The sequence below is a fragment of the Scyliorhinus canicula genome, chromosome 9 (genome assembly GCF_902713615.1).
Source record: "Scyliorhinus canicula chromosome 9, sScyCan1.1, whole genome shotgun sequence".
Classification (NCBI taxonomy): domain Eukaryota; kingdom Metazoa; phylum Chordata; class Chondrichthyes; order Carcharhiniformes; family Scyliorhinidae; genus Scyliorhinus; species Scyliorhinus canicula.
This window is the reverse complement of record NC_052154.1, coordinates 171,703,708-171,847,886: the sequence shown is the minus strand read 5'-3', so window position 1 is coordinate 171,847,886 and position 144,179 is coordinate 171,703,708. Positions and strand designations below refer to the sequence as shown.

The 144,179-nt window shown below is 46.0% G+C and overlaps 1 protein-coding gene across 7 annotated transcripts; it reads right to left on the bottom strand.

Moving 5' to 3' along the window:
- Positions 1-38,078: 38,078 nt before the first annotated feature.
- kmt5b (lysine methyltransferase 5B) lies at positions 38,079-114,867 on the bottom strand. Of its 7 annotated transcripts, none has more exons than XM_038808194.1 (11): positions 114,600-114,725; positions 105,582-105,696; positions 88,296-88,538; positions 84,597-84,750; positions 75,104-75,269; positions 73,207-73,316; positions 69,568-69,734; positions 62,378-62,397; positions 60,961-61,097; positions 60,248-60,435; positions 38,094-40,301 (listed from the first exon to the last, which is right to left on the bottom strand). In XM_038808194.1, the coding sequence occupies exons 3-11, from the start codon at positions 88,453-88,455 to the stop codon at positions 38,689-38,691; spliced, it is 2,715 nt and encodes a 904-aa protein (XP_038664122.1). In that variant the 5' UTR covers positions 88,456-88,538; positions 105,582-105,696; positions 114,600-114,725; the 3' UTR covers positions 38,094-38,688. The 7 variants fall into 7 exon arrangements, with proteins under 7 accessions (XP_038664125.1, XP_038664122.1, XP_038664121.1 ...); XM_038808193.1 differs by lacking the exon at positions 114,600-114,725 and adding an exon at positions 114,163-114,442; XM_038808197.1 differs by lacking the exons at positions 105,582-105,696; positions 114,600-114,725 and adding an exon at positions 114,163-114,442 and having other exon boundaries at positions 38,079-40,301; positions 84,606-84,750.
- Positions 114,868-144,179: the final 29,312 nt, after the last annotated feature.

The window sequence follows — 144,179 nt, the reverse complement described above, 5'->3', positions numbered from 1 at the left end:
ATTGGTAGCTTCCTGGTTCCTCGCATCAGCTCAAGATCAGCAAAGCAGCAGGAAATGGAACATTTTCAAGACAGTGCCTTGTAACTGGTTGATGTTTTCACACAAAAGGGAGTAAAAGGTTATCGACCTGAAAAGTTAACTGCCTCTATCTCTCAATGTTGCTTGACCTGAATATTTCTAACAATTTTTGCTTTTATTTCCGATCTCCAACATCTGCAGTATTTTGTTTTTGTAGACATGAAAGTAGGCTGGGCGTATGTACTGAGGATTAATGCAGACGTGGAAGACAAACATAACATAGACTTGTTGGACCAAATTACCTGTTTGAACGTTCTCATTTTGATACAATTTGGAGATTAATGGCAGCTTCATTAACTTTAAAGCTAAACAAGTGACAACCGTTCTTTGTGAAGGATTGAAAGGGGTTGCTACAAAGACAGTTCAAAACCTTTCAAAGAAAACATAATGTTGCTGCCAATTTCCAAAGAAGCAGCAGCTTGTTTTGGGAAATAACATCTGTGATGGATTCTAGTGAAATGCAAAATGAGATCGGCAGAGTACCCAAGGACATAAGCTATTCTCCCCTTTTGAGAGGGAGCTGACTGGTGATGATTTAACTGAAAGAGTTAGAAGGAAGAAAAAAAGTACTTCCAACTTCAAAGTAAAAGTTAAAACCCAGAACGAGCCCTGCACAAAACACATCCCACACACTCAACTCCCCCTGGTGACCCACTCCACACCACCTCCACCTCTCCAGAGGACTCCCACTTACCTTTGAAATTTACTTTCTCTCTTTCAATAGTCCCTTTAAACACTTGCTTTAAAGGCAGCTAGAGCGGTAAAGATGTGGCGTGTCCATTGGCACCATGCTGATGCAGCCGGGGGTGCGCTGCACTGCTTCTGCCTCACCCAGCCCAGAGTGTGGAAGGTCGGGTGAAATAGGGGCCTTGGAATCCCAGTAAAATTAATCTGAGGAAGATGCGTGCCAACGTTCAAAACCATTCGAGGCTCCTCAGATACTGAAACAGTCCATGTCCAAACGCAACACGTCCTGGACAACATCCAGGCTCCAGCTGACAAGTAATATTCACGCCACACAAATGCCATTCAATAACCATCTCCAAAAAGAAGAGAATCTAACCATCAACCCCTTGCATTCAATGGCATTACCATCACTGAATCCCAACTATCAACATCCTGGAGATTACCATTGACCAGAAACTAAACTGGACTAGCCATATAAATACCATGGAGACAGTAGCATGTCAGAGGCTAGGAATCCAGTGGCGAGTAACTCACCTCCTGACTCCCCAAAGCCTGTCCACCATCTACAAGGCACAAATCAGGAGTGTAATGGAATACTCTCTACTTTCCTGGATGAGTGCAGCTCCAACAACACTCGAGCAGCTCGGCACCATCCAGGACAAAGCAGCCCAATTGATTGACACCCCATCCACAAACATTCACTCCCTCCACCACTGACGCACAGTAGCAGCCATGTGTACCATCTCTAGGATACACTACAGGCACTCACCAAGGTTCTTTGGCAGCACCTTCCAAACCCATGATCACTACCATCTAAAGGACAAGGGCAGCATAGACATGGGAACCCCACCACTTGGCAGTTCCCCTCCAAGTCATTCACCATCCTGACTTGGAAATATATCACCGTTCCTTTACTGTTGCCGGGTCAAAACCTTGGAACACCCTTCCTAATAACACCGTGGATGGACCTCTACACCTCAGGGACTACAGCGGTTCAAGGAGGCAGCTCACCACCCCTTCTCAAAAGCGATTAGGGATGGGCAATAAATGCTGGCCGAGCCAGCGACACTACTTTCCATCAATGAATAAAAAAGATTTGGCTCATGTCACATTTTCCCCACATTATACGTCATTTACCAGGGGCTGGATTCTCCAACAATGGGGCTATGTCCCCACGCCAGCGTAAAATGCTGGTGTTTCACTCTGGACTTTCCTTCACAAAGTCCTGAGCGATTCTCTTACATGCAGGAGGCTGACAGGGCCATGGAGTGCTTCTCAGAGCTCTGGCTGCGGATACGGGCCCCGCACTTCCGGTCGGGTGTCCGCGCATGTGCACGGCGGCGGCCACCCTGTGCAACATGGCGGACCTGGACCGCGGGGCAGCATCAAAAATGTAGCCCCCAACCCTGAGATTGTGCATACCGTGGGTCCGTGACGTCTGATCACTCCCCTGGCTGTCCACGAGGCCCCCCCCCAGTGAGTAATCCCCCCCCCTCCACCAGGGCGGCCACGGACTGAGTTCCCGATGGCCGATAAGTGGTTAGAACCGCGCCGTCGGGAACTCAGCCAGTTTTGCGTGGAGAATGTGGGGAGGGGCCTCTGTCAATGGCCCCCTATCCGCTCCACGTAGGTCGCGTGGGAGCGGCGCCGGTCCCAATTTCCGGGTTGACAACCATTCTCCGCCCCCACGCCAAACCCGATTTTGGCGCGGAGTGTCAGAGAATCCAGCCCCAGATCTTTACCCACTCACTTAATTTGCAGCCTCCTTATGTCCTCTTCACAATTTACTTTCCTACCTATCTTTGGGACATCAGGAAATTTCTCAACCCTAACTTTGATCCCTTCATCCAAATCATTTATGTATATTGTAAAAATTGAAGCTGTAACCCTGATCCCTGGGGCACACCACTTGTTACACCCTGCCAACCAGAAAAGGATATAAATGTTGTGGCTAAATAATAGGAAACAAGTCTTCTATCCGTGCCGATATTTTACCCCTACACCATGGGCTTGTAGTTTGCACAATAACCTTTCATGTGGGACCTTATCAAATGCCTTCAGGAAATCTAAGTACAGTACATCCACTGGTTCCCCTTTATTCCCAGTACATGTGATGCCTTCTAAATAAACTGGTTAAGCATGATTTCCCTTTCACCATGTTGACTCTGTCTTGATTTTTTTTTAATGCCCTTCTATAACATCTTGAATAATAACTTTTTAAATGTTCCCTATGGCAGATTTCTATCTCCCTTTTTGAATGAGTTATACGTGTTATTTTCCAATCGAATAGAATCTAGGGATTTTTGGAAATTTAAACCAAATGTATCAGCTATTTCCCTCGCCACTTCTTTCAAGGCCCCAGGATGAAGTCCATCTGGACCCAGGGATTAGTCAGCCTGCGGACCCAACAAGTTGCTCAATATCACTTTTCCGGTGATTGTAATTTTCCTGAGATCTTCCCTTCCTTCCATTTCCTGATTTGCAGCGGTTTCTGGGATATTGGCTGCATCCTCTATAGTAAAGACTCGTGTAAAATACTTATTCAATTCACTTTCCATCTCCCTACTTTCCATTATCAACATTCCCATTCATTAGAATGCGTGTTATGGTCACATAAGTAAGCAGTAATGTGTCAGCAATTCACACATTTTACTGAGAGCTGGTTTTAGCATTTGAAAATTAAGAATAAACACCCAAAAGTCAGGCATATTTACTCTCGAATGAGTTTTTTCTTAAATTTAAATTTCTTAAATTAAGAAAATAAATTTTCTTAAATTATTTTTTTCAAATTAAGGGGCAATTTAGCGTGGCCAATCCACCTATCCTGCATGGGTTGTGGGGGCGAAACCCACGCAGGCATGGAGAGAATGTGCAAACTCCACACGGACAGTGACCCAGAGCCGGGATCGAACCTTGTGACCTTGGCACCGTGAGACAGCAGTGCTAACCCACTGCACCATCGTGCCTCCCTAAAATGAGTTTTAAATTTAATTTACAAGTTTAAGCCGAATCGTTCCTTTCCCACACAGACACTAAACCGTTGCAATATAGGAACATTAAGCCTTATTGGTCAACATTTTTTTTTAAACCTGAAAATGTAACACAAATAAATTTTAACATTTGCTAATAGTTTGGGATTCATTCCAGTCAGCCTTTGCAGAATTAGTAGATTCTTGTAATCAATTCATAGATAGAGAGAAAATACCATAACAAAAATGTTACAGGAGTCCAGAAAATGTATAAATCTGGATCCTGTGGCATATTAAAATATCATTCCGAGGACCCAGGTTCGATGGCGGCCCTGGGTCACTGTCTGTGTGGAGTTTGCACATTCTCCTCACGTCTGGGTGGGTCTCACAACCCAAAGATATGCAGCGTAGGTAGATTGGCCACACTAAATCGCTCCTTAATTAGAAAACAAATATTGCAATATCGTTGTCTATTAAAAAAAATGATGGGGAACGGTCTTGCGTTTCTCCGAAGATTCTGTTCAAAGCTTCCAGCCAAATATTGTTTTTGCAACCTAGATTTGCAATCACATTTGTTGGAGAAGTAGGTAGAGGCACCACTGAGATTCAAACCCAGCAATTCCTGTTCGCAATTCAGGGTCAACCCACCAAACCACAGTGCCAAGCTGCAAACAGGGTTCAGTAACATAAAGTCTTGAATTGTATCCCACTATTTTGCTGCAAACACCATTGTGAATTATTCATCCATAATGAGACGGCATAAGTGTCAGTAGGGGACTTACTTTCAAAACATTATCTGAACACTGACATGAAATTGGAATGGGAAATTAAATAATTCCAATGTCATGCCATCGCCAAAGGTTGCAGGAAAGCCGGATTTTGTCTAATCTTTTGCGCCTGACAGAATTTCACTGTTCATGGTCTTTTCCCCTTTTCTCATGTGAGCAGGGACAGCGATGTCCTTGAACTTTTACTGAATAATTGTATTTTAGTAAAGTATTCTAAGCTCTTGGGTTAACCCACACATGCTTCTAGTGTCCTGTGTTGTAACAAAGGCATTAAGTTATGCATTTACAGAGTTTATTTATTAACAGTTCCTTAAAAGTGAAATAAAATGAAATGAAAAATGAAATGAAAATCGCTTATTGTCACAAGTAGGCTTCAATGAAGTTACTGTGAAAAGCCCCTAGTCGCCACATTCCGGCACCTGTTTGGGGAGGCTGGTACGGGAATTGAACAGTGCTGCTGGCCTGCCTTGGTCTGCTTTCAAGGCCAGCGATTTAGCCCAGTGTGCTAAACCAGCCCCTCCAGTGTGCTAAACCAGCCCCTCCAGTGTGCTAAACCAGCCCCTCCAGTGTGCTAAACCAGCCCCAGCCTCCAAGTGCATTGGAGCTATTCACGCACTCAGAGGTGGGCACAGCTGAATGACAATCATTGGGGTTCTGTGCATACATGGCCCAGTATGTGGCATAGAATGGCCACCTTTGCATTGACAGGCATTAGTGATGAATGTAATGTGGAAGTTTTCAAACTGGTGGGCAAAGAACATTTTCATCCCTTTAAATCCAGGGCTCAAAAGAGGAAAGGTCAATGCCTAACCCATTGCACCACCATTTGTCCAACCCCCCCCCCCCCCAAAGATTACATATAAATCATAAATAGTTTAATTAAGCAAATATTATGCATTTAGGTTTAAAATATTAAAGTTGCATCTTAATAGCACTTTTGATTAGAGATCCAGAATTAATAAACACTCTAACCTGACCCATCACCCACCTCCTCCACTAGGCTGGAGCAATCCCACTGGGCTGTCGGAAAAACAACCATTGGTCAAGAATGTTCAAACACACCAGCTCCATTTGTCTAAATCAATCTGTGCACAAACACCAAAAAAAGAGGAGGAACAGCCTTGCAGATTATAAAGGGCTTTACAAGAGCTGTACAACATTTGTCCTTTACATCAATTGCCTGGCAAAGCTCATAGGTGCAGCCAGAGTGGAAGTTGACCATCATCAAGTTATCACCATTGCACAGAGATGATGTCAGATTCATCACCAGCTAACTGGGGGTAAAAACTGAGAAATGGCACTGCTGCTATTTTACAGCCCCTCTATTGTTAACCCTGAAAAACCTTTGGTCTACAAGCCAATGGTTAAATGCAAATCCAGGATTTGATTGGGGTGGTGTGCATGTGCTGCTACAGCAGAGTTAGGGGGCACAGGGAACAAGACAATAATCTATTTACATTGATGCTTGTGGCTGAACTAATAGAAACATCCGTTTTCCCAATCTCCATTGTTTGCAATAATAACAGATAATCCAATTCTGCAGCAATGCATTCATTGTGCAATGTTTATTAAACGACCACCAAACAAATGTGGGAATATAAGACAATCTATTTGGAGTGCTGGCTTATTTTGGCTTCCATTTAGGGAAACAACATCATTGCAGGCTTTCCCACACATATAGAAATCGAATGTGAAAGGAAAACATTTAATTTGCTTGCTTGAAACAGGTTTTAATTGAGACGCCCTTGTCATTACAATGACACTGAATTGACCAATTCCTATTAATTAGGGGCTGATTTAGCTCACTGGGCTAAATCGCTGGCTTTTAAAGCAGACCAAGCAGGCCAGCAGCACGGTTCAATTCCCGTACCAGCCTCCCCGGACAGACGCCGGAATGTGGCAACTAGGGGCTTTTCACAGTAACTTCATTGAAGCCTACTCGTGACAATAAGCGATTTTCATTTCATTTCATTCATTTCATTTCATTATCGACCCAGCGGTTTTTGTGAAGTATATTCTTCTCCGTAAGACATTGTATAGATCGAGTGAAATTGCTTCGAGACTGAAAAGTCAGCTGTTTAGTCATCGCCATCTTTCCTCTGCACAACCCCTGTGACAAGTACAGTCCCAGAAAACAAAGAGCTGTGAGGTAATATCCAGGAAAGCATGGAGAATTGATGAATGTTTCGGCCATATTGTAAAAGATCTAAATATGAGCTCAGTAAGACAGCATGATTCTAGGACGGAGTTGAGACTGATCACAGCCCATATCTGCAGTTAATTGAAATGGAATAACGTAGCATTAATAAAGAACAGCAAAGGCTCATCCAGGATTTGAACCTGGGCCCTCTCGGATTACAGCACCCAAAGTAAGAATCACACACCTGGAGCAACGAGCCGATGCTGTAATGTAACATTAATGACAATGATAAAAGGTACTTTTAGCGAATAATTATTGCTAATCTAATTTTGATGGACATCATAGACTCCCTACAGTACAGAAGACCATTCAGCCCATCGAGTCTACACCGATCCTCCGAAAGAGCACCCTAACTGGGTCTACTCCCCCACCCTATCCCTGTAACCCCACCTAACCTTTGGACATTACAGGCAATTTAACATGGCTAATCCACCTAACCCACACATCTTTGGACTTTGGATCATGATTCAGCAGCTCCGAATGGGCTAAAATGTAAACCAAGTCATTTGTCTGAAACACAACATGGACATTTATTGCATGCTCTTATATTTGTAAATGAAGGATTTTCTTATTCGAAAGTAAAGAATTGGTTAGAGCATAGCATTCAAAACCTCTGGAAATCAGCTATCCCATCGAACTGCCAATTTAGTTGCTGTTGCAGCTGGGGAAATACTGGGGGGGGGGGGGGGGGGGGGGAGGAACCTGGGAGTATATGTGCACAAATTGTTAAGTGGCAGGGTAGGTTGTGAAAGTGGGTAATAAGGCACACGGAATCCTGAGCAAGGGCAGAGAGGATAAAGTGAACCGTTAGAAAGTACTGGTGTGACCTCAGTTGGAGTAGTTTCCCCAATTCTGGGCACGACATTTCAGGATGGATGTGAAGGCTTCAGAGAAGGTGCAGAAAAGGTTTTCATTTGTTTACAGGTGTGAGGGACTAGAGAGAGAGTTTGAATTCATTGGGATTAATATTCTCTTCGCGGAGGAGGAAATTGATAGAAGTTTTCAAAATCATGGAGGAGATGGGGACAAACTGCTCCCACGTGGCGCAAGGTTCAAAAACCAGAGGACACTGATTTAAGGTGAAAAGAGCCAACAGCAACATGAGGAAATCAGAGAGCCTTTTGAATGCCTTTGTTCTATTATTCCAGTGCTGATCTTCCACGCTCCCTAAAGGACATTAGTGAACCAGTTGGGTTTTTACGACAATCGACAATGGTTTCATGGTCATCATTAGACTTTTAATTCAAATTTCACCATCTGCTTTCAACCTGGGTCCCCAGAGCATTTCTCTGGGTCTCTGGATTACTAGTCCAGTGACAATATCACTACGCCACCACCTCCCCTCCAAGTCAACTAATTCTCACCCTTGTATTCAAATTGCTTCATTGCTTTGGTCCTCCTTCAGCCCCATAACTAACCCCCCCCCCCCCCTACAAGACACCACAGTACCAACACATTTATCAGAAATATACAAGCAACAGTAACAGGATCCCCACTGATTGAAATGCCACCCAGAACATTCCCCCCCTCAGTAACCTCCCAGTCCCAATAACAGCTAACAGTGCCCAGATCTTTAAAGTGCAAAATAAACAGCCACTATCCACGATACAACCCATCGATCGACCCACTCACCGTGAACTTGACCTTCGAGGTACAAGAATTCTATCAAATCACCCAGCCGTACTTTGGAACTGGGTGGCATTGCCGGCCTCCAGCTCAGCAGTATCCGTTGCCGGGCCAACAGTGATGCGAATGCCATGCCAAAGCATCCGCCCCCATCTCTGGTTGGTCCAACACCCCAAACACAACGATTGGCAGACAAGACTCAAAGTCAATATTCAGGATTGCCGATATGGTGCAGAAAAAGGACCCCCAAAAACCCACCAGCTTGGGACAGGACCAGAACATGTAAATATGGAGCAGGCCCTCTCGAGCAACGCTCACACTTTTCATCAAACCCCTGAAAAAAAAAACCCAACTCATCCTGGCCCTGGTGAGGTGTGCCCTAAACACCACCTATAGCTGTATCAAACTCAACTTCACACAGGGCGACGTAGCAGTCACCCTACGAAGGGACTCACTCCACATCTCCTCCAAAATGGGTCCAAGCACCTCCTCCCACCCGACCTTCACCATATCCATTGAAACCTGCTCTTCCCCCATGATTCGACCATACATCCCAGACGTGCTGCCCTCCTCCGACACCGCACACAAGAGTATCCTCTCCAGCAAGGTAAATGGCGGTGCCTCCGGGAAAGTTGGAAATTCCCGCTGAACAAAGTCCCGAACCGGAAAATAACTTATCCTATCCCCCAAGCTCAGATTTCATAGAATTATCATAGAATTTACATTGCAGAAGGAGGCCATTCGGCCCATCGAGTCTGCAGTGGCTCTTGGAAAGAGCACCCTATCCGAGGTCAACACCTCCACCCTATCCCCATAACCCAGTAACCCCACCCAACACTAAGGGCAATTTTGAACACTAAGGGCAATTTTGGACACTAAGGGCAATTTATCATGGCCAATCCACCTAACCTGCACATCTTTGGACTGTGGGAGGAAACCGGAGCACCCGGAGGAAACCCACGTAGACACGGGGAGGATGTGCAGACTCCGCACAGACAGTGACCCAAGCCGGGAATCGAACCTGGGACCCTGGAGCTGTGAAGCGATTGTGCTATCCACAATGCAACCGTGCTGCCCTTACAATGCTACCGTGCTGCCCTTTCTCCTTCAACTCCTCCCAGCTCGTGCACCACCCCTCCAGAAACAAATCCCTCGTCCTCTCCAGACCCTCGTGTTTCCGCCCCCTGAAAGCAACATCCAATGACTCCGCCCTCACCTTAAAATGCCGACAGAGTTGCCGCCATATTTTCAACGTGGAGACTAGCACCAGATTCACAGAATATTCCGTTAATGAAAACTGCAGAGATGCCATCACGAGGACCTCCAGACCCATCCCTCTACATGACCCCTAATCCATCTGTACCCAACTAACCTCCTGATCCCCAAACCATCCCAACACCTTCTCCCCATTGACCGCCCAGAAATAAAACAACAAATCTGGCAGTGCCGACCCTGCCAGCTGCCTTACCCTCTGTAGGACCCATCTCCAAATCAGAGGTGTTCTTGCCGCCCATATGAAGCCGGTTATGAGCCACTCGATATCCCTTAAAAAAAAAAAACAATTTTGGCAGAAAAACTGGGAGGCATTGAAATAAGAACACAAATCGCGGCAAAATGTTCATCTTAATAGATTGAACTCAGCTGCCTGTGACAGTGAAAGGCTGTCCCACCTCTGCATTTCCGCTCAAACCCTACTCACCAAGCTTGCAAAATTCAGTTTGTGAAGTCGCGACCAATCCCGGGCCACCTGAACCCTCAAATAGCGAAAACTGGTCCCTGGCAGGTGGAATGGCAATCTCCCCCAAACCCAGCAACTCCCCTCAAGAGGGCAAACCACAAAATAGTCACTCTTCCCAAAGTTAGTTTATATCCTGAAAAGGATCTGAACCTCTGCAATATCCCCATTATCTGTCCTATACCTGGCCCTGGATTCCTAACATATAGGAAAAGGTCATTCACATATCGGGACACCTTGTACTCCTCCACCCCTCACAATTCCCCTCCACTTTTCAGAGGCCCTCAAAGTAATCGTCAACGGTTCGATCGCCAACATGAACAACAGCTGGGACATGGGGCATCCCCGGCTGGTCCCCTTGTGCAGCCTGAACGACCCCAAATTCATATTGTTCGTTCAAACACAGCTGGTGCTTCATGTAGCAGCCGGACCCACGAAACAAACCCAGGATCAATCCCAACATCTCCAGAACAGAGAACAAGTAGCTCCATTCCACCCTGTTGAACGCCTTTTCGGCATCCAGAGACAACAATCTTCAATATGGTTCTCTTCAGAGTGGTGCCAACTTCTTCTCTCGGATGAAGGCCTCAGCTTGCTCCAGTGCATCAAAAAAAACCAAGTGACCATTGTAACCTGCAAACGCACTGGGTACACCACTCCAAACCTCACGCCCTTATTATAAATACCGCCTTTGCCATACTGTACTACTCCTCTTTGCCAACTCTATCCCGATATTTTTGGAGTTTATTTCCGTCCCAGTCAATATCCCAAATCCTCTTCGACCACTTAAAGACCCTTTTCTTTCATTGATAATTGTGGAAGCGGATTATCGCCCACCACAGTGGCTCATTTGGGTCTTGCCCGAGAGCCCAGATATTCTCTGTCCAATTTCAGAGGGGCAAACAGTTCATCCCCTCACACCCGCCAACCGAGAAAACATTGCAGAGAAATACTGGTTTGGCTTTGGGCCCGCCGCCTACTCTGGCAGCCCCGGCAATGTGAAGTTTAACTGCCGTGACCTCTTCTCGTGGTCCTCCAAGTCTCAGGCCTTTATTGCTTACCGCCATCAGCAGTAACCCTCCCTGCACTGAGACAAACTAATCCACATGTCTCAACTAGGCCTCCTCCGCCCCTTTTAGCGTCTCGCCTTGTGCCTTCACCGTGTTCAAGGTTTGCACTAACTGTTCAGGGAACAGGCTCAAAGCCTCTTCAATAATGGCTTTAAAAAGATTCTGGAATTTCCTGGCCCTGCTGCTGGTCCATTTGTTTGCCGAACTTTTCAAGCTCCTGCGCCATTATCACTGCCAATGTGTCTAATGCAATGGGCACGGCGGCCATCGTTCCTCCTTCACCTTCCATCGACAGGCTTCCCTCCAGAACCTTTTTAATATTCAGCTTCTTTGTCAATGATTTCAATAGATGAGTTCACCTACTCAACTCACTGGGTTTGAGCACCAAAAACCCTGGAAAAAATGGGTTAAAAAAAAAAAAGGTTCAAATACAGAGACTTTGCCGGGAGTCACTTTTTGTGCATCTTGTCTTTACATGATGTCACCGGAGGTCACCCCCAATGCAATGTTTCTACAATGCTCTGTTGCTGTGTTAACTGATGCCTATACCAGTTCACCAAAAGGCCTCACCACTCTCCTAGTTGAGCAGCATTGACACACTGTGTGAAGATCGAAAAATGATTAAAATGCACTCTGTGGTGTACCACATTATTATATGGAGAGATCATATTTCAGACAGCCAGTATTTTAAACTGCCCCGTTGCTATAGTTACAGTTAACAAGTAGTGACCCATGACATAATTTTGTGATTGTGAATGATCACACTTGCCTCCCATTGCCAAACAACAGGGAAAACTTACCAGCAGCAAAGAATGTGACATCTATTTGTTGGTTTCTTCTGACTCATTTGACCGGTTTGAGTACAAATATAGGCGATAAAAATAGGCCTCTCGCACAATTTAAATCTTAATTTCCACCAGTCTTGTACCTGCTTGCAAAATTATCTGGAATCTTTTGCATGAGAGGGTTTCAGGCTTGTTTCAGTGGTTGAGGGATTCTCATACCTGCTTGATAAAGTTAACTTGGCTGATGGTAAACCTCAAATACTTAAATTTATCCAGTCAACAAGGAAAACAAAAACAACAGTGCTGATTTTAAAAAAAATTAACACAAGGCTAAAGAGAACCGGAAGCAAGAAGAAACCTTTGAAAGCTTAGATTCACTTTGGGCCCTCAATAGGCTTTGAATAAAATGACAACTGACGAGGAGGCAGCAAGTGGAACAGCAAGGGGCAGTCAGGTAAAAGTGTCTAAATTTGGACTGTAAGAAGTCTTACAACACCAGGTTAAAGTCCAACAGGTTTGTTTCAAACACGTGCTTTCGGAGCGCAGCTCCTTCCTCAGGTAAATCACCTGAGGAAGGAGCTGCGCTCCGAAAGCTCGTGTTTGAAACAAACCTGTTGGACTTTAACCTGGTGTTGTAAGACTTCTTACTGTGCTCACCCCAGTCCAACGCCGGCATCTCCACATCATAAATTTGGCCTGTGCTGCCTCTTTGTGCATTGTTCCTGTAGTAGCAGCAGACAGGGTTTGCTTCTTGATGTACCATCGATTGCACGCGAGGCGAGTGATTTACCAAAGTCTGGCTTTAATTGACTAGAACACAGCTCTGCGATCATCTACAGTGGAAAGGGACGATCGTCAGGCGTCTGAGCATTTATACCTCGTTAATAGAGGCGTGGTTAACTCAGCCTCTCGGCCAATCGGTCGAGGGGCACATGACCAACCAGGGCCAATGGTAAGCCGACGTTCTGGCCCAATGGCAGACGAGTATGCAGATCATATCACCACATTCACCCCTTACGGAGAAGGAAGGCGGGGGGGGGGGTTTGAACGAGACCCAGGGTGGGGTGGGGGGTTGGAGAACTGGTGATATGAGTAGCTGTCGGGAGAATAATTTTCTCTCCGTACCCTTATCGAATTTGGGGGCTTTCCACTGGCCCAGACATAACGTTATTTACAAAAAGAAAGTCCATGGGGCTGTAGAACTCTAGAAGGATTCAATCAGTCTTTTGGTGGTCCTTGACGTCCTAGCCGAGCGCCGCAGTGGAGGAGTTGTCGTCGGATCGGCTGATGGTCCTGCTGATGTCCTGGAGTCCGGGAGCGATAGACTTCGAGTAGTCTCCGTCACCTGAGCTGGCCGCGGAGACGCCATGGATGAGGGATGGGGAAGCTGAGTGGGGGGCTGGGGTGAAAAAGGGGAGGGGGGTCTGTGGTGGGGGGGGGGCGCACGCCGGCGGGTGCCAGGTCCCGGAGGGAGACCGTGTCCTGCCGACGGTTGGGGTACTCCACATACGCGTACTGCGGGTTAGCATGGAGTAACTGGACATGCTCCACCAACGGGTCGGACTTGTGCACCCGCACATGCTTCCGGAGCAAGATGGGCCCGGGGGTAACCAGCCACGTCGGGAGAGGGGATCCGGAGGACGACTTCCTGGGGAAAACAAGAAGATGCTCATGAGGTGTCTGATTAGTTGCAGTACAGAGGAGTGAGCGGATAGAGTGCAGCGCATCGGGGAGCACCTCTTGCCATCGGGAAATAGGGAGATTTCTAGACCGGAGGGCCAGTCTTCCAGATGGTACCATTCTCCCGCTCGACCTGTCCGTTACCCCGAGGGTTATAGCTGGTCGTCCTGCTAGAGGCGATGCCCCTGTCGAGCAGGAATTGACGCAGCTCGTCGCTCATAAATGAGGACCCCCGATCGCTGTCTATGTACGTGGGGTAGCCGAACAGTGAGAAGATGGAGAGTAGGGCCTTAATGACAGTCGATGTGGTCATGTCGGGACAGGGAATGGCGAAGGGGAAGCGGGAGTGTTCGTCGATAACCGCCAGGAAGTAAGTGTTGCGGTTGTTAGAGGGAAGGGGCCCCTTGAAGTCAATGCTGAGACGTTCGAAGGGGCGGGATGCTTTGATCAGGTGTGCGCGCTCGGGGCGGTAGAAGTGCGGTTTGCACTCGGCGCAGATGTGGCAGTCACGGGTTACTGACCTGACTTCCTCGATGGAGTAGGGCAGGTTGCGGGCCTTAATGAAGTGGTGTAGGCGGGTCACCCCTGGATGGCAGAGGTCTGCGTGGAGGGAGCGGAGGCGGTCTATCTGCGCGCTGGCGCAGGTACCGCGGGACAGGGCATCAGGAGGCTCATTGAGCTTCCCAGGACGATACAAGATATCATAGTTGTACGTGGACAACTCGATCCGCCACCGTAAAATCTTGTCATTTTTGATCTTGCCCCTTTGTGCATTATCAAACATGAAGGCTACTGACCGTTGGTCTGTGAGGAGGGTAAACCTCCTGCCGGCCAAATAGTGCCTCCAATGTCGCACGGCTTCGACTATGGCCTGGGCTTCCTTTTCCACAGAGGGGTGGCGGAGTTCGGAAGCCTGGAGAGTTCTGGAGAAGAAGGCCACGGATCTGCCAGCTTGGTTCAGGGTGGCCGCCAGAGCTACTACTGATGCGTCGCTCTCGACCTGGAAGGGGAGGGCCTCGTCGATGGCGCGCATCGTGGCCTTTGCGATGTCCGCTTTGATGCGGCTAAAGGCCTGGCAGGCCTCCGTCGACAGCGGGAAGGTCGTGGTTTGCATGAGGGGACGGGCCTTGTCCGCGTAGTTGGGAACCCATTGGGCGTAGTATGCGAAAAACCCCAGGCAGCGTTTGAGGGATTTGGGGGTATTGGGGAGAGCGAGTTCCATCAGGGAGCGCAGGCGTTCGGGGTCGGGGCCTATCACTCCGTTACGCACTACGTAGCCGAGGATGGCTAAGCGGTCGGTGCTAAACACGCATTTATCCTTATTGTACGTGAGGTTAAGGAGTTTTGCGGTTTGGAGGAATTTCTGGAGGTTGGCGTCATGGTCCTGTTGGTCGTGGCCGCAGATGGTGACATTATCAAGATACGGGAAGGTAGCCTGTAATCCGTACTTGTCGACCATTCGGTCCATCTCCCGTTGGAAGACCGAGACCCCATTTGTGACACCAAACGGAACCCTAAGGAGGTGGTAGAGGCGCCCGTCAGCCTCGAACGCGGTGTACAGTCGGTCACTCGCGCGGATGGGGAGCTGGTGGTAAGCGGACTTAAGGTCCACAGTTGAGAAGACCTTGTATGTCGCGATCTCGTTTACCATGGTAGAAATACGGGAAAGAGGATACGCGTCCAGTTGCGTAAACCGATTGATGGTTTGTCTATAATTGATGACCATCCGGTTTTTCTCCCCCGTCCGGACCACCAGCACTTGGGCTCGCCAGGGACTGTTGCTGGCCTTGATGACCACTTCCGTCAGCAACCTCTGGACCTCGGACCTGATGAAGGACCGGTCCTGGGTGCTGTACCGTCTGCTCCGTGTGGCGACAGGTTTGCAATCGGGGGTGAGGTTAGCAAACAGGGAGGGAGGGTCCACTTTGAGGGACGCGAGGCTGCAGACAGTGAGGGGGGGTATAGGGCCGCCGAATTGGAAGGTCAAGCTCTGCAGGTTGCACTGGAAGTCCAGTCCTAGGAGTGCCGGTGTGCAAAGGTCAGGGAGGACAAGGAATTTATCATTTTTAAAAACCTTCCCTTGGACCGTGAGGTCCGCGATGCAGCACCCGGTGTGAACCTGAGGCTAAACCGATTTTGCGTGTTACGGGATGGACAGGGAGCGCGCAGCGTCTTACCGTGTCAGGGTGAACGAAGCTTTCCGTGCTCCCAGAGTCCAGCAGGCAGCCCGTCTCGTGGCCGTTGAGGTGGATCAGCGTAGTCATTTTGGCGAGCGTGCGTGGATGAGACTGGTTGAGTTGAACGGCCGCGAGCCGTGGAGAAAATCCGTCGTCGCTGTCCGATTCGATGCTAGAGGGACCTTGCGTGGCAGACCTGGAAGTCGGTGGCCAGGATCCACATGTGAGGTCTGTTCCCCAAGATGGCGGCGCCCAGTATCGGCACGTGGGGTCGGGGCCCCAAGATGGCGGCGCCCAGGACCCGCACGTGGGGTCGGCACCCCAAGATGGCGGCGCCCAGGAAGCCCTCGTGGCGGAGCTAGCGTTGCCGGCGCTGCGAGCTGATGAGGTGAGGCGCGCAGGCCGGCTCCAGGAGGCGAGCCGGGTGCATCAGCTGTGGGGACGCGCAGGCCGGCTCCAGGACGCCGGTTAGGTGCATCAGCTGCGGGAACGCGCAGGCCGGCTCCAGGACGCCGGTTAGGTGCATCAGCTGTGGGGATGCGCAGGCCGGCCCCAGGACGCCGGTTAGGTGCAGCAGCTGCGGGAGGAGGTAAGGCGCGCAGGCCGGGTGCGGGGAGCCGGGGGCGGGGGGAGCAGAGTCGCACTGCGGGCAGGCAGGGACCGGGAGGGCCCGGAGAGGCGAGCCGGTCGGGCGCCGGGGCCTGGGGGCGGGGGGCAGAGTCGCGCTGCGGGCAGGCAGGGACCGGGAGGGCCCGGAGAGGCGAGCCGGTCGGGCGCCGGGGCTCGGGGGCTGGGGGGAGAAACGTGCGGGGCGGGCCGGCAGAGGCCTGGAGGGGCCGGGGAAGTGCGCTTGTCGGCCGGCGGGGCGCGAGCGGCTGGAGAGAGGCTGGGGGAGAGAGGGAGGCACACAGGCCGTTATCAGAGGCCTGGGGGAGGCCGGGAGCGGCGGTTGGCGGGTGGGAAGCGTGCCAGGAGGCGGCCTGGCCAGGGTCATAGGTGCGAGCGCTTAGATCTGCGACCTCCAGGGAGGCGGAGTCAGCGTCTCTGTTAAACTGAGTTCGCCTCTTTCCAGCATCCGCTGGCGGATCACGGGAGACAGCATCCCAGCCACGTAAGCGTCTCTGATGAGTAGCTCCATGTGCTCTGTAGCGGACACCGCTTCACAGGCGCAACCTCTCCCCAGGGCATCGAGGGCCCGGGCGTATTGGTCTAGAGACTCACCGGGGACCTGCTTTCTGGTGGTCAGCAGATGTCAAGCGAATACCCTGTTGATCGGTTTGATGAATTGTCCTTTTAGCTTTTGTATAGCGTCATCATAATCCGTTTCCTCTTTGATTATTGCGTAAGCGTCGATACCCACGCTGGAGTGGAGGACGTGCAGCTTCTGTGCCCCGGTGGGGGGGGGGGGGGGGTGGTTGTAGATGCTAGGAACCCTTCGAGGCAAGTCAGCCAGAGTTGGAAAAGTTCTGCAGAGTTCGGAGTTTGCGGGCTGATGCGGAGGCATTCGGGCTTGATGCGGAACTCCATCTTCAAAGTCGTAGTCAATTAAATTGATGTACCATCGATTGCACGCGAGGCGAGCGATTTACCAAAGTCTGGCTTTAATCGACTAGAACACAGCTCTGCGATCGTCTACAGTGGAAAGGGACGATCGTCAGGCGTCTGAGCATTTATACCTCGTTAATAGAGGCGTGGTTAACTCAGCCTCTCGGCCAATCGGTCGAGAGGCACATGACCGACCAGGGCCAATGGTAAGCCGACGTTCTGGCCCAATGGCAGACGAGTATGCAGATCGTATCACCACACTTCTCAAATATATAGTGGTAATAAAAATCACACACAAACATTGAACAGTTGACAAAATGGTAAGAGACAGGAAATTAGCCAAATTACATGGAAGAATTGCAACTGCTTATTTGCTTCATACCACAGAATCAACCATTCATCGTGACAATTCAATTTTAAACAGAATGATAGAATAAGAAAATTACAGCATTGAATTCCTACAGAGAAGGAGCAGGTCATTTGCCCCATTGAGTTTGCCCCAGCATAGAATCCCTACAGTGCAGGAGGCCATTTGGCCCATTGAGTCTGCACCAACTCTCAGAAAGAGCACTTTACAGAGGTCCACTCTCCCACCCTATCCCCACGCATTGATCATGGCCAATTCACCTAACATGCACATACTGTCTGTGTGGATTTTGTACGTTCTCCCCATGTCTGTGTGGGTTTCCTCCGGGTGCTTTGGTTTCCTCCCACAGTCCAAAGATTTGCAGATTATGTGGATTGGCCATGCTAAATTGCCCTTTAGTGTCCCGGGATGTGCAGGCTGGTTACTCTTTCAGGGGGTCAGTGTGGACTGGTTGGTCCCTTCTGCACTGTATAGATTCAATGGTACTCGGTTGAATATGGAAATTCAGAAGTAGCTGTTGGAGTCACCTGGCTCCTCCATAGACTTTACGATACCAATAGAATCACCATTAAAATACATCTTAGGGAGTGAAATTATTCTACTTATCCACAACATACTCTCGAAACATGGCAAAAAATAGTTCGGGCTGGCACATTCAGGTTTGAGCGTACTTTTAAACAGATCAATAGTTATAATTACAACCAAACCTCAGAGGCACTGTAAAGTTATATCTCCGGCTTCACACTGTCAGTCAAAAAAAAGCCTGTGAAAAGCCTACGGGCAGCTGCCAGCATTCCATGCCAAATGCCATTCCTCCATCAGACTGTAAAAATCCAAACTATTTAAAAAAAAAAAATAACTGCAACATTTTGGGCATCCCCATATATACACCAGAATAGTAATTCTCTCCCAAAGATAATAGCTGGGTGCGAAATCCGACAGACAAGCGAAAGCTTATATGCAATTATTTTGGGATTAAATTAGCCATGATTTACATCTTGTAGCCGTGATGAACTTAACATGCCTTCAGGAGCCCCCATCTGCCATTTTCTTCAATCTACCGCCCTTTAAGGGCTAAGAGTAAAACATGACTTGCTTATTAACAAGACGACAGGATCTGGCGATGAGGAAATGTGTTAGTAATTAGAGGACAGAAAGCAGTCCTCTGCTAATCCAAGAGGCTGGGAAAAGAAATGAGCTGAACCAGATTCCCCCCCCCCCCCCCCCCCCCCCCTCCCCCTCCCCCTCAAAGAATCAAGTTTGCAAAGCATATGTTTTGGCTCAGATTCACCTCAAAAGGATTGACTAAATGCACAAGGTGAGTTGTACTAAAGGAGAACTGAAAACAGATGGGATTTATTCAGTATCCATCAGCAACAACAAGAGTTTACGCTCAACAAGACCAAATGTTTTCAGCAGTACCTTGAACATTCAGTGAAAAATGCAATTTCTTTTAAATTATATAATGGTAGTGCTACATGTATATATTTTTAAATTCTAATACAGGATATGCACGTCACCAGCTGAGTCAGCATTTATTGCCCATCCCAGCCCTTGGTCCCGGTGGCTTTCACGGCCATTTTAGAGTTAACTGAATTGCTGGGAGTCTGGAGTCACATGTCTGCCACAAAGATGGCAGATTTCCTTCCCGAAAGGACACAAGTGAACCGGATGGGTTTTAGGTACCGTGGCGGGATTTAAGCCCTGGTCCAGAGCATTACCCTGGTCTCTGGATTACTATGCCAGCGAGAATATCTCTTCAGCCCCCCCAGGTTAGGTGGATTGGCCATGATAAATTGCCCTTAGTGTCCAAAATTGCCCTTAGTGTTGGGTGGGGCTACTGGGTTATGGGGATAGGGTGGAGGTGTTGACCTTGGGTAGGGTGCTCTTTCCAAGAGCCGGTGCAGACTCAATGGGCCGAATGGCCTCCTTCTGCACTGTAAAATAAGCACTCACAATAAATGTTCTTAGTTAGAACTGCAATGCTCCACAAGTTCTTTTTTAAAAATTTCCAATTAAGGGGGCAATTTAGAGTAGCCAATCCACCTACCCTGCACAACTTTTGGGTTGTGGGGGCGAGACCCACGCAGACCCGGGGAGAATGTGCAAACTCCACACGCATTGACCCGGGGCCCGGATCAAACCCGGGTCCTCGGCATCATGGGGCTGCAGTGCTAACCAGTACGCCACCCTGTCGCCCCCAACGTTATTCTTTTATTGAAGAAAGGAAGTTACTTACCCAAAATGGGAAAGATTACAATGCATCTAATTTTAAAGGTATTTGGGGCTAATTGTTTGAGACTGCCAACTGAGACACAAGGCTAGCAACCTCCATATAACCCTGTTGAGGATTCAGGGGGCGTTTCTTTATAAATCTGGTACATTGTAGCCTTTTCCTATATAAAGGGCTGCCACCAAATCAAAAGACAGAATTTTAAAATGTTTATCACAACCACTTTTCTCAGACTTAAGAATTTTCTTTACCCACGTATGGCTTTCTCCATGACCTGCACATTTATTTCTATGCTGTCTTGAATGCTACTCCATATCTACGGTCAAATATTTCTCCATTTCCTGGCCCTATCACGTCTCCCTTGCCCAAACCCCAATGCAGTTACTTCCTTGATCTCCTCCCTCACTTTATATTTCTTCTCAGCTAATCCTGTCCACTCACTAAAAGAACTCAAGATCTTCGTGGATGGACCCAAAGTTTCTCTCGGTTTAGGCTCAGGTACCCTATGGTGCAGTTAATGCAAAAACTACTTGACTATCTGATCACCTACTGCTCAAACTCTGCCCGCCAAATAACAATTTCTGCTGCTTCTCATCCCTACTGTGCAGGAGGCCATTCAGCCCATTGAGTCTGCACCAGCCCTCTGAAAAAGAGCACCCTACCTCGGTCCACTCCATCCCTGTAACCCTGCCGAACACACCCTTGGACACTAAGGGGTAATTTATCATGGCCAATCCATCTAATGTGCACATCTTTGGACTGTGGGGGGAAACTGGAGCACCCAAAAGAAACCCAAACAGACATGGGGAGAATGTACACACTCCACACTTCTACACCAAAATTTCCTTTTGACTTTCCTGACTCTTTATATGAAGTGACATCTTATCCCGACTACCCAAAATCCACCTGGACCTCTCCTCCAAGTACTCCACTGTCCCCAGCTACAAACATTCCTGGTGCAGCCCCTAAACCAATCACCAACACTAGTTGAAGAAATGCCAAAGGGGCATGTCACATTTGGAAATCACTCCCTGTAGCCTCCAGCACAAAGTGTGCTGTTACAAGTGGCAGTAGGAGATTCAAGTAAATGTCAGCTACTTCCCCACAGCATACAAAGTGGACAAGAGGCTGAACCATCAAGAGAACTATCCAAAAGGCACAGTTTTGGAACGCCCAGCAATGAGTTATGGGGGACTTCTTGATTGGGAGTGGTTCCAAAAATATCACATCGAAACAACCCCTCAGTTAAAACAGTTTTAACTGATGGCTTCCGGTGGTGTCAATGAGGTGGGTAGTCACACACAAGGTGGCTCTTGCATGGGGATTTGGTTTTTTGGCCCTTTCTGCCCGGTTGTCGGGTGAGCTTTGGGAGGAATTCAGTACAGTTCGACAGAAATAGACCCCTCTGGCAAGTGTCTGGTGGATACAACACAAGGCATAGATCGGGCAAGGGATCTTCCTGTAATGTTTGGTATTAAAATTGGGTATGGGTTGGGGGGCAGCTCGTTGATCCACTGCGTGGAAGACTTTGATTTTTACCCTAGGTGGGGGTCACCCTGCTAGAAGCATAGCTGGTCAACGAGAGCAAACTGGGAGAGTTACATACAGGGTTAGATTGGGATTAGCACACAGAGGGTTAAATCTGGAAGGGTGGAGAGACAGAGGCTGGTGGATTCAATCCTCGAGATGGACTGCTCATACTAGATTGCCCCAACACCGGAGCTTTTGGCAGAGAGAAAGAAATTACAGATGGATTTTAGGTTGTTGTCAATGGAAAAGGTGGTGAGCCAACTTTATCACTCAAGGGGTACATTTCAGGAGTATGGGAGAAGGCCAGCCGTTTGTGAGCTCACCAGCTGAGGCAGCAGACTGCCTCCCAGGAGATAGTTCAGGTTAGGGACTCGGGCGGCGGGTTGGTTTTTGCCCCAGGGTAAAGTTAAACTTGGACAAGAGAGAGAGAGAGAGAAAGAGAGAGATTTCTGTCCAGTGAGGCCCCCCCCCCCACCCCGCCCCCCAGCCATTCTCTCCGGTAAGGTTTTTGCTGAGACCAGTAGTGACAGCCTCTGAGAATATGGAACTAATTTAGGCAGCATTTTAAATTAATCACCATATCACTGTTTCCACCGATTTGCAGGAACCATAGGTTAGGGCCATCTGGTTTAGATTCAACGTTCAGAGCATGGGAGGGGGTGGGGTGTCAGAGTGGCTTACGGAGATGTTTCTGGAGGGTAGGTTTGCTGGGTTAGAAGAGATTTTACAGAAGTTTCAACTCGGAAGAGGGAACGTATTCAGATACCTGCAGGTAGGAGATTTTGTACAGAAAGAGCTTCCGGAGTTCCCCCTGCTGCCAGCACCTTCGCCTATGGGTAGGATCCTGCCCTTGGGACGAGTTAAGGGAGGGAAGGACCTCAGATTTATGGACATGTGTTGGTGATGGAGCAGGGATCACTGGAAGTAGTAATGGGGACATGGGAGGTCGAGTGGGGTTTGGATGGGGATGCGGAAGATGTGGAGTGAGGCTCTTCATAGGGCCCACATCACCTCCTCATTTGCAAGGTTACGTTTGTTATAGCTCAAGGTGCACCTAACCAGGGCTCGTAGGAGCCGTTGCTTCTCGGGGGTGGAGGATAGGTGTGAGTGGCTTTTTAGAGAGCCGCCGAACAACACGCTCATCTTTTGGTCTTGCCCCAAGCTTGTTGATTTTTGGGTCTCCCTGTTTGAAACAATGTCAGGGATTCTGGGTGGAGCGGTGCTCGATGGTGCAATGTTTGGAGTGCCGGACGTGCTGGTGCGGCAGGAGGAGAAGGTGGCAGATGTCTTGGCCTTCGCCTTTCTAATAGCCCGGAGGTGAGTCTTGCTTGTGCGATGGTCCCCAACACAGCCTAAGGCTTGGTGGGGGAACCTCGTGGAATTTCTGCACCTGGAGAAGATCAAATATGCAACGAAGGGGTCAGTGATGGGTTTTATTCAAGATGGCAGCCATTCAATTACTTTTTTAAAGGAACAGGTTACTGTCAGCTGTTAAGGGGGGGCTGTACTTGGGTTAGTCTAGTAGGATGTTCTTTGAGGGTGGGGCAGTCTTGGTATGAAACTGGGTTAGGATGGGTGGTATTGCATCGGGGATATTTTTAAAAATGAAAAGTTTGCTTGAATATTTTGTCATAAAGAATATTCTTGAATAAAAATATTTTTAAAGTTCTAACTGCCATATAGTGTAAATGTTCAGAAATACCGGTCTAACCTCAGAATTATATACATCAATTATCAAAGTTTTTGCTGACAATCAATTTGAACCTCTTTATTGGATTACTGCCTCATAATTAGCTCGGAATCCTTTCTGTAATAAGCACTCAAAACTCTGGTTTGGGTACGAGCTCACTTTAACATTTTCTGTTACTCACTGCAATTATTCATCATGAATTACTGTTTTTAAACAGATGTACTGTAATCTCAATACCACTGTAAAGTTATAAATTATCCTGAGAGCCTTTAGGCCACAGGACATTCAGGAAGAGAATCCTGTATTTTAGAATCATAGAATCTCAACATAGCAGGAGACAGCCATTCGGCCCATTGAGTCTGCACTGACCCTCTGGAAGAGCATCTGCCCTATCCGTGCAGTCCCATGACCCCACCTAACCTGCACACCTTTGGTCTGTGGGAGGAATCTTGGTTAAAAAGGACAACTGCAACCTACAAAAATCTTAGAATCCCTACGGTACAGAAGGAGGTCATTTGGCCCATTGAGTCTGCATCGGAAAGATCACCCTACTTAGGCCCACACCTCCACCCCATCTCCGTAACCTCATCTAACCTTTTGGACACAGGCCAATTTAGCATCGCCAATCCACCTAACCTGCACATCTTTGGACTGTGAGAGGAAACCGGAGCACCGGGAGGAAACCCACGCAGACACAGGGAGAACTCCATGTAGTCACCAGAGACCAGAATCAAACCCAGGTTGCTGGAGCTGTGAGGCGCTCACCAGCTTGCCGCCCTATCTCAATAGTTAGGGCATAATGTTATCATAGAATTTACAGTGCAGAAGGCCATTCGGCCCATCGTGTCTGCGCCAGCTCTTGGAAAGACCACCCTACCAAAGGTCAACAACTCCACCCTATCCCCATAACCCAGTAACCCCACCCAACACTAAGGGCAATTTTGGACACTAAGGGCAATTTATCATGGCCAATCCAACTAACCCGCACATCTTTGGATTGTGGGAGGAAACCGGAGGAAACCCACGCACACACAGGGAGGATGTGCAGACTCCGCACAGACAGTGACCCAAGCCGGAATCGAACCTGGGACCCTGGAGCTGTGAAGCGATTGTGCTGTCCACAATGCTACCGTGCTGCCAATGTGAACCCTTTGATTACTACTTTGTGACTTGTACAAAGTACCATCATGTAATACATAATACAAAATTTTCTTCAATGAACATGTAGGAGTTGAATGCTCTTCTTGGCAGCAACACAAGAGTTTACTGGCACAAGATGCAACTCACTTCTTCACATCTTCAGACATACCTAGAGAATGTAGCAACTAATAAATCTTTGATCTCGTTTCAGAAGTTATGTTAAGCTTGTATGGAACCTTCTTTGAGCACCAGCGAGTGCTGTGTCCAGTTCTGGGTTCCACAATTTGGGGAAAGATGTGAAGACATTTAGAAAAGAGTGCAGAAAAGATTCATGAGAATGATTTCAGGGATGAAGAATTTCAGTTAGACAGCTAGTTTGGAGAAGTTTGACTGTTTTCCTTGCAGGAGTAAAGGTTGAGAGGAGACTAAAAATTGTGAGGAGTCTGGATAGAGTAGACAGGGAGAACTGTGCAACTGTTCCCACTCATGGACAGAGTAGGATAGGGAGGAACCGTTTCCACTCCTGGAAGGACCCAGAAAAAGAGGCTGTACTTTTAAGCTGTTTGGCAGAAGTAATGGATACACAAGGAAAAATTCTTCCACATAGCAAGTGGTTAAGATCTGAAATTAACTGCCCCGGGAATATGGTAGATAGGTACAGTCAAGGCCTTGAATAGGATTATCTGAAAGCAGGTTAATGGCACGAGGTGAATTGCTCACAGAGCCATTGCTGACATGATAAGCTGAATAGCCTCCTTCTGTGCTGTAATAATTCTGTAAGGCACTTCTGAAGTGCATTGTGCAGCCAAATCAATCTCCCATTTACACTAAGGTCACACAGACTACAAATAAACTTAAAGCGGTTTATGGTGTTACCAATAAGTGAGGTCCCTTATCCCTGGTGCTATCCTATTCTCTTCTCAATCCTCCCCAAGGTCTAGACATTCTTCCTAAAGTATGGCGGTTCAGAATTCGTAGAATCAGAATCTCCACAGTGCAGAAGGCGGCCATTCGGCCCATCGAGCCTGCACCAATCCTGGGAAAGAACGCTCTGCTTAAGCCCACGCCCCCACCCTATCCTTGTGACCCAGTCACCCGACCTGACCTTTTGGACACCAACCCTACCTAACCTTTTGGATATTAAGGGGCAATTTAGTCAATCCAGCTAACCTGCACATCTTTGAACACAGGACTACAGCTGATACCGAACCAGTGTTTTATTAAAACCATAGCATCCTTGCTTTTGCATTTTATTCAACTAAACCACGATTCCCAAGATTTAAAAAAAATATTGGCCTTCTCAACTGGCCCTGCTCTGACAAAGGTTTGTGTACATATACTCCCAGGTCTCTCTGTTCCAGCATCCATTTTAAAATTGCACCATTTAGTTCTTATTAGCCAAGATCTGCTGGTTTGCAGATGGTCAACCGGACATATTCTGGGAAATGCACTTTTGAGCCCCCGGATGCTCCAACTCCAAGATATCCGTGGGAATTGCTTCTGCTCCCCGGGACCCTCTGAATAAGTCTCCAACTCTCAAGTTTAAATCTAAACCTCAAGTTCTGACTGCCTTACCTGGATCGTCATCTAGGCAGAAAAAAAAAGTTCCAACTCTTGGGTAACATACAACTGACCCCCACCACCACCTGACCCAGTTCACCCCTAACCCTTTACCCAGCCACCTTACCCACCTGCCAACCTCCACCACCTTACGCTCTCGCCCACTTACCGTCTCGCTATAGCTTCTCAAAGCATCTTTGGGTCTTTTAAACACTTCCCAGAATGTGCCATAAAAATGGGGATTGGCACATCATCCCTGCTTGATCCAATGCTGTGACCAAGCTCCTCCTTTTCAGATATGTTCCACATTCTTGGAGAAACCAGGATTGGAAGCTCCGGTTAGAGCATGAGTACCAGATGACACAGAAAATTAGGAGCAGACTAACGATCCAACGGTGATTGCCACTGCTCAGACAATTCAGGCCATTTGCTCACTTTTTTTTTTTAAAAACCTAAATTCATACTTCACACTTCTCAGCATTAAATTTCACCATCATGAGTCTGCCCATTTCCCCAGTCTATGTCTTCCTGAAGTATGTTACAACCCAAGTTTCACATTACCTGCAAACTTTGAATTATATCCTATATGCTCAACATGAGTCCTTTATTAGCAACAAAAAGAATAGAGGCCCTAATAACAACCCCAGGGAAAAACCATCATACACCTCCCTCTGATCTGAAAAACTGTTTGCCACTCTGCTCCGAGTCAATTTTGTTTCCATTGTCCTTTTGATCCCATCGGCTTATATTTTATCATCCAACCTGTGAAAAATAATATTCACAAATTGCACTAGACTCACCAATTCTGCCTCTTCGACGGAGAGCTGGATCAAGTTAAAAAGATGAGGTGGGGATACTGGGATAGGATGGAGGGGTGAGCTTAAGTTGGGTGCTCTTTCCAAGGACCGGTGCAGACTCGATGGGCTGAATGGCCTCCTTTTGCACTGTAAATTCTGTAAGTCTAAAATAAGTTAGCCCGACATGATTTTCATTTAGCAAATATGTCCTTTCATTTATTACCTGTTTCTTTTAATTCAATTTCAAAACATAAATTGTTCCCAATGATTGCCTCTATAAGTTTCACTTCCATCACCATTAGATGGATTGGTTTCTCTAAACAGAAGTGTGATACTAATAATGCTCAAGTCCTCTAGCACCATCCCAACGTTCAGTTTGGGTTCTACCAGAGCTATTCGACTGCTGACCTTGATCCCATGTGGGGGGAAAAGAGCTGAACATCAGAGTTGAGGTGGGATAAACTGCCTTTGATAATGAGGCAGTATTTGAGCGAGTGTGGCATCAAGCAGCCCTAGCAAAATTAGAATCCACTGGAATCAGGGAGAAAATGTTTCATCAGAGGCATGCCTAGCACAATGATGGTTGTAGTAGTGGAAGTCCAATCCTCTCAGCTGCAGTTGTTCAGCATGGTGTCCTAGTCCCAACATCTTCAACTTCATCACTGACCGACACTACATCATAAGGAATATGTTTGCTAATGATTGCACAATGCTCACCATCATTTGCAACCCCTCAAACTAAAGCAACTGTGTCCATATGCAGCATGACATGAACCACATCAAATTTAGGCCAAGTGGTTAGTACACGCAAGCAGCAGGCAATGACTATTTCCAACCAGAGTGATCTTACCACCAGCCTGTGGCATTTCCATTGCTGAAGTCCTCACTAGCAACATCCTGGAGATTACCACTGATCAGAACGTGAACTAGACGAGCCATATAAATACGATGGCCTCAAAAGGTCAGAGACTGGCAATTCTGCAGGGGTAACTGACTTGACTCCCCAATGCCTTTCCACCATCTACAAGGCACGGGTCAGGAGTGTGATGGAATACTCTCCACTTACCTGGATGAGTGCAGCGCCAACAATACCCACCAGTGGTGCACAGTGGTAGCATAGTGTATCATAATCATCATGCACTGGAGCAAATGGCCAAGCTTCCTTCAACAGAACCTTCCAAATCTGCAACTACTATCACTTGGACAGCAGGTGCATCTGCAAGTTCCTCTCAAATATACACACCCAGTCTGACTTGAAACTGTATCACCACTTCTTACCTGTTGCTGGGTTAAAAGCCTAGAACTCCCTTCCTGTGAGTGTACCTAAACCAGATGGATTGCAGAAGTTCAAAGAAGGCAGCTCACCACTTTATAAATGCTGATGCTGCCAACAGTGCCAACATGCAAAGAAAGAATATTGAAAAAAAAATACAAGGAGGATTAGAAGATAATGGTCAGGTCAGTGGGAAGGACCTGGAACACATTGTCAATGAGGGTGGTGGAAGCAAAGACAATGAATCATTTCAAAGAAAATTGGATAAGCACTAGAGATATATAAAACTTTCAGAACTACATATTCAGAGCAGGGGAGTGGATCTGATTGGAAGAACTGGCATGGACAGAGTAGAATGGCCTTCTTCTGTGCTGTAATCACTGACTCAAAGTAGAAGTTAACCAGTGAAAATGTTGAGCCTATTGTGGAGATCTAAAGTATTAAATGAGTACTTTGCTTCTGTCTTCATAAAGGAAGGTGATGTGAAAGTAACACCAAGATAGGACAAGGAGTTATGGAGAGGATAGTACTATAGAGAAGATATACTAAAAAGGTGAACATTATTGAAGATTGGTAAAGTTACTTGGTCCAGGTGCACATATTTCAGGTTGCTGAAAACATCCTCACTGGATACAGGGGTACTATCACAATACTTCAAGGGGAGAAGAATAAACAGCAAAATAGTCAGTGTAACACAAATGGTGAAGTTACTGGAAACGAACATAGGCAAAATAAACATCCACCTGCAACGGCATGGTTTAGTCAAGGAAAGTGAGCATGGATTTTTTTAAAAGGATAATAGTATCCGACTAATTTGATTCAATTCTTTGATAACAGAAAAACATTGATCAAGATAGTGCAGTAGATTTTGTATATAGGGGCAGTCTACAAAGTGCTACAGAGAAAACGGAAGGTGTTCATATATGAATGTCTTTCTGACTTGGAGATGGATCTGGGTGGTATTCCCCCCAAGGGTCAGTTTTGGGTACATTACACCACTTCTTAAACAACCAAGGCTTGGTGGTAAGAAGCAGCATTATAAAGTTTGCCAGTTAATTGATGCAAGTTAATTGATAAATTCTTGATTTCTCGAGGAATTAAGGGCTATGGGGAGAGCGCGGGTAAATGGAGTTGAAATCAACCATGATTGAATGGTGGAGTGGACTCGATGGGCCGAATGGCCTGACTTCCGCTCCTATGTCTTATGGTCTTATGGTCTAGGATACAAAACTTACCAATGTCGGAAGTGGTGACAAATTGTTGCAGATTGCATGACGACATTCAGTAACATGAACATGGTGAACTGAGTAGAGGCATAACAGATGGAGTTCACTGCAGAAAAGTGTAAAGCAAACGTAACCATTGGGAGAATGAATGTGGGAGAATGAATGTGGAAAAGGAATGTTTTATAAAAGGCATGGTTTTAAAAATGTGAGCAGAAAGACCGTAAGCGTCCATACACACAAATCCTTAAAAAAGGTGGCTAAAACAAATATATGGGCTACTTGGGTTTGTAAATCGAGGCATTGCCCTTAAAACCAAAGTGATCATGCTTGAACTTTATTAATCACTGGTTAGCCCTCAGCTGCTGTGTATAATTCTTGCACATCGCAAAAGCTCAAAGGATACAAAAGGAGGTCTATCAGGGATCACGGACTTTGATTAGGAGAGTTTGGAAAAAGTTAGGATTGTGCGCTGCTTGGAACACAAAACAACATAAGGTGACCAAATCAGAGTTTCCCAAAATGAGGTGAGGTTTTGGTCCGAGTAGACAGAAGCAAATCTAATCTTACAGGTGACTGGGTCAATAACGAGAGACCAACAGTATAAAATTATTCGCAAAAACAAATCTAAGAGTAGATTTTGATCAATCTTTTCATGGAATGATGTTGGGCTCTGGAATAGTCCTCAAAAAGATGGTGGAATCAGAGTCCATAAATAACTGTGAAAATGAGTTGGGAGTTATTTGAAGAAGAGGAACTTAAGTTATAGGGTAATAGAGCAAAAGCTTGGGTGTGGGACTAAGTATGGCAACCGTTTCAAAAAGATGGCATACGCACGGCAGGCAGTCTGGCTCCTTCCATGCTAGGTCTCGTATGATTAGAGCAGTTCAACCATGGCCTCTGCCTCAAGAATATATCCTTTATGATCCCCAGTTGCCCCACCCTTGCTTTAAAGTACAGTATTAAAGATTTTTGGTTCCCTTTCATGCTATATAATATACTCTCACTCTCTTTGTCCTTTTTATTCCCACTTTTATTCTTCTGTACTTTCCACATTCAGCTTAGTTATCTGTTATATTATGTATCATACCTTTGCCATAAGACACCGTTGTTCATTTTCATCTCTACATCTTTAGTCAGTGTTTTGGTTCTTTTGTATATATCGTAGGAACATCCCTCCCATCTCTTTTAATCTTTACAATGTCACTGTCCCAGTTATCGAAGGATAAGTGAAGCCCTATTATCACTAATTGGCTGCTCTTGCATCTTTCTGTAATTTGCCTTTAATTTAGCTCCACTACATTCCCACTACTGGTTACCAATGTATACACCAAGCAGCTCAACAGCTCCTGTTGGCAAATTTCACAAAAAAATGAAATGAAAATCGCTTGTCACGAGTAGATCATAGAATTTACAGTGCAGAAGGAGGCCATTCGGCCCATCGAGTCTGCACCGGCTCCTGGAAAGAGCACCCTACCCAAGGTTAACACCTCCACCCTATCCCCATAACCCAGTAACCCCACCCAACACTAAGGACAATTTTGGACACTAAGGGCAATTTTATCATGTCCAATCCGCCTAACTTGCACATCTTTGGACTGTGGGAGGAAACCGGAGCACCCGGAGGAAACCCACGCACACATGGGGAGGATGTGCAGACTCCGCACAGACAGTGACCCAAGCCGGAATCGAACCTGGGACCCTGGAGCTGTGAAGCGATTGTGCTATCCACAATGCTACCATCGGCTTCAATGAAGTTACTGTGAAAAGCCCCTAGTTGCCACATTCCGGCGCCTGTCCGGGGAGGCTGGTACGGGAATCGAACCGTGCTGCTGGCCTGCTTTAAAAGCCAGCGATTTAGCCTAGTGAGCTAAACCAGCCCGAGTGAGCTAAACCAGCCCCTGGTTTACTTGAGAAGCATAGGAACGATATTTCTATTTTGTGCTCCATAGAATCTCTAGTGCAGGACGCCATTTGGCTCACTGAGCCTACGTTGATCCTTTGAAAGAGCACCCTATCTAGGCCCATTGCACAGCCCTGTCCGCCAAATCCCACCCAATCTGCACATCTTTAGACACTAAGGAGCAATCTTAGCATGGCTAGTCCACCTAACCTGTAGATCTTTGTACTGGGGAAGGAAACCGGAGCACCCGGAGGAAACCCATGCAGACATGGGGAGAATGTGCAAACTCCATAAAGTTAACTTGGGCCGGAATTGAAACCGAATCCCTGGTGCTACAAGGCATCTGTGCTAACCACTGTGCCGCCCCATGTGCTGTGTTTCTATCAGACATTTAACGCACTTGATGCCCTTTTCTCTTCTTACTCACTGCCAGCCTACTTATCCAACACATGTTGTTTCTTGCATCTAAAAGTTGCAATACAATTGGAAGTCTTAATTTCTATTATTCCATAATTCTTACCAAGTAAATACCAGAGTGCTAACGGATTCTCTATTCAATACTACTTACTCACTGATTGTGGCCTTAACTCCACTCTCATCTGCTCCTACTAACTTTCAGCTCCAAGCCGCTCCTACTAAGTTGGTTTAGCTCAGTGGGCTAGACAGCTGGTTTGTAATTCAGAACAAAGACAGCAGCGCGGGTTCAATTCCCGTACCAGCTGAGAATTCTGAATTCTCCCCATGTACCCGAACAGGTGCGGGAATGTGGCGACGAGGGACTTTTCACAGTAACTTCATTGCAGTGTTAATGTCAGCCTACTTGTGACAATAAAGATTACTAACTCTCGGCTCCCAGCCGCCCGCGCTAACTTTTGGCTCCTATGTCAATCAGTTAACTCAACTTTGAATATATTCAATGACCCAGCCTCTGCTGCTCACTGGGCTAGAGAATTCCAAACATTAACAACCCCCAGAATCTCCTTACTCAATTTTAAATGGGAGACCCCATACTTTGAAATGTTGTCCCATTGTTATAGATTCACCGGGTGGGGCAAGAGAATATGCTCAAGTGTTCACCGTGTCAAGCCCCCTCAGAATCTTGCATACTTCAATTAGATAATCTCTCATTTTTCTAACTCCAATGAGTACAGGACCAAGCTGCTCAACCCTTCTTGGGATTGGGGGTTGTCTTGTGAGGAATTAGTCGAGTGGACCTTCTCCGAACTCCTACCAATTCAAGTATACCACTCCAAAAGTGACAAAAACTGTATACAGTACTCAGTATGGTCTTGTACAGTTGTAACAAGACTTCCCTAATTTTGTATCCTATCCCCTTGAAATAAAGATCAATATTCCATTTGACCTCCTAATTAGATGTGGTACCTGCATGCTGACTAATGTACAAGGACACCCAGATCCATCAGTACTTCTGCAGAATGCCCTCTCCATTTAAATAATATGTTTTCTATTCTACCTGAAGTAGACATAGTCCATCTGCCAAACGTTTGCCCACACACTGCCTTCCCACCTATTTTCGAATCGTCAGCAGATTTGGCTACAATACAGTTGGCCTCTTCATCCCAATCATTAATAGATTATATTGAAACCCCAGCATCAAGCACAACATTTCCGATCCTGAAAATGACATTTATCCCAATTCTCTATCCATGTTAAAAGATCACCTCCTATACCATATCCTGTGGAGTAACTTTTGATGCAGCACCTCATCTAATTTTTTTTTTTGGAATGTACAAGTTGGGTTTGTTCTCCACGGAGCAAAGGAGATGGAGGGTAAATCTGATACAGATATACATTATTATGAAAGGTAAACACGGAAAATAAATTCCCACTAGCTGACAGCAAAAGAACTAGGATCACAGATTTAAAGTCTTGGGCAAAAGACACGTTGTGGGGGTGGGGAGAAGAGAGATGCGAGGAAGAACCTTTTTTTCTTAAAACAGTGATAACAACCTGAATCACCCAGAAGGATTTTGGAAGGAGAGACTTGGAATGATTTCAAAAGGATGGGCACTTGAAGGAAATAAACTTGTAAGGGCTCTGGAACCCAGGATTGTTGTTAGTGTAGTTATGAGCACACTCAACTCAAAGTATGTTGCTTCTAGCTATGTTACAACTTGACTGATCATCTTAAATTGGTTAGTGTAGCTATTGCACACTCAGGATTGTTCAGCAAGTGCTCAGCTGCAGTCACATCTAAAAGCAGACACTTTGTTTTGGGTTTTGCAACCGTGGGCTGGTTGAGTATGGTCGATACTCTTTTATGTCTACTACAAATAACAGTTGTAGCTGCTCATTTACGCTTGCCAAGGACCCGTTCTCTACCAGCAGGAATGTTAAAGCTTGTGCCTTTTTTTGATTACTCGGGCTTGGAAAGCACATGGTTCCTTGTGCTTTCTAATGGAAACGCCTCAGCCAGAGTCAATTGGGCAACCAATTATGACTATTGTCCTGTAGCATAAATTTTGTGAGCATTTAAAATTTAGCATCCTTGCATTTGTTCCTGAGTTCAAGTGGAAAAGCACTAGAAACATGTCTCTCTTTTCAGCACTATTCATTTTCCAACCTTGTTCTCAATTAGTTGAGGCGGGGAGGGGGAGAGAGCAACCTTTGATTCATTTTTTAAAGCAAAATCAAGAATCAAGTAGCAAGTTACTCTAATTCCAGAACGAATACAGAGACACTGAAAGATAAACAATATTAAAAACTAGCAAAAGCAATCAAAATCTATTGAACAATTTTATTCAAACATTTTATAAATGTTAAAAGTAGTGCAGAAAATGGGTGGGAATCTCAAACATATTGCAAGTGTAATTTGTCTTAATTTTTATATAAAATCATGCTTTAGTGTTCCAGGTTGCATAGGACTTATGGTAGATTGAGAAAAGACTTTTCCCTGCTTTATGAACACAGCACAACAAAAATTTTCTTGGACTCAGTAGCAGTCAAGAATTAACTAGATAAACTTTATCCATGATATCAAAACTTGAGGGTGTTAGTAACTGGACCATAAACATCTGCCAACTCTTTCACAGTATAATTGACAATGTCGATCATCATATAACCACCAAATGTATGACAATCCCAATGCATGAAAGAGTGGAGACCAGTAATAAAACACAATAATATCTGTATACCTGGATTGACCCAAAATGCTTTTTAAAAGCATCACTGACATTTATATTAACACAGCATATCTTTCAGCAAGCTCTCTAGTTTAAATATTCTTTTCCATATCGTGTGCCATGTTCAGTTTGTGACCTTCTAAATAAATTGGGAGTATAACAAAGTTAGATGGTTGTATTGTTGACAGTGTCATATTTCCTTCAAGGTGCCACCTCAGTCTTTCATGTTAGATAGAACTTTTTACAGAAGATATTGAAGAAAAAAATTATAGCTAAATATTTTTACTTTTTTTCATGCCAGTTAAGTCTTTTCTTTCATAGAATTTACAGTGCAGAAGGAGGCCATTCGGCCCAAATGTAAAATAATTTTGTGAAACAAAAGAAACAGATTGTCAAAACTACTTAAAAGTAATAAAAGTGATCAAATGTTCAGTGCACTTTCATTTCATCCAGTTACCCATCTCCTTTCACCTCTCTCAGAAATACCTGAAAGTATTGATCGTCTCCAACCGTCTCTAATTACAGCCATGCTCTGATTCAAACAATTCGCGATTCAGTTGTGTCCACATGTCATGAACGTCAAACCCCTTCCATCTGCTATTCTGATCCAAACTATTAACCTTATCCAGTTTATTTCACCAGTCCATGAATCAGTCAATTGACCCGAAAGCATATCTAGCCCATTTCTTATCCTCAGATGCCTCCATTCATCGATAACCAGTCTGATCGCCTTCTTCCTTGTTTGTCTTCATAAATGCACACATAGATGTTCTTAACTCACAAAGGCAAATGCTTTTAACAACAGAAAAGATCATAATTAGATTTAACAGGTGCTTTATTCCAACTGAAGACAAGGGAGATTAAAGTAATAAAGATTAAAGCAAGAAAATGCAAAAAAAGTGATACGTGGACTTCTATATAAAACAATCACCACAAACTGGAGCAACATGGGAAAAAAAAGGAGAGAGAAAGACAAAACAAAAAAAAACAGATACCTTTGTTGAATTCTGCACCATCACTATCCTGAGGGCTACCACTGACCAGAAGCTTAACTGGACCAGCCACATAAATACTTTTGTGGAATATGTGCACTCAGAAACTGGGAATTCCGTGGCAGGTAACCCATCTCCTGACTCCCTAAAGCCTTCCACCATCTCCAAAGCACATGTCAGTAGTTTGATGGAACACTCCCCACTAACATGGATGAGTGTAGCTCCAACAACATTCAAAAAGCTTGACACCAAAGACAATGCAGCCAAATGGATTGGCACCCCATCCACTGTGTTAAATGTTCAACCGGTCCAACACTGCCAAAGGTTCAACAAGTACCATCTCAAAGATGCACTGCAGCAACACTCAAGTTCCTTGGAAAGCATCTTTCAAGCACATGACCTCAACCACCTAGCAGAACAAGGACAACAGAAGATATTCTGTTTCCACTACTTGGTAAGCCAGTGACTAAAGGTCACAATTTCAAGATGGTCAGCAAGAGAATTAGGAGTGAGATGAGGAGAATCTTCAGAGTTGTTGGAATTTGGAATGCGCTACCTGGGGGTGGTGGAGGCAGATTTCAGGAGATGAAGAACTGCTTTACTCAAGAGTTGATGGGATTTGGAATGCACCGCCTGGGAGAGTAGTGGAGGCAGATTCTGTACGAGGTTTCAAAAGAGCTGGATAAATATTTGAAAGTGATGAATTTAGAGGGCTACGGAGATGCGGCTGGGGAATGGTACTAGCTAGGTGGCTCTTTCGGGGCCTTTGCAGAAACGATGGCTCATCTCTGCTGTAAAATTCTATGATTCTAACACACTGGAATATCACCACTTGCAAGTTTCCCTTTTAAATCCACACAAGGTGACTTGAAACTGCATTGCCATGCCATATACCGGAGCTTTCTCTCTAACAGCATAGTAGGTGCTATAATAGTACAGTTGTACCTATACAACACTGACTGCAAGAAGGTTCATTACCACCTTAAAGGGCAATTACTGCTGGGCAATAAATGCTGTCCATGCCAGCAATATTCTCAACCGAGGAATGAATCTATAAAAGGGAAGAAAGACTAAAACAAATATAAAGGGTAAAGGACAGCCTAGACAAACAAGTACAATTGCATTTAACTGTAAGAAAAAAATTAAATCTGCAAAAATTGAAGAAATCAGAAAGGCACTATGGAGAAAAGGACACATAAAAACAAAGAGTGACAAAGGGAAGGTTGAGAGAAAGGCTAGTCGACTGATTATACATCAGAAAGATGTGCATCATGGAGAAACAAGGAACAGACATGTGCCTAAAGATGTGCAGGTTAGGTGGATTAGCCCATGCTAAATTGCTCCTCAAGTGTGCCAAAGGTTAGGTAAGGTTACTGGGTTCCGGGAATAGTGTGGGGGCCTGACCCTGGGTGGGGTGCTCTTTCAGGGGGTCAGTGCAGATTTGATGGGCCAAATAGCCTCCTTCTGCACTATAGGAATTCAATGAATGCTGAGAAAGGAATAGTCAGATATCAAGGATCATCAGAAAGCAGCAATATAAGCAAACGACATGAGACAGAGAAAGACAATTTAGGAGACAAGCACCCAAGAGAAGAATGCCTTATAAAAGTAGACATGAGAAACAGACACAAGTGAGAAAAAAATGGATTTGAACGAGGTGGTGGGGAGGCGGGGGGAGAAAGAGAAATGAGTGAAAGTCAAGCATGAAAGACAGATCCCATGCAACAAAGCATAAAGGATTCATGCAAAGTGGAAGAAATGTAGAATCACTGAGGGAGACAAACTTAGGACAATACACAGAAGTGAAGTAATTGAGAAACATTGATGAGTACAAACAAAATGTCCAGACAACAGTAAAATCAGAGCTTGCGAAAGAATGAGGTAAAAAAGATTTTGATCACAAACTCGACAGTCTAAACCCCAGCACAGACGATGGAAAGCACAATGCAGCTTTTCCAAATTATGCTCAGTGAAGGATAACTATTTTCTAAGCATATTATTCACCTCCCGTAACAGATGGCATTTTTAAAGTAGAAAATACATGCCTGGCAATTATGCAAAATAAACCCAGAATTGCGCATCATGAGGACTAGTTAGTCAGCAACTCAGGGAACATTGTTTTTTTTATGTAAATCAGTCCCTGTTATTTATTTCCTACTAAAAAGCTTTAAAAATGTCAATTTACATTCATTTTGATGAGCTATACATTGGTTTCACACAGGCTTCAAAGCACTTAGAGTAACGCACATAGTGACCTATGAACTGGACTAAAGTGATCTGGAACTTCATTCATACTCAAAACTGTTTTAAGATAAAACATGAAATGAGACACATGAGAGCAAGAGGCCTATAAAGTAAACCACTATTGTCCCAGAATAAACGAACAAATCGAGCAGTGGTTCAGTGGAAGCTCAAATCTTTTGTACAAAACATGGAGGTATAAATTCAGCCAAGGTAAGATTTTTATGGACTCACTTAAGTGTCCTATACTCACTTCATTAATAATTATTATTTTAGTAAGCCAAAACCAAAATTCACACATCTGTCGGACAAGAGCTCCAGATGGGAGAGATGAAGGGAAATGTTGGATGAACATCACCACCCTTGCAAATTACATATACATTTTTTTCTTTATGTTCAAATTCAGCTTTTATACTTTAATACCAACTCATTACAAAAAAAGGTGTTGACTTTTGTTTTAAAAAATTAAACACATGACCAGTATTATTCCAGGAAACCTACAAATATTGTTTGCATCATTTAACAGTCAAAAGTGAGTACAAGGATCCAGAGTATTACACATATATAGGTGTCATTTAAACTATATTCATACTTTTATGCTGTAAAGTACTATACCCTGTGCACATTCTGTATTACAAGGTCAGCGAACAGCTCACACTTATTTTATTTAAACAACTCCATTTATTTAAACTTCCAAACAATAGCTGGCTACTGACAAAGGCCACAAACAGTACATCTGGGACAGCATACAGTGTAAAACTGACATAACCTGGGGAAAACACCTAGCAAACGAGCCTAAAAAGCTGCAATTCCTTGCTGGTGATAAGAACAGCTAGTAGAAATCTGTTTGTACTTGCTGCCGCTATCGATTCTTGTATTCTTTAACCTTCATTCATACAGGAGAGCAAATTAATGCTCCCTTAAAAAAAATTAAAATATCCACCATAATTGTGTTTCAAAATATTGAGGCTCAAGAGAAGAAAAAATGAAAAGAAAACCTGGTCTTTATGTACAACAATTCTGTTTTATACCTTAATTCTACCACAGAGTTAACACCCTCCAAAATTGCACATGGTAAGGCTATTAATAGTACAATAAAAATCTGCAAAAAAATCAAGAGTCAATATACTGTACACTTTCTACAATATTTATGTTGATAATGAATACAGAAGTGCCATCAAAATTTACAGTAAATTCATTCAAATGTGGAATTGATTGGAAAGTACTGTACATTATGGTTAGTATAGAACCAAAACTTATGCATTAAGTCTTAAAGACTGATCTTCTCTTCTCCTTGATGAGATATCTATATCTATGGAGTCTTTACCAACTATCAGTCTTAGTCTTTTTGCCTGAGGAAGTGGAATAAAGTCATCTTCAAATTCGTCATCATAATCGTCATCCTCAGATGACGAGGAAGATGAGGATGATGATGAGGACGATGAAGAAGATGAAGAATCGTCTTCCTCATCATCATCCTCATCTCGGTGTTGTCTGTGCTCATCCACTTCTCCATTAGACCTTACCATAACAGAATCATCACAACACACACCACTGTTACAGAAGTCTTCCACGAGGGAGTGTGATCGCTTAATTCCTTTAATCTGTTCCTCACGTTTCAGCTGTATCTTGAGTTTTGTAGAGTTATTTCCTGAGCCTGTGGTAAACCCATTACTGAGCTTTGCTACATAATTGTTACTTTTGTCATTTTCATGGTCTTTGCTCAGTTTGATACTAATCTTGGATTTCTTTCCATCCATTTCTTGGTCATTTGTCTTACTACTGCTGCTGTCACGCCTTCGGCGTAAAGTCAATTTGGGAATCCCAGTACTGTTTTCAAGTATCAATTGTGCATCATACCTTGTGATTCGCCGTTTCTTTCTGCTTCTTTTACCTGTCGCTCTGGAATCTTTCATTTTATGAGATTCTGAACTTTTTGATTTGTGAGAAACCATAAAGGAATCTGAAGTGCCACCATTTGATGAACCAACACAGTCTCGGTATACACCAGACACATCCACCAAATTAACTTTATCACTCCCATTAAGACTGTGAATTGGAGGAAGACTTATCAATTCTGGTATAGGTTCCTCCTTTATGTTCTCTTTTACAGAACAAGATAACGTGTTTTCACATTCATCTAATTGTGCAGCAATTTTTTCTAGTTTTCCTTGTTGTAACCTCCTTCTGCTCAAACATATGCCATTATTTTGGCAATTTGTCCCTATATCAGATAAAGACTCTTGGATCAATGTATTTACATGGGTGCCATCACAGACATGTTGAATTGAGTCCACATGTTCACCCTCTTCTCTGCAATGAAGACTTTTATTGTCCACTGTATTTGGTTCAAGCTCCAATGAAGAAGCAACATCACAGGACTCTTTTAGGGCAAGTTTTGTTCTTTTTGCCCGCCGGGTCATGTAGGTACAAGATACTGTTCCATTACGCAAGCGGGAAAACTTATGCAATTCTTTTACAGAATTATTATTTTCTCGAACAGCATGTCTGGTTAGACATCGACCTGACCCGTCAACTTTTGCTGGCCCCTCTAAATCTTTGTCCTTTTCAAGTGGCAAATTCTTATAAAGAACTACTTTAGGTTCCTTGAGAACTAAATTGTCCATTTCAAGACTTCTAAAAGTGGTCTTTTGTTCTGACCTTCTGGATTCATTTCTTAACCTCGATTTTGAGGCCAAAGACCGAACCGGTCTCGAGGTTTTCAGTTTCTTTGGTACCTTGGAATTACCTACAGAACATATTTTTGAAGAGGATGAGGTAGAGCCAGAGGCAGCTGATGTTCTGGGTAAAGTTTGCCTTGTTCTGCTTTTGCTATCCTTTTTCATATTGATTGATTTTCTAGTTGCAGCTGAAATATAGATATCAAACATTATATTGTTATTTGCAATTACATCATCTAATTTGAAACACAAGAAAAGATGTTACACAAGATTACCAAAAATATCATACTCAAGCATAATGAGTGGTAACACTGATTCCTGCAGCACTTCCCTCAACTTCTTCACCAATCTAGCATTTCATCTCACATGTACCCTACAGGATGTAGTTGTAGGAAATGGAGGTATATTAGCAACAATTTGATTGTACTTGAAATTATTTCTCTATCGTTTTGCACCATTATTTCTGGTGTTTAAGCTCTTAAATCAGAGTTCCTCCAGTCACAGCTTTTTGATAAAATATTTTACTTCAGAAATTATTTGTTGGGATTTTTAAAAAGCATCAATATGGATATATCCAGAGGTTCAAGATAGATGCCACCTTGCCATTAAGAAAGCAATCACTTTAATTAGGCTATATACACATATAAACAGGAAGTCACCACTTAATAGGAGGAAAGGGGCAATGGAAAAAATAAGGTTAAAGTTGAGGTCTAGAATGGGCCAAGACAAAATGAGAAACAAAGTACTGTATGAAAATGGGGGAAGTAGGACACGTGGTAGCCTTAAAAAGCTTGTGGGAGGAAAACGGACGCCATCTAAGGCAACCCTACAAAACATTTAAGGTTTAAGTACATGATTTAATTATTGGGACAAGGTTAAAAAAACCATGATGGCAGAGGTGAAGAGAAAACTTGAATGTTTGTACCACAGCAGTCTCTGGTGACCACAGCATGAAACTACAGACTGACCAAAACCAAGCATTTTTATAGGGAATTGCAGAATCACAAGCTGTTGTGATTGAAAAACATGACTCATTGCTTAAAATGGGAACATTTTAGCAGTACACCACCTACAGGCATGAAAAACCATTACAAATATACTTACTGTTACAGACATAATTAACCTAAAATCAGTTTGCAAATATCATAGATTATCATAGAATTTAAAGTGCAGAAGGAGGCCATTTGGCCCATCGAGTCTGCACAGGCTCCTGGAAAGAGCACCCTATCCCCATAACCCAGTAACCCCACCCAACACTAAGGGCAATTTATCATGGCCAATCCACCTAACCTGCACATCTTTGGACCGTGGGAGGAAACCGGAGCACCCGGAGGAAACCCACGCACACACGGGGAGGATGTGCAGACTCCGCACAGACAGTGACCCAAGCTGGAATCGAACCTGGGACCCTGGAGCTGTGAAGCAATTGTGTTATCCACAATGCTACCGTGCTGCCCTAATAATAGGGCTTACTGACTTTATAATTTAGAATGAGGTGATACCAAACTTATTTAAATGAAAACCACAAACATCTCAATTTTGGGTGGAGGGCTCACGTGATAAAGTGTGCAGCAGTTGTGTTTTTGCGAGCTCTGGCTCTGCTCATCTTTTAATTCTTTATTTTATCCTGGCACACATTTCATATCTGCTTTCTCTTAGGGTCCCATGGCCTGCACTACCTCCCTGGAGGTTCTGGATTGGTGTTTTGTGAAGAGCAGCCGAGATAAATCATAAAAACCTTAATTTGTTTATGGCGGTCGGAGTGGGCTGGTGTGTGGCCCAGCAGTGGCATAGTTGCTGCTGAGCATGCTCTTATGTTGGTGGAGCTGTGTGCATCAGGATGATGGCAGTCATTGAAAATGCTGTATGGCTGAAGATCTCAGCTCTGCAGTGCACAGTCATCAGAGCTTAGAATTGAGGGATATCTTTGTGAGAGCGGCGGAGGCAAATGAGAGCTCCTGCACTGAAAAAGCACTTTCCCTGGTGAGGGCCTGCCTTTGTGTCATTGAGATCCTAGTGCATAGTGTGTCGTTTATCCTGATGGGTTCAAGAGGTAGGGGCTGGGCAAGATGTGTTGGTGGGCTTGGTCCCTGGCGAGAGGTGGGAGATGAGTTCCGGATTGAGTGCAAAAATTGGCTGCACGTTTTGGTGAACTTGATTTGAAGGCTTGATGCATTAGATTTGGAGCTCAAAAATCTGATCTTTTGACGTCAGGTGTCAGCTGGGCCCGCCAATCACTGGTCCTATTCCTGATGGTCGTGAGGGTTGGAGGTGGTCAAACGGGTGGAATTGTTCCCCCAACCCCGGCGCTTAGGCGTCGGAGAGACAGCCTGGTGGAAGTGATGGTGCCTTGTGCTTTAATCGTTGGAATCTATGAGACCCTGAAGAGTGCTCGCTGATCCTGGTTTATCCTACATCTTATCGTGCAATGCGGATGGTGTCTCTACCCTGCAATTCTTCTATAATCCTGGGTGTTGCTCCCTTGTGATAATATTGTTGATCATTTATTATTTAATGCTGTCCTTTCTGCTGCAAGGAAGTGCAAGATGTGAGCGTGAGGGCGAGTGTTGCCGATAACCATGTTGAGACAGTCATGTGAAGAGTGGTCTGTGCACAGCATTACTCCTTTTTTGTTATTGTGCCTTACCCTTGTGTGTTTTGTTTTCATCAACCCCTATCTTGTTCATAAGAAAATGAGTGGAGCGGGGCGAAGGACAGATGATTGGGGTTCATAGGGTTAATTCAGTCCTCACTGAGCTGGTGGATATCCCCCAGTTAGAGCTAATCAGTGTTGGGGTTTTAAAAAATTTATATATTTTAAAATTTTGGCATTTCCAGTGGTGACCATGAGCTGCGCAGTCGCATAAAAAGTGGCTCTTGTCTAAGAACTTTGACTTTGGCCTTTTAACCCCAACAAATGGGCACCAAAAGTATTCAATCTCCAAACTAACACAACATTGACTGCACTGCCAAGCAGGATGGGAAAGAATCAGCTGCTCTGCCGAAAAGCCAATAAAGAGGGAAGGGAAACTTCAGCCTCAGGAGCAAGAGAACCGGTGACGGTTGACCGCAGAGTTCCCGGTACAGGCCAGGCGTTGATGGACAAACCGACGGGCTTCTTCACCTCCAAGCTCCAGCGACATCGGGAGGAATGAGAAAAGACCTCCTGGCAGCCATCGAGACGGCAGTGGAAGTTGCAACAGCCAATAAGGACCAGAGGCTACAGGCCTAAAAGACGGTGACAAGGAACGTCAAAAAAGCTGCCACGGACCAAGGGGACCCGATTGCGGCACTCAAGGCAGAGGTAGGAAGCCTGGTGAAGACCCAGAAGGGGTTGAAGGATAAAGTCAACGACCAGGAGGACGTATCGTGTCAGCAAAAGCTGAGAATCTTGGGCTGCCAGAGGGAAACAAGGGTAGAAACCCCTCAGAATACATAGCAGCAATGTTCGGGAAGCTGGTCGGCGAGGAGGGCTTTGCCAAGCCCCCAGAGGTAGACTGCACCCGCAGGTCGCTTCAGCAGCAGCCAGGGCTGGGGAACCACCGCGGGTGATAATTGCAAGGCTCCACAGGTATCAGGACAGACCGCAGATCTGGAGCTCGGCGAAGAGTGCAAGAGGGTGCAAGTGGGAAGGACATTCCACCCGCCTGTGTCACAATATTGGTGCTGACCTGGCCAAGCTCGAATCTTGGCACATCCCGTTTTAGTTGACCGAGCGACCTGTTCTTTTTTTCATTGGTGGCTGCTTGGCATGCGTCAGGGAAATGTGGAGCCTGGGTTAGGCTCCGGATCCCTAATTAACCTGTGGGTTAGTTCTGGTAGTTTACTTTTTCCTTCCTTTGTCGTTATCTTCTTCCTTTCTTGGGCGGCTCTGACGGTTTGATCACAATCCAAACATGATACTGCTAGTCCTCTCTGCCTAATAGTATGGAATGATGTTGGTGCTGCACTGGGCCATTTGTTTGCGGTTAAGTTGCATTGAGGTACATATGTAACTCCCCTTAGAACTGGGGCGATGGCTAATTTTCTTCAGTAAGAAGAATCAGTGCTTGACTAGCAGGGTAGCATGGTGGTTAGCATAAATGCTTCACAGCTCCAGGGTCCCAGGTTCGATTCCCGGCTGGGTCACTGTCTGTGTGGAGTCTGCACGTCCTCCCCCTGTGTGCGTGGGTTTCCTCCGGGTGCTCTGGTTTCCTCCCACAGTCCAAAGATGTGCGGGTTAGGTGGATTGGCCATGATAAATTGCCCGTAGTGTCCTACAAAAAGTAAGGTTAAGGGGGGGGGTTGTTGGGTTACGGGTATAGGGTGGATACGTGGGTTTGAGTAGGGTGATCATTGCTCGGCACAACATTGAGGGCTGAAGGGCCTGTTCTGTGCTGTACTGTTCTAAACAGGTGATGATTGGTCTGGTATTTGAGGAGAAGAGGCTGTGGAGGGTCATTTGTAGCTTTTCGGTGCTGCTAGAGTAGGTGATCTACATTCGTGCACACCCAAACATGGCATAGAAAATTTGTCCTGATTTCCCGTAGTAACTGCAGGTTTTTAAATAGCCTCATACGGTTTCTCCCTCGGTCTCTGGTGAGGCTCTATAGTTACCTAGTTATGTGTAATGACTGTATCGAGCCAGGTTGTGATGACGTTCCCGTCTCTCTCTATGTACTCATGGATCCTGAGCCTTTATTTTTTCCTCGATGTATTATTTTGCAATTCTGTGTTATTCTTAAAAATGTAAAACCTCAATAAATATACTTTAAAATATATATAATTTGGATATCCCAGGTCAGTAACACTGAACAAACCAACAGATCATCCAACTTGGAGAAAATAATCTTCTCAACCAAATCCTGACCCGTCAAATGACAGTATTGGCCTGAGTGACCACTGCACTGTTCTTGTGCAGGACGATGCCTCATCTTCACCCTCCATCATGTTGAGGCACACCCATCATGCTAAATGGATAAATTCAAAACAGATCTAGCAGCTTAAAAATGGCCATCCATGAGGCATTAAGTGCCATCAGCCGCAGCAAGATTGTATTCCATCACAATCTGTAATGTCATGGCCTTGGGCAGGTTTAGCTCACTTGGTTAGACAGCTGGTTTGTGATGCAGAGCAAGGCCAGCAGCGTGGAATTCCCATACTGGCTGAGGTTATTCACGAAGGCCCCGCCTTCTCAACATTTCCCCCCCCCACCAGAGGAGTGGTGTTTCTCAGGTTAAATCAGCTCTCCCCCTCAACGGGGAAAGCAGCCTATGGTCATCTGGAACCATGGTGAATTTATCTTCGATAGCAATGGCAGAGTGAGGAATATTAGACTCAGGAACCAACCCAGATGGAGATGTGTAGAAGAACATGCCAGGAACAGAATCAGGTATACCTAAACATTAGTCGTCAACCTGGTGAAACTACAGCTCAGGGCTGCATGCAGGTTGAACAGCATGTTATAGACAGAGCAAAGAGATGCCAAAACCAACATATCAGATGAAAGCCCTTCATTCTGCCACATCCAGTGACCAAAATTAAGCAACTAACAGGAGGCCGAAGAGGTTCCATAAACATCCCAGTCCTCCTTGATGGCAAGCCCAGTTTGAATACAAAAGGAAAGGCTAAACATGTGTGCAAACCATATTCAGCCGTAAGTGGCAATTGAATGATCTATTTCAGCTTCCTCCAGAGGCCCCACCTTCATATCAAGTTATGGCAGATGGCACTGGATACGACAACGGCTACAAGGTCTGATAACATTCTGGTTGCAGGACTAAACAGGTGGTCCAGAGCCTAGTAGTTACCAAAATGCACTGAAAAATTACCCAGTTATGACTTGTTCACAAAAAGCAAGGAAAATTGGGGCAAGATCCTCTAATCAGTTTACTTTCAAATCGTTAGGAAAGTGATGGAAGGGGTCACTGCCACCAGCTGTGCCTCAATTAGAGAATGAGACCTGCTCAGGGTCTCAGGTTTCTGCCATGACTTGTCATATGACAGGCCAATTCATGACTCATAACTTTTGAGATTTCACAAGGTAGTGATCTGGAATGCAGGATTTGCTTCCTGCTCTTCATCATTAAGATGCTGTGACACAAAGCATGATGCAGCTTGATGGATAAGTTATTGCTATCCTGAACAGTTGGTAGCAAGCTCGTCCCAGTCATTAACTGCAATGTTGCCGTGCTTCAAGAGGAGCGCAAAGGTGTCTCTGAAGCATTTCCTTTGTTTTCCCCGAGAACATTGGCCATTTGAAAGTTGAGTAAAAAAAGGCCCTGGAAGAAACAGTTTTTGGACATCCAAAAACTTGTCCAGTCTATCTATCAAAGCTGACGTTGCAGGAGTTTTGCCTGAAAACTTATGGAGCTTGCTTTAAGGACACTAGCATCTGTTGGACTGCCCTTCCACTGTATCCGGTGAATTTCTCTCATGCTCTATATGTCAGCGATACACAGTTCAGGTCTCCATACATACAGGAGTGTGGTGACGACAACTGCTCTGTACATTTGATGACATCTTCCATGCAAGTTCAACAGTGCAATCAATTCTGGTCACCCTATTATACAAAGGATATTATTAAACTAGAAAGACTGCAGAAAAGATTTACTGGGCTGCTACCGGGACTTGATGGTTTGAGTTACAAGAGGCTGGATAGACAGGGACTTCTTTCCCTGGAGCGTAGGAGGCTCAAGGGTGATCTTATACAGGTCTACAAAATAATGAGGGGCATTGATAAATTAGATTATATTTTTCCCCAAAGGTAGAGGAGTCTTGAACTAGAGGGCATAGGTTTAAGGTGAGAGGGGAGATACAAAAGGGTCCAGAGGGGCAATTTTTTCACACAAAGGGTGGCGAGTGTCTGGAACGAGCTGCTCGAGGCTGTAGTAGAGGCGGGTACAATTTTGTCTTTTAAAAAGCATTTAGACAGATATATGGGTAAGATGGGTATAGAGGGATATGGGCCAAATGCGGGCAAACTGGGCGACATGGACAAGTTTGATTGATGGGCTTGTTTTCGTGCTGTAAACTTCAATGACTCTAAAAGGCACCTATTCACCAATAACCTGCTAACCAATGCTCAATTTGGTTTCTGTCAGGATCACTCAGCTCCCACCTCAGCACTGCCTTGGTCAAAACAGGATTATAAAGAACTGAACTCCAGCAGCAAGTCAGACTCTTAACATCATGGCAGGATTTGACCAAGTGTGGCATCAAGGAGCTGTGGCAAAATTGAAGTTGATGAGAATTGGTGGGCATAATTTTCAATGGCTGGGGTTATATCCAAAGCAAATAAAGTTTGGTGGTTGGAGGCCAAATCATTTCAGCTCCTCAAATCAGGGCATTGTCCTAGAATCGATCATCTTCCTGCCATTATCAGGACAGGAGTTGGAATGTTCGCTGATGATTGCCATTTGCAACTCCATAGCAATAACACAGCAGCCCATGCCCACATGCTGTAAAGTCTGGACAACATTCAGGCTTGCACTAAGCAGTCACACATTCATGCCACACAAGTGCCAGGCATGTTCATCACCACAGAAAGTGCAACCATCTATTTGATATTCAATAGCATTATCAAATTCCCTATCTTCAATGCCCTTGCCATCACCATTGACCAGAAATTTAGTTAGATGGTCACATAAACACTGGGGCTACAAGGAACAGGTCAAAAGCTGGATATTCTACAGGAACAAATTAACTTCGGACTTCCCAAATTCTTTCCACCATTTACCAGGCAACCCATATATGCAATGGAATAATCCGCACTTGCCTGGGGTGCAACTCAAACAACACTCAAGAAGCTAAATACCACCAGAGAAGAAAGCAGCCTACTTCACTGGCATACTAACCACTGTCTTTGGACATTTTGTGCAGCTTTGGTGGAGACAGTGTCTACATTGTGTACCCCATCCACAACATGCATTGCAGTTAATTCATCAAGGTCTCTTCAAAAGGACCTCCCAAAACTGTGAGCCCTACCATGCTCAAGGGCAAACGGGTTTGATAAGGCGCCACACAAAATATTAACTCACATGGTTAGGTCACATGGGAATTGGGGTAATTGATTAGCTTGCATAGAACACTGTCTGACAGATAGAAGACATAGCCGGGATAAATGGGTCTTTTTCTAGATGGCAAGGTGTAACTAGTGGGGTGTCACAGAGTTCGGTCCTTGGGGCCGACCTTTTACAATCTATAAACGACTTGGATACAGGGATAGAAGGTTCTATAGTCAAATTTGCAGATGACACCAAAATTGGTGGGACAGTAAGTGCAATGAGGAAATAAGAACCTTACAAATGGATATAGCTATGTTAGGTGAGTGGGCCAAAACGTGACGTGGAATTTAACGTGGATAATAAATGTGTGGTCATGCATTTTGGTCGGAAAAGTAGGACGGCAAATTATCTAAATGGAGAGAGACTTTGGAGTGCTCTGTTGCAGAGGGATCTGGGGGTCCTCGTTCCCGAGTCAGGTACGCCAGATAATAAAGAAAGCAAATGGAATGTTGGCTAAAAGAATAGAGTATAAAGGTAAGGAAGTGTTGGTGCAACTATACAAGCCATTGGCGAGACCACACCTGGAGTATTGTGGCATAGTTTTGGTCCCCTTATTTGAAGAAAGATGCAGTGGCATTGGAGGCAGTTCAGAGGAGGTTCTCTCGATGGATTTCAGAGATATGGGGTTTGCCGTATGAAGACAGATTGCACAGTTTAGGCCCATACTCTCTGGAGTTTAGAAGAATGAGGGGAGATCAAATTGAGGTATACAAGATGATAAAGGGTATGGATAAAGTAGAGGTGGAGCAGATGCTTCCTCTTGGACATTCTAGAACGAGAAGTCATAGTCTTAGGATAAGAGGCAGCAAATTTAAAACTGAGTTGAGGAGAAACTGCTTCTCCCAAAGGTTAGTGTATCTGTGGAATTCGCTACCGCAGAGTGCGGGGATGCTGGGACAGTAAGAAAATTGAAGGAGGAGTTAGACAGATTGGTAATGGATTGAAGGGTTATGGAGAATGGGCAGGACGGTGGAGATACAGCCAGGATGAGATCAGCCACAATCGAATGGCAGAGCAGACTTGATGGGCCAAATGGCCTAATTCTGCTCCTTTTTCTTATAAAGGTGCATGCGAATACCACCACCTCTAAGTGCTACACTTCCAAATTGGAAATATACAAACATTCCTTCAGTGCTGCAGGGTTAAAATCCTGGAACTCCCTGCCTCGTAGCACAGTGGGAATAACTTCACCCTACTGTTATGAATATCTAGTTAGTAATTCATGTGTTTTTCAATGTAACCTCTGGTTTTAGGTATTGAGGTTTTGACTGTAGAAAATGGAGACCTTGGATTGAAAAACTGATAATAACTTTGAGGTAGAATCAATTTAATAAAGCCTAGGTTTATGATTATTTTAAAATGTAATTTACGTTTATCTTAAAAGGTCAGAGTTGATAGTGAAAAAACCTACAATGGAGGACCCATTTCTGACGCGCTTGGTAGAACTAGAGTATCTACCATTATCGCCATAAAGTGAAAAGCGAGCGATTTTGGAATAGAGTCATAAAACTCCAATATGAAAAAACTTTTCATATGGGTTACAGAAGCAAAGAGGGGCATGGAAGGTAAAGTAATTCATTTATATTTTTGTTTCAGAACATCCCAAAGCATGCCTTGTCTTCATGGCAGATGGGATGCCAGGTTAGAAGGTTATTTTCTTTAATTAGCTGTGTCCTCGCTGTCAGAAGCAAGCAATTAAGTTTGGGAACAGATTGAGGCAGTTTCATGTAGACTGCAACACGCTTGGGGAGTGGCAAAGGAAATAAATGCAAGTCAATTAGGCCTCAACTTGAAGCACAAAAAAAATTGCTCACCACATGGAATGTAGGCAGGTTAAGGAGGGAACAGCAGCTGGAAGATTTGCCGAGTTTGAAGCAAAATAAATAAATCTAGTGGCCATCACAGAGCCTTGCGGCAGAAAGCAGTCAGTCAGCTTGAAATAGGTAGACAGAACATACCTAACAGGAGCTGGGATTCAGTTCTGGGACTAGAATCATAGAATTTACAGTGCAGAAAGAGATCATTCAGCCCATCGAGTCTACACCGGCCCCTGAAAGAGCACCCTACCCAAACCCACACCTCCACCCTATCCCCGTAACCCAGCACCCCCACCTAATGTTTGGACACTATGGAGTAATTTAGCGTGACCAATCCACCTAACCCACGCATCTGTGGGAGGAAACCGAAGAACTCTGATGAAACCCACGCAGAAACGGGGAGAACGTGCAGACTCTGCACAGACAGTGACCCAAGCCAGGAATCAAACCCAGGTCCATGGCGCTGTGAAGCAAAGTGCTAAGCACTGCGCTATCGTGCCACCCCAAACTAGACTAGGAACTACACAGAATCTGTGGGAGCATGGAGAGCCATTAAGAACTAGGGGATGTTCCCGAGATTTGAATCCCTAACCAAGGCGGAAGTGAAGACAATGTTTGAACAAGAATCCACAGTTGTGAAGTTTGTAAAATGGGAGGATTACTTAGTTGAAAGTGAATGGAACGATACCCATGACATTTGTACCCAAGGGCATCCCTGGAAATAGTTGGAATGTTAAGGAGAATCAAATTAAATTTGTGAGGGCTGTGGCATACCTAAAACAATAGGGAGTGAAGCAATGAAGATTAGGAAAGTTAATCAGAGCAATAGAGTGTAAGCAACCAGGAACGCAAATGAGTTAGCCGAAGGTGAAATTCTGCTTCAGGAGGATTTCAGCATTGAAGTGCAGTTGGCTTGAAAAGTTATATTTAACGGATTAAATTGCCACGCTGCATTTGTTTTACCTTAAACTTTAAGGGAAAAAGATTAGCATTGAACAACTGAGCCCCATGGAGTTTCTGAGGTTTAGATGTTTCAGTAAGCTTAGGGAAGGTGGTAAAAGAAGTGGAGGAGTAGCATTATTAACCAAGGATAGTATAATGGCTGAAGAAAGGCAGTTTGAGGAGGATCTGTCTACTGAGGTAGTGTAGGCTGAAGTTAGAAATAGGAAAGGAGCGGTCACTTTGTTAGGAGTTTTCTATAGGCCCCCAAACAGTAACAGAGATGGAGGAAAAGATTGCAATGCAGATTTAGGTAGGTGCGGTAGTCAGAGGATAGTTGTCATGGGTGACTTTAACTTTCCAAATATTGATTGGAACCACCATAAATTTGCATAGTTTGGATGGGGCTGTTTTTATCCAGTGTGTGCAGGAGGGTTTCCTCACACAATACGTGGATAGATCGACAAGAGGCGGGGCCACATTGGATGTGGTACTGGGTAATGAACCGGGCCAAGTGTTAGATTTGGTTGTGGGAGAGCACAGGAGATAGTGACCACAATTCGGTGACTTTCACTATAGCAATGGAGAGGGATAGGAACAAACGGCAGGGCAAGGTGTATACCTGGGGGAAGGGTAATTACAATGCGATTAGGCAACAATTGGGAAGCATAAGATGGAAAAAGGAACTGTCAGGGATAGGCACAATTGAGATGTGGAACTTGTTCAAGGAGCAAATACTGCGTGTCCTTGACATGTATATCCCTGTCAGGCAGGGAGGATATGGTCGAGTGAGGGAACCGTGGTTTTCAAAAGAGGTTGAATGTCTTGTCAAGAGGAAGAAGGGAGCTTATGCAAGGATGAGAAAACAAGGTTCAGTTAGGGCGCTTGAGGGATACAAGATAGCTAGGAAGGAGCTCAAGAAAGGGCTTAGGAGAGCTAGGAGGGGGCATGAGAAATCCTTGGCGGGTAGGATCAAGGAAAACCCCAAGGCTTTTTACACTTACGTGAGGAATAAAAGAATGACCAAGGTGAGGTTAGGGCCGGTCAAGGACAGTAGTGGGAACCTGTATGTGGAGTCTGAAGATATAGGAGAGGCCCTAAATGAATACTTTTCTTCAGTGTTCACAAAGGAGAGGGGCCATGTTGTTGAGGAGGAAAGTGCGATACAGGCTAGTAGGCTGGAGGAGGTAGATATTCGGAAGGAAGATGTGTTAGAAATTTTGAGATGCCGGAGGATAGATAAGTCCCCTGGGCCTGATGGGATATATCCTAGAATTCTTTGGGAGGCGAGGGATGAGATTGCAGAGCCTTTGATCATTCTGTCCTCACTGCCTACAGGAATAGTGCCAGAAGACTGAAGAGAGGCAAACGTTGTCCCCTTGTCCAAGAAAGGGAATAGGTATAACCCTGGGAATTATAGGCCGGTTAGTCTCACATTGGTCATAGGTAAATTATTGGTAAGGGTCCTGAGGGATAGGAGTTATGATCATTTGGAAAGGTACAGCTTAATCCAGGATAGTCAGCACGGATTTGTGAGGGGTAAGTCTTGCCTCACAAGTTTGATTGTATTTTTTGAGGAGGTAACTAAGTACATAGATGAAGGTAGAGCAGTTGGTGTCGTATACATGGATTTTACTAAGGGGCTTGATAAGGTGCTCCATGGTCGGCTCATGCAGAAAGTAAGGAGGCATGGCATAGAGGGAAATTTGGCCGATTGGATCAGTAACTGGCTATCACATAGAAGACAGAGGATGGTGATAGACGGTAAATTTTCATCCTGGAGCCCAGTCGCCAGCGGTGTACCAAAGGGATCAGTGCTGGGTCCTCTGCTATTTGTGATTTTTATTAATGTCCTGGATGATGGGGTTGAAGGTTGGGTTAGTAAATTTGCTGATGACACCAAGATTGGTGGAGTAATGGATAATGTGGAGCTGTTGTAGGCTACAAAGAGACACTGATAGGATGCAGAGCTGGGCTGAAAAGTGGCAGATGGAGTTTAACCCTGATAAGTGTGAGGCGATTAATTTTGGTCAGACAAATTTGAATGCGGATTACAGGGTTAACGGCAAGATTCTGAAGAATGTGGAGGAGCAGAGAGATCTCAGAGCTCATGTCCACAGATCTCTGAAAGTTGCCACCCAAGTGGGTAGAGCTGTGAAGAAAGCCTATAGTGCGTTAGCATTTATTAACAGGGGGATTGAGTTTAAGAGCCGTGAGATTATGCTGCAACTGTACAAGACCTTGGTTAGACCACATTTGGAGTATTGTGTGCAGTTCTGGTCACCTCATTATAGGAAGGATGTGGAAGCATTGGAAAGGGTGCAAAGGAGATTTGCCAGGATTTTAAAAACATTTAAAAAAAATAAATTTAGAGTAGCCAATTCAATTTTTCCAATTAAGGGGCAATTTAGCATGCCCAATCCACCTACCCTGCATCTTTGGGCTGTGGGGGTGAAACCCACGCAAACACGGGGAGAATGTGCAAACTCCACACAGACAGTGACCCAGAGCCGGGATCGAACCTGGGACCTCGGCACCGTGAGGCAGCAGGGCTAACCCACTGCGCCACCGTGCTGCCCTTGGAGATTTACCAGGATGCTGGCTGGATTGGTGGGTGGGTCTTAGAGGAAAGGTTGAGGGAGCTGGGGCTTTTCTCATTGGGGCGAAGGAGGATGAGAGGTGACTTAATTGAGGTGTACAAGATGATGAAAGGGATAGATAGAGTGGACGTTCAGCGACCTTTTTCCTCGGGTGGATGTAGCTGATACAAGGGGGCATAACTATAAGGTTTATGGTGGAAGATATAGGAGGGATGTCAGAGGTAGGTTCTTTACTCAGAGTGGTTGGGGTGTGGAACGCACTCCCAGCTATGGTACTGGAGTCGGACACTTTTGGAACTTTCTAGCGGTTATTGATTATTAGGTGGAACTTCTTCACCCAAAAGGTCGTGAATCTATGGAATTCCTTTCCCAGTGAAGCAGTTGAGGCTCCTTCATTAAATGTTTTTAAGATAATGATAGATAGCTTTTTGAAGAATAAAGGGATTAAGGGTTATGGTGTTAGGGCCAGAAAGTGGAGCTGAGTCCACAAAAGATCAGCCATGATCTCATTGAATGGCGGAGCAGGCTCGAGGGGCCAGATGGCCTACTCCTGCTCCTAGTTCTTATGAGTGCACTAGAATGAGTGGGAGTAGGTTGATTTGATCTTAGTTTCAGACTAGTTCGGCACAACATAGTGGGCTGAAAGGCCTGTACGGTGCTGTACAGTTCTATGTTATTTTTTTTTAAAAACATTTTTATTCTCCTCCTTTTTCACATTTTCTCCCAAATTTACACCCACCAACAACAAACAATAATCAGCAACAGATATGTCAATCCCCATAACAATAACAATGATCCCATCCTCCCACCAACCCCCAAACATCAGCCCGCATGTTTATATAAAGAAATGACAAAAAGGAATCCGGGATTACCCATAGTCATCCTTAATATACACAGCCCCCCTTCCCCCCAACTAATGTTCAATGTTATCCAGTTCTTGAAAGTGAATAAATAATGCCCATGACTTGTAGAGCCCCTCCGAGCTTCCCCTCAGTTTGAATTTAACCTTCTCAAGGGTCAAGTATTCCAACAGGTCCCCCCGCCACACCAGGGCACAGGGTGGCGAGGTCCCCAGAGGGAGACCATCCCACCTTGCCAGATCAGCTTCCACTTTCCCCACCAAATTTGTGATATTGTACCTCCAAAGCCTCCCCCACTCCCGGGCAACCTGCACCCCCAGGTACCTAAAGTGAGTCCCTGCCCTACGGAATGGTAGCCCCCCCCCCCCCCCCCCACCCCTGGCCGAGACACCACAAAATACTCACTCTTGTCCAGGTTCAGCTTGTACCCCAAGAAAGACCCAAATACTCGCAGTAGCTCCAATATTCCTCCTATCGACGCACTCAGTTCCGACACATACAGCAGCAAGTCGTCGACATACAAGGACACGCTATGCTCTATCCCCTCCCTCCGCACTATTCCTTTCCATGCTCCCGAACTTCTGAATGCGATGGCCAATGGCTCAATCTCAAGTGCAAACAGCAGGGGAGACATAGGACATCCCTGCCTCGTCCCACGGTGGAGAGAAAGTATCTCGAGCAGATATTGTTTGTGCAGACACTCGCCTTCGGCTCTTTATATAATAGCTTTACCCAGTTCACAAATCTTTGTCCAATCCGAAACTGCTCCAGAACTGCCATCAGGTAGCCCCATTCTACCCGGTCAAACGCCTTCTCGGCGTCCAATGCCACAACCGCCTCTGTTTCCTTCCCTTCCGCCCGTGCCATAACGACGTTCAAATCCCTTCTAATATTCAAAAACAGCTGCCTCCCTTTCACAAACCTCGTCTGATCCTCACCTATCACCTTCGGGAGGCACTCCTCTGGCCTACCCGCCAGTACCTTCGCCAATACTTTTGCGTCCACATTCAGAAGTGATATGGGCCTATACAACCCACACTCGGTCGGATCCTTATTTTTTTTTTAGCAACAGTGAAATCGATGCCTGCCCCAATGTTTGTGGCAGCATCCCCTTCCCTACCACCTCTTCAAACATCCCTACCATCAGGGGTGCCAACTTATTCTTGAATTTTTTTATAATATTCCACCGGAAACCCATCCGGCCCTGCCACCTTCCCCGACTGCATCCTCTCAGTCACATCCTTCATCGCCTGCTCCATTATTGCTCCTTCGAATGTAGCCCTGTCACCCTCCCCTAGTCTCGGGTATTCCAACCCATCTAGAAATTTGGGTTGGCTCGGACCTGTACAACCTCTCATAAAACGCCTCAAAAACCTTGTTAATCAGCTCTGGAGCCACCACCAACTTCCCTGCCCGATCCCTCACCTGAAGAAGTTCTCCTGCCACTGCCTCCCTCTGGAGCTGACCTGCTAACATACTTTATCTCCATGTTCATAAACTGCACCCCTTGCTAGTCTCCGTTGGCACACTGCCTTCCTGGTGGACAGTCGGTCGAAGCTCGCCTGTAGTTCCTTCCTCTTTGCCAGCTTCGCAATGTCCCCATCTTCTGCATAACTCCTATCTACCTCCAACATCTCATCTATTACCCTCTGCCGCTCCAACCTCTCCTCTTTGTCCACCTTGGCCTTAAACAAAATTACCTCACCACCGCCTTTACAGCCTCCCAGACGACCACCTTGGACACCTCACCCGTACAGTTGAAACCTGTCATAATACACACCAGTATATCATGGTGCAGACATACACTGATGGACACACACAGGGACCAATCAACATGTACAAACACTGCAGCCAATCACCAGTTAGAATACACACACACTATAAAGGCAGAGGGCACCACAGTTCCCGCTCATTCTGGGTGCTACCTCTCAGTTTAACAAGAACTCATCCATCCCAGCACAGACTCACACCACGTGCTGAGAGAATCAACTGGTTCAAACAAGGCTTAGGTCTCTAGTTTAAGTTAGCATCATTTAGACCTACAGTCATCGTGTATTAGTCAGTTAGAAGTAGTTAATAAAATTGAGTTGAACCTTCATCAGTGTTGAAAGTGTCTGTTCATCACTCAAGTCTCCACTAGCCAACACTTGAAAACCTACATATTCCTTAATTACCTTTTCAATTTTCTCACAGAACACTTGGTTCCCCAAAAGCCCCACATCCAGTTTCCACCCCGGCCTCTGCGCTACCCCTTCTCCAGTACCATATCCACCCAATGCGGAGCGTGATCTGACACTGCAATGCAGAGTATTCCGACCCCTTGACTCCAGCCAGCAAAGCCTTTCCCACCACAAAAAAGTTGATCCGCGAGTATACCTTATGGACTGCAGAGAAAAATGAGTACTCCCGTTCCCTTGGATGCAGGAACCTCCAAGGGTCTACCCCTCCCATTTTCACCATTAGCCCAGCCAGCACCTTCGCCCCCCCCCCCCCCCCCCCCCCCCCACCCCACACCTCCCTCCCTCATGATGGGACCAGCGAGCGTGGCCGCGAGATGTCCGATCTCGGCTCATGCACCAAGTTCCAGTCCCCCCCCCCCCCCCCCCCCCCCCCCCCCCCCCGCCTCCCCACAATCAGCTCATGTGTTCCAAGTCGGGAATGGCCCCAAACACCTTCTTTGTGAATACCACATAGTCCCAATTTGCAGGTAATTAAGTCGTTACAGGTCCAGATAGAGCAGGTTAAAGAGGGGTGAATTGTCTCAAGCCAGGGCAGTTGGTAGGATTTCGCAAGCCACGGCCAGATGGTGAGGGATGAATGTAATGTGACATGAATCCAAGGTCCCGATTGAGGCCGTACTCATGTGTGCGGCACTTGGCTATAAGTTTCTGCTCAGCGATTCTGCATTGTCACGCAATCTGAAGGCCGCCTTCGAGAACGCTTACCTGAAGGTTAAAGGCTGAATGCTCTTGACTGCTGAAGTGTTCCCCGATTGGAAGGGAACATTCCTGCCTGGCGATTGTTGCGCGATGTCCGTTTGTCTGTTGTCGCAGCGTCTGCATGGCCTCGCCAATATACCACGCTTCAGGACATCCTTTCCTGCAGCATGCAAGGTAGACCACGATGGCCGAGTTGCACGAGTATGTACCACGTATCTGGTGGGTGGTGTTCTCACATGTAATGGTGGTACCAATGTTAATGATCTGGCACGTCTTGCAGAGATTGCCATGGCAGGCTTATGTGGTGTCATGGTCGCTGTTCTTCAGGACGCGTGACAACGCAGAATCGCAGAGCAGAAACGTATAGCCAAGTTCCGCACACGAGTACGACCTCAAACGGGACCTTGGATTCATGTTGCATTACATTCACCTCCCACCATCTGGCCTTGGCTTGCGAAATCCTACCAAAAGTCCTGGCTTGAGACAATTCACACCTCTTTAACCTGCTCCATCTGGGCCTGTAACGACTTAATTACCTGCAAAGACTCGCATTCAAAGTATCGTCTTGCATCTTTGACTTTGTCAATGTAAATGTTTCTTCATTCATCCGAGGAAGGAGCAGTGCTCCGAAAGCTAGTGATTCGAAACAAACCTGTTGGACTTTAACCTGGTGTTGTAAGACTTCTTACTGTGCTCACCCCAGTCCAACGCCGGCATCTCCACATCATGTCTATGAGTTACATCCTCGAAGAATTCCTGTACATTTGTCAAGCATGATTTCCCCCTTCATAAATCCATGCCAACTGTCCGATCCTGCCACTGTTTTTTTGAGTGCTCTGCTATAAAATCTTTGCTAATGCATTCTAGAATTTTCCCCACTACGGACACCAGGCTTACTGGTCTATAATTTCCTTTTTACTCTCTACCTCCCTTTTTCAATAGTGGAGCCACATTAGCTACCCTCCAATCTGCAGGATCTGTTCCAGAGTCTATAGAATTTTGAAAGATGACCAACGCATCCACTATTTCTACAGCCACTTCCTCAAGTAAATATGGCAGTATCAAAAGTTCCTAGAATGCCTATTCTCGGTTGTGGCCACTATTTAAGGATGCGAGTTTGTTCAGAAGGATTTTCTGTAATATTGAGCCATATTGACCATGTAAAAATAAACAGGGATAAATATGAAGTATGCGGTCAAAAGGGGGGATGCTTTTTAGAATGCATCCAATGAACAATCAGGGTGATATCAAGATTGAGAAAGTAACCTTATGAGGGGAGACTTAAGACATGAGGACTATTTCCCCAGATCAGAGAACATGGCGAGTTGAGAAACTGAACTCAGCAATTCCTAGATTAGCAATAAAAAAAATACATGAACGCTACTGTATTGTTTTATTCTTATGCCGTCATGCTGAGTAGGGATGAGCAATATTTACAGACAATACAAAACCTGGCAACGTAGAAGAAAGTGACTGTGATAGTTACGGACTTCATGACATGAAAATGGGTAGACGCCAGCAGTTAGGAGTTGAATGCAGAGTACTGCAGACGGATGCACTTTGGTAGGACAAATATGGAAAGGCAGTATACAATAAGGGGCCGGAGTTTGAAAAATGCAGATGAGCAGACAGCCCTTTGTGCCTCTATATACACATGTACAAACCTTGCAAAGGAGTAGCACAGCAAGTTGATATGGTGATCAATAAAATGTGTGGATACCTTGGATTTGTAAATAAATGAAAGAATAGATATATAAAAGGAGATTGATAATGCAAGACGTTTATCACTGGTTAAGGCCTCAGCTGGGGTTTTGTGGACAATTCTAGGTAACCCACTTCAGGAAAGATGGAAAGGCCTTATGAAGGGCACAGAGAAGGTTTACCAAAATGTTACCAGAGATGAGAAACTTGCCACAAGATAGGTTAGAAAAATTAGGCCTGTATTCTTTGGAATAAAGTAGTCTAGGAGATGATCTAATAGATGCTTTCAAGTGGAGAGAACTAGATAGATATAAAGAAAAACTATTCCCAGTCAGAAGAGGCCAATAACCAGAGGTCACAGATCATTGACAACAGATCTCGAGGGGAGAAAAGCAAAAATGGTTTCACTTAGTTGTCAAGATCTAGAACACCAACTAAAAAAAGGTGGTGGAATCGGATTTCAGAAATAATTTTAAAAAGATGGTTAGATAGATAACCAAGGATGAGGAACTTAGAAATTCAGGGGTATGGGACTAAGTGCTAATGCACTGTTTAGAATCATAGAATGGTTATAATACAGGAGGCAACCATTTGGTCCATCATGCTCATGCTGACCTTCTGCAAGAACAATTCAGTTTGCTCCTCTCTGTTCAGATAGTCATCCCTTTCCCTTTTGAAAGCCATTGAATCTGTCTCTACCACACTCTCAGGCAGTGCATTCCAAATTTCTTTGACAAGGCAGCATGGACACAATGAGCCAAATACCCTCCCTTATTTGTTACATGTTTCTATGATTCCATGCCTCATCACTTCAACCCAGGAACAAACAGTTAAATGTGAAAGAATATTTTCATTAGAATTGGTTGACCGTTTAAGGAAGGACTAAGTAAACATTTGAAGCAGAGGAAGATACAAGTATATGGGCAGACAGCAGTAGATTGGGATTGTTTTTTGACTACTCTGGAAAGGAAAGCCAACACATACAGGCCGAATAGCTCCCTTCTATTCTGTAAATCTCTTGGTTTCTATGACCTAGATCAGTTTCTTGAGGGTGATCTTGGTTGGCGCAACAACTCAAATGTTACAATTAACCTTGATCTTTCCCTTCCCAAAACCCCAAAAAACCAAGTTGTTTTTTCAAAGTAGGGCAAGTTAGCAGAACTGTACTTCTAAAGAAGAATAAATGCTGGAAAAGGCTTGGGAGAAACCGATGGAAGTAAAATGATATAATACCTTTTTCCTGAGTAATCTCTGCATCAGTGTTTGAGCTCACAGATTGGTTGTCAGAGTTTTTTCCATTATCTCCCAACTTTTTTAATCTGTTCAAACGTTTATCTGTTTCGCGGAGTCCATACTTGCTATTTATGACTGGTGCAGGGTCAGGAAGTCCAGGTTTTGATCGGAATGCACCTTGTCCACGCCTGGAGAAAGTACATAAGCCACTTTAAACTCTCGCCTAACAAGAGGAAAATCTTCGCGATTGTACTAACTTGCCCAGTTACAAAAACACAGAAATAAAGATTGATGTGTTTTATTTGAATAAAAAAATATAACAAATGTAACTCATAAACTAATCTAAATTATAAAATGTAGATAAATCCCTAAAAGGAACTCCACCCTATTTTCCAAATTAAAATCTGTGTACACATCAAATTTTGGATCATAAAAGTAGTAAGTGCCCATTTTATTCATAAATCAAAACATGACTGCTTAGCATGACCATAAGATCCACTGCTATACTACCCACATTGCCTTGTAGACAGGCTTAAGTAGTGACATCCTCTGGTGGTGAAAAAAAATGCAACATTACAAATCTAACGTCAGAATACATTGGGGATATTTGTGCATGAGAAAATCAAATTTGCCATTGTACATATAGGGTAGAGTTCCCATTCAGATACACAGCCGCATATTAGATAACCAAATTAAGAAACAGTAATTGTTACCTTTCACAGGTATAGCATTCACAGAATTCATTATTTTCCCCAAAGAAACCATCCCCGTAGTAGCAGGAGATTTCTTCTCCTGGTTCAATATCTCGTAATGCTTTCACACAAGCTGTATCCCGACCAGTTGATACAAACTGAGGGTAAAAGAAATAAAAAAACATGTATATTTTCTTGGTCAACGCAAATCTGATCATGTTTCATTGAAAACAATATGTTGAGGATAGCAAAATCATAGCTGTGGGGGGCTCGGTGGAGGCCCTGCTGCAGGGGAACCACCGTTTTTTGTGCCAGGGAACATGGATGGCGGGTTCCTGGGGTGGCACAGGGCGGGCATTAGGAAGTTGGGAGACCTGTTCATTGACGGGAGGTTTGCGAGCCTGGGTGAACTGGAGGAGAAGTTTGAGCTCGCCCCGGGGAATATGTTCAGGTACCTTCAGGTCAAGGCGTTTGCTAGGCAGCAGGTGGAGGGGTTCCCTTCGCTGCCCCCGCGGGGGGTAAGGGATAGGGTGCTTTCGGGGGTGTGGGTCGGGATGGGAAGATGTCTGACATCTACCAGGTGATGCAGGAGGTGGAGGAGGCGTCGGTAGAGGAGCTGAAGGCTAAGTGGGAGGGGGAGCAGATTGAGGAGGGGACATGGGCGGACGCCCTGGAGAGGGTGAACTTCTCCTCTTCATGTGCGAGGCTTAGCCTCATCCAGTTCAAGGTGCTGCACCGGGCCCACATGTCCGAGTCTAGGATGAGTAGGTTCTTTGGGGGCAAAGACAGGTGTGTCAGGTGTTCGGGGAGTCCAGCGAACCATGCCCATATGTTCTGGGCATGGCCGGCACTGGAGGAGTTCTGGAAGGGGGTGGCGAGGACAGTGTCGAGGGTGGTAGGATCCAGAGTCAAGCCAGGCTGGGGACTCGCGATTTTTGGGGTTGAGGTGGAGCCGGGAGTGCAGGAGGCGAAAGAGGCAGTTTTTTGGCCTTTGCTTCCCTAGTAGCCCGGCGGAGGATCTTGCTGCAGTGGAAAGATGTGAGACCTCCGAGCGTGGAGACCTGGATCAATGACATGGCGGGATTCATTAAGCTGGAGAGGGTCAAATGTGCCCTGAGGGGGTCGGTACAAGGGTTCTTTAGGAGGTGGCAGCCTTTCCTCGACTTTCTGGCTCAACGATAAGGAACTAGGTCAACAGCAGCAGCAACCCGGAGGGGAGGGGGCTTAGGGGGATAGTGTTTAAGTTCATTTGCTTATTGTTAATTTATTTTGTTGTTTATTGGGTTTGGGGGGGGGGGGGGGGGGGGGGGTGGGCTTGTTATTTGCATTGTTACGGGTGCCGGGGGGTGTTTATTATTGTTATTATTGTTCTGTTGATATATATTTTTCTAAAAATTCCAATAAAAATTATTTAAATAAAAGCAAAATCATAGCTTACCTTACAGTTCGGCCTGCAGTCTTAAAAGAATATTAAATTGGGGGAAAAGGAACAGAATAAAACCATTAATATTTTATTACTGTGATTTTAAACAAATTAATTTCAAAATAATTTATTGCTTCACAAAACAAGATGTAGGCACCATTAATCAATACTGATCAGAATACTGTTCCTTGCTAGGTCACCTCAGCTATTAATTTCGTTTTTTTAAAAATCTTTATTAGTGTCACAAGTATGCTTACATTAGCACTGCAATGAAGTTGCTGTGAAAACTCCCTAGTCGCCACACTCACGGTGCCTGTCCAGAGAATTCAGAATGTCCAATCCACCTAACAGCAAGTCTTTTGCTTGAGGGAGGAAATGGGAGCACCCGCAGGAAACCCACACAGATACGGGGAGAACGTGCAGACTCCGCACAGACAGTGACCCAAGCAGGGAATCGAACCTGGCACCCTGGTGCTATGAAGCAACAGTGCTAACCACTGTGCTACCTTGCCCAGAATGAAATTCTCACTGCTGTGACCCAGAATGTTTCAAACTGCATTGTTTATTATATTTCTAATGAGTCTCCAATGTGGAACTAAGTTATATAGGCCAGCGATGAGGAAACAAAAGTCAGCAATTAGAACATAGAACAGTACAGCACAGAACAGGCCCTTCGGCCCTCGATGTTGTGCCGAGCAATGATCACCCTACTCAAACCCACGTATCCACCCTATACCCGTAACCCAACAACTCCCCCCCCCCCCTTAACCTTACTATTAGGACACTACGGGCAATTTAGCATGGCCAATCCACCTAACCCGCACATCTTTAGACTGTGGGAGGAAACCGGAGCACCCGGAGGAAACCCACGCACACACGGGGAGAACGCGCAGACTCCGCACAGACAGTGACCCAGCCCGGAATCGAACCTGGGACCCTGGAGCTGTGAAGCATTTATGCTAACCACCATGCTACCGTGCCGCCCATTGTCCCTACTGCAATTGCTATCCAGTGAACTCTAGTGGGAAACGCATGCAGAAAGACAGGACCAGGCTCAGGTTCACTCGTGACAACTGCCAATATTCATTGATCATAAATGCATGGGTTTGGAGCATGCTTTCAGAGTCTAATTAGCATCCTGATGTGGAGATGCCGGCGTTGGACTGGGGTGAGCACAGTAAGAAGTCTTAGAACACCAGGTTAAAGTCCAACAGGTTTGTTTCAAACACGAGCTTTCGAAGCACTGCTCCTTCCTCAGGTGAATGGAGAGGTATGTTCCAGAAACATTTATATAGACAAAGTCAGAGATGCCAGACAATGCTTGGAATGCGAGCATTTGCAGATAATCAAATCATTACAGATCCAGAGAAAGGGGGTAATCCCAGGTTAAGGAGGTGTGAATTGTCTCAAGCCAGAACAGTTGGTAGGATTTTGCAAGTCCAGGCCAGATGGTGGGGGGTGAATGTAATGCGACATGAATCCAAGATCCTGGTCGAGGCCGCATTCATGCGTGCGGAACGGGCGTCCCCCACACCGGTCCTCCACCTCCTCAAAAAACCTACTCATCCGGGCCATAGTCATATGAGCCCGACGGACCAACTTGAACTGCATCAGGCTAAGCCTCCCACACGACGAGGATGAATTGACTCTCAAGGCCTTATCCCATATTCTGACTTCCAACTCCCCCAACTCTTTCATTCCACTTCCCCTTCGCCTCCCCAATTGGGACCCCTGCCCACTCCAATTCCTTATATATTTCCGAGACCCTCCCCTCCCCCTGTTTTTGACATCTTTTAAGTAATCTGTAAATACTTGCTGGATTCTGGAAAATTAGTACTTGGGTCATATGCACAGGCCAACCACTACCTGGCGAGCCGTTTGCAGCATAAAATAGGGGAGGATAGACAATTGGATATGAAAAATGTAGAACGGCAAGCTAAATCCTCCCCCCTGGATTCAAACTTTCTTCATTAAAATGTATCTTTTTTCTACGCCAAAGAAAACCCACAAATGAAAGTGTATTTTTTAATTCTAACCTCTTAATTTGAATGGTTAATTTAAATTCCTATTGCAAATGCTCCTGGCCAGTAAAATTGGTTACGTAATTCAAATTAAACCTGGTTCAAGGAGCCAAACAGCTCAGGTAAGCCGACTGTCTTTCTGGAAAAAGATAATAAATTCACTGACATGAGGAACGATAGGCAGAAGTTGGTGATGTGGCTCGAGGACGCGGTTGTTTACAAGAGTGGACAAAGGCCCATGCAAGTGGATCCAGTGAACAAATGGAATTAAGGAACCAGCCTTCACTCCAGCCATTATATCCAATTCTGTGAGCGTGGCTGACAGCCACATCAAAGAACATGAGAGCATTTGTCTCCTTGCTAAAAACTTGGTGAATAAATATATCAGCTGAGTAGCATTGCCCACCTCCATCTCTGCCTTAGTTTATCTGCTGAAACTGTCAATTAATGTGTTACATATAGATTTGACTATCCCAATGTTCTTCCAAGCTGGCCTCCCACCTTGTACCATCTGCAACCATGACCTCACCCAAAGCTTTGCTGCTAGTGTCCAGACTTGTACCAAGTCCCATTGACCGGAGCATCCAGCCTGACAATGCCCAATTTTAAAATTCATTTTAAAATTCACACTCAAATTTATCCAAGACCTCCCCGTTCCCAATCGCCAACTCCTTCAACTCTCCAATATCGCTGCACTCCTCCAATTCTTTCCACTTGCGTATTCCCAAATTTCTTCAGTCCACCATTGGTATGGTTAGTAGTTAATTCTAACTATGCAATGCAAATCAAACAGCGTGCATCACAGGGAGTGATGCAACATCACATGGTTTGTTTCTCATGAGGTGTCTCAATAAAGCTTCTGTTTACATACTAGTGCAGACTCATTAAGTATTCACACTAATCTAACATTTAAAAATATTATATGGGGAGAGCGAATGAAAGTAATTATGGAAATGTCTCTACCATTACCAGAAAGCTATGACAAAATCACAGGCCCCACCCAAGCAAGCCGAAGCATTGATGAATTAGTAGCAGAGAATTGCCGGCATCGCTCCAGATGGGCGATTCAAAAGGTGAGCAGAGAGGTCAGTATGCTGCTGGCCAGATGATATCATCAGGCAGAGCATCAATGAGGAAAAAGCCATGAAGTAACCAAAGCCATTTACTTATATTTCAATCGAGGTTGAGCTGGCTAAATTAATAAACAAATCCAAGATCGAGGAGAAAATGTAGCATTTACGAATGACTTGTATGGACCTGCAGAGAATTGTGGGAATGGCAGCTCAAAAGAGGGATTGATCAGAGACAGGGCTGTCATGGGAGTGCTGGATGATACATGTCTGACCACTTGTAGTTAAGCAAAAACAATCCAACTGAGCAGACGAGTTGAAGTGAGGAAGCAAAACCAAAGGGTTATTTCGGGTGTCAGAAGGAATCCTATCTCAAAAACAGCTGACAGCGTATGGTATGTCAAATTGAAAAGCAGAGAAGCTTTTTGTAAAAAAAACTGAGGTATAGATGGATGCTTTTCCCAATTATACTTGATGTGGCAGGGAAAACACAGGTGTGAAAACTGCCTTGCCAAATAGGCCAGATGCCATCCATGCAGAAAGAAGACTACTTCCAGGCTGTACGCTGAAGCAAGAAGCAGAACACACAGAAAGGAAGCTTTTGATATGCAGCATTATCCATGAAATAGATGCTACCCATGACACTGAAGTGCCTTTCCTTGGACTGATCCAGGAACCAAGTGTAAGCTACCAGAATGCTGATACCCTAGCAGCAGGAAACAAGATGCTCTTGGTGCAGGAGCTTTGGTTCTTTCTGAAACTGAATACAGTTGGAGAGAAGTTATCTTCAGTCATCATGCATAAAAAGGAGATAGAACTCAAAGCCCAAGGAGAACTGAACAACCCGCCAGCAGAGAAAAGAAAATCATGGAAACATTGCATGTGATTCATTCTCGAGCAGTAGGTCTACATCGACTTGCATCTGATTTGCAGAGTTGAGGAATTGAAAAGCTGTGAAAGTCAGCCCAAAAACATCATAACTGAATTCCCACAGCTGTTCACAGCATACCATGTAATGCTGTCGAGAAACAAAGCCAGTGTGCGCTCAACTCCCAAGAGGAAACTGACTAAGTTGAAGCAGTGGATCATTTCACCCGTGACAGACAAACAAGTTAGTATTCAAGGATGGTCCTGGTGCCAAAACCCAAAGGATATCAGAATTTCTGTGGATCTTATTCATTTGAACAAAGGGTGAATTTAACTTTCGACTACTAGATCATGTGAACAAGAGCTTAGCTAAACTGGGAACAAGTTCAATCATCATAAAGCCAGATGCAAAGAGCAGTTTTTGACAGCTACCCCTCGGTGAAGAATCGTTGCTCTCAAACTTGATATACTTTGAGAGGTTTCGCTTCAATTACCTTTTGACATCATATTGTACTCTTGTGCCAATGTTGAGCATCGTCGAAGGACTGGGTGGAGTCGGATGTCACCCTGATCTATGGACCCACTGAGAGATAACACTAAGTGCGAGCTGCATTGCAATGCCTACAGCAACAAATGAGAATTCCCGCAGCAGGCTTTCAAGTTCCTTGGGCATTTCATGGATATATCTGGTGTCAGAGTTGTTCCACAGAAGACGCGAGTAGTCAAGGGGTTTCCACCTCTCAGAACCTGATCAAACTCAAGAGATTTATGGAGACAGCAAACCAAGTCAGAAAGTTCCTGCTCAACCTAGTTGTTTGTCAATGAGACATTACATCAGATGTTCCAACTGGACAATACATGGTGCTGGAGGTAGCACAACACAAACAAGTGATGCTGATATCAACTGCCTGATTTAGCTAAGTATGAGCCAGATCTACTTACTCTCTTTGCTACAGATGTATTTTTCACAGGAGTGGGCGCTGTATTCTTTCAGATAGAGAGAGATGGAAAGTAAGACCAGTTTTCTGACAGAGACAGAACAGGGATACCAGTGATATAGAAAGAAGCTGCCAAATGGGGTTGTGAAAAGTTTGCATGTTCTTGGTCTTCACTTCAAGATAGATCACAAACCCTTGGTGTCGTTCTGGAGTTAGAAAGAAAATGCCTCCACGAGTACAATGATTCAGACCGAGGATGATGAGCTTTGATGCAAAGTACATACCGGGAAAGCAGCAGAATATAGCGGATGCTTTGTCTCATAACCAGTGGCAAGCCCATAACTAGATGATCTAGCTCTTGTTGTCAGAGGCAGAAACCTTTATTTTAATACAACCACTACTGTACCAGCAACAACGCAGCATCTAAATAAATTCAGAGATGCACAGATATCTGATGAACAACGTGTTCAGGTCAGAGAGTAGTGTGTCAAAGGACGGTTGGTATATATGCCACACAATCCCATTCTCAGTACGATAACAGAGGGTACCTCAGTATACTTGATGATTTACTATGACAAGAGAGTGCTCATTCTAACAGTTCTGAGACTCAACATCCTATCATGGACATTTAGGCATCATAAAATGCCAAGCCAGAGAAAGATATTCCGTCTGATAGCCAGGTACTTCAAAAATCACTGGAAGGGGTGATATCAAGCTGTATTCTCTGTGCTATTTATCGTCTGGGGACAAGAAAACTATTGGATGTCACCTTCCTTCCCACCACGACCATAGAAATTCTTTGGGATGAATCTCTTCAAACATGAACATCTTGCTCAAGGAGATATTTGCAACACATGGAATCCCAGACCTTCTAATCTCAGATAACGGATCTTCAGTTTGCGAATTAATTATTTGAAGAGTTCACTGCATCGTATGGATTTTTCCATTCCACCAACTCTCAAAATATCCTCAAGCTAACACTGAACGCGAAAGAGCAGCGAGTAGCGAAGAGCATTGAAGAACTACAACATCCAACCTCCACTTATGAATTATTGCCCATCTCTATTCCAAATGGTTTGTCATCATGTGAATTCCTAATGGGAGGCAACCGAGAACTCAACTCCCTTCTCTCTCTCACACACATGTCAAAAGTACAAGCTGGTGGCTTGGAGGAAAAAAAAGGAGGGGGACAGAGAAACAAATATCGTTCCAACCAGAAACAAAACTATGACAAATGTTACAAGGCATTCAACCTGCCAGACTTTCAACCAGGGAAGCCAGTTTGGATCAGAGACCAAGGTCACGATTAACAAGTGGTTGAACAGGCACCACGTCCATGGCGTTACCTCATCTAAACAGAACACGGTACAATGAGACTCAACAGAAGTATGAGGGGTTAATTGTAACTGTGTAATATACTAATCAGATATGGTGTACATCACAGAAAGTGATGCAGTATCACATGCTTTGCTACCTTTCTCATGCAGCCTCATGCAAGATGTAGCCAGCACAGCAAGATGTGTGCCTCAATAAAAGTTCCAGTTCACATAGCTCTGCAGACTCAGTAAATATTCTGTATTACTCAAACGATACCAGATTATTATAGCAGCTGCCCAGCCCTTAAGCTCTTGAGATTCCCTCCCTAAACTCCTCTTTTAAGATACTGTTAACCAGGAGCATCACAAAAATATGTTTTTATGTAGCTTAGTGTCACATTTTGTTTGATAATCTCTCATGTGAAGACCATGGACTGTTTACTATGGTAAAGACAATATAAATGCAAGTTGTTGTAATGTCAGCAGAAATCAAACCAGAGTATTTTTCAAAATGACTAGAATTATGCGCATTTTAATAGGTTGTGTTAAGTTTTTATTGTCTTTCATGTTTTGCTGGATTGATTCAGAATAATCTTTCATTTGAAGGATTGGGTAATTTGAATTTCCTTCAGGCAAACAAAATTATTTTGAATTAACAGAAAATTGCACCTGAATATAGCAATGCACCATCTATCCAACCACTATTTAGTCATTCAAATTAATTCTTATGAAGGGTTCCATGTGCAGCACGGTGGGGCAGTGGTTAGCACTGCTGCCTTACGGCACCGAGGTCCCAGGTTCGATCCCGGCCCTGGGTCACTGTGCGTGTGGAGTTTGCCCATTCTCCCTGTGTTTGCGTGGGTTTCGCCCCCACAACCCAAAGATGTGCAGGGTAGGTGTATTGGCCACGCTAAATTGCCCCTTAGTTGGAAAAAAAATCAATTGGGTACTCTAAAAAATTTTTTTTTTTTTTTTAAATGAAGGGTTCCATACCATGGTTAATAAATGCAGCAGGTCCAAGCCAAAGCTGAGCACAGTTCTTCCTTGTGGAAAACATGACACTAAAATCATTTTCTCCATGTCGAAGAAGCAGGTTTTCTTCCATCTCTGACAGCTCTGCTATGCAGCCAACCAACAACTCGATCTTGTCATTCTTCTTCCTATGTACAAGTCAATATTTTACAAAATAAAGATCTTTCGTCTGCAAAATACATAATGCCATTACAATCTACTGCAATAACTTTGAGGAGCGTGAAAGGGAAAAATATTTATCACAACATACCAACATATGAATTGGGAGGACGGTCATTTGGCCCCTCAAGCCTGCTGCTGTATTTGGTAAGATTATGGCTGATCGGATTGTAGCCTCTTGCTGATCCCCTTTTTACTCCCTTGTTCATCAAAAATCTAAAAATTTTCAATGATCCTGCCTCCTCCAGTCCCTGGGAAAATTAATTTCACAGACTCAAACCCTCAGAGAAGGGTGGCACGATGGCGCAGTATTAGCACTTGTGCCTCATGGCTCAGAAGACCCGGGTTCAATTCTGGCCTTGGTTACCGTCCATGTGGAGTTTGCATTCCACCAGTGTCTGCATCGGACTCACCCCCATAACCCAAAGATGTGCAGGGTAGGTGGATTGGGCATGCTATGCCCCTTAATTGGAAAATTTGAAAAACACCCCTCAGAAAATACATTTTCCTGACCCATCTTAAAGGGAGACCCATTATTTTTAAACTGTACCGCCTATTTCCACAAGGGGAAAACATCCATTCAGCAACCACCTTGCAAAGTGCCCTCACAATCTCATATGGTTCCATACGATTACACCCAATCCTTCCAAATACCAGTGGATACAGGTCCAAACCGATCTCATAAATCACTCCTTAATCCCAGGAATCAATAGAGCGAACCTTCTCTGAACTGCTTTTAATGCAATGATGCCCTTTCATAAATAAGGAGACCAAAACTATACACAGTACTCTCAATATGGGCTCACGAATACACTGTACAACCGTAGCAAAACACCACTATTTTTATACTCTATCCCCCTTGCAGTCAACGGCAACATTCCATACTTGAATACCAACTTTGTGCGATTTGTACCAAGACATAAAACTTAGGTCTGCCATTCATTGCAAAATTAAAACCCGTTTAGGTTAATTTTCCTTACAGTTCACAACCAAATCTTAGCAAGAGCAAAGATCATTAAGATTTTTCCTCTGTGTGAGGAGACCAGGGAGGGCCATAGATGCGTCATGAAAAAGTACTTAATAGCATATTTACAGTCGAAGTACAGTATTAGAATGAAAAGTACTCCTCTCTGGAAAGGGGAATCTCTTTCCATCCCTTTCTGTAATCAAATGCCTTTTGAGTTTACCCTTCACAAATATAGCAAAAGAAAAACTAAAGGATACAGTGTTACATAAATATTGTACAGGACCCAAGGACCAAACTCGTGCTATAAAGTTTCTTCGCATCAATTGAAAAAAAATTGTATCTGCTGCTCAACTAATAGGAATAATTAGAGTCAAACTTTATTTCAAACTTCTAGCCAGAAAATTAATTATTCTTATACAAATCTCCTTATCTAACATCGCCACTGACTTGTTAAACATCTCTCCCATGCCCAAAACTCATGAATAAATGCAAGGAACCTATTGGCTTCTAATCAAGACCATATGTTCAGCTGTTTCTGCCCCACCCTGACCTTGCCCACCTAGCCAAATCTCCCCTTCTCCATCACTCATATCCTCTCTCAGATCACCTTATCCACAGATTCACCCCACCTCCTGTGATCCCATTCCGCAAAATTAGATTCCACTTTCCTTCTTGGTCCCCAGGATAGCTGATATTGTAAATATCTCTATTTCTTGCAGTACTGTCCCTCTCATTGACTAAAATTAATCATCCCACTTCAAAAAAAAAATACAAATCAACTCCTCTGCCCTCGCAACCCACCACCTATCGAGAACTGTCATTTCCTCTCCAAAGTTTTTGAACTTGCACTGCCATCTAAACTACCTAAAGCTCTCCGACCACCCTCTCCCCTCCTTTAGGACACTTCTGAAAACCAACTGTCTGAAGCAGCTTTCAGTCACCTTGACAACATCTTTGGAGCGGAGGAGGATGAGAGGTGACTTAATAGAGGTTTATAAGATGATGAGGGGGATAGATAAGAGTGGACGTTCAGAGATTATTTCCTCGGGTGGATGTAGCTGTTACAAGGGGGCATAACTATAAGATTCAGGGTGGGAGATATGGGAGGGTTGTCCAAGGTAGGTTCTTTAATCAGAGAGAGTGGTTAGGGTGTGGAATGGACTGCCTGTTGTGATAGTGGAGTTGGATGCTTTAGGAACTTTCAAGCGGTTATTGGATAGGCACATGGAGCACACCAGAATGACAGGGAGTGGGATTGCTTGATCTTGGTTTCGGACAATGCTCGGCACAACATCGATGGCCGAAGGGCCGGTTGTGTGCTGTACTGTTCTTTGTTCTATATCCCATCTCATTCTTTGGCTACACTTCTGTTAAATGCCTTACTTTAAAAGTAATTTATAAAATCTATTTGAGGTTGCATATTTGAACTCATTAAGTTTCAATATCTAATATTTCTGATGTACCAAATTTTCCATATATACATATAAACTGGATCTTCAGCATACCGTGGGCAGCACAAGTGGATAGCACTGTGGCTTCACAGCGCCAGGGTCCCAGGTTCGATTCCCCGCTGGGTCTGTGCAGAGTCTGCATGTTCTCCCCATGTCTGCGTGGGTTTCCTCCAGACGCTCCGGTTCCCTCCCACAGTCTAAAGACGTGCAGATTATGTGAATTGGCCATGGTAAAATTGCCCTTAGTGACCAAAAAGGTTAGCAGGGGTATTGGGTTACAGGGATAGGGTGGAGGTGAGGGCTTGAGTGGGTCGGTGCAACTAGATGGGGCGAATGGCCTCCTTCTGCACTGTATGTTCTATGGTTGATATACAAGACGTTCCTTCAGCAGTGATGGCCCATGGAAGCCTTCTATTTTGCCAGATTTGCCAAAGTTCCCTTCTTCCACTGCCATTCTGCTGCAACCCATCATTTGTTTCTTGTCACTTGATCACTGCCTTTTGCATCACAGCATAATTATATTTTACATTTTGCAAGAAAAGGCTCAAAGGCTTTCTGCCTGCCATTCCCACCCCTCCAACACAATCCCTTTCCCCTGGCTCTGCACTTGCTTTTAAAAGCTACCCACCCGAAACATCTTTCACTGAATGGTCACCAACTTGGAATGTTAACTGCCTCACCTGTTGAAAAAGTGCCCAGCATTTGTTTTTATTTGTAACATGTAGTTATCAAGTCTGTTTACAATGGAATCAGCTTGATTGTTACACTGCAGAAAGTGCATCTAGATACACATATCTCTTCTGGGGGTAAAAGTAGCAAAAATACTGCTTGCATTCTGTATGGAATGCAATGATTTAATTCCACAGAATCATTTTTGAGAATTGTAGATTAGAGACCACGGGCCCGACCGCTGCTTTTATCACTAATTTGTCCATGAACATAGATCTATTATGCTATTCCAGTATCAAAAAAACATCACAGGTCCAAAATCAATCTGTGACCTAAAATTAGTCGACTTCTTACCATTCCCTGGTTGCAACTATCTTGGCTCCATTTTGCTCCGATGAATACCGATTACAAGGCAAGAGTTCAAATCCACTTTCAGCCGCAAACATTCTCAGATAAATGAAAACCTGCCCAAAATACATTAAATACTTTGTCGGTATAAATACATTTATATAATCTTATACAGTTGAACTTGAGGAATAAAGTTGCGCTAAACCATAATTTCCTCCAAGACAGATGCAAATATTTGATTGACAGATCATTGAACCATAACTCAGCTCTGCACTTGTTGACTTTTGATTTGGTCCAGGAATCTTTTCACATGGAATTGGCTACATCATTATAAGCGCATTAAAAAAAACTGGTCTCACCTCCCTTAGGATATAGTGTTTCATGAAGCTGAACACTGAACGTGTGAATTACAGGTATCCACTCCATTCAGTAGTTCTTTTGATTTGAACCACACTTTATCTACAGGTGCTAAGCAATGTTTAGATGCCAAGTTAAATAATCAATAAGGAGTCTTGACCATATTATATTTACAATGTTGTCATGGTCAGAAAATGTGATATATATAGTCCAATGAATTAGGAGCACAAGGGGAATATTAGAGCCAGTGATGTCTTGCACACCCTCACCAAATTAATTGCAGCCATACAAACGGTCAAATTGCAGAAAGCTTTAGTGATAAATACAACAATTCTCTCTGTACTGTTCCGGGGCAAGATAAAATTCCATTCAAACAGCAAAATTATAAGCTCCTGTTTTGTAAGGTATAAACCCACAATATCAATGACTGCAGTTTAGATTGCACCCTTCTTAAAATTATACATTGAAGACCATGACATCATTTGCATCAGCATCACCAAGTGCCTTTGTTGCCTAGAATGAACCTACAGAGGCAACCCACTCCACAGGAGTTTGTACTGTTATAGATTTCACATACATAATGAACTTTCCTGGCAGCCAAATGCCTGCTCCAAAACAAAGCCAACAATCAGCTCAGCTTGCCCACAAGTTTTTCCTTTTAAAAAGGGTAGAATCAGAGTGATTATGTTCCTCCTCTTGCATCCATGACAGCTCTCTGCAAGAGCAACTCACCTAGTCCCACTCCCTGGTCGCTTTCCCTTTGCCCTGCAATTATTTTCTCCTCAGGCAATGATCCAATTGCCCTTTTGAAAGGTAGGATTGAATTTGCCTCCATCACTCTCATACATTACATTCCAGATCCTGACCAGTTGCTTCTTGACCCTTTCACCAATGCAGTTTCCCCCCATCTACTCTGCCCAGACTCATGATTTTGAACACCACTGTCAAATTTCTACTGAACCTTCACTAAGGAGACCCAGCTTCACTAATCTATCTGCAGAACTGAAGTCTGTCATCTCCAAATCTTTCTACACCCTCACCAATGCTTTCACATCCTTCATAAGCCCAGAATTGGATACAAAACTGCATTTTGACCAGCATTTTATAAAGGTTCACTGCAACATCTTTGCTTTTGTACTACTTCTCGACTCTTCCCCTGTGTATTCTTAACTACTTTCTTAAGATGGCCACCAGATTCAAAATTATATTCTAAAACCAAAGAGCGAGCAAATTGGGCTATATGGAAAATGGAGAACAACAGGCTACACGATCGTAGAACATTTTATTAAATAACAGAGCAAGAACGCACACAAATATTTTACACAGAAGTCATTAAATTTCCAAAATTTTCCTAGTGAAATTCAACAGGAGGTAAACACTCAAGGTGCAATGCAAAAAGCATTGGAAGATTTGGAAGGCTTTTATGCTTCATTCAGATTTTTCTGTCAAATTGTGTCAAAATAACATTTCAGAGAGCTGGAGCATTTTGGATTATTTAAACCCTTAAGCAAATCTTTTCATGGAAAAAATAGAAAACTCCACATACATGCTCCTTAAATAACTTTTCTTGACTTTTGTTTTTGTTAAGGAAATAGTGTCTCGCCCATTCTCCCGTTGTTAGTGCTTTGAAGGCTTTTTCTAAATTCTCCTTCCTCTTGAAATCCTCTATTACTTCTTTGAGGTCTTCCTGTCTTCCTTTTATGGGTCGAAATCTGACATGGAAAGAGAGTTGAACAATAAATTTTATGCATAGTATAAAGTTGCCTAATGAAGTACAAAGGCAATTGAAAGACGTTTATTTTAAAGTCAAACCATACAAACAGCTTGTACCTCCTCTAATAGTTACAACATATCCAGTCTCAAAGACCACCTTGAACTAAAATAGTTACAAAGATAACTTTGGAAATGGTGGGCCATTGGCCATAACTTCCCAGTCTTCCTTGGATATAGGCACGGTGCCAGAGGACTGGAGAATTGCAAATTTTATAACCTTTTCTTTGAGAAAAAAGGTGTAAGAATATCTCCAGCAACTGCAGGTCAGTCATTTTAAACCGTGGTGGTGGGAAACATTTATAAAAATGATAATTTGGGACATAATTAACATCCATTTGGATTAAGGAAAGCCAGTATGGAATTTGTCAATCCAACTTAAATCAAGTTTGTTGATGCAGTAACAGAGGGTTGATGAAGGTAATGCGTTGATATGGTGTATGTGGACTTCTTTAAAGAAAAATTCAATTTAGGTTTTTAATTTTTTTAATTTGTTCATGGATGTAGGTGTTGCTGGCTGGGCCAGCATTTCTTGCCCACCCCCAAGGGCATTTAAGTGTCAACCACATTGCTGTGGATCTGGAGTCACATGCAGGCCAGACCAGGTAAGGATGGCAGATTTCATTGCCAAAGGGCATTAGTGAACCAGATGGTGGAGTTTCATGATCACCTTTAGACTTTTAATTCCAGATTTTTATTGAATTCAAATTCCACCATCTGCCATTGCTGGATCTCCAGAGCATGACTCTGGGTCTTTGGATTACTAGTTCAGCGACAGTACCACTGCCTCCCTTAATAGTGTGTCAAATAGCACACACACCAGCAAATAAGCCCCATGGCATAAACAGAGCAGTGAGAGCAGGGATACAAAACTGAGTGACAGGAAACAGTAGTGATGAACGGTCTGAAGGAGGGATATAGTGAGGTTGCCCGGTGGTCAATGTTAGGTCAACTGTTTTATATTATTGACCCATAGAATTTCAAAATGGATAAATTGGAGAAGCCATGGACAAGGGAAGTACAATAGAGCTGTTCAAAAATCATGGAACAGTCTGGACAAAGATTGGGAGAAAAGGTTGGCGGAAGCATTTGAGAACCAGAGGACATAGATTTGAAGCCAATTGGAAAAAGCAGTTGTGACAAGGAAACTTTTTTAAAAAAAATGTAGCAAGTTATGCACTCCAAGGAGTATGGTGGAAGCAGATTCAATTTAGGCTTTCAACACGGAATTGGATAATTATTTGACAGGAAATATTTGCAAGGCTACTGGGAAAAGGTGGGTTGTGGGACTCGATGAAATATTCCTGCAGAGAACTAGTACAGACACAACAGGCCAAACAGCCTCCTGTGATTTTATAAAAACTATGGTCTGGATATTAATTAAAAAGCTTGCAATAAAAAAAAACATGGCACATCAAATCTTTGTTTATTTAATATTTTATCAAGCCTATTTATGCTGTTCTGGCCTTGGTAATAATGCAAAACTTGACAATTAAAAAGTCAGGAGCAATGTTCCCCTTGAAACTACACAGCAGCAACTAAAGTTCCCAAGCAAGCTGTGCATAAGTTGACCCCTTTAAGCAGCGTGTGTGGGACAGATCAAATGGGTTAAAGGGCTCATAAACTTACAAAAATTATAAGGTGTATTGACCAGGCATAGCTAAAAATTTCAGTGGCCTCAATTAGCTCATCCTTTAATCTTCTGTATTAAAATAAACACAAACCTATGCAACTGACCATAATTGACCTCTTTTAACACTGATATAATCCTGGTGAATCTGCGGTGCACCCCCTCCAAGCCAAATATATAATTCCGGAATTGTGGTGTCCAGAACTGAATACCGTACTCTAAAATGGGGTCTAACCAGAGATTTATTGGACTGTAACATAAAACTTCAATCGCCTTATATTCCAAACTGCCTCATCATCACTATAATACCTACTGGTGAGGTGGGAGGCCTTTCAGTGGAATGCCTATAAGTAAAATGGGAGGACAAACAAAACAAAACAGGTGTGTGACACTAGAAACTGAGATAGCCCATAAAAAGCTTTGCCCCTGAAAATCCCCAAGCGTAAAATACTATGGAAGACTCCAGTTCCCTCAAAAATCATTTAAACAGTGGGACTTGCAGGAGGGAGGCGGTCTTCGCACTATGTTTATATCTGTATTTGTACTGTTTAGTTTTATTATAAAATTATAAATGCCTAATAAAAATGTTTTGCAAAAAAAAAAAAACATTTCAGCATTTACCTCAAAAAAAAAAGTGCCCAAATAAAATGAGTAGGGCAAAAATTGGTTACATTATCAAATGTATGTGGATAAGCGAAAGATTTTAAATCTAGGAAGTCGATGCAAAGAGTCAAGCATTACCTGATGCCGTGTTCCTGTCACCACCTTGCACTTATGAGGAACTATTCAAGATATATTATAATATTAGGCCCACTCTAGCTTTGGGCAGACGGATATAGATACATTAGGAGATTGGGCCAAAATTTGGCAGATGGAGTTTAATGAAGATACATGTGAAGTTATCCATTTTGGCTGAAAAAATAGAAAGGCAAATTATCTAAATGTAATGCAGATTCAAGAAGCGTCTGGGCAGAGGGATCTGGGGGTCTTTGTTCATGAATCACTGAAGGTCGAAATGCAGGTACAGCATGTAATTAAAAAGGCAAATGGAATATTAGTGTTTCTTGCAAAAAAGTACAAAAGCATAAAGTATTTTTGCAATTGTCTCGGGCGTTGAGGAGACCACATTTGGAGTAGTGTGTCCAGTTTGGCTCTCCTTATTTGAGGTAGGACGTGGTGGCATTGGAGGCAGTTCAGAGGAGGTTCACCAGATTGATTCCAGAGATGAAAAGGTTGACGTATGAGGAGAGATTAAACAGCTTGAGCTTATACTCGTTGGAGTTTAGAAGATGAGAGGGGATCTGATCGAGGTGTATAAAATACTAAGTGGGATTGATGAAGTCAACGTACATCAAGTGTTCCCTCATGTGGGAAATCTAGAATGAGATGCCACGGATATAGGTTCAGAGGCGGTGGATCTGGAACGGAGATGGCAGGAAGGTGGTGAATTTGTGGAATTCACTGCCCCAGAGTGCAGTGGAATCGGAGTCATTAAATATTTTCAAGAAAGAGATAGCTATATTTTTGATTAAAAAACAGGTTAAAGGGATAGGATGAACAGGTGGGGAGGTGGATTGGAGACCTGGAAGAGAAAACCATGATCTGATTGAATGGTGGAACAGGTTCGAACAGCTGACTTGCCTACTTCTCTTAATTCCCATGTTGTTCCTATGTTTTTGACCATGATCACAATTTAACTAAAGTTGGGTAGTTAAACAGGAAACTGAACTAGCACCCAGGGGTTATTGATGGTTTGCCAAATTTATTTTTCTCCCTTCCACTTTCCTAATGACAGTAACTCATGGGAGGATGTGATACCACCAGCACTGGGTACTTTCAGTACTGTAGTTGAGTGGCCACTAGCAACACGAAACACTTGGTTCAAAGGTCATTTAAAAGTAAAACCTGATTTTGTATTTATCAAGAGCAATAAACTTGTCTAATACTCTTTCCTATGCAAGGACGATCAGCTGCACAAGGACAATCAACACGACACCAGTTAAAAATTCTAATTAGTTTAGACCAATCTAAAAATTGGGGCTTTTTGGTCTGTTTAGCTCAGCTAAATACTTCCCCTACCAACCGATAGTTCAAAGATGATCAAAATGTATTCTCCCCCACCCAGTCCCCCAGATTCTAATTATAATTGTAGTCATTGAAAGTGATGGACCAATAGGAAGACAGACTGCTTGGTGCTGGGGCGGGAGCTATCGAGTCAGCATGGGTCAGCTGACTCTCTGAAGCGCAGTGGTGGATGGACAGGTGTCAAGCTGGAGCTTGACTTGGGGGATTGGATTTTTAGTGTTATTGCTGGGGGGGGGGGGGCGGTTGTGTTGAAGGCCCCCCCCCCCCCCCCCCCCATCCAGGCTGATCACATGGAACATGAGAGGACTGAATGGGCCGGTCAAGAGGGCTCACGTGTTTGCGCATTTGAGGGAACTGAAGGCAGACATGGCAATGCTACAAGAGACACACCTAAAGGTTACAGACCAGACGAGATTGAGGAAAGGGCGGGTTAGCCAAGTGTTCCACTCAGGACTGGACTCAAAGACCGGTTTGGGGGGGGGGGGGGGGGCAGCGATCTTGATCAGCAAATGAGTGGCATTCGAGGCAGGGAGAATCGTGTCAGACAAGGGGGGTAGGTACATAATGGTGAGTGGGAAGCTGGAGGGCGTGCGAGTGGTACTTGTGAACATATATGCTCAGAATTGGGACGACATGGAATTTATGAGGCGGGTGTTAGGTAAGATCCCAGCAATGGGGAGGTGCAAGTTGGGGTGGTCTGGGAAGCGTTGAAGGCGGTGGTTAGAGGGGAGCGGATATCTGTTCGGGCGCACAGGGAGAGGGGGAAGAGGGTTGAGAGGGAGAGGTTGGTGGAGGAAATGATAAGGGTGGACGGGAGGTATGCGGATGTCCCGGAAGAGGGGCTTTTGAGGAAGCGCAGCAGTCTCCAAGCGGAGTTCGATATACTGACCACCCGGAAGGCGTAGGCGCAGTGGAGGGCGCAGGGGGCGGTATAGGAGTACGGAGAGAAGGCAAGTCGGATGCTGGCCCACCAGCTCCGGAAGCGGGTGGCAGTGAGAGAGATGGGGGAAATCACAGATGCAGGAGGGAACCTGGTGCGGAGTGCTAGGGACATTAATGGGGTGTTCAGGTCCTTCTACGAGGAGCTGTACCGGTCGGTGCCCCCTAGGGAGGTGGGCGGGATGGGCCACTTTCTGGATAAGCTGGAGTTCCCAAGAGAGGAGGAGGAGCGGGCGGAGATTCTGGGGGGCCCAATCGAGTTGGAGGAGCTGATGGACGCGCTGGGGAGCATGCAGACAGGGAAAGCACTGGGACCTGACGGGTTCCCGGTGGAGTTTTATAAGAAGTTCTCAGACCTGCTGGGCCCGTTGTTAGTGAGGACCCTGAATGAGGCCGGGGGGGGGGGGGGGGGGGGGGGGGGGGGCTTCACCCCCGACGATGTCTAGAGCAATAATTTCACTGATTCTGAAGCGGGACAAGGACCCCCTCCAGTGTGGGTCTTACAGGCCGATCTCGCTCCTCAACGTGGACGCAAAGTTGTTGGCTAAGATACTGTCCAGGAGGGTGGAGGATGTGGTCCCGCTGGTTATCCATGAGGGCCAAACGGGGTTTGTGAAGGGGAGGCAGCTGAATGTCAATGTGCGGCGGCTTCTTAATGTTATGATGATGTCAGCGGTGGATGGGGAGGCGGCAATAGTAGCATCGCTGGATGCGGAGAAAGCCTTCGATCGGGTTGAGTGGGGCTACCTGTGGGAGGTGTTGAGGAGGTTTGGTTTGGTGAGGGATTCATTAGCTGGGTGAGGCTGCTGTATAGTTCCCCGGTAGCAAGCATGGTGATGAACGGGAGGAGGTCGCAGGACTTTCGGCTGTCCCGGGGGACGTGCCCCTCGTCTCCCCTGCTCTTCACGTTAGCGATTGAACCCCTGGCCATGGCGCTGAGGGATTCAAAGAAGTGGAGGGGGATTGTGCAGGGGGAGGGGGGGGGCACCGGTTGTCGCTGTACGCGGATGATTTACTGTTGTACATTGCGGATCCGGCAGGGGAAGGATGCCAGAGCTGTTGAGGATACTTGGGGAGTTTGGGGACTTTTCGGGCTATAAACTCAACATGGGGAAGAGTGAGCTGTTTGTACTGCACTTGGGGGACCAGGAGAGGGAGATAGGGGAGCTCTCGTTGAAGAGGGCGGAGAGGAGCTTTAGATATCTTGGCGTCCAGATAGCTAGGAGCTGGGGGTCCTACATACTTTGAGGCTGGTGGAACAGATGGAGGAGGATTTTTGGAGGTGGGACGCGCTGCCACTCTCCTTGGCGGGCAGGGTCCAGTCGTTAAGATGACGGTGCTCCCGAGGTTTTTGTTTCTTTTCCAGTGTCTCCCCATCTTGATTCCGAATGCTTTCTTTAGGAGGGTTAAGAAGAGTATTCTGGGGTTCGTGTGGGTGCGGAAGACCCAGAGAGTGAGGAGGGTATTCCTGGAGCGAGGCAGGGAGGTAGGTGGTTTGGCTTTGCCCAACCTATGTGGGTACTACTGGGTTGCGAATGTGGCAATGATTCGTACGTGGGTGATGGAGGGGGGGAGGGTGCCGCATGGAAGAGGTTAGAGGTGGCGTCCTGTGTGGGCATGAGTTTGGAGGCACTGGTGACGGCCCCGCTCCCACCCCCCCCCGGCAAGGTATTCTAAAAGTCCAGTAGTGGTGGCTTCCCTCAAATTTTGGGGGCATTGGAGGCGGCATTTTGGGGGGGGGGGGGGGGGGGGGGGGGGGGGGGGGGGGGGGGGGAAAGAGAGTCACATAACCTGATCATGGGAGGGGACTTCAGTACAGTCATTGATCCGGAATTGGACCAGTCAAAATCCAGGACAGGGAGGAGGCCGACTGCGACAAAGGAATTGAGGGTTTTATGGAACAGATGATTTGGGGGGGGGGGGGGGGGACTTTTTTGTTCTGAGCAGGGTGCTAATACCGAAGGTGGTGGATACCGAGTATTCGGCAATTGCAGTGTCAGATCATGCCCTCACCGCTACGGGTTAGTGTTAGTGTGGAGAGAGGGCAATGCCTGCTGTGGAGACTGGATGTGGGGTTGCTGGGGGACAAGGCGGTCTGTGGGCGGGGGAAACAAATGATACGGTGGCAGTCTCTGCAGCGACGGTCTGGGAAGCTTTGAAAGCAGTAGTCAGAGAGGAATTAATCTCGATATGAGCCCACAGAGAAGAGTTGGAACGGCTGAGAGGGATAGATTAGTGGAGGAGATACTCCAGCTGGACAGGAGATACTCGGAGGCCCCGGACGCGAGGCTACTGGGGGAACGGCGGAGGTTACAGGTGGAGTTTGGGCTGTTGACCACAGGGAAAGCAGTGGAACAGTTGAGGAAGGCGGGGGGGGGGGGGGGGGAAGAGAGAGAGAATCTATGAGTACAGGGTAAAGGCAAACAGAATGTTGGCGCACCAGCTCAGGAAAAGAGGGGCGGCCAGGGAGATAGGTAAAGAGTAGAGACGGTAATACTGTCCTGGATCCAGAGGGGGTGAACGAGGTGTTCAAAGACTTTTATAGTAAATTATATGAGTTGAAACCCCTGGCTGGGGTTGAGGGGATGAGGCAATTTATGGATTATGATGTTCCCGAGGGTGGAGGAGAACCTGGTGGAGAGGCTGGGAGCCCCAATTGAGATTGAGGAAATAATCAAGGGGCTGGAGGGCATGCAGTCAGGCAAGGCTCCAGGGCCTGACAGCTACCCGGTGGAATTCTATAAAGAAATTTTCAGAGATATTGAGCCCATTACTGGGGAGGACATTTAACGAAGCAAGAGAGAAGGGAGTCCTCCCTCTCTTCCCCCCTCCCCCCCAACAATGTTGCAGACCTCAATTTCATTGATCTTGAAACGGGAGAAGGATCCAGAGCAATGCGGGTCATACAGGCTGATTTCTCTACTGAACGTGGATGCCAAACTGCTGGCTAAGGTACTGGCCACAAGGATAGAGGACCGTGCCCCGGGGGTAACAGGGGAAGACCAGACAGGATTTAAGGTCAGGCAACTCAAGTCCAACATTCGAAGGCTTCTAAATGTTATTATGATGCCCTTAGAAGGAAATCAAGTGCTGTGTTTAGAGAACTATTACTCCTCATTGTCACTGTCCAAGGTAGTCACCTAACAACGGTTGGATTCTGCCCATAACCAAGAAATAGAAAAATGCAACATGAGAATGCCATGTTCATACGTATGCAAAAATGCTTTTATTTTTATTAGTTCTTATGGAAGAGAAAAAAAGCTTTTAATGCACAATCCAAAATTAAAGAAAATAAACATACTTCTCCATTGAACACTGAAAACAAAGCAAATTAACTGGTTGGCTGTATCTGGAAAGAACAGTCAGCCAGACATCCAAGTGAACCGGCTGCATCTTCAGGTACTATCAGCTTTCCTATAATCTTCTCAGTAGATCAGTTGCATTGAGGTATACAAGAGCAGTTAACAAGGACTCACCCTCAGCTGTTTGTCTTGCCACAAGAATACACTTAGCACATTGAAGATGAAGAATTCACCACATTGGAAAACACCAGTGAATCTTGTTGTCAAGTTGATGTACACTACAATAACAGCTTGACTTACCGTTTCTGTTTTACTTATCTGATGACCCCAGGTATTCTTTTCACAAATTATCGCCAGCGAACCTTCATCGTTGTGGGACACTTCATTTTAATTTGTCCCATTTCTAGCATCAAATGATCACGCATAAATGATTTGATTTAAATATTTTCTTCACCACGTTTTAGGCAAAATATTAACCACTTATTTTATCTTGCGGATTATAGCTTTTGTGCACCATCCTTTTTCCAAATGGCAATAGTGCTGCATTTGGCTGACATTTTTGGTGCAGAATGTTCGGTGGAAGAGAGACCGCTCATTAAACATTTATTATTTTTTAAATCACTGGGAAGAAAATAGTCAAATCTGCTTCTGCTGTTACCCATCATTTACAACCATTGAAACATAAATAGAGAAAACAGTTATTACCAAAACAAAAAAAAATAAAATAAAATGTGGGACAGGTACTTTAACAGGTACCTTTTAACCATTTATTTTTTTAAAAAGCTTAGCTTTTAAAATAACAAAGAGGGGGAAAAAATGACTTGGATTTTGGAAGTAGTGAGGACTGAACCTATATACTGAACATTTTAAGTCACACAGCCCATACAGCACTCGCCTCCCAATTAGGAGGTCACGGGTTCGAGTCCCAGGACTGCCTGCTACTTGAATCCCCCTACCTCAAATCGGGTCAGTTTGGTCAGTTCTTGGCTAGGCTGCAAGAGCGTCGCGCAGAAGCGAGGCGTTCCATCTCGGGGGAGGTAGGAGGAACTGACATCGTCAGGCTCACCCCATTTCAATCACACCTGCCTGCCAAACACGGAGCGTTATTGATGGCGGTCATCGGGAGGTCCGCGGCCCAAACCATCCCACCCTCCTGGTTGGAGGAGGATGTGAGGTGGTGAGCAACCTACAACAGGAAAAGAATGGGAGAAAAAAAAAATAATTTTTGTATCGCATCCACAAATAGATTACAATTTACCGCTAATGCATCAGCAATCTATTTAGATTTGAAAACTGGAGTGGAGGATACTTGCCTGACATACCTGGTGTTCATTTTGTGTGTCTGGAAACCCAGATAGGGATCAAGGACTAAGCTTGTTGCTAGATCATCATTTTCACACAGCTCTTTGGCTGTCATTCCAGTGGAAGGTACATATCGAGAGCCATGACCCTCAAAACCCATCATGCCTAAAAAAAAAAGATATTGTGTTGGTAGCGTCTTAATTGGCATTTAGAAAAATAATTTGCATTCATAAAGCACTTTTCATGACCTCAGGATGTTCAAAAGTGCTTCACAGAAGCATTTTGAAGTATGGAGAGTTTAAATAATCTCAAGGATGCTATGTCGGAATTATTCTATTCAATGTCACTAAAGCATGTTTTTGCTGTAAAAAAAATTCTGTCTCATTTCCTTGAATCAGCTTTCAAGTAGATGACATTTTTACCAATTGGGGTAGTGTTCTGGATGATATGATATTCCATTAAACAAAGTCAATGGAAAAAAAAAGAATCAACCACATACACTTAATGTAAATAATTGACATTCATCCCAGCCTCATGTTCTACCAATATTTGTGGAATCCCACCTAGTGTCCGCAATCTTTAAAATATCAGATTGTTGACATGGATTCATTCATCAACAACATAAGGTCATCAAAAGAACAAAGTATCAATTAATACACATTTCACATCCAATAGATTCATTATATAAACAGAAAATATGAATTTTAAAGATGCTTCGGTTACAGCATTGTTTTTCAAAATTCTTTCATGGGTTGTGGATGCTGACGGCAAGGCCAGCATTTTTTTTTTTGCTCATCCCCAATTGCCGCCAAAAAGATAGCAGTGAGACACCTTCTCGAACCACTATCGTCCATTTGCTGCAGGAACACCCAGTGCAGTTTTTTCCGTTTATGATTTCAGGGGATGTGGGCATCACTGACAAGGACAGCATTTCAGAAGGCAGTCAAGAGTCAGCCACATTGCTACTGGTCTGGAGTCATATTTAGGTGAAACCAGGTAACCACGATAGATTTCCTTTCCCAATGACATTAGTGAACCAGATGGATTTTTATAACAGTCATAGGTTTCATGGTCATTTTCCTGAGATTGGCTTTTATTAATTGAATTTAAATTCAGCCAGCTGCCATGGTGGGATTTCAACCAATGTCCCCTGAACAGAAACCTGGGCTTTGGATTACCAGTTTGATGACATTGCCACTGCTCAACTGTCTTCCCAGGGAGTACCAGGATTTTGATCCAGTAACGTTGAAGGAACATAGAACATAGAGTGCAGAAGGAGGCCTTTCGGCCCATCGAATCTGTGCCAACCCACTTAAGCCCTCACTTCCACCCTATCCTCATAACCCAATAACCCCTCCTAAACTTTTTGGTCACTAAGGGCAATTTATCATGCCCAATCCACCTAACCGGCACGTCTGTGGGAGGAAACTAGAGCACCCAGAAGAAACCCACGCAGACACAGGGAGAATGTGCAGACTCTGCACGGACAGTGACCCAGCGGGGAATCGAACCTGGAACCCTGGTACTGTGAAGCCAGTGCTATCGACTTGTGCTGCCGTGCTGCCACAGTGCTATCCACTTGTGCTACACAGCGGAACTGTGATGATTGATTAATTTTTATTGTCACATGTACCGAAGTACAGTGAAAAGTATTTTTCTGCAGCCAAGGGAGCGTACACAGTATGCACATAGATAAAGAATAAATCGACAGAGTACATGCAGTGCGGAACAAGGGGCCAAACAAAGCAATACATGAGCAAGAGCAGTAAAGGGCATCGTGAAGTGTTCTTACAGGGAGCAGATCAGTCCAATGGAGAGTCGTTGAGGAGTTTAGTAGCTGTCAGGAAGCTGTTCTTATGTCTGGATGTGAGAGTCTACAGACTTCTGTATCTTCCACCTGATGGGAGGGTCTGAAAGAGGGCAAAGCCTGGGTGTGAAGGGTCTCTGATAATGCTGTCTGCCTTCCTGAGGCAGCGGGAGGTGTAGACAGAATCAATGTGCGGGTGGAAAGCTTGTGTGATGGCGTTGGGCTGAGTTCACCACTCTGCAGTTTCTTGCGATCTTGGGCCGAGCAGTTGCCATACCAGGCTGTGATGCAGCCGAATATGATGCTCAACATGGCACATCTGTAGACATTTGAGAGAATCAATGTAGACATGCCTTCTTGAGCTGCTGCAGACGAGGTGTAGGTACAACCACAGTGCTGTTGGGGAGGAAGTGCCGGACTTTGCCCCAGTGACAGTGAAGGAACAGCGATATATTTCCCAGTCAAGATGGTGAGTGGTTTGGAGGGGAATCTCCAGGTGGTGGTGTTCCCATGTATCTGTTGCTGGTCTTTCTAGATGGTAACAGTCATGGGTTTGGAAGGTGATGTACAAGGAGCTTTGGCAGGTTCCTGTACTGCATCTTGTAGAATTAAAAGTGCATTAGAAGCATTTCAGAGAAGGTTCACTCGACTAATAACTGGAGGGATTATGGGGATATTAGAGGAATTCGGCTGCTTTTCGGGATACAAATTGAATATGGGTAAGAGTGAGGTCTTTGTGAACCAGACGAGGGGGCAGGAGAAGAGATTGGGTGAGATGCTGTTCAAGGTGGTGAGAGGGAGCTTTCGGTATTTGGGTATCCAGGTGGCACAGGAGTGGGAGCAGCTGGATACACTGAATTTGGGTCGGTTGGTACAACAGGTGAGGGGGGGGACTTTCAGAGGTGGAACGCACTCCCTTTGCCATTGGTGGGGCGGGTGCAGACAGTGAAAATGACGGTCCTCCCGAGGTTGTTTGTTTGTTTCCCAGAACCTCCCAATTTTTAGCTCTTTAAGGAGGTGAATGCAGAGATCTCAGGATTTGTTTGGGCGGGTAAAACCCCGCTGGTGAAAAAAGGTGCTGCTGAAGCGCGCGTGCGTGTTTGGGGGGGGGGGGGGGGGGGGGCTCCCAAATTTCATTAACTACTATTGGGCAGCGAATATTGCGATAGTCAGGAAATGGGTAATGGGGGAGGGGCCAGTATGGGAGCGGATGGAGGCGGCCTCATGCAAGGACACAGGTTTGGGCGCAGTTAATAGCACCTCTGCTGTTCTTGCCCGCTGGGTGCTCCACAAGCCCGGTAGCGGTGGTAGCCCCGGAGGTGTCCAGAGCTGGCAATTTTCGGTGTGTCAGAGGACCCGGGAGCCCAGGAGGAGAGAGAGACGGACATCCTGGCCTTTGCCTCCCTGGTGGCCCAGAGACAGATCTTACTAGGGTGGAGGGACTTGGAGCCCCCGAAGTTGGGATGTGGGTTAGCGACATGACAATTTTCTCGAGTCTGAGAAACCCTAAGTTTGCCATGAGGAGTTTGTTGCAGGGATTTGCACAGTGGTGCTTTGTTGCAGGGATTTGCGCAGCTGTTCATCCACTTCTTCGAGAAAAATTAAGCTGTGGGGGGTGGGGGTGAGAGGCATGGCAGAGATGAGAAAGGATAGAACCAACAGAGGGGTGGTTGGTGATGCTGTTTGTGTAAGCCATGTTGGCTGGGGTCTGTGCCCGGGGGTTGTTGGTTATATTGTGTTTTCGTTGAAATTTGATGTGTAAAATTGTTAAAATTATAAATGCCTCAACAAAAAAAATGTCTTCTTGAAATGCAGTGAATAAATTATAAACACACATTATGGTGGTTAATTGTTTTGGCTTTGTTCATTCCTCAACCAATCACAGAAAAATTAAGCCACTTACGGGTGCTACGTTTTCCAAGTGCGATTCTTGTGTTGGTCCTTGAATTTACCCTTCCAGAGTGCTGTAGTTTGGTTTGACTCGGATGCTCATTGGACAACCTTCCCACATTTTTCCTGCTGCCATTTACATACATATTCCTCGTTTCGCCCAACCACTTCATACCCACAAACGACTTGAAGCCGTTGCATTTAGTCTACATCAGGACAAGGCAACCTTTCTGTACAATAAATTCTGATCTTCTCCCTGTTAAAGCAAATACATGGTATTAATAGTACTACAGCAACAAGCTTCACTTGTTAATCTACAAAATGGCCACAGTACATTATTAAAGAAGATTACAAATTAGCCACAAAAAGTATTTGAACAGCTAAGAATTTTTTAAAGGGATGTTGTGTTATTCATATAACATACAAAATAGGTGAGTAGGCCATTTGGCCCTTCTATCCTGCTCCACCGTTCAAGATCATGGCTGATCAGTTTGCACTTTTTCACATTCTCATTCATGGTTATCCTGGCACAGCGACACCTACTTCTCTCTTGTCAAAGAGACCAATATACTTCTCTCTCAGCATAAAGAGAGTCAACCCCCTCACTCACACAGCTGTGGATGGTTAACTGGGAGATGTTATATATGTTGCCTGCCCCAATCAGGAAGGATCCAGATGTGAAGGTTGAGGTCCTGGTTACCTTCATCACCATTTGCAAAACTGCCCTTGCCGAGCACTCAGATTGCAGGTAAAGAAAAAGCTCCCAGACAGACAAGCTGAGGTGGATAAGGCATCCTGATGAACGCTCTCCTCCCCCACCTCTCGCTCTAAACAGCCTGTTCTCTTCCAAGCTGCTTCTTGATGCTAAAGGCCAACAAGGATGGTTACTAAAGTAGTGTGACTGGGAGCAAGTTGATTAATGTATTATCACCAAAATCAGCCACGTCTAATTTTAATGCCCACCTAGCACTTTTTTTCTGTCAAAAGTAGTACATCAAATTGCCTAAATAGTATTGCTAATAGCTGTAACATTACAGCTGGAACTACAACTCTCAGTTTACTAAATGTTGAACATTGATTCAAAGGAAGGAGAATGCGAAGGACACTGAATGCCAGGTATAATTAAGTGTCTCATTCACATTTACTGTTTGCGAAGTAGAGTAATATTGGGAACTGGCAGTAAGGACAACAGTGAATATTTTAAAATGCACATATAAACAATAGAGTGGATCCAAAGGAAAAAGTAACCGGTATGAAGAGCAATCACTGAGATACATTTGTAATCCTTAAATTTACAACTGATTAAAATTGGCAAGCTTCTACATTTATCAAAAATCTACTTTTGAGGATGTCAGTACCAACTGAGAACTCCGTTCAAGGTAAATTGTGATTTTTTTTTTTAATACTTTCTATGCACATTACCATTGCTGAAATCACCCACCATCATTCTGGGATTATTTTACCTGGATTAGTGCAGCTCTATGAACACTCAAGCAGCTTCACCATCCCACTTGGTTAGCACATCAAACAACAACTTCAACATTCACTCCCTCTACCGCCAGTGGCAGCAGTACGTACCATCCAATATAAATTGCTGAAGTTCATCAAGATTCCTTAAACAGCACCTTTCAATTCCAAGACTTCTATCACCTGGAAGGACAACGGCAGCAGATGTATGGGAACACCACCACGTCCCTCAAAGACACATCACCTGGCTTGGAACTAGAATCACCGTTCACTGTTGCTGGGTCAAAATCATGGAACTCCTTTCCTGACAGTAAGTGCACTACACCAGAGACTACAGCAGTTCAAGGCAGCAGCTCACTACCACCTTCTCAAAGGCAAATGGAAATAAGCAACAAATTCTGGCCTTACCATCAATGGTAAAATAATTTTTAAAATTCTACTATTGTAGTGTACTACCAGTAACTTTTTACGACCAGTAGCAACAAGTAACACCGTTTTCTCAAAGTGATAATAAACCTCCAACAGTAAATATTGCAATGTTACATATATTTGAACATTTTTTCAAGTCTGCTTTTTGATTATCATAGAGAATTGAATATAACATTCCTGGAAAAGATAGGAACACAAGAATTAGGAGGAGAAGTAGGCAATTCAGCCCTTCGAGCCATTTGCTTTATGATCATCATAGGGAATTGAATATCACATTCCTGGAAAAGATAGGAACATAATAATTAGGAGGAGAAGTAGGCAATTCAGCATATTCGAGCCTACTCCGCCATTCAATCAAAACATGGCTAATCTCTTCCTGGTCTAAAATCCATTTCCCCACCTGTTGACCATATCCCTTTAACCTGCTCATCAAAAAGATATCTATCTCCTCCTTGAAACCATTTAAATGACTCAGATTCCACCACATTATGGGGTAACGAGTTCCACTAACTCACCACCCTCTGTGAGAAGTAATTCCTTCTCATCACAGCTCCAAATCTATTACCTCTCAACCTACATCAGTGACCTCTCATTCTAGATTTCCCCACAAGGGGGAACACTTGGGTGAACCTTTACTTCATCAATCCCACTTAGTATTTTATACACCTTGATCAGCTCTACGCTCATCTTTCTAAATTCCAGCGAGTATAAACCCAAGCTGTTTAATCTCTCCTCTGATGTCAACCCTTTCATCCCTGGAGTCAATCTGGTGAACCTCTCTGAACTGCCTCCAATGCCACCACATCCCTTCTCAAATAAGGAGAGCAAAACTGAACACAGTATTCCAGATGTGGTCTCACCAACAGTCGGTACAATTGCAACAACACTTCTCTACTTTTATATTCCATACCAACTTCCGGCGATTCATGAAGAAAGACACCCAGATCCCGCTGCCCAGACGCATCTTGAATCTGCTTTCCATTTAGATAATAATTTGCCTCGCTCTCTTCGGCCAAAATGGATAACCTCACACTTTAAACTCCATGTGCCAGGGGGCGGCACTGTGGCGCAGCGGTTAGCACTGATGCGTCACAACGCCGAGGCCCCAGGTTCAATCCCCATTCCAGGTCACTGTCCATGTGGAATTTGCACACTCTCTGTCTGCGTGGGTCTCACCCCCACAACCAAGATGTGCAGGGTAGGTGGATTGGCCACGCTAAACTGCCCATTAATTGGAAAAAATATAATTGGGTACTCTAAATTTAAAAACAAACTCATCTGCCAAATTTTGGACCAATCTCTTAGCCTATCTATATCCTATATGCTTTCCCAGCTATTTTAGTGGCGTCCGCAACTTTTGCTGTATTACACTCTGTCCCTGCTTGCAGATCAATTGTATAAATTGTAAAGAGTCGAGGTCAGAGGACTGAACCCTGCAGCACCCCGGGAGTTACAGTTCCCCAGCCAGAGAATAACCCATTTATCCCTACCCTCTGCTTTCTGTCAGTCAGCCACTCCTCAATCCAATCCTGTGATCTCACCTTCTGGATCAGTCCTTTATACCGCATCTTATCAAACACCTTCTTGAAGTCTAGATATATCACATCCACAGGTTCCTTAATATCCATCTTGCTGATTACGTCCTCAAAGAGCTCAAGCAAGGGGCGGCACAGTAGTTATCACTGCTGCTTCACAGCTCCAGGGTCCCAGGTTCAATTCCGGCCTCGGGTGACTGTATATGGAGTTTGCACTTTCTCCCCGTGTCTGTGTGGGTTTCCTCCCACTGTCCAAAAATGTGCAGTTTAGGTGGATTGGCCATGATAAATTGCCCTTTAGTGTCCAAAAGGTTAGGTGAGGTTACTGGGATAGGGTGGAGGCGTTGGCTTAAATAGGATGCTCTTTCCAAGAGCCAGTACAGACTCGATGGGCCAAATGGCCTCCTTCTGTACTGTAAATCTATGATTCTATAAAGTTTGTCAAGCATGACTTACCACTCATAAAACCATGCTGGCAATGGTGATTTGAGCTTTGTCTTTCCAAACGTTCAGTCATCTCCTCCTTCATGATTGATTCCAGTAACTTTCCCATGGTCAAGCTAACTGGTCTATAGTTTCCTACTTTTTGCCCCCCTCCTTTTTTGAATAGGAGCGCCATATCTGCGCGTTTCCCATCCAACGGGACCTTTCCAGAATCCAGGGAATTCTGAAATATCATGACCAATGCTTCCATTATCTCCACTGCTACCTCCCTTAATACCCTAGGGTGCAGGCCATCAGCTCCCAGAGATTTATCGGCCCTTAATCCCATCAGTTTATTCAATACCGTCTCCCTAGTGATGGTTAATGCACCAAATTCCTCTACATTAACTGTTGTTTTGGGCAATTTCTTATTATCTTCTACCATGAAGACAGAGGCAAAATAATAATCTTTATTAGTGTCACAAGTAGGCTTACATTAACATTGCAATTAAGTTACTACGGAAATCTCCCAGTCACCACACTCCGGCGCCTGTTTGGGTGCACAGAGAATTCAGAATGTCCAATTCACATAACAAGCATGTCTTTCGGGACTTGTGGGAGGAAACTGGAGCACCCCGGATAAACCCACGCAAACACGGGGAGAATGTTCAGATTCCACACAGGCAGTGATCCAAGCTGGGAATCGAACACAGGTCCCTGCCGCTGTGAAGCACATTGGTTCAGTGCCTCCACCATCTCCGTGCTCCCCATTATTACCTCAGCAGTATCATCCTTCAAAAGGGCCAACATTTAATTTAGCTATTCGCTTCCTCTTTATATATTTTTAGAAGCTTTTGGTATCAGTGTTTATGTTTTCTGTTAGTTTCCTGTCATTGTAGCTCTTTTAATTTTATTTTTTGTAGCCTTTTGCTGAACCTTAAAGTTCTCCCAATCCTCCAGGTTACCACTAGCTTTTGCATTATGGTATGCCCCAGTTTTTGCCTTTATGCCTTCCTTGTTTAGCAATGGAACGCTTTTCACCCTTTTACAATTCCGTTTCCCCTCAGGAATGTACTTTTGAGTGGTATTTAATATCTCCCAGAATATCCGCCATTGTTCCTCAACTGTCCTACCCTCAATTATCTCCGTTCCTCATCTACCTGGACCAACTTTCTCCGCGGGCCATTACCTCTGCCCACGCCAAAACTCTAATATGTCACTCATAACTAAATCACTTTTTGAATAGAGTAGAAAATCCAGGCTGATACGCCAGTGTGGTAATGAGGGAGCAGGGGCTGGAAGTGCAATATTTTGGATGAAGCATTAAAACAAGTTGTCTACCCTCAGGTGTTAAAGATTCTATGCACAATTTTGATTTGTTGGGGTACTCTCCAGTGTGTCCTGGCCAACATTTATCCACCGACTAACTTTGTGGTGAGTGTACTGGCTGCTGCGTTTGTCTTTTCTCATGAGAACCTGCCCAAATCGTATTACATCCAACTCTGGCAATACCCAGCTCTGGCTCACTTGCCCAAACTCCTCCACCATTGCCAAATTATCAGCCTACTAATTCAACATCTACTGCTGGATGAAGTGAAATTTCCTCCAATAAAACCATGGGAAGACGGAAGCATTGCTACAATTGCCGATTACTAATTCCATTTCCTAGCTCTCATCCTAGCCTCACCCCTCACTATCTTTAACCTCCCAAAGCAACCATCATCCTCAGTAGTATTCAGATCGCAACACTGAAAAGAGACCAAAATATGCCCAGGGTGCTCCTACACTAGCTACCTGATCACCCTAGTCTGTCTGATGGTCGTTCATTCCTCATCTGTTTACACAATCCGATTCTGCAGAGCAACCACCTCTTGGAAAGCAGCTCTGAGCTTTGTGATGTACTGCAGCGACACCAGCTACTGTTCAAGGTGGGAAACCCAGATACAACCTCTTTGGGCCAATTCAGACTCACAGATGCAAAAGTGCCTAAAGTGAGATCAGGAGTAATATTTGATTGCCAGCAAAAGTAGGAAACTAGAATCCAAGTTTTCATAATTAATCACAAGCAGAAAGATACAACAGACATACTGATCTACTGAAAAATGTCTTTCAAGACTTCAGGATATCCCAAAGTACTTTACAGACAGCCAATTAAGTATTTTTGATGTAGAAAAAGTGGCAGCCAACTTCCACATAACACGCATCCACAAACAGCAATGTAACAATGACCAGATAATCTTTTTTATTGATGTTAAAGATTACTGATGCTGATTGAGGAATAAACATCTAAAAGGGCACCAGAGGTAACACCCTTGTTCTTCGAAGAGTGTTTAACATCCACAGGGAGGACCAAGTAGACCAGGCCATGTTTTAATCTCATTTGAAAAATGAATGCATCCCACACAACAATACTTCAACTTTGCAAGGAACTAGAATTAGTAGCCAAATAAGGTAACTTTTCTGTTGCAGGTGTGAAGTGTTGTACACGTCCATGACTTTTACAAAAATCTCCAGATTGAACAGTTCTGTTATGCTACTACCTTGATGTAAAAAAATAAACAGATAAAGATAAATCATCAAAGCCATGCCCTCCTTGGAGCCAATCAACCACCAGCTTGAGCACTGTGGATCATCTTTGCCATGAGTACCAACGTGGTTTGTGACATTAAATAATAAACTTATTCCAAATGACAAAGCACCTTTAAAACTAAATAATTATAGTAAGTCCTCAACTTAGAAAGCTAAAAAAAGTAACAAGCAACCTTGCCATCTCCCAAGATCGAGGCAAAACCTTAATCATAAACATTAAAGACAATTCATAGAGGGAAGGGGAAATGTAACAGGATTGCAAAGATAAATAGAACACCGCACAGTTGCCTCAGATGCCCCCTCCTCTATCATTGACCACATGTCATCACCAACATCACTTTCTTTACCATTTCTTCTGCCTTTTCATATGTAGAAGAACTTGCCCCATTTCTTGACCTTAGGATGCACCAAAATACAATACAGCCAATGAAGTACTTTATTGAAGTGAAACTCCTGTTGTAATGAGTCCCTACCTCTAGCCTCTACAAACCTTTCCCATCAACTTCCAAGCCAATGAACTGGTGGACTTGGTTCAGTCACCAACCAACCCTTTTGCTTTCAAATGCAAAATTACCTCTCTCCCCAAAAAAATTAATTTGGCCTGTACACTCATTCCACCCGAAATGTTGCCCCAGCTTACACTAATTAACCAAAGATACTTCAACACGATGTTGCCTCTTGGCCTCTCCCTCAATTACTTTTTCAAACTTCGAGTCCTTCTATCATAATGCCATCAGCACAGGAATTTTCCTCAACAAAATTAATGATATTAGTTTCAAATGCAACCATGGAGCTTTAACCTTTCTTAATCTCTTCTGCAATATTCAACATAATCAGACCATTCATCCAACTTTACTTCATGGCACCTCAGCAGGATCACCTGCATCGTTTGACAATTAACTCTGCTCAAATATCTCCTCCAGGTTAAAGTCCAACAGGTTTGTTTCTAATCACTAGCTTTCGGAGCACTGCTCCTTCCTCAGGTGAATGAAGAGGTAGGTTCCAGAAACATTTATATAGACAAAGTCAAAGATCCAAGACGATACTTTGAATGAGAGTCTTTGCAGGTAATTAAGTAGTTGCAGGTCCAGATGGAGCAGGTTAAAAGAGGGGTGAATTGTCTCAAGCCAGGACAGTTGTAGGATTTTACAAGCAAAGGCCAGATGGTGGGGGGTGAACGTAATACCACATGAATCCAAGGTCCCAGTTGAGGCCGTACTCATGTGTGCGGAACTTGGCTATAAGTTTTGGCTCGGCGATTCTGTGCTGAAGGCCACCTTGGAGAGCACTTAGCCGGACATCAGAGGCTGAATGCCCTGGACTGCTGAAGTGTTCCCCGACTGGAAGGGAACATTCTTGCCTCGTGATTGTTGCGCGATGTCCGTTCATCCGTTGTCACAGGGTCTGCATGGTCTCGCTAATGTACCACACTTCAGGACATCCTTTCATGAAGCGTATGAGGAAGACAATGTTGGCAGAGTCGGACGAGTATGTACCACGCACCTGGTGGGTGGTGTTCTCACGTGCAATGGTTTTACCCATGTCGATGATCTGGCACGTCTTGCAGAGATTGCCATGACAGGGTTGTGTGGTGTCATGGTCGCGGTTCTGAAGGCTGGGTAGTTTGCTGCAAACAATGGTTTGTTTGAGGTTGCGCGGTTGTTTGAAGGCAAGTAGTGTGGTGTGGGGGTGACCTTTGGCAATATGTTCATCTTCACATCGATGACGTGTTGAAGGCTACGAAGATGATGTTGTAGTTTCTCTGCTCCGGGGAAATGTTGGACGACGAAGGGTACTCTGTCGGTTGGTCCCGTGTTAGTCTTCGGAGGAGGTCGGTGCGGTTTTTTGCTGTGGCACGTTGGAACTGTCGATCGATGAGTCGAGCGCCATATCCCGTTCGTACGAGGGCATCTTTCAGCGTCTGTAGATATCTGTTACGCTCCTCCTCGTCTGAGCAGATCCTGTGTATACGCAGGGCTTGTCCATAGGGGATGGCTTCTTATGTGTTTAGGTGGAAGCTGGAGAAGTGGAGCATCATGAGGTTATCTGTGGGCTTGTGGCAAAGCAAAGTGCTGAGGTGACTGTCCTTGATGGAGGAGTGTGTCTCCAAGAATGCAACCGGTTCTGGAGGGGAGTCCATGGTGAGTCTGATGGTGGGATGGAACTTATTGTCATCGTGTAGTCACTTCAGTGATTCTTCGCCAAGGGTCCAAAGGAAAAAAATGTCTGTACCTGGTGTAGCACATCGGTGAAGGTCCTGTGCGGTGAGGAGGTCTTGGTCAAACTTGTGCATGAAGATGTTGGCATATTGAGGTGCGAATGTGGTCCCCCATGGCTGTTCAGTGTGTCTGGAAGAAGAACTTTTTGTCAAAGGTGAAGACGTTATGATCCAGAATGAAGCGGATGAGTTGCAGAATTGCGACTGGAGATTGGCAGTTGTCGGTGTTGAGTACAGAGGCGGTTGCAGCAATGCTGCCGTCATGGAGATGCTGGTGTAGAGAGCCGAGATGTCTATTGTGACGAGGAATGTTCCTGGTTCAACTGGTCCATGGGTGCTGCGTTTCTGTAAGAAGTCCGTCGCATCGCGACATAAGCTGGGTACGTTGGGTTTCAAGATGCCCTCGATGTAGCCAGAGAAGTTCTCAGACAGGGTCCCATTGCCTGATACGATAGGACGGCCTGGTGTGTTGGCCGTGTTTATTTTTGGGAGGCAGTAGAGATGTCCAACGCGGGGAGTACGTGGGATGAGAGCACGTAGGGCGCTCTGAAGGTCTGGATCCAAGGTCTTGATCAGTCTGTTGAGTTGGTAGATGTGTTCCTTGGTCGGATCTGCAGGTAACTGTAGTGTTCCTGGTTGTTGAGTTGTCGGTACACTTTTTTTTGCAGTAGTCCGTTCTGTTCAGTATGAAGGTGGCTCCTCCTTTGTCTGCTGGTTTGCTGACGATGTTACGGTTGGTCTTGAGAGCGCAGATGGCATTTTGTTGTGCTTAGGTGACGTTCGGGGCTGTCTTGTGAATGCGACTGATGGCGAGACCATGCAGATGCTGCGACAACGGATGAACGGAAATCGGGCAACAATTGCCAGGCAAGAATGTTCCCTTCCAGTCGGGGAACACTTCAGCAGTCAAGGGCATTCAGCCTCTGATCTTTGGGTAAGCATTCTCCAAGGGAGCCTTCAGGACACGCGACAACGCAGAATTGCTGAGCTAAGGAGCAGTGCTAAGGAGTTGGACTTTAACCTGGTGTTGTAAGATTTCTTACTGTGCTCAACTTAATCCAACGCCGGCATCTCCACATCACAAGCATCTCCTGAAATAGTTTTGTTCCAAGTTACTACATTACAACTTTAGAGTTCCTTGGGTTCCCCATGATCCCCTCCTCTTCCACATCCGTTCAATGATTCAGAGACAGGTTCCACATGCACTTCAAAGATACCTTGCTCTAGCTCTCCAACACCGACTTTTACTTGCATCTCAAGCTGCCATGACTATTTTGGTATTAAATTATGGATGAATCAGAACTTCCATGGAATAATGGCCTAATCTACTCAATTTCTTCTCACAGAGCAATCCCCTTCATTCCAGAAATCAGTCCAGTGAACCTTTATTACACTCCCTCCAACAGGAGATGAAGTAGGCCATTCAGCCCCTCAAGCCTGCTTCACCATTCAATAAGATAATGTTGATTTGCTTGTGCTTCGAATTCCACATTCCAATTTATCCCCGGTAACCTTCAATTCCCTTCCGAAGCAGATTCTACCTCTGCCTCCAAAGCCTACCGAGGCAGAAAGTTCTAAAGTTGCATAATAAAATCCTCATTGGTCATAATTTTAAAATAGTGCTCTCTCGTTCTGAGCTCACCCACAACAGGAAACACCTTTCTGCATCCAGTTTGTCAGACCATTCAGGATATTTTGTACTTCCAAGATGTGGTCTCACCAATGCCTGGACAACTGAAACATAACATCCTTATTTTCATATACAATTCTTCTCATAAGGGTGGTATTCTATCAACCATTACTTGCTGTCCCTGCATTTTTTTTTGCAAAATATATTTGTTGAATATTTTGATATACAAGTACAAAAAAACAAACCAAATAAACAAGCCCAAACATCCCCCCTCCCCCCCCCCCCCCCCCCGGAACCCCACCCACCCTAGCTTTTGATAGTGACCGTTCTTTGAAATACATGGCAAATGGCTGCCACCTTACATAAAACCTCCCAATCAAACCTCTCAACATGCATTTATTCAAGGTACAAAAACTCCATGAGATCCCGCAGCCATGGCAAGGCACTGGGTTAGAAGCTGACCTCCACTCCAACAGAACCCGCCTGCGAGCAATCAGCAAGGCGAAGACTAAAACATCTGCCCCCGTGGCCATCTCCAGCTCGTCCAGCACCCCGAAAATTGTTCTCGAGGACCATGCTCCAATTCTCTATGTAAGATCGCCAACATGGTGCTAAAGGAGGCCCAAAGGTTTGGCAGCTTAGGACATGCCCAAAACATATGCACGTGATTCTCTGGGCCTCCCAACACTGCTCACACATACCCCTTCAAACACTCGCCTCATCCAAGCCCTTGTTAAATGTTCCCCACGTACCACCTTTAATTGTACGAGCCCAAGCCTTGCACACGACGAGGTGACATTCGCCCTCCCCAGAGCTACACACATCCGCTCCTCCACTTCCCCTACCTACCCTCTCACTCTTCCTCCCACTTGGCCCGAATCACCTCCAGCATCACTATGTCCTCTGCCAGAATCCTCCCATACATTCTGGAAGTACTTCCCTCCTACACTCCAGACAGTACCCTGTCCACCTACAATAGTGGCAACACTAGAAAGGTAGGAGAAATCTTCCCAGCAAAATTCTGAACCTGCAAGTATCTGAACGCCTCAGACTGCACAAACCCGCACTTCTGCGCTAACTCCTCCAAACACGCAAACCACTGCCCCTGGAAAAAATCCCCAATTACTGCCAATCCCATGTCCCATCCCAACCTCTAAATTTAGCATCCAATCTAGCCGCTTCAAACAATCTAGCCCTTAATCAAAGTCATCTTCGACCCCCCACTCTCTTCTCTCTCCCCTCCCTCTCTCCCCTCTCTCCCCTCTCTCCCCCCCCCCCCCCCCAACCACCCCACACCACACCACATCACAACCACCTTAAAATGCTGCTGCAATTGCCTCCATATTTTCAATGTGGCCATCACCAACGGATTCCCTGAAAATTTCCCGGAAGCAGAGCCATCACAACGCCTGTAGTTTTGCCCCTCCCCCCCCACAAACACAATCTAGCCTCCATCTTTACCCAGACTGCCGCCTGATCGCAACATCAGCCCAACACCTTCTCCGCATTTTCCACCCAGTAATAGTACATCCGGTTCAGCAGCGTCAAGACTGACGGTCCCTCTGTAAAACCCTTTTACGAATTCTCACCACCTTACACGCCCATATAAACGACGAGATCAATTCTTCCGCCCCCACAAAAAATGGCTTTGGTAGAAATGCTGGTATGCACTGGAATGAAGAAAAAAACGTGGCAAAATATTCGTCTTCACCGACTGCGCACACCCAGCAAGAGACAGAGGAAGATTGTCCCACCTCTGTAAATCTGCCTTAATCGTTCTAACTTCGGAAAATGTAACTTTCGGAGCCACACCCAATCTCATAAGACCATAAGACAGAGGAGCAGAATTAGGCCACTTTGAGTCTGCTCCGTCATTCAATCATGGCTGATTTTGTTCTCATCCCCATTTTCCTGCCTTTTCCTCCATAACCCCTGATCCCCTTATTAATCAAGAAACTATGTCTTAAAGACACTCAGTAATTTGGCCTCCACAGCCTTCTGTGGCAAGAGTTCCACAGATTCACCACTCTCTGGCTGAGGAAATTACTCCTCATCTCTGTTTTAAAGGTTCCTCCTCATCTCTGTTTTAAAGGATAATCCCTTTAGTCGGAGATTGTGCCCCTCTGGTTCTAGTTTTTCCTACTAGTGGAAACATCCTCGCCACTCCATTCTATCCAGGCCTCGAGTATCCTGTAAGTTTCAATAAGATCCACCGTCATCCTTCTAAACTCCAACAAGAAAGACCCAGATTCTTCAACCGTTCCTCATACGACAAGCTCTTCATTCCAGGGATCATTCTTGTGAACTTCCTCTGGACCCCTACACCCCTAAGTATCTAAAATAAGAGCTCGCCAAATAAAAAAACGACAATACCTCCAATCTACCCCCTTCCCTGGCTTTCTCGAAACCCCCCCCAATTCACTTTGAACTTGTAGAAAGTTCCAAACTGCCTTAACAGCCCCATTTTGTCCCCAGTGTGGGAACTGGTTCCGAAATGTACAAAGGTCATTGGTGTAAAGCGATACACGCACCCCCCCCCTCCCGCGTGCCACCGATTACCCCCTTAGCCCCATCCACTTTCTAAACTTCTCAAATGGCTCAATCGCCAACGCAAATAGGAAGGTGGACATCAAGGCAATACTTATGGGGTTAATTTAGCACAGTGGGCTAAATAGCTGGCTTTTAAAGCAGACCCAGGCAGGCCAGCAGCGTGGGTTCAATCCCCGTATCAGCCTCCCCGAACTGGCGCCGGGATGTGGCAACTAGGGGCTTTTCACAGTAACTTCATTTGAAGCCTACTTGTGACAATAAGCAATTTTCATTTCATTTCACTGCCTCGTTCCCTTGTGCAACTGAAAATAACTGAATATTTTTCCAAACACTGGCCCTTGGCTCCTTGTACAACAATTTGACTCACAATACAAACGAATCGTTCCAACACCTCAAACAAGTACCCCCACTCTACCCTGTCAAACATCTGCTCAGCATCTAACGCCACTATCACCTATTGTCCCCATCCCCTCTGACTGAGAGAGGCCGACATTCAGTAAGCACCGCACGTTGAAATATAACAGCCTACCCGTCCCAAATCCTGATTGATCCATCCCCAACCACCTGTGGAAGACACCTCTGTAACCTGAGCACCAGCATCTTCCTCAAAATCTTTGCATCCACATTTAGCAATGAAATAGTTCAGTACAACATAAAGGACAAGGACCCAGTGGTCCTTAGCTTTATCAATAAAAGTGAAATGGATGTCTGACTCATCCGTCTCCAGGAGTGACATTCCCCACGCCACCGAGTCTTCAAATGCCTCCACCAATAATGGCACCAATCAGTCTGCAAACTTTATAAAATTCTACCAGAAACCCATCCGGCCCTGATGCCTTTCCCGACTGTATACTCCTATTGCTTTCCTAACCGCACCCCCAACGCTTCTCAAATTTTCTCCTCCACCCTGGGACACTCCAACCCCTCCAAAAATTCCACCATGTGAGAATCATCCTCTGGTGGCTCCAAACTATACAACTTCTTATAAAACACTTCAAACACTCGGTTCACCCTTTCCGGCACCGACACCAGCACCCCCTGCTCTCGCACCTGGATAATTTCCCAGGAAGCTGCCTGCCGCCTCAACTGGCACTCCAGCAGACGGCTGGCCTTCTCTCCATACTCACAACTATCCCCTTTGCCCGTCTCAACTGCAGCACCGCTTTATCTGCTTTGGAAATGTGTTTGCAACAACTTAATGCTGGCCAAAGGTTCTGGAGTAGGGTCCACCAAATATTTCCCATCCACCTCCAATATCTCATTCACCAATCACTCACGTTTTTCCCCTTGCTTCCCTGTCCACCTGCGTCTCGTTGCTTCACTGTCCACCTGCGTCTTGTATGCAATCGCTTCTCCCCTCATCAGCGCCTTCAGAGCCTTGCATAATATAGAGAGATAAACCACCCCCCATTCTTGTTAAACCCTACGTACTCACCCATCATCGTGGCCATCCTTACTCAAAAACCCAGATCTGCTGGCAGCCCCATATCAAAATTCCACGCTGAACTGTTCGGCCGGCTCCCTTTCCAAAAGCACATCGACCAGGTGTGGAGCACAATCAGAAATCACAAAAAAGTGCTGAATACTCCACTTTCCTCCACCCTGGCAACATCTACTTCCACACAAAAAATCAATCCGAAAGTAGACCTTGTGGGCTGGCATGAAAAAGGAAAACTTGCTCCCTCCTCCCCTCCCCCAGGTGCAAAATTGCCATGGATTGGATTGGATTTGTTTATTGTCACATGTACCAAGGTACAGTGAAAAGTATTTTTCTGCGAGCAGCTTAACAGATCATTAAGCACATGGGAAGAAAAGGGAATAAAATAAAATACATAATAGGACAACACAAGGTATACAATATAACTACATAAGCACCGGATGTATATACAGTATACAGGGGTCTAGGACAACTCATCGCGGCCGACTCATCGCCAGCCCAACTAAAAATTGAAATTCATGGTAAAAGCGGTCGGCGGCAGGTAACTTTTGAACGGCCCGCACCAAGCATTTGATAGATAGACCGGCCGGCGAACCAAGTTATATCACAGTTCAGACCGGTGGTATTTCAAATTCAATAAAAATTAATGGAGGTTAAAAGACTTATTTAACTGTGATATAACTTGGTTCGCCGGCCGGTCTATCTATCAAATGCTTGGTGCGGGCCGTTCAAAAGTTACCCGCCGCCGACAGCTTAGTGTTTGATACACCGAGTGTGCAGATTAGACCAAATAAGAGGAGGTCTGAACTTGGTGGATTTAGTTGGACAGCCTTTGGAGAGGTAAGGTACTGTTTGGATAATGCCCTGGGACCCCTTTCAGAGAGGTAAGGTAGTCTTTGGGATTGTTAAAAGTGAACATGATTATGCACTTTTTACACACAGTCCAACTGCCAAAGAACTATGAAAGAACTCTCAAAGCTGTCAAGGAATTGTCGTAACTATAAAGGAATTGTCAAAGCTTATTTTGCTAAATTGGCATAGAGGGGATACCGGCACAGAGTGGTGGGGTGGAGGGGGGGTTGCATGGATTTGCATGAAGCTGGCATGGTGACATGGGGGTTTGAGGACCCATAGCAGGGCAGCACGGTAGCCTTGTGGATAGCACAATCGCTTCACAGCTCCAGGGTCCCAGTTTCGATTCCGGCTTGGGTCACTGTCTGTGCGGAGTCTGCACATCCTACCCATGTGTGCGTGGGTTTCCTCCGGATGCTCCGGTTTCCTCCCACAGTCCAAAGATGTGCGGGTTAGGTGGATTGGCCATGATAAATTGCCCTTAGTATCCAAAATTGCCCTTAGTGTTGGGTGGGGTTACTGGGTAATGGGGATAGGGTGGAGGTGTTGACCTTGGATAGGGGGTAGGGTGCTCTTTCCAAGAGCCGGTGCAGACTCGATGGGCCGAATGTCCTCCTGCACTGTAAATTCTATGTAATGTATCTATGTCATAGCGGTGGTTAAAGTGGCATGGGTTTGGATAGGTTAACCAGGATTGGGCACAGGGTTGAAGGGCGGTGTTTTATTTTTTATTGTAATTATCTCAACGCAGCGCCTTCTGCTCAGCCTGCCTCCAAATTAATTTTGAAGTCGTCCACCCTGACTCCTACTTCAACCCGACCCAGCATTGACCGAAAATCCAACCTGCAGCCAGACAGTTTTTAAGGGTGGGCCCGTCGTGCTAGGAAATCTCCCGACTCTGAGCGCCAACCTGGGGATAAAGATCCAGGCCTTGGAAACCCGACTAAAGAAATAACAACCACCTGAAAGATTCACGAATTATCTTGAGAGGGAGAGGTCAACAAAAAGTCTTGTTTCTAATTCAGTTTGCATCAGTACAATGCTGCTTTTCATTTTTTTAAATGACTGTGGGAAAACTTACAAGGAGTCTCTCAACTTATTTTTAAAGCACTTGACGTTTCTAGGTGTGGTTAGCATTAATGTTTAAGACCTTGTGCACAAGGATAAATAGATACTTAAGGAGACTCTTGACTGTTCGAATATTGCACTGGACTCAAATATTGCACAACGGTTTTCTTCTCCAGTTAGTGGAGTGAGCTAAAACAGGACAAACAAAAAAGAATGATTTTGAACGTAAAAGCAGTGTTGGTGCCGCCGACAGCTTTTACCATGAATTAAATTTGAAATACCACCGGTCTGAACAGTGATATAACTTGGTTCGCCTGCCGGTCTATCTATCAAATGCTTGGTGCGGGCCGTTCAAAAGTTACCCGCCGCCGACAGCTTTTACCATGAATTACAATTTTTAGTTGGGCTGGCGATGAGTTGGGCTGGCGATGAGTTGGGCTGGCGATGAGTTGTCCCATTCTCTTTAGTGTAGTGCTAATGAGGTCAGTCCATGAAAGGGTAATTTAGGAGGAATCTGGTAACAGCGGGGTAGAAGCTGTTTCTGCGTCTGTGCGTGTTCTCAGACTGCTGTATCTCCTGCCTGATGGAAGAAGTTGGAATAGTGAGTAAGCCGGGTGGGAGGGGTCTTTGATTATGCTGCCCGCTTTCCCCACATGGCGGGAGGTGTAAATGGAGTCAATAGATGGGAGGCAGGTTCGTGTGATGGACTGGGCGGTGTTCACGACTCTGAAATTTCTTGCGATCCTGGGCCAAGCAGTTGCCATACCAGATGTCTGACTCATCATTACCAGGAGTGACCCCCCCCCCCCCCCCCCCCCCCCCAAGTCACCTTCAGCCAACCGCCACTCCCCTTCCCAGACTTGCTATACCTGCATGCTAGCTTTTTGACTCGTGCACTACAACACCCAAATCCCTCTGCACCTCAGAATTCTGCAGTCGTTCTTAGTTTAGGCAATACTCAGCTTTTTGTTTATTCTTCCTGCCAAAGTGAACAACTTCACGTTTTTCCACATTATACGCCAGCTGCCAGATTTTTTGCACATTCAACCCATCTATATCCATCTGCATCCTAATGTCTTTTTCACAACATACTTTCCTACCTTTACATCATCTGAAAATTTAGCACCATGTCTTCGCTCCCTGCATCCAAGTCATTTTCAAACTATAAAAAGTTGAATCCCCAGTAGACCCCTGCCAGATTCCATTCATCACAACCTGCCAATCAGAAAAAGGCACATTTATGCATGCTCTGTTTTCTGACAGCCTGCCAATCTTCTCTCCATGCTAATAAGGCGGCACGGTAGCACAGTGGTTAGCACTGTTGCTCCGCAGAGCCAGGGTCAAATGTTCAATTCTTGGATTGAGTCACTGTCTCTGCGGAGTCGGCATGTTCTCCCTGCTTCTGCGTGGGGAAAATTAACTGTCATACTGTCAGCAGGGGCTATAATCTAAAGGGGGAAGTTAGGCTATTTTCTGTGAAGGGCAAGAGGGACTTGTTAGGGATGGAAATGATGCATGTACTACGTTTATATTTGGATTTGCTATTATAAAATTACAAATACCTTAATAAAATGTTTTTTTTATTATAAAATTTTAAATTCTCCCTCAGTGTACCCAAACAGTGTGTGGCAACTACGGTATTTTCACAGTGACTTTATTGCAGTGTTAATGTAAGCCTAGTGCAGTGTTAATGTAAGTCAACTTGTGACAGAAATAAAGATTATTGATTATAATAATTTGATTTGATTTATTGCCACATGCACCAAAGTATAGTGAAAAGTATTTTTCTACAGCCAAGGGAACGAAATATGTTAGCCCTGACACCATGACCTTTTATTTTTCCCCAATAACCTTTGATGTGACATCTTATCAAATGCCTTCTGTAAATGTAAGTAAAGTACATCTACAGCCTCCGCTTTATCTACAGTTACTCTATCAAAGAACTCCAATTTCCCTTTCACAAAACCATGCAGATTCTTTCCAATTACCTGGAGTTATTTTTTTAAATAAAAGTGACCAGCTGCAACCTGCTAAGTGATCGATTCTGGCATCTTACCCAAGATACATGTCAAGCTAACTAGCCTATTTTCCTGTTTTTTGCCTCCCTCCCTTCTTGAATCGCTAGGTTATTTTTGCTATTTTCCAGTCTGACAACCGTTCAAAATTTAGCGAATTCTCTTAAGACCCTAGGATGAAGTCCATATGGACTTGTCAGCCCAGTACACCATCAGTTTTCTCAGTACCGTTTCCCGAGTGATTGTAATTTCACTAAGTTCCACTCTCCCTTCCACCTCCCGGTTTACAGCTGTTATTGAATGTTCCTTTGCAGCCTCCATAGTGAAGACCAAAGCAATAACTCCCATTATCATTTTACTTTACTTACACTTGTTTTTCAATATCTGTAGAAACTCTGGCAATCCATTTTTACATTCTGGATAGCTTCCTCTCATACCCTAATTTCTTTCTCCTGATTAACCTTTTAGCCATTGTCTACCGTTCTTCTGAACTATCATAGGACTCGGTCACTCATCTTCGCACAATTATGTGCTTTTTCCTTAATATATTCCTTCAAAAAAAAGAAAGTTTTAAGAGTATTCTGAAGTACGCTCTTAAATATCTGCTCCTGCTTCCCAATCGATTCATCCTCTAACCTTGTATCCAGCTCACTTCAGCTAGTTCAGCTTTCATGCCCACACAGTTGCCCTCATTTAAGTTTAAAATGCTAGTCTTACATCCACCCTTCTCCTTTTCAAACTAGATAAAAAATTCAATCATAGGTGGTCGCTGCTACCCAGAGGTACCTTTACTCGGAGGTCACTAATTACGAAGTCTAACATAACCTGCGTTCTGATTGGTTCCAGAATATGCTACTCCAAGACACTGTCTTGAAAGCTTTCTATCAACTCAACCAGACTATGACTGCCAATATACTTTTTCCAGTTTATATGTAGATTTAAAACACCCATGATTATTGCTATCACTTTATCACAAGCACTCAATATTTCATATACTTTTTCCTACATTTTGGTTATTTAGGGGGCCTGCAAACCACTCCCTCATGTGACTCCCCCCCCCCCCCCCCCCCAACCCACTTCTTTCTCCACCAAACCGATTCTACAGCCTGACCTCCTGAACCAAGGTCATCTGTAACTATTGTGCCAATACCATCCTTAATTCACAGTGGCACCACACCACCTTTACTTTGCTTCCTTTTCTTCCTGATAAGTACACTTAGCTAACGGGACACGTCAGAATCATAGAATTTACAGAGCAGGAGGCCATTCAGCCCATCAAGTCTGCACCGACCCTTGCAAAGAGTTCGCTACTTTTTAAAAAAATGAATTTTGAGTACCCAATTCACTTTATCCAATTAAGGGCAATTTAGCATGGCCAATCCTCCTACCCTGCACATCTTTGGGTTGTGGGGGTGAAACCCACACAAACACGGGGAGAATGTGCAAACTCCACACGGACAGTGACCCAGGATCAAACCTGGGACCTTGGCACAGTGAGCCAACAGTGCTAACCACTGCACTGCAGTGCTGCCCCTACTCCCTACTTAAGCCCACGCCTACACCCTATCCCCGTAACCCCACCCAACTCTTTTTTGGACACTAAGGAGCAATTTATCATCATGGCCAATCCACCTAACCTCCCACCTTGGACTGTGGGAGGAAACCAGAGCACCCAGAGGAAACCCACGCTGACAAGGGGAGAAAGTTCAAACTCCACACAGCTAACCACTGTGCCGCCATCAACATTCTATGGCTCTAATTGCAAAAACTGCAAAATTCACCCACTATAATCTAAATGTTTGTTGTATATACAACAATCTGTTAATTGTAGATTTGACAGCTTAGACTGACCGTTCCCCCTCATTTGCATAGTTGTGCTTTTTAATTACTGCAGAATACCTCTTTCAAAATTGTCAATAAATTTAAATATAAGTTCATAGGATATAGGAGCAGAATTAGGCCATTTCGCCCATTGAGTTTGCTCCGCCATTCGATCATGGCCTTAACTCCACCATCCTGCCTGTTCTCCATAACCCTTCAACCCATTACCAATTAAAAATCTGTCTAACTCCTCCTTAAATTTACTCACTGTCCCAGCATCCACCGCACTCTGGGGCAGTGAATACTAGATTCACAACCCTTTGGGAGAAGAGTTTCTCCTCAACCCAGTTTTAAATTTGCTCCCTCTTATCCTAAGACTATGACCTCTCATTCTAAAATGCGCCACAAGAGGAAGCATCCGTTCCACTGCCATACCTTTTATCATCTTATATACCTGAATTTGATCTCTCCTCATTCCTCTAAACTGTAGTTGTCTAAATAAGCCCAAACTATTCAAATTCTTCATACGAGTAATCACTTATCAATAAGTCAATCTTCGCCTGATAATTCGAAGTGCTGAAACAATTTTATAGAAAGTAGTCTAAAATTAAGCAACATAAATAACACAAGGTAGGAATTCAATACCGTACATCAGGTAATTTGAGTTTAAGTATCTTATAATCTACTCATCTTAATTCTAAGGCAAGCAAGCCCGAGAAAAACCAAATTACCTCAAACACAACATGCGTATTTCCTTAGGAGCCAAGTAATGTAGGAAGTTGCAATGCATTACTAAAGAATGTACTGATAGGACAATTAAATACACAGTAGATGAAGCTGTGTCGCCTGTGATAACAGTTTTATCAGATTATTCAACAAAGATATTTTATTGAATACACAACTGAAACTCCAGTTAGTGATCAACAGACATATTTTCTGAAATTCTCTGGATGCACTTATTTTGTGAGGAGGCCATATTTCTGTCACATATCTCCAATGTCAATGCTTTCTCATGGCACAGTGTTGCTTGTAACTGTACTAACTCATCACAACAGGAGAGTTGTATGTTCATAAACATATAAATACTGTGGATACTAGAGGTCAAAGGAATGCCGCGGCAAGTGACTTACCGCCTTGGTCTCTGAAGCCTGCCCATCTGACTGAACACTCGCCACTTGCCTGGATGAGTGCATCTCCAACAACACAGAAGAAGTTTGACACCATCCAGACAAAGCATTGTACTTGATTGGCGCCTGATCCACTACCTTAAACATTCACTCCCTCCACCACAACAAACAGTGGCAGCGATGTGTACCATCTACCAGATGCATTACAGAAACTCATCAAGGCTCCTTAGGCAGCACCTTCCAAACCCACAATCCAAGGACAATGGCAGCAGATACCTGGGAACACCAGCACCTGGAAGTTCTCCTCCAAGTCACTCACCATCCTGCCTCAAATATATCACTGTCCTTTCACTGTTGCTGGGTCAAAACCCTGCAACCCACCTCCCATCCATTGACTCGGTCTTGGGAAAGAGGGCAGCATAATCAAAGACCCCTCCCACTGGGCTTATCCACTCTTCCATCGGGCAGAACATACAAAAGTCTGAGAACATTAACCAACATATTCAAAAACAGCTTCTTCCCTCCTGTTACCAGACTCCTAAATGACCCTCTGATGGACTGATCTGATCTTTTCACAGATCTTCTCTATTGAGTTGTACGGCATTCCTATATGCTTCACCCGATGCCTGTGTATGTATTTACATTGTGTATTTATGTTTGCCTTGTGTTCATGTACGAAATGATGTCTGGACTTTTAAGCCGAACAATACTTTTCACTGTACCTTGGAACACATGACAAACAAATCCATTCAACCAAACTCCCGCTCTAATAACACTGTGGGGTGTATTTACACGTCAGAGACTGCAGCAATTCAAAAAGACAGCTCACAACCACCTTTGCAAGGGTAACTTGAGATGGACAATAAACGCTGACCTAGCCAGTAAGCCTTCATTCCATAAAGGAGTAAGGAAAAATAGAAACCATGTGAAAGGGGGAAATTTTTTTTGATACGATGTCAAAGTAACAAATGACTTAAGAGGAATTTTCTCCAAGATTGTTTGTGGGGCTTAAACGAATCACAACACAAGCAGAAAACTATATCTTGTCCATCCACTGTTTGTGGGACTTTGCTGTACACAAAGTCAATGTCTTTTTCTGGTACATCTGTCAAATTTTGGATTCAGTGGACATCTGCAAATCAGCTGTTTTCTTTTCAACTGGAAAAGTTATTGTTGTTTTCAAAATTATAATTGTCCACATCATTAGACATCTTGTTTTATACAAACATACACTGCAATTCAATGTTTATCATTACAACTCTAACTTTGAGAACAAGAGATCTTCAGTGTATGTTCACCGTGTTACAAGAAACCACTTCAAAAAACAATTATAAACAGAAGTTTACATCACTGCTAAGCAAGTTTCTTCACAAGTCACACATCTCCCAATTCTCAGATGTTGATAACATTTTTACTCCAGCAAGTTCATGAAAAACTACTAAAATTCAGATGGCTCTCCACACAATCTATTACCTTTCAAAATATCCTTTTAAACACACACCTGAAATTACTGTAGCTATAGAATACTAAAGCAACATTAACTTTTATGACATTTCTCCGAATAACAATGCATCCTTTACTATAAAGTCATCACAGTTATTTTAAACAGTTAAAAATATATAGACACAAGAGTATGCAATTCAGCCATTCAAGCGTACTTCACTTTCAATGAGATCACAGCTGATATGCATCTTATCATATCCTTTTGCAGACTTGGCTAACAAAACGTTAACACTCTCATTTTAAATTATTAATTGAGCAAGCATCTACGATGTATTGTTATACAGATGTGGTGTAAGCAAACATGAAATTTGCACACAAGATCCAACAAATAGCAAATGATTACAGCCATGAAGAGTTTTTGAACTGTAGTCACTCTTACAATACAAGAAATGCTGTAGCCTATATGTGCTCAGCAAGCGCCCACAAAATAATTTGTTAATGACCACATAATCTGCTTTAGTGATGTTAGTGGAGGAATAAATGCTACCCAGGACACCAGGAAAACTCCAGCTATTTTCCAAACACTGCCATGGATCATTTACTTCCACCCAAGGCAGCAGACTAGGCTTAATGTCTCATCTGAAGGCACGTCAGTGCAGCACACACCCCGAGTCCTGCACTCAGGTGTCAGCCTGAATTATATATGACACCCGAGGTGAGCTTTGAACCCACAACTTTGTGTTTCAGGAGAACATTACCACCCAGCCAAGGTTGACAATGATGCCCAGTTCTCATAAGACAGATACATACAGATAGGCTTTGTGATCCATCACTGCTCAGCAAGCCTGAAGGGTCCTAATACCATTTCATCACAAACATTTAACTGTTCTTTAAATAGTTTCAATATCCTACCCAAGTCTATTCCATGTAATTACTCTGGATGCATTCTTTACTCTCCAGAAGCTTTCCGGAGATGAGTCGTAAATATGCTTTCACTAAACCAGTGCATCTTCTACAATTATCTTATGATTTAGGAAGCAGCCATGTTCAGATTTGCATATTCAACAGTTTATTCTTACGTACAAGCTGAAGATCTTTTGAAGGGTGGGGAAAAAAATCAAATCACTCAAGTCTTTGTTGACAGTTAGTCTTCTGTCACTGAAACAATATTGACACTTTCCATGAATGAAATTCATGGTTTAACTATTTCTCTTGATTCTCAGTGGCAGGCCAAAACATTCAAAAAGGTAGTTTGACCAAGCTTTAGGTTTAAGCACGACTTCCTCAAGCTATTGTAAAATCCCCAGTTGAATTGGACATGACATACCCCCAAATTTAAATGTTAACAGCTCAAGCTGACGCAAAACGCGTAAAGCACAAAACTTTCCACACACGTTCAATTCCACGTTTGCGAACAATTCGCTTCTCTGGCAACCACCAGTGAACTCCATTAGGTTAAACAAATGCTTCATTCACCTCGATGTTCTTTATCACAGGCAAGTTTATTCAGATAGCGGTTAGACACACACACACACACACACCCAAGACACTGACGTGCACCTCCTTAGCTGATCAGATCTACCGTGCATCGCGGTTCTATGGTGTATAGGGATATAAGGAGGCCTGCATTCCAAACCCATCAAACGCTTGCCAAGAAAATGAACCGGGAAAGTCACGGGGAAATTCTCCCCGGCGGTCGCCGAGCCAGGTGACAGGAAACTCATTGCAGACCGGCACTGCCCGGTTGTGTGTTTTATACATACATATACAAGCGCACACATACATGACAATATTGCTGAGGGTGTCGCACCACGTCGGCTCTTCACCAGAGCAGGCAGGGTGTTTTTTTTTTTACCCTTGACCTCAAGCACGAATCACAAAACGCACCAACATTGAGAGTTTGCAGCTCTTGCTCTCTCTACCCCCCCCCCCCCCCCCCCCCCCCGTGATAACTCACCGCCCTCTTCCGACAGAGATGGAAAAAGAGCCCTCACCAATACCATCAAAACCCCTCAGCAGCAACACCCCCTCACCAACACCATCAAAACCCCTCAGCAGCAACACCCCCTCACCAACACCATCAAAACCCCTCAGCAGCAGCACCCCCTCACCCACAAAACCCCTCAGCAGCAACACCCCCTCACCAACACCATCAAAACCCCTCAGCAGCAGCACCCCCTCACCCACAAAACCCCTCAGCAGCAACACCCCCTCACCAACACCATCAAAACCCCTCAGCAGCAGCACCCCCTCAGCAGCAACACCCCCTCAGCAGCAACACCCCCTCAGCAGCAACACCCCCTCACCAACACCATCAAAACCCCTCAGCAGCAGCACCCCCTCAGGAGCAGCACCCCCTCACCAACACCATCAAAACCCTTCAGCAGCAGCACCCCCTCAGCAGCAACACCCCCTCACCAACACCATCAAAACCCCTCACAAACACCAACACCCCCTCACCAGCAACACCCCATTGGTAGCAACACCCCATTAACTAGTTTCTGGACACTTCACAACAACAAAGAAAGAAACACGGGGACGGGAACCAAAGCCAGGCACCAGGCGCCCACTCGCATCCAGGCAAAATGTGCACGTGGAGAGTTTAAAAATAAAAACGTTCACAGGGAGGTAAAGAAAGCTCCAAGCCAGGGCCTCCCGAGTTGGGAGTGAGTTCAGCAGCGGTTTTTCATCCTACTTTCCCCAAGCCCACACGCTTCCCTCCTCCTCCACCTGGCGGCGCGTTTGTTTCTTTCAAAAAAAAACTGGTGAGTCTCTTTAAACCATCGAGACGTCCAGATATTTGTGAGCGACGGTGGAAATTTAACCGGGGGGGGGGGGCGAACACACAACAAAACACACACACAGAACAAAACGGCGGCGCACGGCGAGGGCGGAGACGGGCCCGGTCGGAGAGGCAGAGAGAGGGAATTTTTTTTTAAAAAAGTTGTCGAAATTGCAGCTCAAAGCAGACGATGGGGAAGTGAAGTTAAAACCGGTTCCATTTTGTACAATCAGAGAGGGAAAGAGTTTTAAAAAAAAGAGAGGGAGGGGGAAGAGAGGGGGAAAAAAAATTCAGGCCGAAAGGAAAGCCTGGGTGTAAAGCCCAACAAAGCGGCTGGCAGCTGCTCCCTCCCACACTGGCGTCGAAAACAATCCGCACTCGATCAAGCAGAAGCGACAAAAATAAAATAAAAACAAAACAAAAAAAAAAACTCCTCGGAACGATCCCGTTTAAAACAAACACACCCGGCCACCATTTCTCACACCTTCCTTACCCCAACTTGGCTGCTTTCTGCGACCAGACCAACATCAACACAGGAAAAGTCGTGTCTTTTTTCCCTTTCCAAATTCAAAAAAAAAAACCCCCTCTCTTTTTTTCTTTTCTTTCTTCCCCTCCTCCGAGCTTCCGCTCTCTTTCGCTCAGGACGAACCCGTCCCAATTTGTGGGGCAATCTCTAGAAAATTAACATGATAATCCAACATGGCGGCGGCCGGCGGGCTGACAGCGGCTCCCGCAGCGAGTGGCGAAATAATCCCGCAGCCTCTCCCCCTTCTTCCTCCTCCTCCTCCTCCAACCACCGCCAGCAGCCTCTTCTCTCTCCCTCCTCCTCCTCCTCCTCCCCCCCCCCCAACAACACCCTCCACCACCTCCACACACAACCCTCCCTCCCGCCTCAAAAAAAACAACAACCTCCAACTGTACAATACCCACTTCCAACAACGGGCCGACCCTCCACAAACGCCGATGAAGGAGGGGGAAGAAAGAAAGGGATATCGTTTTTTTTTTTTTGCCGACTAGATGTTCGGAGCCAGGGCGCGGCTGCCTTTTTTTTTTAAATCATCAATTTAAATCCCCTCTCATCCAAGCCGCGGATGTAGACAAAAAAAAGTCCCTCCCTCTCTCTCACTCTCTCTCTCTTCCCCCTCCAAACAATTCATTTCCCTTTAACATCGCACCATGATGACAAGATAGCTCATCTTCACGCTCCTCTTCACTTTCCACCTCTCCTTATTTCAAACATGGATGTGCGTTGTGAAGTATTTCTCTTCACCACATCTGGAAACTTGAGTCCATCAATGCCTGGGTGATGGTCGGTTTTTAATGTGTTTTGAGTTGTAGGGTGTTCTCCTTGCTTCCATCACACACAAACTCTTGGTTTGTGCCATCAACAAAGTAAATGAACCCCCCCCCCCCCCCAAACTCGGCAGCTGTCCCATGGGGAACCAGGATTTAGAGGGAGGGGGAAATCAATTGTCACAGCAACCAAAGTCTACCAGAAACAATTATTAACAGAATTAAAATTGCAAGTAAGTTATTGCATACCTCACCCAATTACTGTGACTTAAGAAGCTCACATACTTAGACATTGTGCTGTTAAATATCATGGAATGGGCACTATTGTTTTTTAAAAAGTGACATTGAGGTATTTCCTCAACTACAGATATGGGTTTGGTCGATTATTGATCATGTGGGTATTGTTAAAAATAAATATAACTTCTTTATGGTTTCATTATAAAGTCGCTGTCAGTTTTCAAAAAATCACTTGATTCATAACTTCCACGATGAAGTTAATGGAACTTGTTTTAAGAGAAAAGGAATAGAGTTTCTCTCCTCCCTTTCTGTACTGGAACACTTATTACAGTTAGAGGATATCAATCAATGGAGAGGTTGATCCAAATAAATAAATGCATACATCAAAAGAAAAGTTCAATATTTATCTGACTTAGACAGACAGGCAATGAAGGGGCTTATCATGTTGAACTGAAGTAAGTATGAGGATTGGGAGAGTTTTAGAAACCAGAAAAGGGTGACCAAAAGGTTGATTAAAAAGGGGCAAAAATTCGAGTAAACTAGTCAGTAATATAAAAATGGTCTGTAAGAGTTTGAAAATGGTATAAAAAGGAGGAGAGTAATTAAAGTAAATGCCTGTCTCTTAGAGACAGGAAAAAATACAATTTTTATCATAGGGAATGAAGAAATGGCAGAGTCGTTAATTGAACAAATATCTTGTGTCCGGCCACCTTCGCAGTTGAAGGCACAAATTACATGCAAGAAATAAAATGTAACCAAGGGGTTAACAATAGTTAGATATTTCAATAAGAAGTCTTATAACACCAGGTTAAAGTCCAACAGGGTTGTTTCAAACACTAGCTTTTGGAGCACTGCTCCTTCCTCAGGTAAATTAAGAGGTATGTTCCAGAAACATATATATAGACAAAGTCAAGGATGCAAGATAATGCTTTGAATGCGAGCATTTGCAAGTAATTAAGTCTTTACAGATCCAGAGATAGGGGTAACCCCAGGTTAAAGAGGTATGAATTGTCTGAATCCAGGACAGATGGTAGGATTTCGCAAGTCCAGGCCAGATGGTGGGGGGTGAATGTAATGCGACATGAATCCAAGGTCCCGGTTGAGGCCGTACTCATGTGTGCGGAACTTGGCTATAAGTTTCTGCTCGGCGATTTTACGTTGTCGCGCGTCCTGAAGGCTGCCTTGGAGAACGCTTACCCGGAGATCAGAGGCTGAATGCCCTTGACTGCTGGAGTCACATTACCTAAACACATTAAAAAAGCCATCCCCTATGGACAAGCCGTCCCCTATGGACTATCGAAGCAGAAACTTATAGCCAAGTTCCGCACACATGAATATGGCCTCAACCGGGACCTTGGATTCATGCCGCATTACATTCATCCCCCACCATCTGGCCTTGGCTTGCGAAATCCTACCAACTGTCCTGGCGTGAGACAATTCACACCTCTTTAACCTGGGGTTACCACTATCTCTGGATCTGTAAAGACTTAATTATCTGCAAATGCTCACATTCAAAGCATTGTCTCGCATCTTTGACTTTGTCTATATATATGTTTCTGGAACATACCTCTTAATTTACCTGAGGAAGGAGTAGTGCTCCGAAAGCTCGTGTTTGAAACAAACCTGTTGGACTTTAACCTGGTAAGACTTCTTACTATGCTCACCCCAGTCCAACGCCGGCATCTCCACATCATAGATATTTAAAGTAATCAATATCAACAAGCCGTCAAATCTCCAGGATCTGATGGCCTACACTTAGTGTTCTAAAAGAGACAGCTGCTCAGATAATGGGCACTCTGGTTATGATTTTCCCAAATTCTCTATATTCTAGAATTATCCCAACAGATTTAAAGGTAGAAAATGTAACACCGCTATTCAAGAAAGGAAGGCAAGAGGGAATAGAAACCTACAACCCAGATAGACTGACATCAATCATCAAGAAAATGTTGGCATCTACTATTAAGGAAGTGTTAAAATGTACTTAGAAACCCATAGTATAGTCATATAGAGTTAACATGGTTTTACAAAAGGAAAATCATGTTATAGAGTCATGGAGTTATTATGGCATAGATAGAGACCACTCGGCCCATCGAGTCCACAGCAGCTCTCTGTGGAGCAATTCAATTAGTCCCATTACACTGCTCTATATCCATAGATCTGTAAGTTAATTTCCCTCAAGTGCCCATCCAATTTTCTTTTGCAATTATTTATCGCCACTGCTTCCACTACCCTGGTAAGCAATGAGTTCCAGCTCATGACCGCCTTTGGACTAAAAAGTTTATCTTCACATGCCTTGCATCTCTTGTCTAAAACCTTCTATCTGTGTCCCTTTGTACCATTAGCTAATGAGAACAGCTTTTCTTTGTCCCTCAGCCAAGCCTGTCATAATGTTGTGCACCGCGATCAAATCTTCCCTCGATCTCCTTTGTTCCAAGAAGATCAATCCCAGTTTTTCCAACATGCGTTTGTAGGGAACAATCTCAGCCTGGCAGCACGGTAGCATTGTGGCAGCACGGTAGCATTGTGGATAGCACAATGGCTTCACAGCTCCAGGGTCCCAGGTTCGATTGGGTCACTGTCTGTGCGGAGTCTGCACATCCTCTCCGTGTGTGCGTGGGTTTCCTCGGGGTGCTCCGGTTTCCTGTCCAAAGATGTGCAGGTTAGGTGGATTGGCCATGGTAAATTGCCCTTAGTGTCCAAAATTGCCCTTAGTGTTGGGTGGGGTTACTGGGTTATTGGGATAGGGTGGAGGTGTTGACCTTGGGTCGGGTGCTCTTTCCAAGAGCTGGTGCAGACTCGATGGGCCGAATGGCCTCCTTCTGCACTGTAAATTCTATGATCTATTCAGGTAAATCTCTACATCCTCTCAAGGGCCCTCGCATCCATAGAACATAGAACAGTACAGCACAGAACAGGCCCTTCGGCCCTCAATGTTGTGCCGAGCAATGATCACCCTACTCAAACCCACGTATCCACCCTATACCCGTAACCCAACAACCCCCCCTTAACCTTACTTTTCCTGAGATGTGATGAACTGGGTGAAATACTCAAGTTGTGGCCTACCCAGGGCTTTATAAAGGTTGAGCCTAACTTCCTGCTTTTGTAATCAACACCTCTAATTATGAAGTCCAAGATCCCATGTGCTTTGCTAAATACTCTTTATTCACATAAACCCCAGTTCTATTTGTTCCTCTACAATCTTTAGAGCTGTGCCATTTGGTCCATACATCATCTTCCCATCCCATTTTCCAAAAAGCATCACCTCACATTTCTCTGTATTAAATTTCAGCTGCCACTTGTCTGTCCATCCTGCTAACCCAATTGTGCCTTGTTGCAGTCAATTGATATTATCATCACTGTGTGCCACACCTCCATGTGCGGTATCATCGACAAATTGTGTTAATTTTGAACAAATTATTGGAGACGTTTGAGGATATATCTTGTAAGGTAGATAAATCCAGTAGTATAATTTGGCTTCCAAAACCCATTCAAAAAGGTGACACATAAAAAGTTATTAAGCAAGTTAAGGAATCATGGAGTTGGGGGTAATATATTGGTATGCTGGAGGACTGGGTTTATTTATCTGGTGGCCTTGCCACATGGCAATATTGCTACTTAAGGTTCTCAATTGGCCCAAGGGCCTTCCCCAATTTTATTCCCCCCTCACCTAACAAACCATTGTCAGGGTGGGGGCATTTCAGCTTTAGCCCCGAGCAGGATTTGGAATAGATCTGGGAACATGGAATTTAATTTCCCTGCTTGACTGAGAAATGTTGCACAATGCAGAGATTAAAACAAAGAGATTGACTTTATCTCCTACTGACAGGTACCTTGCTGTAAAAAAAAGGTTAATACAAGTAAAATATTAAATGGACATTCATCACACTGATATTTGTGGGGCCCACACGAGTACAGATTAGCTGCCATGTTTGCTCAAAAAACTGTGGGCTGTAAAGTACAAAGTTTGGGACAATCTGAAAGTATGAAAAGTTCTATATCAATGGACACCCTTTTTTCTTTAAGCTCAATGCACTTTAAACCATCTTTTAGATGAGACATTCATCGTTGCCTCACCTACCTGCTCAGGTAGTTGTAAAAGATCCCATGATGATATATGAAGAACAAGCAGTTCTCCTGCATCTTGCCTGATGTTCTTTCCTTGACCAACATCAGATCAATTGCTCATTCATCCTATTTCTTGCTCTAACAGTCCCTCAAGGTGAGCAGGATACTTGCGATGATGTACCGTGACAAGTGTTTTCATGTGGGGCCTTTTAACATGGGGAGGCTGCTGTGCTGTAGCTACCCAAAGGGTTGTAACTGACCAGGAAACTGTCCCGCCATTGGTATTGGAAAGAGTTAGATAGATAGAACAGTACAGCACAGACAGGCCCTTCGGCCCTCGATGTTGTGCCGAGCAATGATCACCCTACTCAAACCCACGTATCCACCCTATACCCGTAACCCAACAACCCCCCCCCCCCCCCCCAACCTTACTTTTAAGGACACCACGGGCAATTTAGCATGGCCAATCCACCTAACCCGCACATCTTTGGACTGTGGGAGGAAACCGGAGCACCCGGAGGAAACCCACGCACACACGGGGAGGACGTGCAGACTCCGCACAGACAGTGACCCAGCCGGGAACCGAACCTGGGATCCTGGAGCTGTGAAGCATTTATGCTAACCACCATGCTACCATGCTGCCCGATGGGTTATGGGTTAATAATCAACCCGTTTGGCTAGGTTATGAATGCACCTTCCGTGGCCATCAAACCCTGAAGTAGGACTCAAACTCAGAGGTAGAGGCACTACTCAGTGCCCCACAGGACCTTCTTTTAGGAACTTGTACTGGGCTCCACCCTTGGTTCCGCCCACGACTCCTCCCCCTAGTGCAGCTGCATAAGTACCCGTGTCCAGAGTCAGCTTGGGTCACTACGAGTTCATTGACAGGTAACAGGCTGGCTCTGAAGTAAGTCGATTAAAGCCTAGATTCACATCGGAAACACGTGTCTGGTGAATTGATGGTTCGATCAATTTAATCGACTTAAGAACAGTAAAGATCGATTATGGAATCGGCCCTCAAGCCTGGACGCCTGGAACTCAACCCGCAGGATGCAGAGGCTAAAGAAATCTTCTCCCACTGGATCCGGTGCTTCAAGGCCTACCTGGCCGAAGCGAGCACAGCCAAAACGACAGAGGATCAGAAGCTGGGTCTACTGCACGCGAGGGTGAGCCATAGAATCTTGACGCAACTAAACTCGGCCAGTTCATATACTGCGGCGCTAGCAGTTCTCGAAAAAATGTATGTAAGGCCCATTAATGAAGTTTACGCTTGCCATGTGTTTACAACTCGCCGTCAGCGGCCTACGGAATCACTCACCGAATTCCTAAGAGAACTTAACAATTTGTCCAATGACTGTAATTACCAAGCGGTTACCGCGGCTGAACCCAGGGAATTGGCGGTACGCGATGTTTTTGTAGCGGGCCTCAGGTCTAACTATGTGCGCCAACAACTGCTGGAAAAGGGGGCCCAGGACTTAGAAACGACTGTGGAAGCTGCGACCACGATGGAGGTCTCCTTCCGCAGCCTTAACTCGTTTCCCGCGGACCCCGCGACCCAATCATGGGCCCCCGACCAGCGACTCCCCCAGGCCTGTGCTACGCGGCCGCCCAGCCACCATGCTGCCCCAGCCAGCCACTATGCTGCCCCAGCCAGCCACTATGCCGCTCCAGCCTGTAGTGATCCTCGCCTAAGTGTGTACAGAAGGGGCTGATGGGAAATGGAAGTACCACCAGGGGGCAGCACAGGGACATATAAGAGTGACGCTGAAGGCCCGCCCTCGCGCACTTTGGCTGGAGAGACAGGGGAGCAGGACAGGGACGGAAGTTGAGCTCAGGGCTGCAAGTGTGGTCACGCCTAGTTGCAGAGCATAGAAGAAACATAACACAGCCTGCCATTTCTGCGGCCAGAATCAGCACCCGTGGCAGCACTGCCCGGCCCGCAACGCGACCTGCAGCAGCTGCAGGCAAAAAGGGCACTACGCTAGAGTGTGCCTCGCTAAAAGGGCCCCAGCTTACAACTCCCCAGCGACTCGCAGTAACCGCTCCCCTCACTCGCAGCCCCGCGGGGCCCGAAACGCTGCGGCCTATGCCCTGACTCTGCCCCCTCCAGCCACGTGCGAACCATGGGGGCCGCCATCTTGGAAAACCTCCACCACGCGGCCGGCCACGTGCGACTCATGGGGCCGCCATCTTGGACGCCATCTTCCTCGCCACCGCCACGTGCGACTCATGGGGGCCGCCATCTTGGACGCCATCTTCCTCGCCGCCTGCCACGTGCGATCCACGGGCCCGTTTGGCATCTCCGCGCTCGGACAACTCAGCGGAGGAATTCAAACTAAACTATGAACTCAGAGGGCAGTCATCACGGGGCCACTCCAGCACAGCTGATCAAGCCACCGACTACCCGCAACTCAGCGCGGTCACCCTGGACCAATCACGACCGAAGAATCTACGAAACTCAATGGCAGAGGTCCATATCAACAGGTACAAAATGCCATGCCTCTTCGACTCCGGGAGCACTGAGAGCTTCATACATCCAGACCTGGTAAGACGCTGTTCGCTCCCCGTTTTCCCCGTGCAGCAAACTATCTCGCTCGCTTCAGGCTCCCACTCGGTCCAGATCCAGGAGCGCACCGCCGCGGCACTCACAATCCGAGGCGCTAGTTACTCGAAATTCAAACTCTACGTTTTGCCCGAACTCTGCGCGCCACTCTTATTAGGCTTAGACTTCCAATGCAACCTCAAGAGCCTCACCCTCAGCTTCGGAGGGCCCCTGCCCCGACTCACGATCTGCAGCCTCGCTACGCTGCGAAGTCCCCCCCCCCCCCCCTCTCTTTGCCAATCTCACAAAGGACTGTAAACCGTAGCCACTCGTAGGAGGCGGTATAGCCTGCAGGATAGGGTATTTGTCAGAGCAGAGGTCCGAAGGCTACTCAGTGAGGGGGTAATAGAGGCCAGCAATAGTCCCTGGAGAGCTCAGGTGGTGGTCGTTAAGACCGGGGAAAAATTCCGTATGGTGGTCGACTACAGTCAGACTATGAATAGATTTACGCTCCTCGACGCGTATCCCCTCCCCAGGATTGCAGACATGGTAAACCAGATCGCCCAGTACCGGCTCTTTTCCACGGTGGATCTGAAGTCTGCATACCACCAGCTCCCAATCCGCCCAGAGGACCGCCACTACACAGCATTCGAGGCTGATGGCCGCCTGTTCCATTTCCTCCGGGTCCCTTTCGGCGTCACCAATGGGGGTCTCGGTGTTCCAACGATCAATGGACCGAATGGTGGACTAGTACGGGCTGCGGGCCATGTTTCCGTACTTGGACAATGTCACCATCTGCGGCTATGACCAGCAGGACCACGATGCCAACCTCCACCGTTTTCTCCAGACGGCACAGAAACTTAATCTCACTTACAACAAGGAGAAATGCGTTTTCCGCACATCCAGACTAGCCATCCTCGGCTATGTCGTGGAAAACGGAGTCCTGGGCCCCGACCCGGACCGTATGCGCCCCCTCTTAGAACCCCCTCCCACTCATTGTCCCAAGGCCCTCAAACGGTGCTTGGGATCTTTTTCCTACTACGCCCAGTGGGTCCCTCAATATGCGGACAAAGCCCGCCCACTCTTTAGGACCACATGATTTCCCCTGTCAGCCGAGGCACGCCAGGCCTTCGACGACATCAAAGAGGACATCGCCAAAGCGGCCATGCGGGCGGTGGATGAATCCACCCCATTTCAGGTAGAGAGCGACGCCTCAGAGGTAGCTCTTGCAGCCACGTTAAACCAGGCAGGGAGACCAGTTGCATTTTTCTCCCGTACCCTCTCCGCTTCAGAACTCCGACACTCTTCAGTCGAGAAAGAAGCACAAACCATTGTGGAGGCTATCCATCACTGGAGGCACTACCTCGCAGGTAGGAGGTTCACCCTCATCACCGATCAAAGATCGGTTGCCTTCATGTTCAACAACTCACAAAGGGGCAAAATAAGAAACGATAAAATTCTGAGGTGGAGGATCGAACTCTCCACCTACAATTACAATATCAAATATTGACCCGGGAAGCTCAACGAACCTCCGGATTCCCTGTCCCGTGGGACATGCGCCAGCGCGCAGATCGACCGATTAAAAAGCATCCACAATGACCTCTGCCACCCGGGGGTCACCCGGCTCGCCCACTACATTAGGGCCCGAAACCTGCCTTTCTCCAACGAGGAGGTAAAAGCAGTCACCAGGGACTGCCCGATCTGTGCGGAGTGCAAACCGCACTTCTATAGACCAGACGGGGCCCACCTGGTCAAGGCTTCTAGGCCCTTTGAACGCCTCACGATGATTTCAAAGGGCCACTCCCCTCAACTAACAAGAACGTTTACTTCTTAAACGTTGGAGACGAGTTCTCCCATTTTCCATTCTCTATCCCGTGCCCCGACATGACCTCCCACACAGTCATTAGGGCCCTGCATAGCATCTTCACCCTGTTTGGTTTCCCCAGCTACGTACACAGCGACCGGGGTTCGTCCTTCATGAGCGACGAGCTGCGTCAATACCTGCTCGAAAAGTGCATTGCCTCGAGCTGGACTACCAGCTACAACCCCAGGGGGAACGGGCAGGTGGAAAGGGAGAATGCGACGGTCTGGAAGACCGTCCTACTGACCCTCCGGTCTAGAAAGCTCCAAGTCTCCCAGTGGCAAGAAGTCCTCCCAGACGCGCTTCACGCTATTAGGTCCCTTTTGTGTACGGCGACCAACCAGACCCCTCACGAGAGGCTCTTCATTTTTTCCATGGGCACTACCACGGGGGTCTCACTTCTGGCATGGCTGAGGACGCCGGGCCCCGTACTCCTGAGGAAACACGTCAGGGCGCACAAAACCGACCCCCTTGTTGAGAAGGTGCGCCTGCTCCACTCCAACCCCCAGTACGCATTCGTCGAGTTCCCTGACGGCCGTCAGGACACTGTATCCCTCCGGGATCTGGCACCCGCCGGATCCAGCGCCTCCCCTACCCCCACAGAAGGATCTCTCACCCTACACCCCATGCTGCCGCCCCCTTGCGCTCCCGAGCCCACGAGCTCGCTCCACCAGTTCCACGCCCCCGCGCCGGCCAGCCCCCAGCGCCCCCAGGTCGAACCAGGAGAGTATGAAGCTCGGATACAAACCTCCCTGGAGTCCCCATCGTACCCCAGCACACCACACCCATCCAGCCACCGCAAGAGGCTGCAACCCCGGTGCTCCGCAGATCTCAGCGGACAATTCGACAGCCGGATAGACTGACTTTATAGACTTGACCACCATCTCCGCCGGACTTGATTTTTTTGAAGGGGGTGAATGTGGTGAATGTAATATATGTTAATATATATATGTTAATTCACACTGTTGTTGTAAGCGCAGTAGCGCAGTCCTACCACTAGGGGGAGTAGCGCTGGGAACATTTAGGAACTTGTACTGAGCTCCACCCTTGGTTCCGCCCACGACTCCTCCCCCTAGTGCAGCTGTATAAGTACCCGTGTCCAGAGTCAGCCTGGGTCACTACGAGTTCATCGACAGGTAACAGGCTGGCTCTGAAGTAGGTCGATTAAAGCCTAGATTCACATCGGAAACACGTGTCTGGTGAATTGATGGTTCCATCAATCCCATTTACTGTCCATAGATTATTGCTGCGCATTAGTTCGATATTTGCCTATAAAACAGTACTTGCATTTCAAATGTAACTCATTGTAAAGGGCTAAGGTGTACATGATAAGGTGTTGTGTAAATTAAGGGCGTAATTCTCCGGCCATGTTGTGCTCTCACTTGAGCGCAACGTGGCCAGAGAATTGCAGGAGAGGCTTGCAGCGTGACTCCCGACAGGCTCCGCGCCTCCCGGGATTCTCCAAAGTCCCGTGAGACGTCGGAGCCAGAATCCCACCCCAAATGGGCGGGACTGAATGACGCTTGCGGAAGTAGGTCATAAACCTACTTACGACCTACCTGCGCGGGATCCACTGGCCTCCCTCAATTCTTCGGCCTTCCCAGGGAGGCTGCAGCTGGGCGCCAATCAGTGCTGGTCCACAAAATGGACCAGGCGGAACGGGACCCGGGAAGTATCTTGGACCACCGGAGACCCCAGGGTGGCCAGGGTAAGTGCAGGGTGGCTTCTTGGCCCTCCCCCTGGAATGCAAGCACCTTGGCACTGCCCAACTGGCACCTTGGCACTGCCACCCTGGCACTGCCACGGTGCCAGGATGGCACTGCCAAGCCAGCAGGAGCACTGCCTGGGTACCAAGGTGGAACTGCCAGGAGGCAAAGGGGGGCCATACCCATGAAATGAGGGTGGTGGGGGTGTTTGAAGGGTGGGCGAGTGCAGGGCAGATAAGTAGGGGCCTCCGGGAGGTTGGGTGGGTGATGAGTGGGGTTCCTCGAGGGTGGGGCTGCTGTAAGGGGGCTTGGGGGAAGCTAAAGAGGGGGGGGACCCCCAGGCTTCCTACAGCAGGACGTCCTCACTTGGTGCATGTGGGGTAGTGTCCATGTGTGTGGGGGTGACATTGCCCATGGACCCAGTGCTAAACAAAATTCCAAGTATGGGCTAAACTGGTGAGAAACTCCCCCAAGCCCAAAAAAATTAACTAAGTGTCATTGAATAGCAGTGGGGAAATGGCCGACAGAGCCGGCCGGGAACTTCCTGAAAAATTTGCCATCAATTAAGTTAGAAATTTTTGGAGAGAATCGCGCTCTAAGTTTATTTTTTGCACGCTTTCTTGGGTGCTTCCATTCCTACTGAGAAGTATTTCTTTCATCAGGGTAACATTTCCATTTGTCACAACAGCCACATAACCTTTCCAAATGAGAATGCCAATATCTTCTCCTTTACACTTAATTATTCGTAGTTTTGTGTGGGGACTCACATTCACTCGGAATTCAGTTAATATTGTCTAAATTTATTTCACTTGGGATCTTAACAGGCACACTTAAAGGTAATTTTGATCACAAGGTAATCACAAATGAGGAAGCGCTCTTTAGTTATCTATTCAGGATATCCTTGCATTTAGCATATTGCAGCATTCTATTGTTTCTTAAATTATTCTACGGTTTTTGCCTCCATTCCACTGCCTAGAAGTCTGTTGCAGATGTTGGTTTCCCCATGGGTTGGATTTTACTCGTGAAAATTGGGACTGCTGCCATTCCCCGCATGCAGAACATCCGCCATGATGACGTTGTGTCCCTCAACCTACATCATCAGACTTACTGACCATACCATGGAGGTCAGACGGGTGTCAAAATCGGCAGCTATTTTTAAAACCTCATTGTTATGTTCGTGTACTATGATAATAAATGAAACAGTTACAACGGAATATCTAGCTCAAGGCAAGTTATTTAATGTTGAATAAACTGTGGGTAGACTAAACTATTGCTAACCAAGCTGTGGAGCTTCTAACCATGCTATACTAACAGCTTCTGTAACTCTGACCAAGACTGGCTCTGTCCGTTTCCAGTGTCCTGTTCTTCTTGCATGACACCTAGGGGTCGGAGGCTATATACACTTGTTTTATATATACTGTTACTGCATATCATTACACTCATCAAAGGGAAATTGAGCGTGCTAACAAGCTGATTGCCCTGAATAATATATTGTCCACGCCATGATGCATGGGAAACACGATCAGTCGAAGTTGTTTTCAAACAATAAGTGCTGCACAGGCTGGTATTAAGGCTGCAAGTGGGAATGTACCTGACGTTACCACAATAAGTGAGGGAGACTTTAGTATTGTGGTTACATTTATTATTCTTCCAAATTTTAAACTCATTTCCTGAGGGACGGGAAAGAGCCAGGAAGTGTTGAGGGCAAGATCATGCACTGCAGCATTTGTGGTGATCATTGTTGCACCAAATGGGAATGGTCTATTCTGTGGGAGGCTCCACCTGCAGTGAGAAGGCAGAGGGCAATTGAGCCAGAACAGGTGGATCCTTTGGTCCAGCAAGCTGGCTTACCTAATGCTGAGCAAGGTGAGGGTAACAGCAGCTGCCAGGCAGACAGAGGAGATGGCACTAACCAGCTAATAGAGTCTACCGGCCAAGGCTCATATACTTGCAAATGACAGAGCATCAGTGCCTCTGAAGACTGTGGCTGTCCAGGGAAACAGTCACAGCAATCTGTGACATGCTGGCTGCTGACATTGCACCTAATGGTGTAGGTGGTCATCCGATGTCTGTGGCTCCTTTTACCAGAGGGTCTTTCCAAGCATCACCTGCAGACTGTGTGGGATCTTGCAGTTGGCTGTGCATCACTGCATCAAGGGGACGCTGCTCAGGTGCGCCCGTGAATTTATTTTATTTACCGATGACAACTCCAGTCAGGCTGAAAGAACCAGAGGCTCCAGCAGTATTGTCGGTTTTCCAAAGGTGCAGACATAACAAACTACAAGCATGTGGCCATTGAAGTGCCTTGTGGACAGCAGGGGAATTTGTATACAGGAAGGAATATCATTCTCTTAATGTGCAGCTGGTATGCAATCACAGGCAACACATGATGCACACGCTATCTGGGCAGCGCACAATGCCTAAAGACCAAGGCCCTCTCAGTTGCCAGGGATGGTCAATGGACCAAGTCCTTTGGATGGTCGATTTCCAAGGAACAGAGGATACCCGCTGAAGAGATGGTTGATGGCACAAGTACAGAACCCACGGACAGAGCCTGAGCGGATGTACAATGAAAGCTGCGTACCATCAGCGCACTCATTGAGCAGATCATTGGTTTCCTCAAAATGTCATTACGATATCTTGACTGATTAGGTGGCGCTCTGCATTATGCACCTTAAAGAGTGTTACTTAGGGTCGTGGTATGCTGTGTGTTGCAAATCCTGGCCTTGCAGAGAGGGGAAGCCCTGGCAGAGGATGATTTAATGGATTGGATTGGATTGGATTTGTTTATTGTCACATGTACCAAGGTACTGTGAAAAGTATTTTTCTGCTAGCAGCTCAGCAGATCATTGAGTGCATGGAAAGAAAAAGAAATAAAAGAAAATACATAATAGGGTAACACAAGGTATACAATGTAACTACATAAGCACCGGCTTCGGCTGAAACATACAGGGGTGTAGTGTTAATGAGGTCAGTCCATGAGATGGTAATTTAGGAGTCTGGTAACAGCAGGAAGCTGTTTTTGAGTCTGTTCGTGCGTGTTCTCAGACTTCTGTATCTCCCGCCTGATGGAAGAAGTTGGAAGAGTGAGTAAGCCGGGTGGGAGTGGTCTTTGATTATGCTGCCCGCTTTCTCCAGGCAGCGAGAGGTTCAGATGGAGTCAATGGATGGGAGGCAGGTTTGTGTAATGGACTGGGCTGTGTTCACGACTCTCTGAAGTTTCTTGGGGTCCTGGGCCGAACAGTTGCCATACCAGGCTGTGATGCAGCCAGATAGAATGCAGATAACCCTATCCTTTGATGATACCAGGTAGGTATGTATGGCAGTCTACTGGAGGACTTGGATGCCAGGAAAACAGGGTATTCACTTATAATTAGAAGCTTTCATTAATAATGTATCTGCAACACAACAACACCACCATATTGACCCTTGCCACATTCACGTTACCGCCCTCTCATGAATACTAGGGCTGCACCTGCTAAGTGTTACGTAGGGTCAACAAATAATATTGCGCAGAGGAATCCACATGAACACAAACTCCCTTAACACCATCTAGTTCATCCAAATCAAAACTATCACATCACACACAGACAATGCAGCCGGAACATCATGTTCAGACACCACTCATTTAATAACACAATCAAATAGCATCAGAAATTATATATGAAAATCACCAATGTGAACCCAGGTGTCTCAAATGAGATTTCTTGATTTGTTCCCGGGCGCTTTGCATGGTTCTCCCATCTCACTGCCAACCATTCTGGGGACAGGCTGCTGCCACCTATGCCCCTTTGCCTGTAAGGACTTTGGCGGACATCTTCTGGTTGCCTGAGACCTTGAGGGCCCCAGTGTGGTGGGCGTCTCCTGCACAGTGGGAGGAGGTTCATCTGTTGCTGCAACACTCAGAGGTATTTGTGTCAATAGCAGAAGGGCAAAAGGAAGGGTTGTCCCCATCAAGAGCACCTGGGGGGGGGGGGGGGTCCCCCAATGGGGAGCAACAGCTGCTCATATGGCATTTTGGCCCTCTGTCCATTTGGCCCTCCCTGCTTTTCTGAGGGGAGCCAAAATCTGGATGTGACTCCAGGCTCCTTTCCGTCTTTCACCCTGGCCCTGGGCCCTGGAACTCAGAAATAAAGTGATGGAGTGCAGGTCAGCATGCATACCCACTCCCCAATCAGTGAGCTGCTGGGTTTGGCCTTTCGCAACAGTCGCCTGTCTCTCAATGGAGGAAGCCATGTGTTCTGGAGTGGGTTCATCAGAGCGCCTTGGCCTGGATGGACTCATCCAATGTCTATTCCAGTGCGTTTAACCCATCTGGAATCTCTGTCATATCTCCACATACCTTGTGTTCTACATCCAGCATCTGCCATTTGACGGACAACTCCAGAGGCTCATCATCAGATTTGGGATTTGGGCTGCCTCCAATAATCCTCTGCGTGCCAGAGGTCTTTTCCATCTCTCCGACAATTGCAATATGTTATCACCATTGTGAATCCTGAAAAGCCAACTCCTGTGTAGCCACCGAGGTGCATGTACCTGCGCTAGTGCTGGGTGCAGAGCAAAATTGTGGTGTTGCCCTCTCTGAGGCTGTGTCCCTCCTCAGAGGTTAGCAAGCGCCCCAAAAGACTTGCAACTGCTATTGTCAATGTTTGTCCTGTGGGGTGAGTGAAAACAAGGAGAATGAGGGACATCATCATCATTAGAGGTGAGTTCAGAGAGATTTGCTTCCTCAGAACACACACTGGCACCATTAGGAAATGGTAAGCAGTGTTTGAACCTTAGACCCTTCCACATTCAGACAGGTCATCCTCCCTGAATTGTGCAAGACTCCACAGTCAAAAGCCATCCATGCCAACTGCCCAACAACTCCCCAATTTCCAAGACAGTTGCTCTCACTTCCCCAGCCCTCAGTAAGCACAGTTTACAGCAATGCAGCTTTGGAATCTCACCACCCCAGGGCCTTCCTCCAACCTTGCTTCAGCCAATGGATTGGCTCCACTGACAGGCCTCCAGCTCTAGGATCTCATACTCTAGAAGGTGAGGTTGACCAGGTTGGGATGACCACCTCGGTTCCTGACCCTTTCCCTGCCATTGTGCACTCTCTTTTCCTGGAAATGAGAAAGGCCATTGTAATGATGGTGCTGTGCTGCAATTATGCCTTCAAATAAATCTTCTTGGGGTGAAAACTTGTACTTCATCAGGGACCAAAAGTTTGCAACACCTCTTGCCAGCTAACAGGTGTTGCTCTTAAGAATTACATCCACCCACTCCCAAAATTCCCCCTTGCCATGCAGAGTGGAATACTGCCTTTTACGTTTGGGCAATACAGCAAGCAACCATACATTTGAACCACTTCACCCCCCCCCCCCCCCACCTCCCCCTCCTCTTCATCCCGGTCCATCTCTGAAATGGTTAGACGTGCATTCTGGCAGATCTCAAGAGGTCACTGAGCCCTTTCCACCACTGAAGCCAGGTTCTCTGTATGACCCCAAAGCTGCTGACCACCAAGGCTGGTTTTGTCTGGTTGAGAGATCTCTTCTTCCCATCTGCAGATATGAGGTTCTCCTGCCTGCTGCACACAGCCTGGGGGAAGACTCGCAGGGAGTCATCATCAAACTTTGGGACTGTACTGAGACTGTACCCCTGACCAGCTGCTGGGTTCATTCGCACCTCCATCTGTGAAAAGACAAAGAGAGTTACAGAATTCAGGTCTTTCTCACAAACACTTGCAATTCATAAGAGGAATGGGTCGGGTGTATTCAAATGTCCTTTCCTTTCTGGCGAACCTGAATGATTCACTACTAGCACTAAAGTCAAACACATAAATCTTCTTGGGGTGAAAGCTTCAGCCTCCAAAGTATGATTTCTGGTGCATCTGCTACAGTCCCTTGCCAGGGGTGTATTTAAATGGGTGGCCGTGATTGACATCCGGTTCATAGCCTGACCCTTCTGCCCCCAGATGTCCTGCCTTTCAATCCCCGATTGGGCAGGCTGACAACCGTTCCTCTGTTGTTGGCCGGCTTCCCGGATGACCATTAGTTGGATGAAAGACACATTATTGGGTGTCTTTCAAAGGCCGGGGAAGGAGCCAGTAATCCACCCACTTCCGCTCAGACTCGCACTCACCGCCAAGCAGTGTAAATTCACCCCCCTGTGCAAATAAATATTTCCTAATATCAGTCCCCAAATTGTCTTTTACTAATTAAACCTTCACCCCTTAGTTCTGATCCCGCAGGTTAGTCTAAAGCAATTGGCCGGAGCTTGCTGCAGCAGGGCGTCCCATGGTGCATGCTGTTAGTTAGACTATTTTTCTGTATCTTTCAGCCCCAACGTTATTTGTGCTTTAACATGCTGCAAATTCCAGCTTATAACACATGGCAGCAGGGCATCTGGGACCTCAGTGAAGAATGGGAGCAACTGTCCAATATCTTTAATAAAGACCGAAAGTGCTGGAAATACTCAGCAGGTCCGGCAGCATCTGTTTCACCATTCTCTGGGCATCAAGTCCATTTACTCAGCTTTGTTCCATATCACCGACATCTGACCTAACAAAAATCTATCAATCTCAGCCTTGAAATTTTCAATTGACCCAGCATCCAAAACTCTTTGGAGGAGCAAAGGTTCCAGATTTCCACTAAAACTTTGTGAAACAGCGCTTCCTGATTTCACTCCTAAATGACCGAGCATTAATTTAGAAATCATGCCCTTTTGAAGCTGATACATCCTGATAAATGTTCAATTGGAAAGTGAGTAGTGATGTGTTGGGTACTCTGGATCTGTGGAGACTGCATTTACCTTAGCAGTAACATATACAGGCTACCAACACTTGAAATAGTACAACACTATTTTATTAAGCTAGGAACTGTTGAACATACTTTCACTGTGGGTCGACACTATGTTAGATTAAACTGAAGACCTATGCCTATCCTGACCAGTCTAAACTGTTAGCACATGGTGAAGGTTTGTGCTACAAGCTGCAAACTCTGTCCTCAGAAGCTGCATCCCGAATGAGTGCGAAAACTAGTGCCCTCTGGCTTTATAGTGAGTGTGCTCTAACTGGTGATTGGCTGCTGTGTTGTGTGTGTTGATTGGTCTTGCAGTGTGTCAGTCAGTGTGTGTCTCTGCACCATCATATACTGATGTGTATATTATGACAAGTAGTAGTTGTAAGGCTTTAAAATGTAACAAATTCTTTGAAGAAGGAACAGAAATGGGAGAGAAGTGTAATGTAATAAATGTTAAATATTTGGAATCCAAAAATCCTTTTATGAGATAGAGCATGGTGAATTTGTAATGAAGATAATAACATATGGAATCAGGGGTCAAGCAGCAGAATGGATAGCAAGCTAGCTATAAACTTGAAAAGAGAGAGAAGGGGTTAAAAGACGTGCAGGTTAGGTGGATTGGCCATGACAAAATTGCCCTTAGTGGCCAAAAAGGTTAGGAGGGGTTATTGGGTTACGGGGATAGGGTGGAAGTGAGGGCTTAAGTGGGTTGGTGCAGACCCGATGGGCCGAATGGCCTCCTTCTGCACTGTATGTTCTAAGTTCTAAGATAGTTACTCTAATTAGCATATGGTGGATGATAAGTGATTGGAACTTGGTCAAAGTTAGGACAAAAGCAGCAGAGTTTTGGATGACCTCAGGTTTACAGAGAATGGAGTGTCGGAGGCTGGCCAATGAGAATCAAGCCTAGAGGTTACAAAGGCATGCATCAACATTTCAGAATAAAATGAGCAGATTGGGGGACTTAACAGAGGTGGAAATAGGTGGTCAGATATTCATCTCATTATGACTTTCAGGTCGCAAACAGCCTGGTTCAGTTTCAGTGATGTTGCCAGGAAGAGGAATGGTGTCAGTGAATAAGGGGTGAAATTTGGAGAGGGGTCTGAAGACAATGGCTCGGGTCTGCCCAGTATTAGTTGGAGGAAATTTCTACTCATTCAGTGCTGGTGTCAGTCAAGCAGTATGGTAATTTAGAGGCTGTGGGGGTGGGGGGGGGGGGGGGGGGGGGGAGGCGACATAGAACTGAGTGTCACTAACATACATGTGGAAACTGATGCTGTGTTTTCAAGCGATGTTCCTGAGGGGCAGCATGGAGAAGAGAAATAGGATGAGGCCAAGGATAGATTTTTGGGGGACACCAGAGGTAATGTTATGGGTGCAGGAAGAGAACCCATTGCAATTAATTCTCTGCTTATGACTGGAGAGATAAGAATAGCTCTGGGCAAGTGCAATCCCACCCAGCTGAATGGTGGTGTGGTCAACTGTATCAAACGATTTACTATTTTGATTCACCGGAGGAGGCCTGGGTCTTTGTGCGGACGGAGAAGCTGGACTCGAACTAGGGTTTGGGGGTTGCGGGGTCGGTTGCAATGCTTTATTGCTGGTTTCTGCTGTTGCTGTGTTTTTTCTGTACTTTTCTAATTTTGATATGGTTATTTATTGGGGTGTTGTTCTGTTTTCTGTTGGGGGGCATTGTTTGAGTTTTGTATTTTGCGGGGGGTTTGGGGGGTTTGTTGTATTCTGTATAGGGTTGGGGGTATGGAGTGGGGCTGGTATTTGGGAGCTGCGTCAGAAGGGTGTGGTGGGGCAGTGAGAAAGCGCGGGCTTTCCTCTGGTTTCCCGCGTTGCGGGGCTGGGGTGTGGAGATGATGACGGGGGGGGGGGGGCCTTAACTGGTTCCTCCCCGCGCTGAAGCGGTGCCTTGAGGAGGGATAGATTGGGGGACGATCCCACTTTGGGGGGGGGTCGGGTTTTGGCGGGAGTTTCCGGGGTCAGCAGAAGTTAGCTGACCCACGGAAGTACAATTGAGGACGGTTCGCGGCTGGGAGGGTTCCTAGCCTGGGGGGGAAGGGAGGGGGGGAAAGGGGAATACCGGGTTGCTGCTGGCAGGGTCAGGAAGGAGCTAGTGTGGGCCGGGGGGACAGAGGTGAGGTGTTGTCGCCTATGGGGACTGGGTTGGGTGGGGGGTGCTGGCCTGGGGCGGGCAGCCGACGGGCTATGGCTAGTCGACGGGGGAGGGGGGGCGGGACGCCCTCTGATCCGGTTGGTCACCTGGAATGCGAGAGGACTGAATGGGCCGGTGAAGCGGTCTAGGGTACTTGCTCATCTGAGGGGGCTAAAGGCAGATGTGGCAATGCTTCAGGAGACCTACCTGAAGGTGGTGGACCAGGTCCGTCTGAGGAAGGGGTGGGTGGGGCAGGTTTTCCATTCCGGGTTGGATGTGAAGAACCGGGGAGTGGCGATTCTGGTGGGGAAAAATGTGTCGTTTGAGGCATCTGAGGTGGCGGCGGTTAAGGGGGGTAGGTATGTTATGGTTAGGGGCAGGCTACAAGGAGAGAAGGTGGTACTTGTTAGTGTGTATGCCCCAAATTGGGATGATGCGGGCTTTATGAGGCGTATGCTGGGACGTGTCCCGGATCTAGAGGCGGGAGGTCTGATTATGGGGAAGGACTTCAATACGGTGTTGGATCCTTCACTGGATCGGTCCAGTTCAAGGACGGGTAGGAGGCCGGCAGCGGCCAAGGTGCTGAGGGGGTTTATGGACCAGATGGGAGGGGTGGACCCATGGAGGTTTGTGAGGCCGAGGGCACGGGAGTACTCTTTCTTCTCCCATGTACATAGGGTTTATTCTCGGATAGACTTCTTCGTGGTGAGTAGGGGACTGATTCCGAGAGTGGAGGAGGCCGAATATTCGGCCATTGCAATCTCCGACCACGCTCTGCATTGGATGGAGTTGGAGATGGGGGAGGTGCGGGACCAGCGCCCGTTGTGGCGGTTGGATGTGGGGCTGTTGGCGGAGGAGGAGGTGTGCAGGAGGGTCCGGGCAAGTATTGAGGGGTACCACGAGGTGAATGATACGGGGGAGGTCCGGGTGGGAATGGTCTGGGAAGCCCTGAAGGCAGTGATTCGTGCGGAGCTGATATCCATTCGGGCACACAGGGAGAGGAGTGAGAGGGATAGACTGGTGGGGAAGATCCTGGAGGTAGATAGGAGGTACGCGGAGGCACCAGAGGAGGAATTGTTGGGGGAGAGGCGCAGCCTACAGGCTAAATTTGATTTGTTGACCACTAGAAAGGCAGAGGCACAGTGGAGGAAGGCACAAGGGGCAGTGTATGAACATGGTGAAAAGGCGAGTAGGATGCTGGCTCATCAGCTCCGCAACGGGATGCGGCTAGGGAAATTGCTGGAGTGAGAGATAAGAATGGGAATGTGGTGCGGAAGGGGGTAGAGGTGAAAGGTCTTCAAGGACTTTTACGGGGAACTGTACCGGTCGGAGCCAACGGTGGAGAGGAGGGGAATGGAGAGTTTTCTCGACGGGCTATCTTTCCCGAAGGTGCAGGAGGAGCAGGTGGAGGGGTTGGGGGCGCCAATTGAGCTGGAGGAGCTGGTTAAGGGGATCGGGCAGATGCAATCAGAGAAGGCGCCGGGGCCGGATGGGTTCCCGGTGCTCGTGCCTGCAAGCTCCTGAACCTGGTTCAGCGAGTCCACACCATGTCATTGTCACCGGCGACGGCCTCGCCCGATGGAAATTTGCAAGCCCACATAGACGACATTATCTCGCAGTACCACAGCGTATTCGATGGAATGGGCACGCTCCCGTACCGATATAAAATCCTGCTCAAGCCGAAACGCCACCCCTGTAATTCATGCACCACGCCGGGTGCCGGCGCCCCTCAAGGATCGTCTGAAAAAGAAACTACAGGACCTCCAAGACCAGGGCATCATCTCGAAGGTCATAGAGCCAACAGACTGGGTCAGCTCCATGGTCTGTGTAAAGAAGCCATCAGGGGAGCTCCACATTTGCATTGATCCGAAGGATCTAAACCGCAACATCATGCGGGAGCATTACCCGATCCCGAAACGTGAAGAGTTGACCAGTGAGATGGCTCATGCCAAATTCTTCACTAAGCTGGATGCCTCCCGGGGCTTTTGGCAAATACAGCTGGAGGCGTCCAGTCGCAAGCTGTGCACGTTCAACACTCCGTTCGGTCGCTACTGCTACACCCGTATGCCTTTCGGCATCATAGGAAAAAAAAATGAAAATCGCTTATTGTCACAAGTAGGCTTCAAATGAAGTTACTGTAAAAAGCCCCTAGTTGCCACATTCCGGCGCCTGTTCAGGGAGGCTGGTCCGGGAATTGAACCGTGCTGCAGGCCTGCCTTGGTCTGCTTTCAAAGCCAACGATTTAGCCTTGTGTTAAACCAGCCCCTCTGAAGTATCTGCCTCCGAAGTGTTTCACCGCATCATGGAGCAGATGATGGAGGGCATCGAGGGGGTGCGAGTATACGTGGACGACGGTATCATCTGTCCACAATGCCCCAGGAACACATCGCTCGCCTCAAGCAGGTCTTCCAGCGAATTCATGAACATGGTCTCCAGCTCAACAGGTCCAAGTGCTCATTTGGTCAATCGGATATTAAGTTTCTAGGTGACCACATCGCGCAGCAGGGCGTGTGGCCAGACGCCAACAAGGTCTTGGCGATCAACGCCATGAAGGCCACGGAGGACAAGAAGACGGTCCTCTACTTCCTCGGGATGGTCAACTTTCACGGGAAATTCATTCCCAATATGGCATCCCACACCACGGCCCTCCACCATCTTGTCAAGAAGTCAACGAAATTCCAGTGGCTGCCCACACATGAAGCGGAATGGTGTGAGCTGAAGGCAAAGCTCACCACAGCCCCAGTTCTAGCATTCTTCCACCCAACCAAGGAAACCAATATATCAACTGATGCAAGCCAGGACGGCATTGGGGCGGTGCTCCTCCAGCGAGATGACTCTTCGTCCTGGGCTCCAGTGGCATATGCCTCCAGGGCCATGACGCCCACTGAGCAACAGTATGCCCAGATTGAAAAGGAGTGTCTGGGTCTCCTGACAGGAATAGTCAAGTTTCAGGACTACGTTTACAGTCTGTCGAAATACATGGTGGAAACGGACCACAGGCCTCTAGTCCACATAATCCAGAAGGATTTAAATGACATGACACCTCGGTTACAGCAAATTCTTCTTCGACTCCGCCACTAGGACTTCGAACATGTCTACACGCCAGGCAAAGAGCTGATCATTGCAGATGCCCTATCCCGGTCCATCACCACACCTTGTGAACAAGGTGACTTCATCTGCCAAATAGAAGTGCAAGTGCAATTGTGTGCCACCAACCTCCCAGCCTCTGACGAACGGGTAGTCCAAATTCGTGAGGAAACGGCCAAGGATCCTCTACTGCAGTGTGTGATGCCGCACCTTACCCATGGCTGGCAGAAGGGGCAATGTCCCCAATTCTTTAACGTGAAAGACAAGCTATGGTTGTGGAGGGAATCCTTCTGAAACTCGACAGGAAAGTTATTCCTCAGAGCATGCAGGCTATGGTGCTGGGTCAACTTCATGAGAGTCACCTTGGAGTCGAGAAATGCCGACGCAGAGCTCGGGAGGCGGTTTATTGGCCGGGCATTAACCAGGACATTGCCAACACGGTCCTCAGCTGCCCCACCTGTCAGAAGTTTCAACTGGCTCAACCCAAGGAAACACTGCAACAGCAAGAGATCGTGGCCTCTCCATGGTCCAAAGTAGGTGTACATCTTTTCCACGCCAAGGGGCGTGACTATTTATACCTGGTTGACTACTTCTCCAGTTACCCAGAAGTGGTGAAACTGTCCGACCTCACGTCGAAGGCGGTCATCAAAGCCTGAAAAGAAACGTTCGCCAGGCACAGGTAGCTAGTAAGTCTGGTCAGGCTATTACAAGGTCACCAGTCAGATCAGTATAGTGTCGACCACAGCTGAATATGTATAGCAGTTCTATAGTTGAATAAAACAGTGTTGGATCTTCTCCAGTGTTAGACGTCTGTTTCTAACTTCCCTGCATCGAGTGCAGTCCACATCAAACCAACCTGCCTAACACATCAGGCACCAGCTTGGGGGCGTTGATAACGGTACCTCTGCCGTTCCCGCCGGCACGGTACTCCATCAGCCCCGTGGTGGTGGCGGCCCTAAGAGTCTGGGGGCAATGGAGGAGATATGCGGGAGCAGAGGGAGCATCGGTCTTGTCTCCAATTTGTAATAATCACCGGTTTGTCCCAGGAAGGATGGATGGGGGGTTTCGGAGATGGCAGAGGGCAGGAATTGAGAGGATGGGGGGTATGTTTATAGAGGGCAACTTTCCTAGCTTGAGGGAGCTGGGGGAGAAATTTGGATCGGCGAGGGGAAACAAATTCAGGTACCTGCAGGTGTGGGTCTTCCTACGTAGGCAGGTCTCAACCTTCCTGCTCCTAGCACCAAGGGGGATTCAGGATAGGGTAGTTTCCAGGGTGTGGGTGGGAGAAAGGAAGGTCTCTGACATCTATAAGGAACTCATGGGGTCAGAGGATACGCAGACTGAGGAGCTGAAGCTCAAGTGAGAAGAGGAGTTAGGAGGAGAGATAGAGGATGGTCTATGGGCAGACGCGTTGAGTAGAGTCACCGCGTCCACAACATGTGCCAGGCTCAGCCTGATCCAGTTTAAGGTCATTCACCGGGATCACATGACAGTGGCCCGGATGAGCAGGTTCTTTGGGGTAGAAGATAGGTGCGTAACGTTGACGTGGGTGGACCAGGACAGATTTTTGAAGATGTGCACCCCTAGGAATGTGAAACTGCTAACCATCTCCACCTTGGCCACGTTGATGCTGACAGGGGTGTGTACAGTACTTTGCTTCCTGAAGTCAATGACCAGCTCTTTAGTTGGCCAGTATTTTGTTGTTGTTGTAAAACCAAAAATACCTCAATAAAATGTTTATTGAAAAAAAAGAGTTCAGGGTTGAAGATGTAATCTTCCTGGTGGGGATTCGTGTCGTGGTCCCTCACAGGTCAGGACTTTGTACTAAGAAACCTGCATAATGAGCACCCGGAATGTCAAAAATGAAAATACTCTCCCACAGCTGTGTTCGGTGGCCAGGCCTGGATGTGGAGATAGAGCGACTGGCTGTGTTTGCCAGGAACTGTAGAAGCTCCCACCCATGGTGCCTCTTCACCCATGGCAGTGGCCCGCATGGCACTGGGTGCGGTTTCATGCAGATTTTGCGGGTCCGTTCCTGGGCTCCATGTTTCTGATTATCATGGATGCACACTCAAGGTGGTTAAAGGCCCACATGATGTCATCCACTACTTGGAAGGCGACAATTGAGAAACTGCGACTCACGTTTAGCACGCATGATATCCTGGAAATGCTGGTTACTGACAATGGCATGCAATTTACTAGCAAAGGGTTCTTTGGTTTTACGAAGTCAAATGGGGTGCAACACATCCGCATGGCCCCGTACCACCCGTTCTCAAATGGGCTGGCAGAAAGGGTGGTGCAAACTTTTAAGATAGGCTTGATAAAGTAGACCTCAGGATCCCTCGACATGTAGCTGGCCAGATTCTTATTCTGCCACCGTACCACGCCTCATGCCACGACCGACGTAGCACCGGCAGAACCTTGTATTGGCCGGAGACTTCGCACCCGCCTCAAGCCTTGCGTTCCCAGATATTGGCAGGAAAATACGCCAGTCAAGAGCAGCAAGGACGTTGTCTAGTCAGGTACACGCAGACCAGGCAGTTCATACCAGGTGACAGAGTCTACATTAGGAACTTTGGTGACCACGCCAAGTGGGTTCCAGGAATGATAATTCGACAGACAGGGTCAGTTTCATACCAGATTCAGGCACAGCACTGAGAACTAAAGAGGCAGCTTGACCATCTCTGTACCAGGAGACCATTAGTACTCAAAACCCATCCGAAGGAGCCTGCTCCTATTCTGACATCCCCGGCACCAGCAGCTTCGAGGGCATTGCCTCAATTCAGAGGGGGACACAATTCAGAAATGAGGAGGTCAAGGAATCCAACTCTGATCTGGAGACCCCGGCATCGGAAGCTTCTAACGGCGAATAGACCGAGGAACAGCCACCAGTGGTTCAACAAGGAAGCGCTGTTTGGCATCAAGATGTATGTCTCCTGATCGAGCTCCACTGGCGCAAGATGCGCAGCCACGGTCAAAAAAGAGCAGATACCCTCCTGCTCCACCTTCCTCAGAAGAGACTTCGGACTTGGTGGGTGGATGGTGATGTTATAACCCACACATGAGCTACCCGGTCGGACCATTTAGCCTCCCCGTGGGTCTCGTTGAATATGAGCTTGCTTGCCGAGTTGCAGGAGCCCCCTCTGTGAAGTAATGGACTATGTGTATGAAAGCTCGGCCCAAATGGGTGCCCAGCAGAGTAGTCCTGGCTGGGACCTGTAGTGCATTGTGTAAATAATCACTTTACAATAAAAGTCAGTTTTTTTACGCCTCTCGTGTGGACTCCTCTGTGGCCACTGAAGCTATGGTGATGGAATTACATGAAGAACAGTGGAGGAGGCTCATGTGGAGTATAAACACCAGCAGAGACCTTTTGAGCCAAAATGGCTCTTTCTAAGTTATAAATACATTGTAATACTCAGTAATACTCAGGGGAGGTTCTGGAACACGAACAAGAACCTGGGCAGCTCCGTCATTTTAACCATTTACACGGACCCAGCCAGTGACAGCGGCAACACATCCCACCTCTTGAAATCCACCTTCATTCCCTCCACCAGTCGCGCCAAGTTCTAGTTATGCAGCTGAGCCCAGCTCCGCGTCACCTGGGTTCTTAAATACCGAAAACTTGCCCCCACCACCCAGGGTGGCAACTCCCCTAGCCTCCTCTCCTGCCCTCTAGCAATAATCAGGAACACCTCACTCTTCCCCATGTTCAATTTATACCCTGAAAACCGGCCAAATTCCCTCAAGGTCTCCATGATCTTTTCAAAGTTGCCCACCGGGTTCGAGATATGTAACAAAAGATTATCTGTATACAGAGAAACTCAGTGTTCAACCCCCCCACCCCGCTCAATCCCTTTTCATCCCCTCAACCGCGTAAGTGTCATTGTCAGCGGCTTTATCACCAACATGAAAAGCAACGGGGAGAGCAGGCAGCCCTGCCCCAACCCATCATGCAGCCAAAATACCCCAAGCTCATCTTGTTCATCCGGACACTAGCCATCGGCGCCCTGTACAGCAGCCAAACCCACTCCAAGAACCCCAAGCCAGACCCGAACTGTTCCAGCACCTCCAACAAATACGCCCACTTCACCCGATCAAGAGCCTTCTCCGTATCCAGTGCCACTATTACCTCTACCTCCTGCCCCTCCGAGGGTATCATAATAACATTAAGCAACCTGCTCTCGTTTGTCTACAACTGCCGTACATACATCTTCACTAACGTGCCCCAAATCCGAACCAAATTTTCTGTAATACCCCACTGGGAACCCATCCTTCTCCGGGACCTTCTCTGCCTACATCAAACCAACGCTGCCCGTCACCTCACTCAGCCTGATCAGGGCCCCCAATCCCTGCACCCTCTCCTCCTCCACCCTAGGGAATTCCAACCTGTCCAAGAACTGCCTCATACCCTCCTCTCTCCGACTCATACAACCTTCTGTACAAGGCCTCAAATACCCCATTATCCCCCGCTGGGTCTGATGTCACCTTGCCCATCTCATCCCTCACCCTACCAACCTCCCTCACCACTGCCTGCTTCCTGAACTGGTGGGCCAGCCTCCTACTCATCTTTTCTCAGTACCTGTACACCGCCCCTCTGGTTCTCCGCAATTGCCCTATAGCCTTCTCTGTAGACACCCACCCAAACTCCATCTGGAGTCTCAGACTCTCCTTTAACAACCACTCCTCTGGTGCCACCGAGTACCTCCTATCCACCCTCAAAATCTTGTCCGCTAGCCTTGCACTCTCCTCCTCTTCCACCTATCCCTATGTGCCAAATTAAAATAAATGTGCCCCTAACGACCACCTCAAGGGCCTCCCACAAGGTGGAAGCCAAGACCTCCCCCGTGTCATTCCACTCCACATACCCTTGAATGACGACCTTCACCCTCTCGCAAACCCCCTCATCCACCAACAACCCCACATCCAACCTCCATTGTGGCCATTGGGCCTCCCCTGTGTCATCCACAAATCCAGTCAGTGCGGCACGTGGCTCCTCTGCTGCGCAAAAACACACGGCCGCTTAACCGGCTCATTCAACCCTCGCACGTTCCAAGTAACCAGTCTGGTCAGGGGTAACCAGGGGGCTCTCTCCCCCCCCCCCCCCCCCTCCCTGCCAATAAGCCACAACCCTTCTTCAGCCAGCTCCCCCGGCCTGCATCACGCACTCTTCCAGGCTCGCCCCAAGGTGTCCGTCGCTCTCTCTCCCTTGTCACACTCCACATCAACCACACCAAAGTCAGTCCTCCCCCACATCCAAACAAAGAACCAGCCCATTCCCCCCTCCCCGACACCTTCTGCCTGACAACCCCCTACTTCACTCCCATTAACTAGTTCACCCAGCTAGCGTGAGTGCCTGAGGCCTCTGACTATCCAACATCTCCCGAATCCACCCCTTCCCGATCCCTCCAAACAACCATCAAACAAAGAAAACCAAAACCAAAAGGCACTCTCACCCTCACTGCTCCCCCACTGTATTCTGCCCCAATCCACCCACCCAATGTGCCCCACAATTTACACAGAACTCCACTCCAAAGTTCAATGTCCTCACATTCCTCCCATTCCATGCTCCCTCATAATGACCTTCGCCTCCTCCGGCGAGTCAAAATAAAACTCTTGCTTTCGGTGCATCACCCACAAGCGGGCAGGGTACAAAACCCCAAACCTCACCCCCTTCTTTAAGAGGGCGGCCTTAATCTGGTTATACCCGGCCCTCCGCTTGGCCATCTTAGCACCCAGCTCCTGGTAAATCTGCAGCTCACTCTCCTCCCAGGTACACTTCTCGATCTGCCTTGCCCACCTCAGGATCTTCTCCTTATCCAAGAGCCACCTCACTACCATCGTCCTCTGCATCTCCCCCACCTGCGGCCTCCTCCTCAGTGCCCACCAGAGGAGTATTATATTACCTGGGCACTCAAGTCCCCTTTGCCATCAAACATTTGGGTGGGGAAGGACCAAAATAAAACACCTTGAGTGGGAACCACCAAATGTTCGACCACTCACTCCAGCACCACCACCAGAAATCCGAAAGACCATTATTTAAGATGACACCAGAACTGGATGTCCAACCAATGGAATCACAGATTGGGTGTGGATAAAGGTGTTCCACTGAAACCTTGGTGGAACTGTGGGCTATTGTACTGTTTTACAAGCCCAGTAAATGCATGGCACATTCTGAAATTTACACGTGGACTGAGCTGAAACGGAAGGTTCTGAACTGTATTTTGTTTGTCCAAAATAGAGACTGATGAACTGTTAAGCTGGCCGCCAAGGGTCAGGCGACCTTTACGTGTTCAACACAGACTATAAAGCTTCCGGGAAGTTCTGAATGGAATAACTGTGGGTGGGGGGGGGGGGGGGGGGGGGCACCCCCTGGAATGGACATACCAAGATGAATGTTATCTGTGAAATTTACACTCGCCAATGCTCAAGATTTACTCAACGCAGAGTTATTGGACTCTCCAGGGTTGCAGTTCAACAAAGGAAAGCCGACATGACCAGTTATCCACCAGTTCAGTATGAAAGACCACCACCTATCTCTTATTGTATATCAATCAGCCATTCTGTGTGGACCATGGATGTTGACCATGTGACTGAAACTGACTTCTGATATGAGATCCTTAATAATCCAAAGACCCAGGAGAGAGCTGGGCAGACTGCAGAAGAACACCAACAAGACAACAGCTGCAGAAAAAGGCTGTGCTATCTTTGCCTTTCAAGAACCAGCAGTCATTAGCCAGTCTAAGGACCAGACTCTGAAACTAGCTGCA

What these genes read in the sequence shown, in the direction of transcription:
- kmt5b (XM_038808196.1), bottom strand. Translation starts at nt 88,455, where the DNA reads ATGAAGTGGTTGGGCGAAACGAGGAATATGTATGTAAATGGCAGCAGG. An exon ending in ATGAACACCAGGTATGTCAG is followed by an intron (nt 75,270 to 84,596) that starts GCAAGTATCCTC and finishes TTTCCATGTCAG; the next exon opens with ATTTCGACCCATAAAAGGAA. An exon ending in ACTGCAGGCCGAACTGTAAG is followed by an intron (nt 61,098 to 62,377) that starts GTAAGCTATGAT and finishes TTTTACCCTCAG; the next exon opens with TTTGTATCAACTGGTCGGGA.